The 134807-nt window shown below is 36.2% G+C and overlaps 2 protein-coding genes and 1 pseudogene across 2 annotated transcripts; 1 reads left to right on the top strand and 2 right to left on the bottom strand.

Moving 5' to 3' along the window:
- Positions 1 to 12970: 12970 nt before the first annotated feature.
- On the bottom strand, positions 12971 to 14020 carry LOC149822484 (putative Ufm1-specific protease pseudogene; annotated as a pseudogene).
- Positions 14021 to 28023: 14003 nt separating this feature from the next.
- On the top strand, positions 28024 to 89626 carry XEG113 (xyloglucanase 113). The gene is made up of 13 exons (XM_089981020.1): positions 28024 to 28291; positions 29218 to 29580; positions 30372 to 30577; positions 70793 to 70898; positions 71153 to 71409; positions 71586 to 71721; positions 86233 to 86327; positions 86429 to 86482; positions 87022 to 87135; positions 87694 to 87789; positions 87864 to 87983; positions 88945 to 89031; positions 89147 to 89626. The coding sequence occupies exons 1-13, from the start codon at positions 28150 to 28152 to the stop codon at positions 89315 to 89317; spliced, it is 1947 nt and encodes a 648-aa protein (XP_089837146.1). The 5' UTR covers positions 28024 to 28149; the 3' UTR covers positions 89318 to 89626.
- Positions 89627 to 97747: 8121 nt separating this feature from the next.
- LOC149822482 (uncharacterized) lies at positions 97748 to 100960 on the bottom strand. The gene has a single exon (XM_089980290.1). It carries the CDS (start codon positions 100958 to 100960, stop codon positions 97748 to 97750), a length of 3213 nt encoding a protein of 1070 aa, XP_089836416.1.
- Between the last annotated feature and the right edge of the window lie 33847 nt (positions 100961 to 134807).

Raw genomic sequence — 134807 nt, 5'->3', positions numbered from 1 at the left:
CTTGGACGGCATTGTCCAGGCTCGGCTCCCCAGTCCAGCTTGAACGGCATTCTAAAAAAGTTACATACGATAAAGAGTTTTTGAGAAGGTGGGATTCGATCCCCAACCTCTCCAAGTGTTTCACAAGCAATGTTGTATCGGTATCGGTTCTGAATCGTTTGGCCAACTATTGAGCTGTATACTAGTATTTTTTATTTATTAAAAATAGTTGATTCATGGGTGATGTGTGTCAATTTTATGTCGATATGATACGTATGGGTCGATACTGACAACATTGTTCACAAGTAGGGGTGTCAACAGATCGGTTTACCCAGACCAAGCCCTATAGGATCCGAGTATGGTGACAAATAAAAATACTTGATTAAGACTTGGGTCTGGACTGAAGGTCCGATTAATACATGGGTCTGACTATAGTTTGTGAAATTTTATACCCAGCCCAAGTTTCTATTAAGACCCACAATTTTTCAATGTAAAAAAAAACTTATTATTTTAGCGAGTATGGTCCGGGTCTGGTTCATGTAGTTTTTATCAGGTCTGAGTATGGTTTCTCTTATAGTAGACCCAATTAGACTCAGGTCCGAACCTGATACCATACCCAAAAATTTGGTCCAAGTTTGATTCCACCTGGGTTTGAACCAAACCTGACCCGTTGACACCCCTATTCACAAGTCACCCACTACTATGCCAGATCATGTATTTTGTTTACTATGATCGAGAAAAACTTATACATACTAAAAATTCTCTAGATCAACATACAAAAAAAATAATAAAAGGCACGGGATTCAAATTCAACACCTTTTGAGAAAGAAACTAATGCCTTACCCATTTGAAAACAATGACTTTTTGTTTTATTTTGCATATATATATATATATATATAGCTGAGCCTTATCAAGCTCAGAAAGTCAATCAAGCTAGGCTCACTTACTCTGTTCGAGCCTCAAAGCCATATACATGCTCGACTTATTTAAGGCACAATTGAGTTTTGAACTGAGCTGGCAGCTCTTCAGTTTGTTGTGCATCCTTAGATGCAATCACAAGCGATTTCGAATCACATAAGATGTAAGCGACATTGTGTTTTACAAAAGGGGTGTGCAACCCCAATGTTGTAATATCTATGAATTTTTCATAAATATAAATGCAATTTTATGTCTCATATTATTTTGAATTTTAATTGAAATTTTATGGTTAATTGGAGTTTAATCCCATTCGGGGTGAATTTCAAATTAAATTAAATTACAAGGTGAATTGAGGATTTAATTACAATATGGGATTCAATTAGATTGGAAATTTAAAATTTCGTACTCCATTGAATTGAAAATTTAATTATAGTTAATTAAAAATTTCAAGTTAAATTGAATCCTAGTTCGAATTTGGGTTTTAATTAGGTTTGGATCTAAATTAGAGATTAATTTGAATTTGTAGCATAGTTGGATCCAAATATGGATTTATCTTGGATCTCAAAAAATTCAACACATTAGGTGGGATGCTTGTACGCGGGCCCCCTTTTTGTGATTGGATCCAACCAAGTCAAACCCAATCCAAGGTAGGTGGGACATCCCCCACTTACTTGCCACATTCACTGATTCAATTAACTTAATTAAAGAAAGTAAATCAAGTGGGTCCTAATTGACTAAAATATTAGGAATCATGGTTACTTGTGATTAGCTAACATGATATTACATTTAAATTAAATTGTAATATCATTCTAAATGAAGATTACCTAAGTAGGAATGAAGGTATGCTTAGTAAGCATGGCATGAAAATATAAGAAAGGGTAAAAAAATCCTCTCCCTCCCACACGTTTTTTAGAGAAAACGTAATTGGGAAGGATTCCAAATAAATGGGAGAAGAAAAAAGCGGATTATTCCTTCTCTCTTACATGATTTTGGAAGATCCCACTAATAGGGAAGGACCCCAGTGGATTAAATTTTAGAATAAAACTTAACTATGAGAAAAATGAAACTCTCAAGAGTTCTCATTTTTTCCTTGACCATTGAGTCAACCTCTATATATCAGACATGCACCTCTTATCTCTCTTTAATTTTGCTTCATTCCCTCTTTCCTTTCTCACCCCATCTATTCTCTTTTCTTCCTCACAACCTTGGTGGGAGACAATTGTTGTGGAGCTGCTAGACATTAGTACCACCGCACATGGAGATGTAACACCTTTAAATTTTAACACTAAAATATGAGAATATTTTTTAACCTCTTATTTATTGTAAGAAACAAATATAGCAAAAACATCATTTGGTTAACAATCTAGGGCGGGTTACATGTATGCAACTAAAACTAAACCATAACATGCATTTATTAATTTAAAGTCATCATCCACAAGTTTATAAATCAGAGTTTAAACAATTTACAAAACTCAAATATTAATAAGCATCAAAATTAATCAAAAACCTAAGTTGGCTCATTTGGCTCTTTCCACAATATCCTGCCATCACTCCAGCATATCTACTAATTACATGCATAGTATTAGTATAGGGGTTAGACTCCAACTGAGTTTCGAGTAGGATAACACTACCAATAAATCGCATACAGAACTAAGCATATTAGAAACATGCATTTAAAACAATAATCACATTATAGTTTAAGCATACAAATGTTATAAACAAATTCATACATATAATATCAAATCAACATATACTTATGGTTAACATTTTGTTTGCAATCCACATGCATATATATACAAAATCAAATATACACAGCTAGTTATGCATAAGCAATTAATCAATGCATGAACAATTAATCAATTCATGAGCAGTAAATCAATGCATGAACCTACCTGACAAAACCAAACCACCCTTGTATGCGTGGGTAGCTTATTGTCTTTAATTTACTTGTATTTCTTAAGTGATGCATGTTATGTTCTAACTTGCACAACACAAATTTTTTTTTTTTAATAGCTTGTGGGTACAACACAAACATCGGCACAATGCCAAGAGGCTCAGGGTGTACATTCAACAACTTGTGTTTTATTAACCTGGCATTACACACTGCCCGACTACAAAATTGGGTGATCTAATGTTGAGAGAGAATCCTAAAACACAAATCCCTGTTATATTAATACTCATCCAGTTTAAGTCAATTTGCCAACACTTTTCGATACTAAGTGATGCATTTCTCCTCAACTTTGAGGTTGGGGAAAAGCCACCTTTCAAGCTTAAAGTAATTCCTAGAGTGCATGTGTACCGCTTACCCTCTCATTGCAAGCATGAGATAATTAATTTATATTCACATTTAATTATTAGTTTTCTTGTTCATTTTTGTCGTTCAACATATATAACTACACATATGGTTAAGAGCTTTCTACTTGGGCTCGAGATTACCTCTATTAGGGTAAAACATTGGTCATCAATAGACCACAAACTACCTTTTGACCTTTTCAATGTGCATATTTTTTTTCAAGACTTATAGCACAAACATAACATTTAAATATATCATGATACATACCACATAGCATATAACATATAGTTATATTATGCAAAACATTAAAGCGCCATGCATGAGTAGTATTTATGCTATATAAACAAACTGCAAACCCTACATGCATAGGAGCATATGAATCATGCATAAAAGCCAAAATGCAGTTCTACGCCAAATCAAGTCATGTACAGTGCATAAACAAGATACTTTCAGATGAGGTTCACCTCTGAAACCGTGCCATAATTGTGGGATCCACGGTTGGCACTCAAACAAGTAAGCATGTATGGGTTCAAGATTTGGGACTGCATGGACATTATTTTACTTGAATTATAAAATCTGCCAACACACATGTATAATAAATTTGACTCTAAAAAAAACAGTGTATGCATGCATGTCTTACTTAAACATAGGCACAAATCCGAGGTCAAAATTATTAAAATTGAATTTATAATAATTCAAACACCATGACCTATTTTTCTGCCCACAACAGGCCTGTCTGAATTTGTCCAACCATTAGACACTCAATCAAAATATCTTAAATAATACAACAATTTTATGATTTTTTTATGAACAAAGGTTGACATGTCCATAATTAGTACAAAATGTAGAGCCAAATACGTTGTCGATATTTAATTAAATATTTTGTACAATATGCATTTTTTGTCCTTCAACAAAACAAAATTTAGGACATAATTGTTCCTATGCCAACTTGCCCGATTTTTAATTCATAAAATATAATGAGCTAGAGCATACAATTTTTATTTCAAATTCTCATTAATGTTAACTATCATCCATTAAAAATTTAGATATAAACATCACAACATCGTGGGCCTATAATGTTTCTAATACAAGTCTATTGAAATAGGTTCACTATTCTGAACTGATTTTCTATTTTACCTTGCAAAAGTCATAACTCCCTCATTCAAGATCAGATGAATGCAAGGTTTGGACTAAAATCTTCATCTACAAGAGTATAAAGTCCTCACCAGATATCAAAATTTTTTAATGGGTAGATTTGAAGAAATTGAAGTTAAACAAATATAGGCTGAAACAAAATTTACAGCAAACAATATATAACTTATAAATCATATTAAGAATCAAAGCATGCACTAAGATCTATAATAGAAATTCTCTAAAAATAAAATTGATCCATTGAAATATCATCTAAACATACTCAAATATATTTAAACATGCTATACATGTAGATCTACAAATCTAATCATGCTTTCATATATGAAACACATCAAGAAATTATGAATAACAAAGGTTTTCCAAATTTGATCTTTCAAAAGTAAAATTTGTATTTTTAAATACATGAAAACATAGTTGATCGCATCTAATCTAAGATCTTACTCAGATATGGACCATTATTCAGTCGTATGATGCATAGGAAACTTGTTCCAAGCATTGATCATGTACCCTAGTCAGTACATGAATTTCAAGACTAGTAGTATCCTACCTTAGAGTCATCGGATCTATGGATCCTTAGTCTTCTACAGATAGTCCTCACAGTACACTAAAGTGATGGTATGGCTCTCACCTTTAAGCTTTAATGAAGTCTCTACCCTAATACGTGTAAGGACGAAAAAGAGAGAGAGGGTCAACAAAGAAAAGAGACAGGCAAGACTTTGAAAAATGTGTAGGGGTTCTCAAACTCTCATTTTATAGAGTTTCAAACCTTAAACCTCATCTCTACTTTAATTTTCACCGTTCATCTTCGAGAGACTCCATAATCTAACACCATCTCATATTTAAGCACATTATCAATTAAATAAAATACTTAATATTAGGAAGGTGTGCCACATGGCACCCTCATATTAAACCATACATCTAATATAGGTCCCTCTCCAAAATTGTGTAGAGGGTTTGACTTTATCTTTAACCCCATATTAGATAGAACATTCTCTCAAGATTCCTATCCAAAAATCTAAATTAAAATTAATTTTAATTTATATAATTTATTTTACCTAAGAGCTATGCCACTTGGCATTTTCACATATACCACACATGAAAAAAGACTCCTCTCTAAAATCATGTAAAGGGGGAGATAATCTAATTCAAAACCACAACAACCCATTTAATTAGGGATTAGATCACTTTTTGATTAGTTACTTTTACTTTGCGTAGTTACCTAGGGAATCATGTCACCTAGGCTATCCCTACACCCAAGCTGGGATCCACTCCAAATTCATGCAGGAGGGAATAGATTTCATAGTAATCTTCTTATTTTTCCCTTTTAACCTCATTAGTTATTTTACTCTCTCGGTAATTAGTTTAATTTTGAATCACAAGTTCACCTTTGTAATTTGTTAAATTTTCAAATGTTACTTTACCTTAGTTTCACCCGAGAGAGAGAGAGAGAGAGTGAGTGTCGTATCATCCTTAATTTGCATAAATTTGGACATAATTTAAATCTAATGCCACTTGGCAATTAGATCCAGGTGACACCTAGTAGAGGTATCAAGATCCCAATTGAATGAATTCATTTAAATATCCAATTTAGATCCAAATCCAACTAAGTTGAGTTTTAATTAAACTCACATTAAATTCACTTTAAAATTCAAATTACAATTGAATTACACATTTAAAATCACGTCGAACTTTGCTTTCACTTTAATTTCGATTTAGGTATGAATTCAACCTCAAATTGAACATTAAATTAACAAAATTGTTAGATTAAATTCTTCATTAGATTGAGATGAATCAAAAACTAAATTCAAGCCATAAATGCACATAAAATTTGTATTTATTTCATTTAATATTGTTAAAAAAAATCACGGGTATTACAAGAGATGCGTAAGTCAATTGGTTCATCATCCCCAGCTAAATCAACATCTCTGAGTTCTTTGAGGTTCTAGGGTCCCAATTTTTGAGGTAGGTTTCTTCTAACATTGGGTGTGGGTGTGCATGGATATATTGATCCAAAATTATTTTTGAATAAGCATGTTCATGTGGGTAGAAATATGCTTATAAATATGCAGGTCCATTGTGTCATGGATTTGCATATTTATATGAATAGGTAAATTCATATGCATATTCATATGCGTAATGAATGTGCAAATTCATGGGAGTTTATGGATTTGCATATTCATGTGGATGTATTAATCAATATGTTATTACGAATCTACATATTTAGATGTGAATGAATATGTAGGCTCATGTACAGATTGGAGTGTGTAGTGTTTTAGTAAACACAAATTGTATAAGCACAATACATCGTGTCTTTCTACATTAGTAATTACAAGATTTTATATATTGATTTCATAGATTTAATTGCATGTTGATTTCATGCACCTTAAATGTTGAAGTCATGGATTTAAATACATGTTGATTTCCTATATTTAAAATATTGTGATCATAAGTTTAAATACTTGCTAGATTTTTGCACTGAAAATAGAGTTTTATGTGTACGTATGTCCATAGATTTAAATACATGTTGATTTCCTATATACATGTCAAATTTGAACTAGTATGTTGTGTAAATATGTATGCAAACCTGAAGAGGTCCACTGTGAACACACATGTATAGGTCTATTGTGTACATATTAATAAGCATGATGTGCAATAATAATCAAGTATGTTGTGCATGTATGAGTTAGTATCCTATGCACAAATGCATGCAAACCTGAACAAGTTTGTTGTGCACACGCACCGGCATACATGAAGAGGTATGTTGTGCACAGGCACAGGGCATATCTGAATAGATATGTTTTGCACATATAAACATGCATGCTAAGCACAAACACTGGGCATACCTGTTTGTGCAAGTTGTACATATATATTAGAAGTAGTTGTGTGTGGGTGTCATGTAAATACACATGTTACACTGAAATTTATTGCAATGCACACACACAAGTCTTGAACTACATCTATTTTTTTCTATGCACATACATGGATAATAACTGAAACTTATTATTGTGCACATACATAGATGGTAAATGAATTTTACTCTCGTGCACATACACAGGCGAGACCATAACTACATCTATTTTTCTATGTATATACATAGATCATAATTGAGTTATTATTGTGCACATATACGAGTCATAATTGCATCCCTTGTTGTGTGCATACACATGCGATAACTAAACCTGGTTATATTGTATGCATACATGTTAGAACTGAACTCAGATGTCATGTATATACCCAATAATTTCTTGGAAATGAATGTTGGGTTATGCTGGGTATATACACTAGTAAACATTTAAATATATATTTGTACCTAAGTGATACATATACGCAGGAAACACTTGTATTTATATATGATTATTGTGTATATATACATAGTAAAAACTTGAAATTGACATCCATGTATACACAGGAAATCTGACATTATGTAGGTAATTATGCCTAGGCTATGGGAAGGTGTCGATTCTTGATAATGATATGTATATGCCAGGTTTCATAATGATATATGCTTGATAGTAAAAATCCATCATAGTATTGTATGCATGATAATTGTGTGGGCATGCTAATGGAAGAGTTTGTGACACTATATACCCATTGGTATGAAAACTGGGCAAGCACAGGTTATGTGTGTAAAGCCCACGAAAAGAAAAGAAAAATAGACCAGGGTCGGGGCCGGACCGACTCGGGCCCGTTACCTTAAAACACTGAGAGGCGAGGGTTCTTTTAAACCCTTTTCACGCCCCCTGTGCGCCGCACTCCCCCTTACGAAAAGGAAAACCCTTTAAGGGTTTCCCTAATCGCCACCCCCCACCCCCACCCCACCCCACCCCTTGTGTTTTAAAAACACAAGAGGGAAGGGGAGGAGGGGGGCTCACCGTGCGACCTCTCCTCTTCCCTCCTTGCGCTTTCAACTTCTCCTCTCCTCGTCTCTTGCTTTCAGTGTACGATTGAACCTCGGTGCCTCCTCCCTCTTGTTCTGATCAATGTCGTCGCCGCCATCGCTCACAACCTCGAAGGTCCACCCTCCCTCTCTTCTCCTTTGTTGTTCTTCTTCTTCTCTTTCCTATACGCTCGTCAGAAGGCCGACGACCCTCTATCGCGCTTTCCCCTTTCTCTCATTTTGTTGAGAGGTCGACATGAGGCCGATGGGCCCCTACAGTGGCCACCCCTCTTCCTTTTTGGTTGTCGGAGAGCCAACAGAAGGTCGGTGGCCCCCTCTCGTGCTCTCCCCCTTCTCCCCCTTTCTTCTACGTACGTCGAGAGGCTGGCAGAAGGCTCGCTTCTCCCTGTCGTGCCTCCCCTCTTCCTACATACGTCAGAAGGTCAACAAGAGGTCGAGGGTCCCTACCATGCCCTCTCTCTCTCTCTCTCTCTCTCTCTCTCTCTCTCTCTCTCTCTACGTTCGTTGGGAGGCTGGTAGGGTGCCTGTGGCCCTCTGTCGTGCTTCCCCTGCTCCCTCTATTTGTCGGAGGGTTGACAAGTGATCGGCGACCCCTATCGTGACCTCCCTTTTATCTATTCCTCCCTCCCTTTCTATTGTCGGTAGGCAAAGGCTCGCCCCCTGCCGCCTTATCAATTTTCGGCAGACAAGAGCTCGCCCCCTGCTGCCTCTCAGATCTCCACAGGCAGGGGCGATGCCTCTGCTGCCATTCTGTTTTTGGCAGGCAGAGATGAAGCTCCTACCGCCTCTCTGTTTGTGATAGGTAGGGGCTCACCTTCTGTCGCCTCTCTAATTTTTGCTGACAGGGGCACACCTCTCCCGCCTTTCTTTTCTGGTCGACAGGCAGGGGCGATGCCTCTGCCTGATTCTCCTTGTTTGGAAGGGCAGATAGTGCACGCCACCATGTGTCAGGATGTTGCAAGTTCAAAACCCTATGTTACGTCATATTGGGGGGTCACCTTTCGGGTTAGTCGGGTAGGACCCACTCATGCTGCCCTGTGATCATCGCAAAAATTTTCCTCTCTTGATCTTTCTCTCTCTTCCTTCTCTTTTCCTTTTCTAGCCTCTATTTTCTTCCTTTTTGAAGGGAGAAAAATAAAAAGAGAGAAAAAGAAGAGAGAAGAGAAAAGAAAGAATAGAGAAGAGAGAGGAATTCTTTTGCGGGTTTTCACTTGACCTTGATTTGAAAATATTTAGCAAATAACTCGCCTCTATTTTGAAATATATTGCGGGAAAAAATGGAGAGACGGGATTCGCTCGTCGGTACGAGGTTCGACCGTTCCTGACGCCTTTACCAGGAATAATCGAACCAATGATCGAATCTATGCCTTTTGCTTTGCCTAAATATTATCTAAGAATTTATTCTAACTGTAAATGCACAAAAAATCATGCTTGTGCAATGCAAGGATGTATGCTCTTTTTGAAAGATGTTTTAAAAATTTCCAAGTATTCTGAGATGAACTTGGTAAAAGAGTGAAAAGATGATTGAATTTGACTTAGAACTTGAGATAGATCAGAGAATTTCTAAGTCTTTGAAGTAAATCAGAGTTGAAAGAATAAATTTTGACTTTGAGAAAGAATGATTTAAAGCTTTGAAATGAAAGGAAATAAAGTTTCAATATCAGAAATGAACTTTGAATTTAATCAAGGATTTAAGAGAAGAAAATGAAATTTTGAAGTGATATTGAATTTGAATCTTAGAATTGATCTGAGAAAATCAAATTGTATTTAAAAATAAAAATGGATTTAGGGAGTTCAAATGAGATCTGGAAATGGACTTGGATGGAATTGGATCTTAAAATGGATTTAAGATCTGGGATCTGGGATCTGAGATCCGATGTAAAATTGGGTTCTGGATCCTAAGATGGATTTGGATCTGAAGTCTGAGATCCAAAGTGTGATTGAATTCTGGACCCTAAAATGGATTTGGATTTGAAGTCTGAGATCAAAAAAGTGGAATTGGATCTGAAGTCTGAGATCCAAAGTAGAATTGGGTTCTGGATCCTAAAATGAAATTGAATATGAAGTCTGAGATCCAAAGTAAAATTGGATTCTGGATCCTGAAATGGAATTGGATCTGAAGTCTGAGATCCGATATGAATGTTGAATCTTGGATCCTAGAATGGATTTTGGATTTTAAAATGGGTTTAGGATCTGAAATCTGAGATCCAAGATAGAGTTGGACTCTGGATCATAAGATGGATTTTGGATCTGAAGTCTGAGATCCAAAGTGGAACTATGTTCTGGATCCTAAAATGGATTTGGATCTGAAGTCTGAGATCCAAGATAGAATTGGATTATGGATCCTAAAATGGAATTGGATCCGAAGTCTGAGAACCAAGGTGAAATTGGATTCTGGATCCTAGAATGGATTTTGGATTTTGAAAGTCCAAAATGGGACTTTTTGAAAATGGATCTGGGTTTTGAAAAACCCAGATTGAATTTAAAATTTAGAAAAGGTCAAGCTTTGAGATTCAGAACCAATCTCAAACTTTGATTATTGAATTTGAAGATAAGAGATAAACTTGGCTTTGAAGATGAATCAGAAACTTCAAAGTTTGAACTTTGAATTTAAATTGGAAATTTAAAGTTTGAATACAAAAATGATTTTGGAATTTCAAAGTCAAATTGGACTTTGAATTTGAGATAGAATTTGGAATTTGAAATACAAGATGATTCTGAAGTTTCAAAGTCAAATTGGACTTTGAAATTGAATTCTTGAATCTTTTTGAGAAATATAGTTGAATTTGAATTTATGAATAGGATTTGATCTGAGAAATGAAGAAAAGAATCACTTGAATTTATGAAAAAGAATTTTGAAAATATGATGCAATTCTATCCTAAATGATGAATGAATTTAAAGAATTTTGAAATTGGATTTTGAAAATCATATTTCATTCTTTACATGAATTGAAATAAGATTGAAAATATAATACATTCTTGACTATGGTCATTGAATGTATTATATAATAATCTATATTTAAATTCAGGTGAAGAATAAAACATATTTTTGTGCTTTTATAGAGTTTAAAATGAAATTAACTCTCAATATACCTTGACTATGGCCATTGGTATATATATTGATTTAATTTTAAATTAAACTCTGATAAAAGAGGAAAATATTTAAAGAAAATATGATGGATTTTGAAAAGGATCCAGTGTGGATCTAGTGTTATTTCATAAAAGATAAAAATACTAAGTCTTGTTTACATCCCGACTATGGCCATTGATGTAAATCATCAACTTAGGATTAATTACCTCTTACGAAATGGTGCATGTGCCATTCGTGTTTCACCATAGTGAGATTTTGAAAAATGAAGGTAAAAAGTATGGAAATAAGCAATTTATGACATTTACAATGCTCATTCATTCCAATCTAGAACAGAAAATGTAAATTTCCATTAAGATCTAACTATTACAAATTTTGAATTGAATTAAGATCAAACTCCTAAAACTAAAGCAGTTTCTACCTAATCCCTGTAAAATTCCAAATTTAACACATGATATATATAGGGAGCAATTCACATAATATCATCTTAAACCTAAGATACAATCAAAATATTCATTCACATATCTTACACACTAAAAAAAAGTGTGAGTTTAATGACAAATTCTATATTGGGATCACATGTTGAGTATTAGAATATACGTGTAACATCCTAAATGCAATATCCCGAAATAGTAATGAACCTAAAGTAAGCTTATTTAGAAGATATGGATGATATTCTAAGCTAGTTAGAATACACCTATACCCTCTAAATGGAAAAATTTATATCTAATGAGTGGTGGAGTATGCACATATGTTTAGTGTAGGTGTTGTGCATGTGTGAAGGTATGGGATTGGATAAAATAACAAAGATGTAATCAATCTAGGTGGCAAAAAGTTTGTTGGATGTAGCTATGATATTATGGGTAGTTTGGCAAAACATAAGCAATAGTGGTAAGCAAATGAATGCTGGTATGAATCTATTACAAACACAGAAAATATATATATGTAACAGGGTGGCTGCAGTAAGAAGTGATGAATAGCGGTGAATATGATATGTTGCAGTGGTGGCATGTATAGGTACTGATTTAGGTGTGAATGCAGAGGCTATGGGTATTAAGTTGTGGCCAGGGAAACTATAATAGGTGGACTGGGGGGCATGGCTATAGATGGGCCTGTGTAGAGAATAGACAGGATACAGGTAACAATGAAAGAAAATGATTTTGAGACTATATAGTAGATGTTAATGAAAGCAGGGGTACTGCTAGACTGAAGCAAGGTGCAATTACGGTAGTATGGTGAAAATAGAGTAGTAAATCAATAGGTGCAGAAATGATAGTGATACAGATGCTATAAGTATGGGAAATGAAGAAGAAGGGTGCGGCAATGCGAAAGGTGGATGTGTACGTGCTGTGAAGGTGATGACAGGTGGGTACTTGATGCTGAGCAGTAAAGGGAAAAGGCAATGAAAATGCACAGGGTGATGGGCAGGGGTAGAGATGGGCACCCCAATGAAATTACACATGGATTGTGATATTTAAATATGTAAAACTGGGTTGTTGGCATAATGGAGATGATTGGTGAATGGGAAGGATGACATCAGTAATGTGGAGACGTGCTGGATAATGTAGTGAAGGAGGTTACACATAACCTATATGTTGTGGAGTGGTTTGTACAGGGGCAATGAAGGGTGACAAGTGCTGGGTTAGCAGATAAGTGAGTGGATGGAGTTCCAACTTGTGGAAATGGGTACTGGGGTCCCTTGAATGTCAAAATGCAAAGCTAGCTCTCTATATTTCTCAGGAAGCTCTGCACCAGATCTCACATTTATAATCTTGCAACTTACACCAAAAAGTTTATTAAGCACAAAGTTCAACTTAATGGCACCAATCCATTCACTTGATCCACTAAAACAGGGGTCCTTGTCATCAATTCTTACAAGAGCTTGTTGAATATCCCTCTGTGAAGGAACATTTATAGATGTGCAATGCCGCAACTTAAACCATGAAATGATAGCCTGTAATGATCGGTAAGCACAACCCCATCCATTGTCATTTATGTCATCCTGAAGGTGATGGTAGTATTCATAGGAACCATCAACCAAGGACACGAAACCTCCAGAGACACCACTACTTGGCATTCCATTATGAGCATCTATGAGCCGATTAGAATCTGCAAGAAAATCTTTTGCAACACCAAATGTAAGAGCGTTTGCAGCTCTAAGAAGTGGGCGATCCATAGCAAACAAATCTCTGCGAGTTGAATTCTGCAAATCACTTCAACAATTGTGTCAAAGTTCTGTTAAAGAGAGGTTTGTTGTACCTCATTCTCTGACCATATCCATACCATTGGTTATCAAGGTGGTCGCCTACTGTGAATGGTTCTTGACAACAAAGGGGTTAGGGAATAAGTAGTATAGATATTAGCAAATAAAAGGTACATATACAAATATTTATACTAGAGATACTTCAATCAGTATGATGGGGATACAGATCTAATGTAATGCACTAATGATGGAACTGTAAAAAAAAAAAAAACGCAGACATGTCTTAAGTGAATATGAAAACATACATGGAGCCGTGATTAAAACTTGAAAAGGCAGAGAAATTACATATGGATGGCATATATAAATAAATAAAAAATGGCAGACATGGCTTCATTTGTATAGATGCAAATGAAAATTATATACCTCAGAACTGAGCTTCACAGAGACTGATGCTAATGCTGAAGTGAAACTTGATTCTCCGTAGTTCATTAATGAGGATATGCAACCGAAGAAGATGTAAAATTGGACCGAAGAAAGGATGCAAAAGAGGGATACGTGGGGTTATTCACTTGGATCTTACTCTCTGAGGCAACTGATTCGATCAGAATCTCACCCACCTTTATAAGGCCTCGCCTCAATAACGGTAGGGGGGAGTAAAGCCATGAACCGACTTTCAAGACTAAATTATATCAAACAAAACTCAAATCTCAAGATCAAATGACCGATCGATCAGAGAGAGAACCAAATGTGAAGATGGAACATTGTTGTGATCCCTTTTCCCTTAAAAAAAATGAACGAAATACAGATGTAACAGAAACTAAACAACGAGTGTAACTTAAAATCAGGAAGAAATACAAAGATAATACATATTAAAACAATAGTAGAATTGGATATGAGATGAATTAGATGCAACGGGGTGATTCGAATCCTCTCATCATCAGACATGGGAAATCGGGTGATCCACGTATAATCAGAGAGAAGAAAAAAAAAAGTCGTTGGGATCTATATAACATATGTGAAGGGGAAACACTTGAAAATAAATAAATGATAATAAATAAATAAAAAGCATACGCAGAGGACACCAATTGACCCTATGTAGTTCAATACGTGAAAGAAGCATGGATCTAGCATATGAGATATTTAAGAATATCTATACATAATTCCCAGATAACAGGAGAAGGAGATGAAAACAGAAAACTAAATATAAGTAAAAAAAAGAAAAGAAAAATCCGATATGAGCAACATAATGGGACAAACGAACAAATAGAATTTTGAGAATAATCAAAATACAAAGCCCAAAGGACATCAGAGTGTTGCTCGATGTTATTCAAAATCTGATGTCATTCAAAATAAGAAACAAAAAATGTAAAGATGACTAAAGCAAATAGCAGAAGAGAACAAGAAATCAGTTAATAAAACGAAGCAGAGAAAATTAGGCGTAAATAGATTTTCAACCGAAAAATCAGAGAAATCTGATAAACACAAAGCAAGATGTTAGAATGAATCTTCTGATTGTTGTTGCACGAGGTGGGTTGATGCTTGCACAGGCAACATCAACACCACCAAGGGTGCATAGATGGTATGAATCGAAACAGGTAAAAAAAAACTAAAGAAAAGGAAAGAACGAAGGAGAGAAAAACTTACCGGATGGTTAATCGAAGCGGGAGAGGGCTTCAGCTATTGTGATGAAAATTTCTTTGATCGGCCAAAAGAGGAGAAAGGATCAGAGATCAGGGGAAGAGACCGAGAAAGCTTCAAGAATTGCTGGATGGCGAGATATGGATCATGGAAATGGCGGAAGGGAAATGGATGAAAAATGGATTGTAATAGACGACAATGGAGAGGTAGGAGACGGATCTCCTCTCCCTCCTGCGTGCTTTCCTTTTAAAGAGCAAAGGGAGGTTTCGAGAGGGAGACTGTTGGAGATGGAAGGCCATTGATCAGGAGAGAGGCGATGGAGGGTGCGAACGGGAGTGGTCGTTGCAGTTTTTCTCGAATTCCCAAGAGAGGTCTCCTTTTCAGAACTTTTCTAAAAAAACGTTTTTATTTTCAAAAGGAGGTTTCAAGAGAGGGTTTTAACAAAACAGTTTTCAAAAAAAGTTTCAATTGCATATTTTTCTAAATTTTTGGAAATTTTCTATTGTTTTCTTTTTTCGATTTTCTTATTTTTTTGTTATTTTCTTTAAATTTTAAACATATTTTTGTATTTTTGAAAACAAAACTCTAAAAACTAAGAAAATTAATACTAATTTTACAAAATTTCAAAATATTCATAAAATAAAGGTTTTTCTGAAAAATCAGGGTTATCTTGGGAATTTTTTTTTTAGAAGACTGGGTTTGGATCCAGGTTTTGAGAGAATATTCGAGTTTTAAGCCTCAAATCAAGGAAAATAATGTGATGGATCCAAACGGATACCAGACGAACCGTTCAAGCTATTTAAAACTATTTTTGGTATTTTCTGTAAATTTAATTTAAAATTGGATAACGAGACTCAGATTTGGATCTGGACAATGGATCCGAATTCGAAATCACGTCACACATATAAAATGAACTTAATTTTAGTAAAACTTGAGAAATGAACTGGAATTTATTTTTAAAAGTGGCTCAATTGCTCAGAAAATGATATCAGGGGGCAAAAAGGGAATATTTAAAAGATTTTGAAAAATTTGGGGTGTTCACAGATGCCCCTCTTTCCTCTGTATGGGGTCGGTCCTAACTCGGTCAACGCTTCCTATGTTTTGATAATCACTCTTTGTTGTTTTAAGCTTACACAACGGATCCTACTTGTTCCCCGCAGCTCGAGCCCTACATCTTTTACACTCGTAGGCACACGCTACGTCGCAACCTCCTAAGGTAGGGGAAAGTTGCACGAGGACTTTGAATGAATTAAATAAAGATTTAGAAAATTGAGATAATGCCAGATGATACTTATATGAGTCGTGATTTACTATTCCTTGCTTATCTTTATATCCCTGAAATTATATGCTTCATGTAGCCGACATATTTTGTGTGCTTATTTAGTTATGTAGTTAGTTCTTGTCATTAATTAACTTCACTTGCTTCTTGTCGTTGCACTGCATATGATTAGATTTACTATTATATTTTTGTTCTAGCTGCCGCCCTCAGGCAAGCCTTGCGGGGCATGCAGGTGCGCGTACCATATTTCATGCCTTTCAGAAAGGTGTGAATTTGTGTACAGGCACTACAAGCTCGAGAAGAGGATCTTCTTTGTGCAAGGTCCGACTTCTCGAGCATAAAATCCTGCTTATAAAGCTTGTATTCCATCTATGTGTTGCTAGATGCAACTAATTATACCCCGAGTCAGTTATTCAGAAGGAATAATTTGATTCACGATGATCCCAAGACTTGTTTGAGATTTACTATTTCATAGCGATTGAGCATGCCAACTATATTACTGCTTTTAAGTCATACAAAACACTATGTGGGGTTATCCTTCAAGAAACCCATGACCTGCTGTCATCGTCGAACTTTTTTGACAGGTATGGTATGTTCACTACAATGAGTAGTATGAGAGGTCGTTGAACACCTCAAGTTGTGCAATAAGCACTATGTTGAAATAAATAAAGATAATGACGTTCGCCTCCACAAGCCAAATACTCAAAGAGCTATGCATAACAAGATTGAACCAAATAAAGTGCAACATATTGAATATTTTCTTTTTATCGTAGTTGTACTTTAAAAAAGGTATAACCATACTTTTAGATAAGTACGTCGTGCTAGTGTTACGATGCTTGGGATGATATGGTTGTGGCAACCTCAATGCGTGCAAATAATACAATATTGAGATCACATAAATAGTGATGATTCACCTTCACATGCAAGATGCTTGAGTTGGTTGAAAGACCAAAGCATGCAGAATGGGTCTTCAGTTAACTAACACCTAACATACTCATTCGAACCGCTGACTCCCGTTAAAAGAGAGGATGAGAAGGTACAAAAACTTTAATGGACAGTCCATTAATGGCAGTTACGGGCAAATGACTCAGTTTTTTCAATCATCGGAGTTAGGGAAAATGGGCTATAAAAGATAGCTTTTAGGTACTTTCGCAAAAGTTGGATGCATCCATTGGAACAAGTGACCTTTAGTGAATTCTCTCTCAGTCACCGACCGTCCCCTTAGGAGCAAACTCAACTAGCTATTCGAGGTATTGAAAATACATGGCATAATAGACCTCCAAACTAGTATCAATTGTTTATAAGATTCGTGCCTTGCACATACCCGCAAGGCCAGCTAATATCGAAACATAAATTATCTCGTTTTCATTACTAGTTGAATTGTTCATGCCTGTTGTAGCATTACACTTATTAGTTAAACTACTTATGTAGTTCTTTACTTGTATTAATTAGCTAATTGTGCTAGTTAACTGCATATAATGTTACTTATATCTTGTGTTGTCTATTTCCTTCAGTTTAGATGTTCTTTGCACATGTTGCTTATATTTAATTTATCATAATTATAAATACTACTACTGCTTTCAATGAAATAAACTGCTTAGCTTGTGATATACTACTTTATTTATTCTACATTGTCTATTTATGCACCTACCAGTTTGTTATGAAACTGACCCATTTCATGGGCAGATGGCAAGTAAGACTTTACAGACGATCGATAGTGCAATGCAACATGGCTTGAGATCACCCTCTTTCTGCTGGCGTCGTGACTAGTCCTGGTGGATAAGGTTGGTTTGTAAGCTAACGTGCCTAAAATTGTTAACTTATTTTCCTTTCTAAAAAGAATTTACTTTCACTAACGTCATTAAAACCAAACCCTAAAATTTGAAAGGTTTTCTCTAAATGTTTTCAAAATTTATAAGTTGAAATTTTGGGGCGTTACAACTTGGTATTAGAGCAATTCAGAAAAAGGTGAATCTTAACCGTCGAGCATCCCATCGTGCTATAAGTCTTTTATGTTTGATTTGCATGCTTAAACTAAAATTAATATCCTTGCTTTGTTCGTCTGCTGGTCCAAATGGTAGTCACGGTGGGGGCACATATGGGATGCATAGCCGCTCAGGCGGGCGTTACAACTTGGTATTAGAGCAATTCAGAAAAAGGTGAATCTTAACCGTCGAGCATCCCATCATGCTATAAGTCTTTTGTGTTTGATTTGCATGTCCAAATGGTAGTCACGGTGGGGGCACATATGGGATGCATGGCCGCTCAGTCGGGGGTAGGGGTCTTGTCCTGTAAAGAGGCAGATATTTATCTTTGTCAAACTTTTAGGCTAGCATGCCACCCCCACCCACGTCCACTGATACTTGGGTTTTTGGTAAATGCTTCATAATATATATAAATGATGTTTTATCTCTATGTTCATTAAAAAACTTAACTTACGCATCCTTCGGTGCGAATAAAGGATAATACAAAGCACAAATGGCGATTCGTCTGGTGAATGGTCTGAGCAATGAGGATTCATTATGAATTCCCTTGGTACTTTGGCAGATGTGATTCGAAGACAAGTTTGCCCACAGTGGAACCCGACTCCCTTTACAGAGATGACCCCAATCATGACTTACGAAAAGTTTCTAAAGCTTGATCCTCCACCCTTCACGGATAAGGTTGACCCAGACATGGCTGAAAGTTTGGTCAAGAAGGTGGAGCGAGTGTTCTAAGTTTTGACTGTTCCTAATGATAAAAAGACCATGTTTGGGTCCTTTCGACTGAAGGACAATGCACGCGCTCAAGTGGTGGGACACGACTCGAGACGTGCAATTCCTGGGTGCTGAGGTGATTCCTTGGAAGACCTTCAAGATAGCTTTTCTAGGGAACTACTTCCCTCCTCATGAGAGGAAAAAAGAAGAAGGTGGAATTTCTGGAGTTGTGTCAGGGCAGCTTAAGTTTGGGCAAGTACGTCGTCAGGTTCCAGCAGTTGGAGCGCTACTGTCTCAATTTGTTTGGGGATGACCGCGAGCGGGCTCAGAAGTTTATTCATGCATTAAAGAAGGGGCTCAGACACCGGGTTTTGACCAGTATACCCTCAACTTTTTCTATAGCAGTTGCAATATCCACTCTATTAAATGATGATTAGAAGCGAGTTAAGGGTGAACAAGATAGAAGGTATAGTGAGAATGGTGGAAACAACGAGCGACAACATACTGACAATAAAATGTAGAGGCCTCCATTCAAGAAGCAAATTGATGATGGAGGAATTGAGCCACAAAAATTGTCAAAGAGATATGTCTAAAGTGCAACTATGTTCATCCTGGACAATTGTGCCCTCAAGACACTGGTGGTTTTCTATATTGTGGTAAGATGGGGCATTATGCTAGAAATTATTGCAAGAAGGTAGCAAATTGACAATGACAAACCACAATTGAAGGTCAACAACAACAATAACCATAAAAAGAAGGGTCTGGCTATGTTTATTCCACCATGACCGAACAAATAGAGGATCGCGATTAGAAACTCAAAATGTCTTAGGTTAAGACCGTTTGTGATTCAGTGCAAATTTTGTTAAGCAAAAGTTATTAATAAAATCATGCATGAATTTGATCAATCGAATTATTAGCCTAGAACTATTCCCAAAAACTTATTATGAGTTGTCTTGATTATTTTAAAAGAGCATATATGTTTGGGATCGCTCACACATATGGTGCATTCTCATTAACACTGATTAGATAAGAACAAAATCTTAAAGAATAATCTTTAAATAAAATTTTGCAGACGAAATTCTTTTAAGAAGGGTAGGATATAAAGCCCATGAAAAAAAACCAAACCTGGGTCAGGGTCGGGGTCGAACCCAACCTGGGCCCTTTAGGTTAAAACACGGAAGGGCGAGGGTTCCTTTAAACCCTCTTTATGCTCCCTATGCACCATACTCCCCTTTACGAAAAGGAAAACCCTTTAAGGGTTTTCCGAAATTCACTCCCTCCCCCCCCCCCCCCCGTGTTTTAAAAACATGAGAGGGAAGAGGGGGGGGGGGGGGGGGGCTCACCGCGCGGCCTCTCCTCTTCCCTCCCTCCACTCTCCCCATCTTCTCTCCTCGTCTCTTGTTCTCAGCGTGCGATCAAACCCCGACACCTCCTCCCTCTTGTTTTGATCAACTCTGTTGTCGCCATCGCCGATGACCTCGAAGGTATGCCCTCCCTCTCTTCTCTTTTGTTCTTCTTCTTTCACTTCTTCTTCTCTTTCCTTTGTGCTCGTTAGGAGGCCAGCGAACCCCTGTCGTGCTTTCTCCTCTCAGTTTGTTGGGAGGTTGGTGGCCCCCTGTCGTGGCCACCCCCTCTTCCTCTTTGGCTATCTGAGAGTTGACAGGAGGCTAGTGGCCCCCTGTCGTGCTCTCCCCCTTATCTCCCTTTCTTATGCGTACATTAGGACACTGACAGGAGGCCCACAACTCCCTTTCATGCCTCCTCTCTCTGCATATATTGGGAGGTCAACAGAAGGTCGACGACCCTCTACTACACCTCCCCTCTCTCTCTCTGCGTTCATCGGAAGGCCGAAAGGAGGCTCGCGACCCCTTGTCGTGCCTTCCCTTGCTCCCTTTGTTTGCGAGAGGGCCGACAGATGGGCGGTGGCCCCTGTCGTGCCATCCCTTCTCTCTGTTCCTCCCTCCCTTTCTGTTGCCAGTAGACAGGGGCTCGCCCCTTGTTGCCTCATGGATTTTTGGCAGGCAGGGGCTCGCCCCCTGCCACCTCTAGGATCCCAACAGGCAGGGGTGATGCCCTTGTCGCCTTCTATTTTTGGCAGGCAGGGGTGACGCCCCTGCCGCCTCTCTGTTTGCGGTAGACAAGGGCTCGCCCCCTACCGCCTCTCTAATTTTTGCAGGCAGAGGCACGCCCCTGCCACCTTTCTTTTTTGATCGACAGGCAGGGGCGATGCCTCTGCTTGATTCTCCTTGTTTGGTAGGGCAATTAGTGCACACCACCATGTGTCAGGATATTGCAAGTTCAAAACCCTATGTTATGTCATATTGGGGTCACCTTTTGGTTTAGTCGAGTAGGAGCCACTCATGTTGCCCCTATTTCCTCTGCATGGGGTTAGTCCCAACTCGGTCAACACTTCCTATGTTTTGATAATTACTCTTTGTTGTTTTCAGCTTACACGATGGATCCTGCTCGTGCCTCGCAACTCGAGCCCTACAACTTCTACACTTGTAGGCACACGCAGCGTCGCAACCTCCCGAGGTAGGAGAAAGTTGCACGAGGACTTTAAATGAATTAAATAAATATTTAGGAAATTGAGATAATGATAGAGGATATTTATATGACTCGTGATTTACTGTTCCTTGCTTGTCTTCATATCCCTAAAATTATATGCTTTCTATAGCCGATATATTTTGCGTGCTTATTTAGTTTTGTAGTTAGTTCCTATCGTTAATTTTCTCCACTTGCTTCTTGTTGCCATTGCACTACATATGATTAGATTTGCTATTACATTTCTATTCTAGTTGCCGCCCTTAGGCAAGCCTGGCGGGGTGTGCAAATGCGCGTACCATATGCGAGGCGCGCAGATGTACATACCATATTTCATGCCTTTTGAAAAGGTATAAAATTGTGTACAGATGCTACAAACTCGAGATGAGGATCTTCCTTGTGTAAAGCTTGACTTCTCGAGCACAAAATCCTGTTTGTAAAATTTGTGTTTCATCTCTATGTTTCTAGATGTAACTAATTATAACCCGAGTCACTTACTCGGAAGGAATGATTGGATCCACGACGATCCCAAGACTTGTTTGAGATTTTCTGTTTCGTAGTGATTGAGCATGTCAAGTATATTACTGCTTTTAAGTCATACGAAACACTGTGTGTGGTTATCCTTCAAAAAATCCATGACCTATTGTCATCGCCAGACCTTTTTTGATAAGTACAATATGTTTACTATAATGAGTTGTATGAGAGGTCATTGAGCACCTAGAGTTGTGTAATAAGCACTCTGTTGAAATAAATAAAGATAATGACATTCGCCTCTACAGGCCAAATGATCAAAGAGCTAGGCGTGTCAAGATTGAACCAGATGAAGTGCAACATATTAAATATTTCTCTTTCGTCATAGTCGTACTTTCAGAAAGGTACGACCATACTTTTAGACAAGTACATCACACTGGTGTTACGATGCTTGGGATGATGAGGTTGTGGCAACCTCGATGCGTGCAAATAACACAATATTGAGATCACATAAATGGTGATGATTCGCCTTCATAGACAAGATACTCAAGTTGGTTGAAAGATCGGAGCATGCAGAATGAGACTTCAGTTAACTAACACCTAACATACCCATTTGAACCGCTGACTCTCGTCAAAAGAGAGGATAAAAAGGTATAAAACTCTGATGGACATGTCATTAATGACAATTACGGGTAAAAGACTCAGCTTTCTCAGTCATCGAAGTTAGGAGAAATGAGCTACAAAAGATAGCTTTAAGGCACTTCTGCAGAAGTTGGATGCATCCATTGGAACAAGTGGCCTTTGGGGAATTCTCTATCGATCACCGACCGTCCCCTTAGGAGCGGACTCAACTAGCTATTTGGGGTATTGAAAATACATGGCATGATAGACCCCTGAACTAGTCTCAATTATTTCTATGATTTATGCCTTGTGGGTACCCACAAGGCCAACTAATATCAAAACATAAATTAACTCATTCTCATTGCTGGTTGAATTGTTCATGCCTGTTGTGGCATTACACTTGTTAGTTAAACTAGTTATGTAGTTCTTTACTTGTATTAATTAGCTAATTGTGCTAGTTAACTGTACATAATGTTACTTACATCTTGTGTTGTCTCTTTATTTTAGTTTAGATGTTCTTTGCATATGTTGCTCAGATTTAACTTCTTACAATTACAAATGCTACTATTGCTTTCAATAAAATATAATGTTCAGCTTGTGATGTCCTACTTTATTTATTCTACATTATTTATTTGTGCACCTATCAGTTTGTTATAAAATTGATCAATTTCATGGGCAGGTGGCAAGTTAGACTTTACAAACGGCCGATGGCATGATGCAACATGGTTCGAGATCACCCTCTTTCTGTTGGCGTCCTGACTATTCTTATTGGATAATGTTGGTTTGTAAGCTAACGTGCCCAGAATTATCAACTTGTTTTCCTTTCTAAAAAGAGATTACTTTCGCTGACGTCTTTAAAACCAAACCCTGAAATTTGAAAGGTTTTCTCTAAATGTTTTCAAAATTTACAAGTTAAAATTTTGGGGCATTACAATGTGAGCCAAAGGTTCCAAAGAACTAGTGTGGTGTCACATGTGCATAGGTTATGTAAAGTGACTATGCTGCAAGACATGAACGATACACATGCACACAAGTTTGCACAAGACTAGGCATGTGGTTGAAATAGACCAGTGAGGTGTTGCAAGGGAACCAACTTATAAAATTGATATACATACATATAACCAAAATAAATGCAACTAGTTTTAAGGCATCGAGGCATATATTGCTTGACTGATATATATATATATATATATATATATATATATATATATATATATATATATATATATATATATATATATATATACCAAAGCACACTGAATGAGTTAATATAAATAAGCTAATAAAAAAATTTGAAACTACTCTGAGTTGATAGTATGGGGCTCATGCCAATAAGGCAAAGTGGTATGTTAACCTGTATGAGTACATGAGCTCTTGGGCCATTGGGTGTCATATTAGTTGGGCACATGCGAGGTAATATAATAAACTCTTTGATAATAATAAAAACAATGGATAACCCATTCAAACTTGGGCTTAACTTAGAGATGGTAAGTGGTATAAACTCTGAGGATTTTTGTGTTGTTATGCTTTGACTGACAATGACTCGTTTGGTCTCCAGTCCTTGAAGTTATAGGGCTGGACTATCAATTTGTCCTGGGTAGTAGATCCATATTCTTCTGCAAAAGTTAGAGATGCATCATATTTTTGTCTGTCCTTTAAAGGTTTCTATCAATTATTACACTGTCCTCTTTGGATTTCAGTTTTGGTTAGTCACTCGGGTTATTATAATACATAGTATAATAAACCCCAAATGAAGATTAATAATTCTACATCAACACACAATTTGAACTATATGACATAGATACATCCCACCAAATGAAGATTAATAAATAGAACTATATGACTCACAATTTGAAATTGGCAACTATAGTATTCAACCTAAAGATATGATGACACTACTCATGCAAAAACAATTTTGAAGTGTTCACATATCATAAGAGTCTTAAGTATCTATTCTCATAGAAGGACCTGAACATGCAGGACTAAAGTTTATAAAGAACTATGAGTATACAATCTTCTATCATCCAGAAAAGATAAATATTGTAGTGGACTCTATTAGCTGCAAGGCAAGTGGCACTTTGACTAGTCTAGTTAGGAAATGATGGAGGTCATTGGAAGATTTTGTTGATTGAAAGCCCTTCACATAAGAGTATGGGGCTATAAGATTAATCAGTTTGACAGTCCAACCTGAAATCCTTATGAGGATTATAGCAGGATAGAAGGAGGACCTTCAATACGAAAGCATAAGGCACTCACTCAACAAGAGAACTCTTATTTTAGACTTAAAGATGATGGTAGTATATGAATGTAGGAATAACTTTGGGTTCCAAACAACCTTAAGTTGAGGAAATAATTGCTAGATGAAGCTCATAAGACTAAGTACACCATACACTCAAGAAGTACAAAAATGTTTAAGGACTTACAATAAGGGTATTAGTGAAACGACATAAAGCGAGAAGTCACAAGGTAAGCTGAGTGAATAGTTTTTTGAGTGTTTATTTTATGGATCCATTACTTTTCATGCCTTAATATAACATTATATCTTGACTTGAATTGCCAGATATGTCTCAAAGTGCCTGACTTGTCATTAGATCAAGATCGAGCATCAAATACTTGACAAAAAGTTACAACAGACGGAGATCTCATAATAGAAATGAAAAGATATTACTATGAATTTTATGGTGGGTTTACCCAAAACTCACGGGCAAGACAACACTATTTGGGTAATAGTAGACAAACTTACCAAATCAAGCATACTTTTTGCCCATTTAGATCAACCAGTGTCTTGAGAGCCTAATTGACTTATACATTAGAGAAATAGTTTGATTACATAAAGTACCGGTCTCAATCATATATGATCGTGACCCAGGCTTTATCTCTAATTTTTTGAGGCAACTACAACAGTCCTTGGGTACAAAGTTGAATCTGAGTACCGCTTTTCATCCTTGAATCGATGATCAGTCAAAGAGGACCATACAAACTCTGAAAGATATGTTGCGAGCTTTTATGCTAGAGTAGAAGGGTGATTGCGATAATCATGTGGTACTGACCAAGTTCACGTACATCAACTATCATGTGAGTTTTGAGATGATCCTTTCGAGGCTCTGTATGGATGACCCTACAGATTACTAGTGAATTGGGATGAGATTGGTGAGCAAACTATGAAATAATTGATCGTATTTCAACACTATACACAGTAGGTGTAGATGATAAGAGATAGACAACTTACAGTCAATAAAAGAGATGTGGATAAAAGATGTAGAGAACTCATTTTTTACGTGAGAGATTATGTCCTTGTAAAGGTGTTTCCAACCAAGAGTGTGCTCTGGATTGAAAAAAAAATTGAGTCCTAGATATGTAGGTTTGTTTGAGATCTTGGAAAAGATTGGTGAAGCAACGTACTATGTAGCGCTACCTCCTCAATACACACAAACACACAATGTATTCCACGTATTCGTGCTGAGAAAGTATGTTTACAATCTGTCTCATGTGATCCGGTATGAGAATGTGGATATTCGAGAAGACTTAAGCATATAGAAATATTAGATCGAAAGTGTGGAAAAATCCTTTCCCTCCCACACATTTTTTGGAGAAAACCCAATTGTGAAGGATTTCAAAAAAATGAGAAAAGAGAAGAGAAGATTATTCCCTCCCTCTTACATGATTTTGGACGATCCCATTAATAGGGAAGGGCCCAAGTGGATTAAATTTTAGAATAAAAACTTAACCATGGGAAAAAGGAAACTCTCAAAAGTTCTCATTTTTCCTTTGACCATTGAGTCAAACTCTATATACAAGAGACCCTTGCAGACACCTCTTATCCCTCTTTAATTTTATTTTATTCTCTCTCCTTTCTCTCGCTCTCTGTTATCTTTCTTTCCTCGCAACCTTAGTGTGAGATAGAATTATCATGGAGCTGCTGGACATTAGTACCGTCGCCAGGGAGATTTAATTCATGTTTATTTAGTACTGAAATATGCCATGATGTTGTGAACGCTCTACTGTGGTTATTTACATGTTTTGAGTTATAAGTGCATGAAATTAATTGACATATCTTGTTCAGTTAATGATATCATGTTAAAAATTATTTGCATATGTTCAAAAAGATATTTGATCATGCATCCTTGGTGCACCAGTCACAAGATTCACCCAAGTTTGACCCACGTTTCTTATACATTTTTAGGTCAAGAGTAAACTAAATGGAGTGCCAAGTGGCACCAAGAATCATTAATTTTATGTTTTCAAGATGTTATATGGACATTTAATTTATTTCAAAATCATTTTGTAAACAATTTATTTATTTGATACATGAATTATGGATGAATGATATTGAATTGAATTCCTGGAACTCGTCCAAGATTTTTACACAAAAAGCAAAACATTGTTTTCACTGTGTTTCTTTTTAAAAAAAAGTTTGATTATATTTGAGGTTTAAAATTTTATAATGTATTAAATGAGAAATGAGTGTCTTTTATACCCAAGGGGTTTGGCGTAGTGGGATGAGGCCTACTTCGTTTGATGGGGCAATCTAGGTTCAAATCCAATGGGCATCACCCCCATGTGTATGCTGAAGCTTGGCGACACCCTGGTGTCGAGGGGTAAGCTCTCGACATGAATAGAGACCGTTAGTCTGAGTTAGTGCAGCTAGGTCTCTGCACTGAGGGCTGTTTCTCCGAGTAAAAAGAAAAGAAAAGAAAAGAAAAGAAACGAGTGTCTTTTTTTGTTCGACCGGAGATGAAATAAGTGTTTACGAAGGAACAAGACCCATGTGTAGGTATGGTTAAAAAGAGTGTTCTTTCACTCACTTCTTTTACAGCACAGTTAAATAAAACAGTGGAAAAGAATACCTGGGGTCAAAGAGTAAGCTCTCAAAGTTTTACACAGACATGGACAGAAGTAGTACAAGTCAGGTCAGCTAGCTCTCTAATACTAGGATGATTTCTCTGAGTAAAAAAAAGAAATGAAAGTGTTTATGAAATGCCGAGTCACCAACGGGGGGGGGGGGGGGGGGGGCTTCGCTAGTCTGGTAGGTGCAGCTATTTGCAACGTTGGAGGTTCAAAACCCAATGGTAAAGTTGTATATCTCTGGTAGGGGTCCGCCTAACCCCCAGCTTGACTTTTTAAAACAAAAAGGAATGCCAAGACGCATATGTTAAAGAGTGGTCAGTGGGTTGACCTTGTCATTGGCTTGAAGGGCACATGCCAACTTCCATGGTATCCGGGTCACTCCCATTATTTTAACTGTTTATCAGAGAGGGATAGACCGGTTACGTTTAGTGGGAACATCGAGATTCTCTCTCTCTGATCCCCTGACGATGGCTCTGCTATAGCCTTCTGGAGAATTACAGAAGAAAAAGAGGGGGGGAAATATGGCTCTGTACCCGGTGCGGGAGCTGGCCAGCATGAAGCCTCTCTTCATCGGCATCCAAGTGACGGTGCTCGTCGCCATTCTCTTTACCACCATCTACGTCGGCAAGCCAGTCTACTCCGTGTTCTGGTCCCCGAAATCCGGTTCGTCTTGAATACCTTCTCTTCCATCCTTCCTTTTTCTTCGTCACCCACATGGAAAAAATATGTTGGTTCGTCAGATTTTCTTTCCTTTCGCGCCTTCGGAGGGTAATTTTAACAATTGGTCTCGTGGGTGAGCGAATTTTAGGCGATTTTCTGTTCAGAATTTCACGAATGATGATGACTCGACTGTGCTTAGATTTGCTTCTTGAAAATGGGGTTTGTTTTAAAGCCATTCCTTTGTAACAACCCATCTTCTTATTATTATAAAAAATAGAACATTGATCTACTCATGGAATTATGTAAGCGGTGTTTTCTTTTTTCGTTTTTTTTGAAGAGAAATAAATGTTGTTGCTTTTTCGTTCATTCACGATGCAATTTCATGGCCTAACATGCATTTATAGTGGGTCATGAAGGACATAGTTTGCTGACTAACATTTCTTTCATGATTGAGTCGAGCTAATGTGGTTGATTTTTATTCGTAGAATGATGATTGCATGTTGAAGTGGCCATTTATCAATTTTCTGATTGTTCCTTCAATTCATTTGGGAGTTTGAACTGTTGAAGTCACTCTCTTTTATTTTGATTCGCATGGTTGGAGTCAAACGGGTTTTGCATGAATCTCTTTTTGCCTGACTTCGCTTGAGTTGTGTTAAGATTATCTGTTGCTTGGCGTTGGTAGTTTGGTTGTGATTGTACGAATGGCAGTCAATTTCCACATAAGTTGGGATTCATTCATTTCTGGCCAAGTTGGTTTAACCTGATTTTAAGGCCATGGGTTTTAGCTACCTAGAGGACATTAATCTGTTGGATGATTGTTGCCCTTGTTCATTGGGTGTTGCTCAATGATTTGCATTCTTTACCTCTAGCTTCCTTGTGTACAAGTTTCATCTCTCTCTCTCTCTCATTTTTTTTTGTGTTCTTTCCAGTTGTTCCCCCAAAGAAAGATGAGACAGTATTGGCATCACCGCCGAACTTGCAAAATTTTAGTAAAGTTGATGTCTTCAAACCTCCAAGTTCTAGTAACCAAAGCCAAGAAACTCAGAAGGATGGTCGGACGTCTGTATCTCCTTCAAAGCATCAAAATATCTGGGAAAGGCCTATATGGGATGCCCCAGCTGCTGGTACCAAAATGCCAGAAGCAAAAGCATTTCAATTGTCTAAACGCATGGTGGAGCTTCGTGCAGAAGATAATGTTATTATTGTAACATTCGGAAATTATGCTTTCATGGATTTTGTACTGAACTGGGTTAGGCACCTTACTGACATTGGAGTTTACAATCTTCTCGTAGGTAACACTACTGTGCTTTATGTATGTTTACCTTTGCCATGGTTTACCTTTGTATGTTTTAGCTTGGTGAGCAAGATATACCGGTGAATGATTATTTCAAATATTTGGGATCCATCATTCAAAAGTATGGAGAAATTGATGGAGATGTAAATCATAGGATAAAGGTTGGGTGGATGAAATGGAAAAGTGCTACTGGAGTGCTGTGCGATCGTAGAATGCCATTGCGGTTGAAGGGAAAGTTTTATAGGACGACTATTAGACCCGCTTTACTATATGGTACGGAATGTTGGGCTGCCAAGAGACATCATATTCAAAAAATGAGTGTAGCTGAGATGCGGATGCTTAGATGGATGTGTGGAAATACAATAAAAGATAAGATTCAGAACGAAGAGATACGTAAGAAGGTAGGTGTTGCACCCATTGAAAATAAGATGCGAGAGAATCGTTTACGGTGGTTTGGACATATTCGGCGAAGGCCTTATGATGCTCCAGTTAGAAGGTTGGAGAAATGGGAAAATATATTAGTTAAAAGAGGTCGGGGTAGGCCTAGGAAGACTTGGATGGAGATGATAGGAAAGGATATGAATGCTTTGAACCTCACCGAGGACATGGCGTTGGATAGATATGATTGGAGGAAAAGGATTCATGTGGAAGACCCAAAATGAATTTCTTTTTTGGTTCATATCGCTGACCCCAATTGTTTTGGGATGAAGGCATAGTTGTTGTTGTTGTTGTATATTTTTTTAACTTACTCATCCTTCAACTGTTGCTTTGTTGGGATTATCGTTCCAGGTGCAATGGACACAAAGCTCGTAGAGGCTTTATATTGGAAAGGAGTTCCTGTTTTTGATATGAAAAGTGACATGGATACCATTGATGTTGGTTGGGGATCTCCAAAATTTCATAAAATGGGACGAGAAAAAGTAATGTTGATAAATGCACTTCTGCCCTTTGGTTACGAGTTGTTGATGTGCGATACAGACATGGTCTGGTTAAAGGTATGTGGTGCTATTACATATTTGGCTACATGATCTTTTTTTTTGGTATCTTTCAAATCAATGTGGAGTGCCTTCTTTTGTGCAAATCTATACAAAGGATCTAATATGGCGAGATTGCATTTATGGTGAAGATATGATTATATTTTCCATCCTTTCAAGAACTGTAGCATTATTCCAGAATAATATGTATAAAAAATGATTCTAATATATGATCCAGGCTACATTATGTAAAATATGTTCCCTAGAGATTGGTTAACATCAATCAACTTAGAGACAGAAAAAGGAAAAGGAAACTTGATTGGAACCTGCTGGATATTCCAGCTTCAATTTGCTATGTAAATTCTTGGGGATTGTACTTCTGGACGATGTTCTCATATGTATGTCTTATTCTCCTTCATAAACATCAAAGGCTTACTAGTATTCCTAAATTGTTAAAGAATTTTCAATCTCATATAATGAAATCTATTTGGTTGGTCTTACATCCCATGATTTTTTTTGGGTTATCTTGGTATCTTTTGTCTCTTCTTTATACATGTCAGCTTATTTTGCATGATTTTCTTTTAGTCATTGTTCCTTGTTTATTCTATATGTTTATGTGCTTGATCTTTTCTCTTTCTTCTTTTGCTACCGTTTTTTCCTGTTCTCATATTAACTCTGGCTGTCTGCTCCTCAGCCTTCCAAATCATCAGTAACTTGTAATTATTTTCTTCATTTCTTTTATTACATTCAAATCACTATCACTTGACTTTAGTGTAAATTATTATTGCTTCTGGTTCCATCTGAACCACCCCAAAATGTTCTTGTTGTTACATCCATCAGCAGAATGAACTTTTTTTTTTTTTGAGAAAATGAAGACGTAGTCTCAAGGAGAGAAATGTTGTGATGTTTTCACTGCTACATCTGAAGGTGTAAAGAATCAGGACCAAACTCATCTCCTAGTCTTCAACATGCTGAAAAGTCTTTGTATTTTATTACTGAGAGTTGCATGTAGCTAGGGGTGGGCATTGGGTTGGCCCAACCCATTAGTTTGACGGGCCAACGGACTGTTGACTGGGCTGGCTCGATTAATGGCTTGGGCCTAAGCCTGGTTCAGGCCGCTCATTAGGTCTATGCACCTAATTGGGTCGGGCCAGGCTGGGAAAGCATATAAATATATATTATGAATATAATCATATAATATAAATATATAGTATAAGTAAAATATATACAGATTCACACACACACATATAATCGGGTTGGGCTGGGCTGGCCAATTACTAAACGGCCATGGCCTGGGCCTCTTTAGGGCCAGCTCAAGGTAAAAAATCCTGTCCCATGGTGGGCTGGCCTAGGCTGTCCTGCCAGCAACCTGACTCTTTGCCCACCCCTACTTGTGGCTATCAAAAGAGGAAACAGATTGTGTGCCTCACATCCCCTATGTCGTTTTGTATCTTAGAAACCAACATTCAAATCCTTTCAACTCCTTGTAACCAACTTTAAATTAAATTCACTTCCTAAGAGTGTTGAAGAATCTATGAAACATCCAAAGTAGAGAAAGACCACACAAATAGAATCATTAAAAAAGAATGATGCATGGGGGGTCGCTTCTTCGCCTATAAGAAAAAACTAGTAGGGTTCTGAATGGGTTAATGCTCTTAAGTTCAAAGCTGATGGATCAATTTAACAATACATGGTGAGATTAGTGACTAATGGTTATAATGAAACCTATAGAATTGATTATGATGAGACATTTCTTTCTGTGGCCAAACTAAATTTTATGACAGCACCATAAGCTTAGCAGCTCACAAATGTTGGGAATTATATTAATTAGATGTTAAAAACACTTGCATGTGAAACTTGAACTGGAACATACATATGTCCCTTTCTCCATGTTTCTGTTCACTTAGATGAAAAGAGAAAGGTGTGTAAGCTTAAGAAAAGGCAACATGTGTGCCAAACAATCCCCAATGGCTTGGTTTGACAAATTTAGCAAAGCTATAATTCTGATTGGATATAAGAGATGCGTTAGTGATCACATACTCTTTGTGAAGAGAGGTGAAAAAATCTCTATATTAAGAGTATATTTAGATGACTTTGTGATTGCTTTTGATGATGAAAAATAAATTTTGAGACTAAAGATGCACCTTTGTAAAGCTTTAGATATAAAGGTATTGTGCCACCTATACCATTTCTTAGTTGTAGTGCTATGTCACATAAGTGCGGGTGTGAAGGGTGTGGCACAGTAAATTCAAAAAACTTGAATACAGGGGTGCATATATATATATACTAACATCTCTGATATTTTGACAATTATCGGCAAATCCAGGTCAGCCAATAATATTTGCAAAATAATGCGATATTTTCATAACATTACGATATTTTTGAAAGAAATCTTACTTTATAAAATTTAAGCCCAATTTTTGTAGTTTTTGGTTTCTTTTTGTAATTTAAAAGCTTTTCAAAGTTATTTCCTTATATTTTTCCAAGAATACCTATTATTTTTTTTATATTTTTTATTATTTATCATATTTTTTTTTTGTATTTTTGAAAATCGTGAGATTTTTCGAGATTTTCCAAGTTTTGACAATCTCTCCAAGAAATACCCTTGCTGAGAAAATACCTTGAACGATATAGGTGACTATATATATATACATATATATAGAGTAATGGGTCCATGCTAAATGAGTTTTTCAGGTTTTTTTTCATTTTCTTTTTAAATCCTGACCATACAGATGTGATCTATGTACTTGATTTTATGGGGATCAGCTCTTGAAGTGTTCGATTCCGACACATGGGTGGGTTTTTATAACGTTCGAAAAATCAACGGTCCAAAATCTTTGTAAATTTTTGGGGCTCCAAATATCATTTATTTCATTGAAAACACATGATCCAGGTGTGGATTCCTCATAAATCGACCATGCCCAACACATTTATGGGGTTAGAACTGCAAAAAAAACACCGGAAGAGCAGAAAAATCCATTTAGCATGTTTCATTTAGCATATTTCATTTAGCACAGACCCATTTCTCTCTCTCTCTCTATATATATATATTATATATGCTGCTACTACTATGTGTACAATCTAGTTGAAAAATCATAGGTGCAAGTTATATCCACTCAATCTGACCTCATAGATATGTTTAGCATGGTTTGTTTGCTCAGCATCACATTATGAATAATTTTTTTGAGGTAAAAATAAGATTTTATGAGTCATGACATTTTGGTACATTGTGGGCGATTGATTTTAAAGCGGCCTTTGAATAACAACTTACATTTTGCAAAAAAAAAAAAAGATTTTTAAAATCTGTTTTCTACTAAAGAAACTATGTATATCACATTTGTAAGGTTAAATTTACAAAAAAAATGAAAAATTTATGAAAAAAGTGACATTTTCTATTAGATTGCATGTACAAACGACTATAGCAAATTTATATTCTACATACACATACACATGCAGGCACACAACTATAAGTTTCTTTAGGTTTTAATTTTTTTTTAATTGACAATTTTGGACTTGGTCAAAGTTGAACAAGTAAAAAATTGGATGAAAATGGATGGGTGTAGGGATGAAAATGGACGGGTGTGGGTTGACCGCACCCTACATGCTGACCCACACCCAGCCATGTCAGGTGCTGCACCTGCACCCTACAGTATCAACTCGAGTGCTTCAGGTGCATGGAAGCACCCATGTTACATAGTTGTAGAGGTGCTTGGATCAAGAAAGGACATGTTGCTATTATAGAGGAAATATGTGCTCAGCTTGCTAAAGGGGACTAGTATGTTGGGGTGTAAAAGTGTAGATAGTCCAACTGAACTACAAGTTAGGATGATGTGAATATGAAAAGTGTGAAGATATAGGAGAATATACAACGATTGGTTGAAAAGGCCATTTATTTGTAATTTGTGTAGTTAACATCTCTGTCACAGATACAGGTGATATTTTCAAAATATCACGATATTATTGCTGTATTTTCAGCAAACAATATTCTAGGTAAAATATCATGATATTTTGAAAATATCACCAATTTGATTATATCGTGATATTATCACAAGAATATTGCAATATTCTCGTGATACAATCACAATATTATCAGTCATTTTTACTGTTATTTATTTTCTACATTTTAAATATTTTTCTTCTTTATTTTGCATTTTTTACTTATTTGTTTTATTTTATATGTATTTTATTATCTAAACATGTTCTTTTTTACTTATTTTTGTTACTTTTATATATTTAAAATTTTTTAAGCCCTGAGATTTTTCCAAGATTTATCATCAAACCTAGAATATTGCTAGAAATAGCCTCGCCAAGATATAGCCGATACCAATATTTATGACTATGGTTGACATTGTTAACTGGTTCATGCATTCTTTCTCATTCATTTTCTCATATGGAGATTGTATATTGCACTTAAGTTATCTGAAGTAGAAACTTCATAGAATTTTTTGTACGCCAATCATGGGCACTTTTGACATTGGAGTGTATACAAATGCATATTGAACCAATTCTCTAGAAGACGGAAAATCAGCTTTTCCATGTTGCACTTCTATGGGTGGAAATTTAATCTTGGAACAGGTAGTGGTTTCCATAGTGACAAATATCGCGAGATTTATGAAAATCTCGCGATAACATCATGAAAAATTGCCTGAAAGTTTAAAACGGCAATTTCTCATGAGATTTTCAAATTATTGCAAGATTTATGAGAAAAACATAAATACCGTGATTTAAACGTGATATTTACGTTTTAAACAGCTATTTATCGTGAAAAAATCATGTATTTTTATTTTAAAATAATTTTTATTAATATTTTCTTATAAAAATTAAATTTTATAATTTTAAATTTAATTTTTTATTACTGATATTTTGCTGAAAAATGCGAGATTTATGATTTTTTTTCAATTTCTCACGAGTTTTTGAAAAACGAGAAATTGCCGATAAAAACGTTTGTCACTATGGTGGTTTCTAGATCTAGTGTTGAGACCAAGTGTAGCGCCATAACACTTAGAATTTGTGAAGCATTGTGGGTTGAAATCTGTCTTAGTGAAATTGGTATGAGGGTCAAAATACAAATAAATATATACTCTGATATCGTGGCAGTGATTCAGATGGATTTGAATCCTGTGTACCATGAAAGAATCAAGCACATAAATATTGATGAACACTTTATTAGAAAAAAAAGAAGACAAAATATTCAAAGCCATTTATGTGAGATCCCATTCCCCAAAATCTAAGTTGCTGATATCCTCATGAAAGTGGGAAGATCTTGATTCAAGGATGTCATGGGCAAGTTGAGGATAATTGGCAATTTCTCCCCAACTCGAGAGGAAGTGTTAGAGTATACAAGGTATTTTGATAATTTTGTTGTACAGACACAGAGTATTTATTCATCTTTACCCTCATTTTTTATGTTGTACTACAAATTCCTAGAGATATCTATGTAAAGCGATTCAAGGTGAACAGCAGTGAAAAAAAACCCTCATCATGAACTAACTCATAACTTCCTCTTCCTCTTCTTCTTCTCTATTTCTTCATCTTTTTCTGCCTCTTTTTCCACTAACTTTCCTGTCACATGTTTTTTTTTATGACGAGAAACCCTCGCCAAAACAAGGAAAATTCTGGGTGGGGCCCATGACCACCCTGCCTTGCGTGGCCCACCTCTGAAAGCTACAGACACACCCGTGCACCAGTGGGGTTTGATCCAATGCCTTCATCTCAGCACCCTCACAACTACCCCGCTGGCCATGCCCACCCCCGCGGTGGTAACTTTCCTTTCACATAGTTAAAAATGTATATTGGGTTTAACCCAGTAGATGCAAGGTATATCAGAACTAAAGGCTAGGTTTATGATATCACAAAAGAATCATCAAAGGAATGACGTGGCATGTTAAACACAATGTATAACTCAAGGGGGAATATTAACTTGGAGCATCCTATTACCCATGAGGTATTCTTGGAATTTAAGTTAGAATCTTGATTATGGTGTTCTTGCAATATCTGTTTGTTCTTAGATGACACATTTCATAGTTTGTAACATTGTCAAGGACTGCTTGCAACTACCCTTAAGGGTTTTTTTATATAAACGGAAGACATAGGTGCTGCCCCTCGCCTAAGAGGAATCATTAGGTTCCAAGGAGACGTCGCCTTAGTCTTTCCAAAATTCCTCCTATTCTCTCACTTTCTTCCTGCCTGTATACGAGATACCAGAAAATTTTCACCTGCTTGGTGTCAGTAGTGCTGGAAATTGCCATTGATCATGCAAACTGTGTTACGTGATGCAAACTATACCAGAACCCATCATTCTGACACAAAAGGTTCTGGTATTGAGGGATTCACATAAACATTAGATTATGCACCTTCACATTTTAGTTTTTTCATCCTAACTATTAGACAGGGTTCTTGTTAAAGTATTTAAGTTTGGATCCGGATCCGGATCCAAAACTACTTGTGTGTATCATGTCCAACATATAATGGACATACTTGTAAATACCCTCAACTTATCAGGGTCATAGTGAAGACCATGTATTAGGTTTTTGTCTATATATTAAAGAAAGAGGTCACAGTTTTTCATTATGAAAACCGTGACTCGTTGCAGCCTCACTCTCTCTTCCTCCTCTTAGTTTCTCGTTTGCAGGTTCTAGAGAAAACTTTCATGGTATCAAAGCACGTCTGATCCGAGGGCTGAAATTCTTCTACACAGGTATGTCCATACGAGATCTTCTTTTCTTTTCGTATTCTCTCAAATCTTTCTTCCTCTCTTTTCTTATTCGGTGTGGCTGCTGGAATACGAGCCCAGATCTTCCTTCATCTATTCATCTGTTGGAATACGAGCCTCAGATCCTTCTTCTTCCCTCTGCTAGTTTCTTTCTGCAACAAGTCAGTCTGATTTGCGTATCAGATCTGACGTCTTACCTTCCCATTCTTCTTCACCTCGCTTTGCGTCAAATTTGATTGCTGAAACTGATTTGGGTCTGTGCCAAATCAGTTTTCACGATACTCTTGTTCATCAAATCAGTTGATCTCTCAAACTGATTTGGATTCGCTGATTTGGGTTTGTGCCAAATTAGTTTTCACGATTTCCCTATTTCCAGCGATATTCTTTTGAGGTTTTATCGGCTGCTCCAGATGTACATCAGATCTATCATTTTAATTACATTCTCCCCTTCCCATTTGATTTCACAGATCTGTACATAAGATCTGTCCCTTTTTTGTTTATGTTTTATTATTGCTGTGCGCAATTTATATATATATATATATATATATATATATATATATATATATATATATATATACAAAAAAAAGGAGAAATCTTAGCTTCTTTGATGAAATCATATTAGACCTGATAATTTGGATATCAGATCTGATAATCAGATTCACGCTGAATACTCAGCTCTCTATTAGTTAATTTTTTTTTCTGCATTTATATACTGATTGCACATGCCAATAATATTTTTCTTGTTCTAAGTCATGGATTTTTCTTCTTCTCAAACTTTTCTCTCATCCAACTTTCTTGGCCAACTCATTTATGAAAAACGTACCAATTCCAATTTTTTGATCTGGAAGAGACAAATTCTTCCATTCATTAAAAGTCAAGGTCTTTCTGGACATCTAAATGGATCAATTTCAGCCCCTCCATAATTTACCATACAAGAAACTAAGGATGAAAACAAGACTGATTTTATACAACGAATACCAAATCCTCAATATGAGAATTGGATGAAGCGTGATCAAGCTGCAGTTGCTTTTCTTATCTGCACTATCTCTCAAGAAGTATTGGTGGGAATTCCAGATGTGTGTTCAACAAAAGAATTATGGGACAGGCTAGTGAAGACATATTCTCAGATTTCAGAGGCTAGAATTTCCTTCCTTCAGCGTGAATTTCAACTCCTCACCAAGGGTTCCATGTCTGTCATAGAGTACTTAAACAAGGTTAAGAACATAAGTGATCAACTAGCTGTTGTCGGGTATGAAGTGACAGACAAAGATAAAGTCAGGCAAGCCTTGAATGGATTGAGACAAAAATTTCATGTTCTTTCGACCTCATTGTTATGTCTACCCAGCTTACCATCGTTTGAGGACTTGCAAGCGAAACTACTTCAATATGAGATGACCTTAAAGGGGATGTCACATGACACTGGTGGACAGGTTCTTGCTGCTGGTGTTTCTTTTGGCCAGGGACGTGGTGATAGTCATTTTGGTGCAGGCAGAGGACGAGGACGAGGTACTCCAGGGGGGCGTGGGTTACTACCCACCCCGAATGCTTCTCCTTCTTATAATGTGAAAAACGTTTCCACCTGTTATCTCTATAACAAGCGAGGTCACGTCAAAGCCAACTTTTGGCACAATTCACAGAACAAAGGAAAGTTCCAGAAAGGTGAGAACTCGTCAGGACGAAAGGAGAACCCTACAAAGTTTGGTGGAGATGTGAAAGAGCTTCTTTTGGCCATGTTGTTTGAACTTGATCTGAAACGCGATGATAAAGGAGTGTGGTACATTGATTCAGGGGCAGCTACTCATGTCACAGGTAATGAGGGTAAATTCTTTACTTTAACTCCCTATTTTGACAAAAGTAACATCGTCACTGGAGATGTGTCACATCATCCCATCACGCACATTGGAAATGTTTATATTCCCTTGCCTAAATCTTCACTTCATCTTTCCAATGTTTTACATGCTCCAGATATTAAAAAGAATATTGTTTCTGTTTCTAAACTTGTTGATCATACCAATTCTTCCATCGAATTTACTCCGTCTTTTGTTTATGTCAAGGACCTACAAACAAATGAGACATTCGCTAGAGGGGAATGCCAGGAAAATATGTATGTCTTCCAAGAAGATCCTTCTACTTGTGTGCGACCCACCTTGAAGTCCTCTCCTCAGTCTATGTCGTCAAAGAGTGTTCATGTGTTTAGTTTGCAACCTTCAAATAAATGTACTAAGCCTGATTTTTGGCATTCACGTCTTGGTCATTGTGGTCAAGTCTTCGTTGAGAGACTGGTATCCAGTGTTATTAAAAACACGCCTCAAGGCGCAAAAAGCGTGCCTCGCCTCAAGGCGAGGGGCTTTATGCCTTGAGGCGCAAGGGTAAAGCGCAAAAGCCCCGAGGCTTGCGCCTCATAGGCCTTGAGGCGCACGCCTCGAGGCAAGGCGCGCCTCAGGAAGAGGCGTATACGCCTCAATATATTTGGTCAAATGAGGGTCAAAACCCTCATTTGACCAAAAGTTAGGGCTTAAATAAACCGCCCCAACCCTAATGAGGGTGAAAACCCTCATTTTTTCTGACGCCTCTTTCTGTCTGTTTTTTTTCTCACAACAGTCACTCTCTCTCTGCTCTCGCAGTGTTGTCTCTCTTGTGGTGGAGCCCCAAAACAGGTACGCTCTTTCTCGTCTCTAGTTTTTTTCTTTCTTTCTCTCTCATTTTTTCTCACACAGCTTCGTTTTTTCTCACGCAGCCTTTCTCTCATTTTTTTCTCACACGCAGTCTCCTTCTCTCTCATTTTTTTAACACGTCTGTGTAACTGTGCATGTGTGTGCACGTGCCTGTGTGTGTGTAACATTTATATCTAAAGCTGTACATAGGAAGGAACGGAGTCTCACAAAGTTGATGATGCTGTGCTCGGTTTTAATGCAGATCACTTGTTTAAATGGATTTGTCAGACCTTATAAGTATACAAAAAGAATGTAGCACATCCCAAATGACCTTGTCTACTCCATGCTATAAGTTGCCTTAAGTTTTAAATATTTAAGATGAACACTCCATCTTTTCAAGGGCAAATTTCTCCAGAAACTATGGGTACTATAGACCACGTAAAGTTGATGAGGTCCATGGCTCAATTTGTACTGATAAGTTCGAAAACCAACGTCATGTATTTTTTGGAGCACAGATTGGTTATATCATTCTCAAGGATCAGTGAATTTTGGTGTTGAACTGAATTTGAAACAACGTACACATGCTGCCAATGAATTTACAGTGTCCCCATTGACCGCTCTGGCATCGACCCAGGATGAATCAATTTAATCACCAAGTTAGTCTTAATGGCAAGACGTTCTAATGTGTTTAAGATACAACTCACCTTAACAAAATTCCTAGCATTGAAAAAGTGAAATCAGAAAGGCCATTTGCAAATGTCCTCAGATACCTGAAAATCCCATTAATAAAAGTTGATGTACCCTATCCAGGCCAATTGGTTAGACTGTTGTTATACCTGGTTGCAAACCCTGTGTAGGGAATGCTAGAAACTTACCGGAGGTAATTGCTACAACTTGAGGGGCTTAAGTCCACCCATGCAACACACAAAGCTCCAGTTGAGTGCTACCGAATAGGAAGAATTTCAAGGATGACCAAAAACATGAAAGACACATTTGGGTATAATATCTGAGATTAGAGAACTTAGCGACTTTGAAATGATATTCACACAATTGATCACAAATATATTTACACAAAAACTACATCTACTTCACTGTCTTGCTCATCTAAGTAATCGAACTTTCTTGAAGTACAACCAAGAACAGTTTTGTAATGAAATGGTGGTCTTCAACAAATGCACAAATAACTCACAAACAAGTGTCTATTGGAGACACTACAAGCATGACCCTTGAAAGGGTATAAAAGGAAGAACACTTGAAAAATAAATAATACTTTATTCATGAACAAAATGCTTAAGAAGCATCGTTGTTTACATTGAAGGAGTTCACCCCTATATATACAAAAAAGTGGAAGAGAGACTCTCCAAAAGAGACGTTGGATTCCAACGTCTCTTAATATAGCTGTTGGACTACAGTCCAACAACATTTATTATCATAGCTGTTGGACTATAGTCCAACAACATTTATTATAGCTGTTGGACTACAGTCCAACAACTATTTGCACAGTCAAGTTCCAACAGGAACTTGACTGGATCAAATATCTAGTTTCTATTGAACTAGATGCTAAAAAAAAAAATAAAGAAAAATAGAAAAAGAAAATAATAAAAGAAAATATAATAATATTAAATAATATATATATATATATATATATATATATATATATATATATATATTACAATTTACATTTTAACACTCCCCCTCAAACTTACGGTACAATGAGCGAAAGTTTGTCTAAGAGGAAGTGAAATCTGGGAGCAGCGAGAGGCTTGGTGAAGAAGTCTGCTAATTGATATTCTGATGTAACATATGGCAGATCAATGGTTCCATGTAAGTATTCCTCTCTGACATAGTGACAGTCCATCTCAATGTGTTTAGTGCGCTCATAGAATGTCCGGTTGCTTGCAATGTAGATCACACTTTTGTTGTCATAGCACATCTTTGAAGCTTGCGTTGCTTTAGCTCCCATATCCGCTAGCAATCGTCTGAGCCAAACAACCTCCATAGTGGTGGTTGCCATGGCTCTGTATTCAACTTCGGTGGAGGAAAGAGAGACTTTCTGCTGCTTCTTGCACCTCCACGAAATTAAGGTTTCACCTAGGAACACACAAAAACCAGTAGTTGAGTGTCTATTGTTGGGATCACCTCCCCAGTCAGCATCAGTATATGCAATTACATTTAATGGAGATGAAGCAGACAAGAAGAGTCGTGAAAGAGAGGATTTTAAGTATCTAATAATACGCAAAATCGCTCCCATGTGCACGGAGGTGGGAGCATGCTGAAACTGACTGACTCTATGAACCGCATGAGTTATATCTGGCCTATTAATGGAAAGATAAGAAAGAGCTCCAACAAGCTGTCTATAAGGAGTAAGATCATAAAAAAGTTCTCCATCATCAATTTTCATTTTAACATTGACAACTTCCGGAGTGTCTACTTTCTTATCATCTGTAATTCCAGACCTGGAAACGATATCAAGAGCAAATTTAGATTGAGATATCAAATACCCTCGAGGGGAATAAACAACTTCAATGCCTAAAAAATATCTTAATAAACCTAAGTCAGTCATTTCAAAGTAAGTTTTAAGAAGAGATTTGATATTTGCAACTCCCTGTTTGTCGCCTCCGGTGATGATCATATCGTCCACATAGAGAAGAAGAATAATGATGCCTGCATCAGATTTCTTAACAAACAAAGCAGTGTCAGTTAAACAAGGTTGAAAACCAATATCAAGCATAACATGACTAAATCGGTCATACCAGGCTTTTGGAGCCTGTTTAAGACCATAAAGAGCTTTTTCTAGACGAAGAACTTTACCCTTAGGGATACTAATACCAGGTGGGGCTTTCATGTATACTTCTTCAACGAGATTCCCATTCAGGAAAGCATTTTTGACATCTAATTGAAAGATAGGCCATGTTCTAATGGAGGCCAAGGCTATTAAAGTTCTAACAGTGGTCATACGGGCCACAAGAGCAAATGTTTCTTCATAATCGATGCCATACTCTTGGGCATATCCTTTTGCTACTAAACGAGCCTTATATCTTTCCAGGGTCCCATCACTTTTGGTTTTGACTTTGTATACCCACCTACAACCTATAGGTTTCTTACCCAGAGGGATATCTTGTATCGTCCAAGTATTGGCCTTTTCTAGTGCATCCAATTCTATTTTCATGGCTTCTATCCATTCTATATGATTTTTTGCTTGAGAATAGGATGATGGTTCAACATATGATTGTATTAATGTAATGGCGGCCCTATACGTGGGTGAAAAAGATTCATAAGACACAAATTTTTCTGTAGGTTTAGAGATTCTAGACGTTCTTCTAGGTGAGACTTCAGAGTATTTTTGTAATGCACATGGAAGATTTTGCTCTCTACGTCTTGAATATTATAGACTAACATCTCTATGGATTTGCTCTTCATTATCATCATTTTCAACAACAATAGGACTTTGATCATTGTCAAGGTCACATCCAATATCACATTCATTGGATTTTGAAGTTGGATCAATTAAAAACGAGTATTCAGTGACATCCTTGGATTTTTCAAATTCAAAGAAGCTTTCTTTTTCCAAAAAAGATACATTTCTTGACACATATAATTTGTTATTTTGAAAATCGAAACATCTGTAGCCTTTTTGATTATCAGCATATCCTAAAAAGGCACATGCGATTGCACGAGGAGAGAGTTTGTCATTTCTGTTGGTGAAAACAAAACATTTGCATCAAAGACTCTTAATCTAGAATAATCTGGAGTTAAATTAACAAGCTTTTCTATTGGAGTTGTATTCTTTAATGAGGAAGATGACATCCTATTAATGAGGTAGGTGGCAGTTAGGACCGCTTCAGCCCAAAAACTTTTTGGAACTTGATTTGCAATTAGCAATGTCCTAGTAGTTTCCATAATGTGCCGATGTTTGCGTTCGGCTAGGCCATTCTGTTGTGGAGTGTGTGGACATGATCTTTGATGTGTAATACTATGTAAATTGAGATAGTCTTTGAATTCGTTGGACATAAATTCTCCCCCCTAATCAGTGCGGAAAACAGAAATATCATTTTGAAACTTATTTTTAACCATTTTATGAAATATTTGGAAGTTAGCAAAGACATCAGATTTATGTTTAAGAAAATAAATCCAAGTATGTCTAGAAAAGTCATCAACAAAAATGACATAATATGTATAACCACATTTGGAAATAACTGGTGTGGGGCCCCAAACATCCGAATGTATTAACTCAAGTGGTCGTGAGGAAACAAAAGGTCTACTAAGAAATGGTAACCTTTTCATTTTGCCAAGAATGCAGTCTTTACAAGAAAAAATTTCAGAATTACAAAATTTTTCCAAACTTGGAAAATATTGAATTTTAGACATATGAGGATGGCCAAGCCTTTTGTGCCATAAATCTAATTCTAATTTCTGAATATTATAACAAAATGCATTCTTGGGTAATTCCAAAAAGTCCATGTAATAAAGTCCTCCTTCTCTATGGCCTTCCCCAATCAGCTTCCCTGACTGACGATCCTGTACCCAACAACCATGAGAAGAGAAGGAGATATTACATCCATAATCAGATATTTGCGAGACAGATAAGAGATTCAAATTAAGTTTAGGGATATATCTAACTTCTGGGATAAAAAATCTTTTGGATTTTTGAAGATTTTCAAAACATCCTATTCCTTTGACACACTTGAGTTATTTTTAAAACATTCAGATGGACTATTAACATTTGGGGTCATATGAAAAGAAGCACCAGAATCTAAAAGCCAAGGAAAGTTACCTGGACCGGAGAAAGATGCAACTGCCGCTCCAGTTGAGGCTTCGGTTGAGGAGGATACCCCTTTGAGAAGAGGTTGAAGGATTTCCATCAGTTGAGCCATAGACACAGGTGCATCTTGATCTTTTGACTCAGATTCAACAGATGCAACTCTTTTTTCTTCTCTTCTTTTTAACTTTGGACATTGAGGCCTATAGTGCCCCGGTTCATGACAATGATGACAAATAACTTTTCTTTTATCAAAGTCACCGTTTTGCCTTCCAAAATGAGGCGGCTTGTAAGTACGAGTATGATTCCCCGGTCTAGATACAGCTAAAACGGAGTCATCATCAACTTTTGGAGTACTTTTTCTAAGTCTATTTTCCTCCATAGTGAGCTCTTCTAGAGTATCAACAATAGAAGGAATTTTTCCACGATGTAAAAGGGCCGATTTGGTGGATTCAAACTCCGGCCTTAGACCATTCACAAATTGATAGAAATGTTCCATATCGAGTTGCTTTTGGCGAAGCTCGATGTCTTCGGCACAATGCCATTTGGGCTCAAGAAGAGCCAACTCTTCCCAAAGTTCGGACAACTCATTATAATATTCTCGAATAGTTTTATCTTTTTGAGTCATTGTCCGAACTTTATCTTGTAAATTGCATACATGTGCAATATCTTTAAGGGAATACATGTTTTTTAGGTATTCCCAAGTCTTATCGGCATGCTCAAACTTAGCTAGACTAGAGCATTTTTTAATGTCTATGCTATTGATGAGCCATGACATAATTTTTGCATGCCCTATCCTCCATTCTTTCCATTTCTTTTCATAAGTGGCTAACGCTTTACTCTTCTCTTCTTCCGTTAGAGGAACCTCTTTATCACCCTCTTTCTTGGTAAGAGACAGTTTAGGTTCCAAATCGGAACCATCCACTATACCCCATAAACCTTTTCCCCAAATGTGGTGCTTCATAATCGAAACCCACATTACATAGTTAGTATCATTTAGCTTCATAGGAATGATGGTGATCTTATCATTGTCATCCATCTTTTACAAGGGTAAGAGAGGAATAAATAGGAGGAGAGAGAGAGAAAAATAAAAAGAAAAGAAAAAGAGTAGACAAAGGAATAAGAGAGGATACAAAACCAAAATTTTTTGTAATACAAGTTCGCCTTTCTTCAAACAAATCTTCTTGAGCCAAGAACAAGGTGATGAAACACCTTTTGTAAATGTGGCACGAAAATCGAGGCGGAAGCACTTCAAGATCTAAGGATTTCGTAGCTCTGATACCATGTAATGAAATGGTGGTCTTCAACAAATGCACAAATAACTCACAAACAAGTGTCTATTGGAGACACTACAAGCATGACCCTTGAAAGGGTATAAAAGGAAGAACACTTGAAAAATAAATAATACTTTATTCATGAACAAAATGCTTAAGAAGCATAGTTGTTTACATTGAAGGGGTTCACCCCTATATATACAAAAAAGTGGAAGAGAGACTCTCCAAAAGAGATGTTGGATTCCAACGTCTCTTAATATAGCTGTTGGACTACAGTCCAACAACATTTATTATCATAGCTGTAGGACTATAGTCCAACAACATTTATTATAGCTGTTGGACTACAGTCCAACAACTATTTGCACTAGTTTCTATTGAACTAGATGCTAAAAAAGAAAAATAGAAAAAGAAAATAATAAAAGAAAATATAATAATATTAAATAATATATATATATATATATATATATATATATATATATATATATATATATATATATATATATTACAGTTTACATTTTAACAAGTTTTGCATCAACAAGAATACAGGACCCTGACCCTTTCCCTTTACCCACTCAGGGTCCAAATAAACAACAAAAATAAAAAGGAAAGAATTAGTAAACTTGGACAAAAAAACAGCAGTTGCTTTCCCACAGAATTATCATCTCCCCTCATTCGTCAGGTGCAAAGATCCATCCTTGAGCAGCTTCAAGCTCAGGCTTGTAAAACGTTCACACGAATACTGTCTTGATGCCTTCCTCCAATCAGTTCCAGCCTTCATCATTGTGGCAAACTCATCGTAGCTTATGCGTCCATCCTGTATAAGATGCTATGTCAGTATTGGATAGTAGAGAAAGAGTGGGACCACACAGTATCCTGAACAACCTAAAATCATGACCCAGTTGATCAACCAATGACTTGGTGGCTCAAGCCTCAAACTTGATCTCAGATTGAATCAGTTAATGACCAAGTCTTTTCAGTGACTCACTCAACTAGTTTGTCAATGCTAATATTTTAGGTCCATGAATTGCATTTCTATAGTTGTATGTATTTTCGTTTGGCGGGAACCTGCAAACTCTGTGGATGCCTGTATTTTTGTTAATCTGCATATTGTTTTTTCACCATTTCTTATAAAAAAATGCTTGTATTTTTTTTTGTGGCTGGACCCTGCAAACTCTGTGGATGCCTGTATTTTCGTTAATCTGCATATTGTTTTTTGTTAATGCATGTATTTGTATTGTTTGTAAAGCCTTTCTGGGTTCCCCACCTGCATCATGACTTGGGTCAACAACATTAGTTGCTATCTAGTTAGTGGTAACAAACCAACATTTGCACCTACATGTGCTGCTCTATATATGTGACATTGAACTATGCTTTCTTTTTCATGTTTAATTTTTTTAAGTTTATTTTTTTTTGAGGCTTACGCTTTGCGCCTCGCCTCAAATTTTGGCGGATCGCCTCGCTACGCCTCAACGCTTTTCACAACACTGCTGGTATCTAATGGGCTTATTCTTGAATCTAGCTTAATTCCTAGATCAGATGATAAAATATATTCCAGTTGTCAACTTTGTAAGAGTCATGTTCTTCCTTTTCATTCAATAAATGAAAGAACTTCAAGGCCTTTTGAAATCGTTTGTTCTGATGTGTGGGGACCACCCCCTAATTCTTCTAATTCTGGCAGCAGATATTATGTTATTTTTATCGATAGTTTCTCTCGTTTCACTTGGATATATTTCATCAAAAATAAATCGGAAGTCTTCTCTATTTTTCGTTGTTTTCATGTATTTATCAAAACTCATTTCTCTTGTAATATCTTACATTTCCAATGTGATGGTGGGGGGAATACTCCTTCAGGGAATTTATCAATTACCTCCAAGATAGTGGAATAAATCATAGAGTATCTTGCCCGCATACGCCTCAACAAAATGGAGTTGTAGAATGAAAACATCGTCACATCGTGGAGAGTGCTATGAGCATGATGCACGAAATTCGTGTTCTCGTAGGATTATGGACGAAGGCCTTTCACTCTACCCATGAAACTTTTAGAAAATAAATCACCTTATTTCGTCCTATTTGGGAAACATCCTAATTATGATGAACTAAAGATTTTTGGTTGCATGTGCTATGTTCATATTGACTCCTCTTTGCAAAACAAATTTCAGGCTAAGGCATCAAAGTGCAGATTTGTTGGATACGTAGATAATCACAAAGGGTATAGATGTTATGATCCTGACAGTAGGCGAATCAAGATATCTAGAAATGTAGTTTTTGATGAAAATGATTTTGGAGATGAAGAACATGTTTCTGCTCAAACGAATATGAATGTGTCCTTTTATGATCCATGGCTCAGTGTAAAACTTTTTCCTGGAACAAACAATGATGGCTCTTCCTCCTATGCTCAAAGGGTATTCTGTCAAGATGGAAACAGTGGAATTCAGGAACTTGAAATAGAAAATCCATTAGAGATTGATAAGTTTGCTGGGCAGGTTTATAGAAGGAGAGGGACTCTCCCCTGACCTCGAACGATGTTGAACAAGAAGCTCTTGCGTCTCATTCGTCCAATGACATCCCTTATCCAGTTTCTAATGCAATATCACTCCTGATCAGACGATCTGAGAGAGCCCGACATCCTATTGAAAGGTGGGTTAGTTATGAGAATTTCACCGTGGATTTTCAACTATTTCTGTCACAGATCGAGAAAGAAACCGAGCCTAGACATTTTCATCAAGCTATTAACTCCAAAAAATGGATTCATGAATGAAGAGATGGAAGCTTTGTATCAATGTCAAACATGGACAATTGTTCCTCGACCTCCAGATAAGAATGTTGTTGGGTTACGATGGGTTTACAAGATCAAATACAAACCGGATGGGAGTGTTTGAGCGATACAAAGCTCGTCTCGTAGCAAAAGGTTTTATCCAAGAATTTGGCCAGGATTATGATGAAACTTTTAGTCTAGTCATGAAAATGGGCACAATTCACATTGTTCTTTCATTAGCTGTAGATTATGGTTGGAGAATAAGTCAACTAGATGTGAATAATGCTTTTCTTTATGGGGACTTAAAGGAAGGAGTTTACATGGAACAACCGCCACGATACACAGAAGGAGATTCAAAAGAGTATACAACAACAACAACTACGCCTTCATCCCAAAAACAATGGGGTCGGCGATATGAACCAAAAAAGAAAATCATTTCGGGTCTTCCACATGGATCCTTCTCCTCCAATCATTTATATCCAATGCCATGTCCTCAGTGAGGTTCAAAGCATTCATATCCTTTCTTATCATCTCCATCCAAGTCTTCTTAGGCCTATCCGACCCTTTTAACTAATATATTATCCCATTTCTCCATCCTTCTAACTGGAGCATCATTAGGCCTTCGTCGAATATGTCCAAACCACCGTAAACGATTCTCTCTCATCTTATTTTCAATGGATGCAACGCCTACCTTCTTACGTATCTCCCCGTTTCGAATCTTATCTTTTATTGTATTTCCACACATCCATCTAAGCATACGCATCTCAACTACACTCATTTTTTGAATATGATGTCTCTTGGCAGCCCAACATTCCGTACCATATAATAAAGCGGGTCTAATTGTCGTCCTATAAAACTTTCCCTTCAACCGCAATGGCATTCTACGATCGCACAACACTCCAGTGGCATTCAAAAGAGTATGTATGCAAATTAAATTGAGCACTCTATGGCTTGAAACAAACGTCTCGATCTTGGTTTGAGAGTTTTTTCCTAGAAATTCAAAGACATGGTTTTTATCGGTCACAATTGGATCATTCCCTTTTTATTCTTCGAGGTAAGAAGTTTACTACCTTCTTGTTGATATATGTTGATGATATAATTATTACAGGAAGTAGTGAGAACTATGCTAAAAAAACTAAAGATCTATTAAGCCCTATGTCACACGGACTCGGCTAGGGAGGTGCCGCACTCGAGTCGGCATGTCCCGACACGGGTGCAGACACGAGTGCGGCTTAGGACACAGCCTGGACTCGGTCAATGCTGAGTCAGACTCGGTCAACGAGTCGAGGCCAAGTCCGTCCTCGTTTTGGACTCGGTCAACATTGACCGAGTCAAAAAATGTCCATTTTTTGAAATATGTTTTGGATCTGGGTCGGGTCCGGATCTGGACCCGACCCAGATCCAAATTTTCTTTTAAACCCTAAAAGGGGTTTACGATAGGGGGAGGGGCTTACCCTGTCGATTTTGCCTCCCCCCATCCCCTACAGCTTCCTCACACCGACGATCCACTCCGACGACCGTAGCCACAGGCGATGCCAGCCACCGTCTCCCCCTTTCCTCCATCAACAGGTATGCCCCCCATTCCCACTCTCTCCTCTTCGTCCGGTAGGGGGCTCCCCCTTCCTCATTTTCCGGCAGGTGGCGGAGCCCCTTGTCGAAAAAAAAAAATGAGGCAGGGTGCTCCGCCCCTGCTTCGTTCTCATTTTTCGGCAGCCACCCTTTCCTGCACCCTCTGCTCGTAGAAGAGGGATCCCTGTGCCTCCGATTCACAGAGGAGGGGCTCAGCCCCTCCTCGTTTCCCGTTTGTCCGGTAGGGGTAAGAAGGGGGCTCGACTGATAGGCCGAGCCTTGCCCCATCGGACAGAAGGGAAACGAGGAGGGGCTCGACCCCTCCTCATTTCCATTTTGTTCGGCAGGTGTAAGAAGGAGGAGTGGGGGAAGGAGGGGGCTCGACTGACAGGCTGATCCCCTCCTTCCCCCACTCCTCCTCCTTACACTTGTCGGGCACCCCTTGTAACGACCCCAACTCATACCTTTGAAAAATGCGGATTTTTTTTTAAGAGTTGCGGAAAACTTCCCAAAAACTCGGGGTCTTTACAGTTCCAATTTCAGTTGGATAACCACACACCACAAATAAACTTACATTTATCATCCATCACCAACCAACTAAATTCTTTTATTAATGAATCAATAAGTCTCATACTCAATTACTCAATGTCACAAGTGAAATGACAACTGCAGGAAATAAGAACTAAAAGAAACAAAAGTAAAGCCACTCTGTCCGTAAATGAAGCAGTCTGAAGCAAATGTGACCCTCGTATCTCCTCAGAAGCGAGTCGATTTCACTGATCACCTGTGTATGGGAAAAACCAATAAAAATAGAGGGTCAGAAATCCGAAGAATTTTGCGTACATGTTTTCCTAATGAATCAAATAAGAAAAAGAACATAAATAAGATCCATGTAATATTTTAGAAAGATACAATTATAACCAAATCATAAGACAATTAACCATTCATGCAGAATTAAACATTGAACATGAGAGAACACGAAGTAAGTAACATTGATCACAATTTAATCAATAAGGCAATTAAATGCAAAAGAGATCAACATCATGTAATGATCAACATATAACAACCAAGTGAACAGGTAAACATGTATGAACTAATGCATAGCAAGAATATGCATGATTTATGTGTAATGCATGAACCCCCTTTTATTATCTTTCATTTAAGTTTTTCTCTTTCTATATGCATGTCCTATTAAATGCACACAACTTTAAATTCCTCTTTTTAATTTACCATTGCCCGCGGATACACCAAACGGGTACAGTCTCTGAGGTCAAGTAGGGTTCTCGGGGTAGCTTAACACACAATTTGTATTTTATTACCGGGTTCCAAACTTAGCCCTCGACCGATATCAGGAAACAATACCATCTATCGGAACCTTGAAAAACAACATCCAAAGTCGGGGACACAAGGGAAAACAGCATCCACTGGCGCCACTTTATTGGTATACCAAAACAACAACAGCTGTGTCAAAAACACACCACCCCCAGGAAAAGTGACGGACTCTCCCTAAAACCGTAGCAAGGAGAAGAACCTCAATATCAAGTTCAGGGGCAATAACAACGCACACGGAGTTTTTGTATCCTCACGGTTTTCCCCAAACCGCAACCTCCAAGATTCCCTACACTAAAGAAGGGACATTAAGGAAACATAAATTATAATGTTATTCATTTTCTTTTATCTCGTTATTAATTCATCTCTTTTCATTTGTAAATCAGCATGTAGAATGAATAACATAAACTTGCAAATCAGCATGCAAAGATAAGCTCACAAATCAGCATGCGCAGCTCTTCACGGTCTACTACCCGTGGCAACAATAAAACAACGCAATTAAAACCATAATATAAATGTGATTTTTGCGATACATTTTAAACAATTAAAGAAAGAGCAACACAAAGCTCGAGACTGTCCATACCCGCGATGATTCACTTGGATCATCGATGCACCATATGTGAAAACCACAACATACTACAATGCATTACTTTTAAATGCTTCACAATGTACATTTATGCATGCCAATTAAAAATGCGCACAAAACAATGATAAACATATGCATGCATATGAATTCGCAATCTCATATCCATTGCATGTTTCCCTCGGATTCACATATTCATGTCAAATGCATGATTTCCTTTAGTATTTGTATGCATGATTTCCGTGCAATACACACGTACAACAACTATGTGCACACTCATACAACCACTCACATGTAGACATACTTCAATTCCATGTAGTCTCATGCATGAGAAAACAGCCAAGTGTTACCATTTGTAACGCAGCATAAGCTATCCTATGTATCTTGATCACAATGTAAATAGGCATGAACAAAATACATAAACATAAATCAAGATAGATTTGGTGTCCTAAGATTGCTTTTTATTATGATAAAAATGCACAACACTTGCACCAAATAGATAGCATTAGAAGTGGATCACAATTTACAGATAGATCTAGATTTATGCAGTGTGTGTTAAAATTTTGAAATAACCATATATTGCCTGGTGGCATAAATTGTCTCCACTAATGGAGACAATCTAAAGAATAATCCGTTCATTTCCAGATTTCAGGCTACTGTTCAACAAAGTCTAAACCATCTTTTCAAAATAGAATGCTACAAGGATATTTTTGGTACTGCTATGAGAGTCCACACAGCTGGTTCAAGTTCCGTTCATTTCAAAACCTACTGAAATTCCACTAGAGGGGGGGTGAATAGTGAAATACGATAAAGATCGATAAAATAAAATAATCAGGCAATAAGGCACAACACATAAAACACAGAATTTATACTGGTTCGGTCAGTATCCAGACCTACATCCAGTCCCCAAGCAAACCACTTGAGCTTTCCACTATAACATCCGAGTCACCGGATAAATAGTACAAACCCTCTTCCTCAGAGGTCTTCTTCTCTCAACAGAGAAGGGGCACACCCTCTTCCACAGAGGTCTTCTTCTCTCAACAGAGAAGGACAACACCCTCTTTCACAGAGGTCTTTTTCTCTCAACAGAGAAGGGCAACACCCTCTTTCACAGAGGTCTACTTCTTTCAACAAAGAAGGAATACAGTGAATAACAGAGTTACAATACTTCCTATAGAACCTTCAGAATGATATGAATGCACGAATGAAGGATTCTCAGAATGTTCTGTTTGTCACTCAAAGGATGCTCTTTGTCACAGAGCTGGACTTGACTTTTTCTCTTTTCTTTCTTTTCTTTTTCTCTTTCTTTTTCAAGGCTCTCTTTTCAAATATCGAATAGGATTTTTTCTCGTTGTAAGCTCACACGTCTATTCCATTTCATTGTTTGAATAGTTTATTTGAGTGTGTTTATATAACTTTTAAAAAGTAGTCGTTACATTTTGGAATTGTAACTTTTTGAAATGTGAAATGTTATGTCATTTCAAAAATATCTTTTAGAGAAATTCGAGAATGCCTTTTTCCATAAAAGTAAAATAGAGGGTACACTAGTCGTTGTAATATTTTAGGTAATGCATATTTTATGTAAAAAGTCTATTTCTTACAATAGTACATTGAACGTTGGGTTGTAGTTTTGTCTTTATTCTAATTAATGATTTGAGGTACATTAGTACTTCTTTGCTTTAAATGAGTGTAAGTACAATGAGTGCTTTGAGATATTTATTTGTACATAGTCATGTCAAGTGTTTTCTTTATGTTGTGTTTTTCAAAGTCTCCAGAGAGAATGAGGACCAAAAGAAGGTCGACATTCTTTGAGAAGGATATTAACAAGGATTTGTTACAGGAGGTATTTAATGCTTTGTAAAGAGAATGATGACTTCAAGTAAGTCAATATTTTATGGTTTTGTAAAAAGGTAACTAGAGTCCTTTCAAAAACATATTTTATTTGTTTTTCTTTTGTGTAGCCGATTTATGTTTTTGTCTTCTTCTTATATTAGAAATATTTCTTTAAAGAAGGTAACTAGAGTCTTTTCAAAAACATATTATATTTGTTTTCTCCATGTAGCCGATTTTATGTTTTTGTCTTTTTCCTACATTCCTTTTTTTCATGTTGTCTTGTATATAGTGTAAGGTACAATTATTACATGACAAAATATCTTTTTCATAAAAGGTTGTAAGAAGGTACAATTATTGGTTTTCAAAAAGGAGCTTTTTGAAACTATCGTATACTTTTATGATATAGTGTTTATGAATGAGTATGTAATATGCAATATGCAAGTTCCTGAAGGTTCTGTTACATATGACTCTAAAGAAGAAAGAAGTCTTCATCTTGAGGTAGCCGATCTCTTTATTTGAACTTTAGGAATGTATGGCTCATCAAGCTTTTTCTTCAAGGAGTATGATTGCACCATATTTGTACTTGAACAGGAAGTCTCCATCCTTATTGGGTGAGATATCCTTGCATCAAATACTCGTTAGATTTATGGCAAAACATATTCAGTCATAATATAACATTTTTCAAGAGGACATATTATCATATCATATAAAATCAAATGAGACAGTGTATTATATTATGTGACATCAAAACAGAGTTTCTCAACATTCTCCCCCTTTTTGATGATGACAAAATATGCTCCCCCTGTCAAAAAGGCATTATGCATAGAAATAATAATATGATAAAATATTTGAAAAAAAAGGTTTAAAGAGTGTATTTCTCCAATAATGGAGACAGGTTTTCTCCCCCTTTGTCATGGACAAAAAGGAATGGATCAGAGTAAGAGAGTTATTACAGACCAAATATTACAGTCTAAAAGTAATTAAAAGTTATTACAGACAAAAAAAAATGAGTTTATCTCGAAGGTGGAGGAGGTGAATGTGTTCGGTCGGCACGATTCCGCTTGCGAGTCTGCTGCAACAGGGCTTGATTACGAAGGATACGATCCTGAGAGTGCTCGATATCCATCATAGCAAAAAAGTAATTGAAGGAGGATGTTGAATCTGCTTCATCAGAGCCGGGCATGTGCAGAGACCTTAGATTGAAGGTGGTATCATCGAGGACCTGAGATGGACGGAGGATGACTTCGTTGTGAAGTGGTACTTTGAAGTATTTGAGAATGGGAGTTATGAAACACCAAAAAAGAAGAGGCTCAAATTTTTGATAACGAATAAAAAGAGCGAAAAGAATGGATGACCAATTTATCGAAAGAGAAGAAAAAATTGCGTAGATAAGAAGAGAGATTTTTCGAGGAACTAATCCCTGGCGGGGAAGCTTGGGATAGATGTTGTGGAGAAGAATCTGGGCAAGTAGTTGAGCATGAGGTTGGAGATTCCTCATGTGCCATGGAAGTTGGTAGCAGTTGGTGCAGAGAAGTATTTTTCGAAGTACCGATCGTTCGATTGGTACTATGGTGTTAAGGTCGGTACCGGTGGAAGGTAGGTTTAGAATTCTACCTAGGTCGGAAGCATCGAAAATCATCAGCTTTCCTCGGACTTTGCTGGTGATTGTGGTTTGTTCATGATCAGTATAGAAGTTGGTATAAAACAGTCGAACTAGTTCGGGATAATAAGCAGCTTGGGATGAAGATCCTAGTAGAGGTTTGAGTTCAGAGAGATAGGTGTCTAAGTCAAAGAGCATGAAGTCGTCAAAGTTAACCAATTTACCTTCATGAATGGGGCGAGAGCATAGTAAGTTGTAATTGTGAAACAAATCTGGATACCTTAGATCTGCTGCAGTAATCACATTGTTGGAGGAGGAAGAGGCCATTGCAAGAGTTTGTAAGAAAAAACGAGGACTAAGAAGGGCGAGTTTGAAGTGGGTAATAGTTTGTAGGATGATAGATAGATACGAGTGGAATTGGTGTGTGATGAATCAATCCATTAAATAGAGGAATGAAAATAATTTAGATAGGTGTTGAATGACATTGAAAGTGAGTGATTTTTAGATTTTAGTCAAATAAGGAAATCCGTGAGGAGTAAGTTAAGAGACTTGTGAATGACAAATCAAATCAATGTTTGAGGATAGTGTATTATATTAGGTTGAGAAGGACATAGTATTGAAATATATAGTATAGATATAGATTTTACTATGGGTGAGTTTATCGACTAGTGAGAGAAGCCATTAATAGAGTATGGGTGTCATGTTGAAGTAAAAAGAGTGAATGATTTTTGAAAATAATGGCCTAATAAAACAAGCAACTTTTTACTTTATTTGGAGGTATTCTAAATTCGTGAATGGAGAGTTTAGAATAGGACAACCCATGGGGTATGAGTGAGAGGCAATAATAGTTTTCATTTATATATATGGATAAGCGTGAAAGGAGAGTGAAAGATATAAAAAGATGATACGGATATGTAGAGAAGAGAGAAAGATTATAAAGGACAACATTTACTTGATTTAGATATGACATAGAGTAGAATTAGAATAAATAAAGTTTTGCTTGGATACAAGACTTTAATGATTCTCGATTTTAGAGAGATATACAATGTAAGAGAGAGGCAAGGTCACGGATAGAAAGAAATGTCATGATTGCTTATAGAAATATTTTTTATGGAAATAGGTCATAGGGTGATCATGTGATGTGTACTTTGAAAGATATGACATTTTTAAAGAAAAGAATGCCTTAAAAAATGTTTCATGATTAATGTGTTTTCATATTTGTAATTTTTATGAGTATACGTAGATATGAGAAGGACACACTTTGACTTTGACTAGTGGTAAGGGAGATGATGAGACAAAAAGGAGAAAGAGTCAAAAGTATATAAGAATTGATAAATGATAGATTAAAAAATAAGAATAGACATGGAGGAGTCGGATTCAAAAATCTAAAATATATAATAAAAAAAATGTATTCGAGAGATGAAATGAGGAGACAAAGAAATATTTATGAGTGAAGAGTAATAATTGCTTATATAAGAATCATTTTTGTGGATATGCGTGGAAGGAGTGTGAGTTGTCATAGAGAGAAGTGAGATGACATATATGGATTTTTGTGTAGGATAAAGAAGTAATAAAAAAAATGATTGATGAAAGACATAAAGTTATGATTGATATGAGATGAAAGACATAAAATAAAGTGATGATTGACATGAATTAATGTTTATTTGATAAACATATTTTTTTTAAAGAAACTCGATTGGAGAGAGATATAAAATATATGAGGAGCTACGAATAATATAAAGAGAGAGAGATAGATAAAAAAGGTGATACAAAATGTACTAATGGGTGGAGTACAAGTGTTTTTATGATACTTTTTGTAAAAGATGATAATAGATAGTTCGTTTGACTATGATATAAAAGATGATATAGTAAAAATTTACGTGAGATATAATATAGTGTACGTAATCTATGATATAACAAATGATATAGTAAAAAATTTACGTGAGAACATATAGCAACTAGATTTTTTAGAAAAAGGTAAAAGAACCAAAAAAAATAGTCATTCGATTTTAACTAATGAAAAGTATGAGTTCTCATAAACTAAGTAGAAAGGTGAAACAATTTATCGTAAGAAAAGTTTTCACAAAAGGACAAAAATAATAAAGGAGTTATGAGATGAGTGATGTGAACATTGTTATGATAGCTTTTAATATAATTAGTTTTTATGGATATGAGAGAAAGGAGATAGGACAAGGAGTCATAATGGATGTGTACTTGAAAGATGACAAGTTGAAAGACATAAAGAATGTGTCTTATAAGAATATAAAGTGCACGTGAATATGGAAACTTAGTTTGACTAACAAAAATCGATAAGAAGGAAAGCTATTTAAAATAACATTTTAACAAATCTTATAAGAAGTATTATAATAAGTGTGATTAATTTATAAGTCACTTAGTTTGCATATTCCTAGTTCTCTTCTAATTCGTGTGAAGTCTTCATGTTTTAATGGTTTAGTGAATATGTCTGCTAACTGTTGATTAGTGGGTATGAATTCTAGTTTAATTATGTTGTTTAAGACTTGTTCTCTTAAGAAGTGGTGTCTTATTTGAATGTGTTTAGTTCGTGAGTGTAAAATAGGATTCTTAGATAAGTTTATAGCACTCGTATTATCACAGAAAATAGTTGTATTTTCAAAATTTAAACCAAAATCTTTTAAAGTTTGTTTCATCCAGATGACTTGTGTACAGGCTAGGCTAGCAGCAATGTATTCGGCTTCAGTAGTTGATAAGGATACACAGTTTTGTTTCTTACTGAACCATGATACTAGTGAGTGCCCTAGCATATGACATGTTCCACTTGTGTTTTTTCTGTCAGATTTACTTCCAGCAAAGTCAGCATCGCTGTATGAGATTAGATCAAATGTAAAGGATTTTGAATAGAATAATCCAAAATCAACTGTGTCTTTTAAATATCTCATTATTCTTTTTACAGCTTTAAGATGTGATTCTTTTGGATTTGACTGAAATCTAGCACACAAGCAAACACTGAACATAATATCTGGACGGCTAGCAGTTAAATAAAGAAGTGATCCTATCATTACCTCGGTATACCTTTGTATCAACAGACTTACCATCTTCATCTTTGTCCAAAACAGTAGTAGTGCTCATAGGAGTGGATTTTGAAGCAGTTGAGTTCATGTTGAACCTCTTCAGAAGTTCACGAGCATACTTAGATTGATTGATGAAAACTCCATCCTTGGTTTGCTTAATATGCAGTCCAAGAAAGTAGGTGAGTTCTCCCATCATGCTCATTTCAAATTCTTTCTGCATGGACTTAGAAAATTCTTCACAAAGAGTGCTGTTAGAAGATCCAAAGATGATGTCATCAACATATATTTGAACAATTAGGGTATGATTATTCACTACTTTAACAAATAATGTAGAATCTGCTTTGCCAACAGAAAAACCAGTTTTTAAAAGAAAGGTTTTAAGTCTATCATACCAAGCACGAGGTGCTTGTTTTAAACCATACAAAGCACGTTTGAGTTTGAAAACATGATCTGGGTATTGTTCATTTTCAAATCCTGGAGGTTGTTTTACATACACTTCTTCATTTATAAAACCATTTAAGAAAGCACTTTTAACATCCATTTGATATAATTTGAAATCCATATAGCTTGCATATGCTAGAAACATTCTAATAGATTCAAGTCTAGCAACAGGACCAAATGTTTCATCAAAATCAATACCTTCTTCCTGGTTGTATCCTTGAGCTACTAGTCTGACCTTGTTTCTTATAACATTACCTGTTTCGTCTAGCTTGTTTCTGAAGATCCATCTTGTCCCAATGATTGGATGATCCTTCGGTCTAGGTACAAGATCCCAAACTTCATTTCTTTGGAATTGATTCAGTTCTTCAGTCATGGCTAGCATCCAGAACTCATTAATGATGGCTTCATCAATCTTCTTTGGTTCAAGTTGAGAAATGAATGCCATATTTGCAATTCGTTCTAACTGAGCTCTAGTCTGAACCCCCTTTGTCAGTTCTCCCCAAATCTGCTTTTGAGGATGATCTTTGATATCGACAAATGTTCTTTGATGATCATCTTCATTAGACTTAGCTGTGTTATCTAAAAATAAATCTGTACTTTCAACATCATCATCATTAGTTTGCTCATGAACAGATTGATCAATAGATTCACAAAACTAACATGCATAGATTCTTCAATAGTATTATGACTCTTATTGAAAACTCTGTATGCTTTACTATGACTCGAATATCCTAAGAATATGCCTTCAATAGATTTAGCATCAAACTTATCCAGGCTATCTTTTGTGTTTAGGATAAAGCATTTACATCCAAAGACTTTGAAATAGTCTAATCTTGGAGTTCTGTCATAGAATAGTTCATAGGGAGTTTTATTTAATAAGGGTCTAATGAGAACTCTATTTGTTATGTAGCATGCAGTATTAACAGCTTCTGCCCAAAATGATTTAGCAAGATTATTGTGTTGGAGCATAGTCCTGGCAGATTCCTGAAGGGTTCTATTCTTTCTTTCTACTACACCAATTTAAGGTGCAGCTCTAGGAAAGGCAAAGTTATGAGAAATACCATGCAAGTTACAAAAATTTTCAAAAAGTTCATTTTCAAATTCTCCTCCATGGTCACGACGGATTTTAACAATAGAACAAGATTTTTCGTTTTGTAATTTTTTACATAAGATTTCAAATTGACAAAACGTGTCACTTTTGTTTTTCAAAAATATTACCCAAGTAAATCTTGAGTAGTCATCTACAATAACAAAAACGTATTTATTGTGATTATGACTAGCTACTCTAGAGGGACCAAAAAGATCCAGGTGGAGAAGCTCTAAAGGTCTTTTACTTGAAATGATATTTTTTGATTTGAAAGATGATTTTGATAATTTTCCTAATTGACATGCATCACAAAAGAAATCCTTTTTAAAAGAAATTTTGGGTAACCCATGTACTAACTTATTTTTAGCTAATTTAGACATGTACTTAGAATTTACATGACCCATTCTCAAGTGCCATAAATGTTGAGAGTCATTATTAGCTATAAGACAATGTTCTGTGATGTTTTCTAGGTATAGTTCATATATATTATTCTTTCTTATACCTTTTAAGATGATGTTTTCATTGGTGTCTGCTATGAGGCATGCATCATGATTAAAGCTAACATTATAACCTGTGTCACACATTTGACTGATACTTAGTAGGTTATGTTTTAAGCCTTTAACAAGGAGAACGTCTTTGATAAGAGGTTTATCTATGTTACCAATATTACCAATACCAATTATCAAACCTTTGTTGTTATCTCCAAAGGTGACGGTTCCTCCTTCTTTATGATGAAGAACAACAAAAAGGTCTGGATGTCCTGTCATGTGCTTTGAACATCCACTATCTAGTATCCATCTGTTCTTCTTCTTTGGAGCCTGCAAAACATTAGGTAAATCTCGTTTTTGGTACCCAATCGGGTCCTTTTTTGTTAGACTTTGGAACCCATATCCATTTGGATTTGGGTTTGTCTATATCTTTAGAGGAGTTAAAAAGATTATCATTATAATAGTCCTTATTAGGTTCAGATGAACTTTTCACAAACGTGGTCTTTTGATTCATACAAGATGGCTTTTTGAAATGAGAGTAGCCAATACCATTCTTGTAAAAAGAGACTTTCTGAGAGGATAAGAGTTTATCCAAGTTCTCTTTACCTTTAGTAAACTTGAAAACCGTTTTCATGAGGTTCTCAGTTTTACTTTTTAGCTCTGAAATTTCTACTTGCAGATTTTTAGTTTTGGAGCTAGTAGAAGAAATTTCAGACATAAGCATAAGATTTTTCTTTTTCAACTCAGAATTTTTACTGCTGAGTTTTTCATTTTCTTGGGAAAGCTTTAGATTTTCAGATTTTAAATCTTTATTTTTGAAACTCAATTTTTTAGATTCTTCAAATAGTTCTTGAAAAGCATCTAGAAGTTCTTCAAAGGAAAAATCAGAGATTTCACTTACCGAACTTTCATTTGCCATGAAGCACATATTTGCAGTTTCGGCTTCATCATCACTTGACTCTTCACTAGTGGATGGTTCTGAATCATCCCATTGAGCATGCAAAGCCTTTTTCTTGAAGAACCTCTTCTTTGGTTCCTCAGTCTTGGACTTTCTTCTGAGAAGGGGACAGTCACGTCTTAAGTGGCCTGGCTTATTACACTGAAAGCACATGGGATCTTCTTTAGGATCTTTTCTTTCCTTGTGCCTGTTTGGAAGCCGGTTCTTTCTCATGAAGCGCTGGAATTTTCTGGTGAGTAGCGCAATTTCTGATTCTTTATCCGGGTCTTCATTCTCAGATAGGGCTGGGAAAGCTAGAGTTTTCTTTACTGGTTGCTCTTCTTCCCTTCTTTCTTTCATGTGGACTTCATAGGCCATAAGATTGCCTATTAAGTCGTCCAAAGTAAGCTTAGATAAATCTTGAGCTTCTTCAATAGCTGTAGTCTTTTTCTCCCAATCAGTTGTGAGAGATCTCAAGATTTTCTTCACCTTTTCAGTCTGGGAATATGTTACACCCAGAGATTTCAGATCGTTGGTGATGTTGGTAAATCTGTTTAACATCTCTGTGATGGGTTCATCTTTGTTCATTTTGAACAACTCATATTTTCTAACAAGAGATGAAATTTTAGCTTCTTTCACTTTGTTGGTTCCTTCATGAATAACTTCCAAAGAATGCCAAATATCATATGCAGATTCACATATAGATATTCTATTGAATTCGTTTTGATCAATGACACAATATAAGACATTCATAGCCTTTGCATTTAGGTTTGCCATTTTCTTTTCTTCATCAGACCATAAGCTATAGTCTGTGGATGGAGATGTGTATGGATGCTCAACAATTTTCCATACGGCAAAATCAATGGATTTGAGAAATATAGCCATTCTACACTTTCAGTATCCATAGTTGGAGCCATTGAAGAAGGGTGGACGAGATGCGTGTTGACCTTCAATATCACGAGCATAGGAGGTAGATGCCATTTGTGCTGGAAGACTTGTTACGTCGAAACCAGCAAACCTACTCTGATACCAAATGAAATTCCACTAGAGGGGGGGTGAATAGTGAAATACGATAAAGATCGATAAAATAAAATAATCAGGCAATAAGACACAACACATAAAACACAGAATTTATACTGGTTCGGTCAGTATCCAGACCTACATCCAGTCCCCAAGCAAACCACTTGAGCTTTCCACTATAACATCCGAGTCACCGGATAAATAGTACAACACCCTCTTCCTCAGAGGTCTTCTTCTCTCAACAAAGAAGGGGCACACCCTCTTCCACAGAGGTCTTCTTCTCTCAACAGAGAAGGACAACACCCTCTTTCACAGAGGTCTTTTTCTCTCAACAGAGAAGGGCAACACCCTCTTTCACAGAGGTCTACTTCTTTCAACAAAGAAGGAATACAGTGAATAACAGAGTTACAATACTTCCTATAGAACCTTCAGAATGATATGAATACACGAATGAAGGATTCTCAGAATGTTCTGTTTGTCACTCAAAGGATGCTCTTTGTCACAGAGCTGGACTTGACTTTTTCTCTTTTCTTTCTTTTTCAAGGCTCTCTTTTCAAATATCGAATAGGAATTTTTCTCGTTGTAAGCTCACACGTCTATTCCATTTCATTGTTTGAATAGTTTATTTGAGTGTGTTTATATAGCTTTTAAAAAGTAGTCGTTACATTTTGGAATTGTAACTTTTTGAAATGTGAAATGTTATGTCATTTCAAAAATATCTTTTAGAGAAATTCGAGAATGCCTTTTTCCATAAAAGTAAAATAGAGGGTACACTAGTCGTAATATTTTAGGTAATGCATATTTTATGTAAAAAGTCTATTTCTTACAATAGTACATTGAACGTTGGGTTGTAGTTTTGTCTTTATTCTAATTAATGATTTGAGGTACATTAGTACTTCTTTGCTTTAAATGAGTGTAAGTACAATGAGTGCTTTGAGATATTTATTTGTACATAGTCATGTCAAGTGTTTTCTTTATGTTGTGTTTTTCAAAGTCTCCAGAGAGAATGAGGACCAAAAGAAGGTCAACATTCTTTGAGAAGGATATTAACAAGGATTTGTTACAGGAGGTATTTAATGCTTTGTAAAGAGAATGATGACTTCAAGTAAGTCAATATTTTATGGTTTTGTAAAAAGGTAACTAGAGTCCTTTCAAAAACATATTTTATTTGTTTTTCTTTTGTGTAGCCGATTTATGTTTTTGTCTTCTTCTTATATTAGAAATATTTCTTTAAAGAAGGTAACTAGAGTCTTTTCAAAAACATATTATATTTGTTTTCTCCATGTAGCCGATTTTATGTTTTTGTCTTTTTCCTACATTCCTTTTTTTCATGTTGTCTTGTATATAGTGTAAGGTACAATTATTACATGACAAAATATCTTTTTCATAAAAGGTTGTAAGAAGGTACAATTATTGGTTTTCAAAAAGGAGCTTTTTGAAACTATCGTATACTTTTATGATATAGTGTTTATGAATGAGTATGTAATATGCAATATGCAAGTTCCTGAAGGTTCTGTTACATATGACTCTAAAGAAGAAAGAAGTCTTCATCTTGAGGTAGCCGATCTCTTTATTTGAACTTTAGGAATGTATGGCTCATCAAGCTTTTTCTTCAAGGAGTATGATTGCACCATATTTGTACTTGAACAGGAAGTCTCCATCCTTATTGGGTGAGATATCCTTGCATCAAATACTCGTTAGATTTATGGCAAAACATATTCAGTCATAATATAACATTTTTCAAGAGGACATATTATCATATCATATAAAATCAAATGAGACAGTGTATCATATTATGTGACATAAAACAGAGTTTCTCAACACCTACATGCCGATCTATGGCTTGTTTCAAAGATGTATTGGCATGATGGTTAAAATGCTGCTCGTGAAGAACAAAATAGAAAACTCCTCAAGCACCAAAACATTTTCCAAGAATTTTAAAGGTTGACAATAATATGAATATTAGGCACATGGTCTAAGTAGCATTGGTGAACACTGGGCGGTCTGGACCAAGACCATGTTGGCTTACCAAACAGAAGCTTCTAGCACTGGTTACTAGACAAAAAAAAAAGTTGTGTAGGATAGTCACCCAAGACACGAGTCAACAAATCACCAATCATACACCACAATCTTAGTAAACCATGTACAATCTTTCTAGGACACTGAACTTGGAAACAGATTGTCTGCAAACATGGTATGACACAGATAACAAGGCCCAGTCGAAATACATCAAACTAAAGGATATCTTTTGTGATGTCGACATGATTTGTTCTCAACTAAACCAACTGCCCAGTGCATGCACATTTATCTGAGATCTTCTAGTCGATGTAGATATCCCAGCAAAAGTAAGCTAAGACCAAAAACAGAAAGCACATAAACATAATGTATTTCAAATCCTCAAAAAATATCGCCCATATGTCAAGATAGATAATTCTCATGCAGCTAAATTTTATATTAAGTGGACGGAGAGCCTCAATCAAATTTGAAAATTTTATGCATAAACTAAAACAGGTACGCCAACTTTTCCCATATAATACAACAAGAAGTCAGCTGCTTTGCAATAATGTTAACTAGATATTATCCCACATTAAGATTTGAAGAGTCATATTTACAGAAATAATTTATATGCAGATAGAGGAAGGAATTCCTCTCAAGGAAATGCAAATTAGGACAATTATATATATTATGTACATACAAATACACAACCCAAGGATTGATACTTATCAAGAAAGCATATATAAAAAAAGTGAGTACGTTAGAAGAAAATATAACTCAATGACGTTCAAACAGCGTTCAAACAACACACCCTCAAGAGTCTTGATTTAACCAGATCCAGATGTATCTAAACATAAGGCAGACTTACCAACCCACTACACAAATCCCCTTAGGGTTTTTACGTTCTTAACTCCATGTGATTCGATCCACCGAAAGCCCAAAAGAGAACAAAGAAATTCAAGATGGGGTTTCCCCTCAAAATATTGTATGGAATCCGGTCCATATTCCATTCCTCACTCGATTTCAAGAGAGAGAGCATGTACCGTTGCCTGGCGTTAGATGGCTGCTGCAACCGCTTGGAGTTGGTCCTACCGAAACCGATAGCTCACTGGGAAGGACGTGGGCACGATCAAGCACTCCTACCTTCCAATCGCCGGAGATGAGACTGACAACACCTCCTTGCCGACGAGAGAGAGAGAGAGAGAGAGAGAGAGAGAGAGAGAGAGAGGCCCCCCTCTCCACTTCCCCTTTTATCGCCGAAACCCCCCTCTCTCTTGCCGAGAGGCGCGGGGTTCGGTTACTCCATCTATAACCGCTCCCCCCTCCTCCCTTTCGATACAGCAGGAATCGTGCCCTAGGCATGATTCTTGCTTTTCCCCTCTTTTTAAAGGCTGCAACCCGATATCGGGTTTTAAAAACCCTACCAGGTTACAGATACGGGTTGGGTCCGACCCGGGTCGAAGAGTTCCTCTTTTTATATATATATATTTTCGTTACTTACCTGCTACAGGGGACGCGACTCGGGTCCAAACCCGGGACCCGGTGCAGATTCGATGGTTATTAGGGTCCACAAATTTGGACCCGCTACCCATTGCGAAGTGGATCCATAGGCTGGGTCCAAATGGATCCAACTGTGGATCCCTTACATATTTTTATTAATCTTTTTATTAATTTATTATATTATATATATATTTCAAATATGATATTATTCACATATGGATCTTGGATCCGAAAGGTGGATCCCAGGCCCATAACACATAAATTATGCAAATTTACGCATAAAAATTTGTGGTTATTACACCCCTGTCCGAAAAAATAACAAGGCAGCGGGTTCTGCCCCTGCCTCGTTCTTATTTTTTGACAGCCCTCACCCTCTGCTCGTAGAAGAGGGGCTTGACAAAATTCAACAAGGGTTTGAATTACAAGATTCTATTTTATTTACTTATTTTCTTTTCAGTTTTCACTTTTCAGATATAATGGCAAGTTCTAGCGGTAGTGTCAATACATTTGGTTCAAGTTCTAACCCTGAATTAGAAGATTCTCAACCACTTTGGAGGCTTGTGACAAAAGGGATAAAAGCTGGAGGTGGTGGGAATATGCAGTTTCATTGTAATCTATGTAAGACTGTTTTCACAGGTTCTTATACGCGTGTGAAAGCACATCTTTTGCATATTCGTGGTCAAGGAATTAGGGCATGTTCTAGGGTTGACAAAGACATGTTAAAGCAATTAAAGAAAGAATAAGAGGAAGTTGAAAAGAAGAAAATTATAGAGATCAGAAATGATTCGATTAATCTGTCTTTTCCTATTGCTAGTGATATACAAGAAGAGCTTTTAAAGAAAAGAAAGATGGAAAGCAATAAAACAATACATGCGTCATTCAAAAACATGGCAAGAGCATAAATTGATAAAAAGATTGGTCAATTCTTTTACTCAAGCTCAATTCCTTTTAATGTAGCTAGAAGTCCATACTGGAAAGATATGATTACATCTTTGGCTAATTGTAATTTGAGTGGTTATGTGCCTCCTAGTTCAGAAAAACTAAGAACAATCATTCTTGCAGAGGAAAAAAATAGAATTGAAGACTTGTTAGAGACCCAAAAATTTGCATGGAAACGACATGAAGTGCCGATTGTTTCTGATGGGTGGACTGCTATACAAAGGCGACCACTGATAAACTTCATTACTTACTCACTTAATGGGCCAATCTTTTTAAAGACTGTTGATGCATCTGGAGAGTATAAAGATGCTGAATATTCAAAGAGATTATTTGTCGAAGTGATAAAAGAAGTGGGTGAAGAAAGTGTGATGCAAATCATTACTGACAATGCTCCAGTTTGCAGTTGTGCAGGAATGAATTTGGCAAGTGAAGATACATATTCACATATTTTTTGGACTCTTTGTGTAACACACAGTTTAAATTTGACACTTAAGAGTATATGCAATCCATCAAAAAATGATGCACATGCACGTGAAATGTGCTTATGGATTGAGGAAATAAAGCATGATGTTCAAAATATTAGAAATTTTGTTGTAAACCATCATCATGCCCTTTCTATATTTAATAGGCATTCTGACCTCAAGTTACTGAAACTCGTTTTGCTTCTCTTATTGTTATGATGAAAAGAATTAAACAACTCAAGAATGCATTGATGATGATGGTGGCAGATCAAGATTGAGATTTTTATCGTACTGAAGATGATGTCAATGCTCAAGCTATCAAAAAATGCATCTGTGATGATTTTTGGTGGGATAAAATTACATATTTTGTTGAATTTACAGAGCCTATTTGGGAAATGTTGAGAGAAGTTGATAGAGATGTACCCATGCTTCATAGAATTTATGAAATGTGGGACAATATGATTGAAAAAGTTCAAAGTATCATTTTTAAACATGAGAAGAAAGATATTGCACTTGATGGTTCAGAATTTTACAATCATGTACATTCAGTTTTAGTGAGAAGATGGGATAAAAACAATACACCTTTGCATTGCATGACACACTCTCTCAATCCAAAATACTATGCAAAAAAATGATTGACAACAGGTGTTGGTCGTGTTTCTCCAAATGAAGATCCTGAGATATCAAAAAATAGAATGATATGTTTGGGAAAACTTTTTAATGATCCTCACATGTTTAAGGTTGTAAATAGTGAGTTTGACAAGTTTTCTACAAGGAGATTTGATTCTTTGGCAACACTTGTGGCAAGGGACGAGGAAGATCCCCTTAATTGGTGGGCAACATATGGATCAGAGACACCAAATCTGCAACGTCTTGTAATGAAGTTGTTATCCCAACCTGCTACATCATCTTGTTGTGAAAGAAATTGGCGTACATATGCTTAAATTCACAACATTAAAAGAAACAAACTCACTAGTAAAAGAGCAAAGAATTTGGTTTATGTTCACTCTAATCTACGATTAATTTCTCGCCGCACCAAAGAAGAGTATATGTACTTTTTTTTCTTGTATTTAAAGTTTGTATTTAAATATTTGTATTTAAAGTTTTAAGTTATATACTAATATAGTAATTTTTTGATGCAGTTGTGGACCATCCAAGAATTAGGATGTAAATCCAGAAGATTTTGACTTGGAGGGAGAACATAATTTGCATACTCTCAATATGGACTACATCGATCCTGTTCTTCCCTCAAATTCAGACGATGAGGCAAATTTATGATAAGTTTTGTTGTTTACCACACTCACAAGTTTCTTTATGTGTTATATTTTGGTAAGTTTGTGTTGTTAAGAATTGTTTTTTTATTTTTGCTTTAAAATTTACAATCTTTATGTGTTAATTTATTTTATATATATATATATATATATATATATATATATATATATATATATATATATATATATATATATATATATATATATATATATATATATATATATATATATATAGCCGAGTCCCCGTGTCCGAATTTTTTGAAATTGCGCTGCACCCGTGTCGCACCCGCACTCATGTGACATAGATTAAGCCAAAGATTCAAAATGAAGGACCTTGGAAATCTTCGGTACTTTCTTGGAATAAAGGAAATAAGCTTACTTTGACCCAACATAAATACACCTTGGATCTGTTAGAAAGGGTGGAATGAAGGATTGCAAACCTCTTGCTACTCCTAGTGTACTTAACCAGAAATTAAGTGCGCAAGACGGAGACTTGTATCATGATCCCACCAAACATCGGAGTTTAGTTGAGATGCTTCAATATCTTACATTTACTAGGCCCGATAGCACATACTCAGTCAATCAAGTTTCTCAATTTATGCATGAGCCAAGGACATGATACATGGATGCAGTAAAAAGGATACTAAGATACTTGAAGAGTACTGTTGGAGATAGACTTTTGTACACCAAAAGCAGATCTATAAATACTGCTCATGACATCATTGCTTATTCAGATGCAGACTGGGCCAGAGATCCTGATGATCGAAAGTTAGTTTCAGGGTATGGCATTTTCATTGGTGCCAATCTTATTTCCTGGAGTAGTAGAAAACAAAAAGCAGTGGCTAGATGTAGCACAGAAGCAGAATACAGGGCGATGGTTGTTGCTACGACAGAAGTAACATGGACTAGACATTTGTTAACAGAGCTAGAAGAGCCAATTGCTAGTTGCTTTCTCTTTTGTGACAACCAAAGTGCTATTCAAATATCTCTTAATCCCATTCATCACAGCAAGACCAGGCACATTGAGATTGATCAACATTTTATCAGGCAGAAGATTGAAGAAAAAGAGATTGAGCTTCATTATATTAGAACAGAAGACCAAGTGGCTGATTTGTTTACTAAAGGACTCACAAAGTGCCGTTTTTGGTTCCTAAAGAGCAAGTTGTCCATGATCCAAAATCATGCACAACTTGAGAGAGACTATTAGACATGGTTCTTGTTTTGTATTTAAGTTTGGATCCGGATCCAAGACTACTTGTGTGGATCATGTCCAACATATAATGGACATACTTGTAAATACCCTCAACTTATCAGGGTCATAGTGAAGACCTTGTATTAGGTTTTTGTCTATATATTAAAGAAAGAGGTCACGGTTTTTCATTATGAAAACCGTGACTCGTTGCAGCCTCACTCTCTCTTCCTCCTCTTAGTTTCTCGTTCGCAGGTTCTGGAGAAAACTTTCACTAACAACTGTGTCATGTTCATTGTGATAACTGACAGCTAAAATTTTTGAACCATCAAAACAAGTTGAAGAGGGAACACAATTTACTAACTGAAACAACACAAGTTTTCTACTTGAGTCAGTAGTATGTGCTTTGTTATTCTTTATTATGTAGTAATATTTTGTTTCCAGTGGTAATTCTGATTTAGATATAGGCTAATCATCTGTCTTAAATTCTACATGGATAATATTTCTCCTTGCTATACTATCAATATTAGTATGAGCTTTACAGCATTTGATCTGTAAGGTAATTGCTTTAGCTGGTTTAATTCTAGAAACATTTAATCATACATCCTTCCTTGGTGTTGTTTCTTGAAAAGATTTTTTTAGTTTTACTTGTTATTCAACACGAGAACTACAATATTTGGTTTCAAATACATGTCATGATTCGTCTTTTTAGTAGTACCTGAACCTGAATTTTGGGATACAAATTCTGCAGCTTTCTTACTAAGAATGATACTTTGCGATTTTTCAACAGAATCCACTTCCATATATTGCTCGCTATCCTGGAGCAGACATCTTAACTTCCAGTGATCAGGTGATACCTACGGTTGTTGATGATAGATTGGAGGACTGGAGACATGGTGAGAGACAATCTTTTACCGTAAGTTGTTAAATTTTGTTTGTTGGAAATTTTGCATACGTGTTGCTGGGATTTTTATGACTGATCTTCATACTTTTATCCATATTAAGAAACAAAAGAGCTTCTGAGCATTCTTTTCTCACTTTGCTTTTATTGGCAATCATGAATTATGAAGTCAAGATCCCACATTCAAGATTGCAATTTATATAGCTAATAAAGTGACTGAAAGGCCAAACTTTGTTGTGATGTCATCAGTAACTGGTGCGTACAATATTGGAATTTTCCACTGGCGACCCACAGATGCTTCAAAAAAGTTTGCAGCAGAATGGAAGGATATGCTTCTAGCTGATGAGAAAATATGGGATCAGAATGGATTCAATGAGCTTCTCCTAAAATCCCTAGGCCCATCGGTTGATGAAGAAAGTGGACTGGTTTATGCTCGTAATCAAACTCTTAAGCTAGGAATTCTTCCAGCTAGTATTTTCTGCAGTGGCCATACATATTTTGTCCAGGTATAATTGGTAGATGCTCTTGATCCAAGCCACATTTAGTTATGAAATGATTTATGATGTTTTCCGGTTCTCTGATACACTTGAATTGTGAATCTGGAAATGTAGATTGTGATGAAAGCTCAATATTTGTCTGTAGTTGCTTATATCATCTGCATGCTCATAAACTTTGCTTACAGGCAATGTATCAGCAGCTAAGACTGGAACCATATGCAGTTCATACCACTTTCCAGTATGCGGGAACTGACGGAAAACGACATCGACTGCGTGAAGCAATGCTCTTCTACGATGAGCCAGAGTACTATGATTCACCAGGTAGATATGGGTGACGGCAGTGTGCCTATTAACATTAAATAGATTATTCTTCTCAACTGTCGGTCAATACTTTATCTGCATAAGGTTGATGTGGTCTGTGCTGGTGGATCATCTTTCCATTTGCCGCTCATGTGGAGCCAAGAGCTTATCCTTAGCTAAGCACTAATTGGTTATATCATTATTTAGATATTTTGCTTCAGGTCCCAATAGGCCATCTAAGTCAGTATATTCTTGGTATATAATATCAGGAGCAAGATGAATTTGATATGCATGTTTAAGCTAATGCATCCAGTTCATTATTAGAGTATATTGTTGTCCAGGGTGGTCAGGTTGAGTGAATTCTCAAAGAATCCAAGGGAAGTGTAATGAAACAAGAAAAAGAACAAGCGAGTGCCTCTTATGGCTTACAAGAACACAATATCAAAGAGCACAAAGACCACTTATGGGTCAATCACATAAACACATGCACATAGGCCACTTAGGAGCCAAGAACACAATAAAAATATAGAATTTTGTATAACCAAAATGCTTGAGAAAGCATTAACATTACATGAGAGGAGATACCCCTATTTATACATAAGGCCCTTGAGAGCCATTGGGACACTCCCCAACGACTAGAAATAGAGCCGATGGGGAGGTCCCAGCTACTCTATGTGCTGATTACAAATATGCCCTCAACCTTAAGTAAAATACCTAGTCTATAAAAATAAAGATAAAAGACCGTTGTGCCCCTAATGGGCACAACCTATTACAAAGCTACAAAAAGATGAAAATACCCCTATTTGAGTATTTACCTATTACAATGATAAAATATATATACTGTAGATATACATTATATATATATATATTTATATACATACATGTATATACATATATGCATATCTTAACACCCCCTCAAACTTACGGTGCCACAACCGAGAGTTTGCCAAGGATAAATTGAAATCTTGGTGACGGAAGTGCTTTGATGAAGTCTGCCAATTGATACTCGGATGATACATATGGCAAAGTAATGCTCTTATTCAATACTTATTCTTTGACATAATGACAGTCCATTTCTGTGTGTTTAATCCGCTCATGAAATATGTGATTGCCGGTGATGTAAACTGCACTTTTGTTGTCATAACATAATCTTGATGGTTCTGCTATGTAAACTCCCAAGTCTTCTAATAATTGTTTCAATCATACCAACTCAAAACTAGCGGTTGTCATAGCTCGGTACTCTACTTCTGTGGAAGACAAAGACACCTTTTTGTTGTTTTTTACATTTTCACAAAATCAACAAATCTCCTACAAAAACACAAAAAACTAGAGTTTGAATATGCAATTTCTAACAAGAAGATAACAAAAATAAACCTTAACTAATAGTATTTTTGATATATTTAATAATCCTTATTACAATATTCTTATGTATTGTAGTAAGAGCATGCTAAAATTGATTAGCAAAGTGAATGTCATGTGTAATATAAGGGTGAGTAATAGAGAGATAAGATAAAGCTCCAATTATCTGTCTCTATTGAGTTGCATCTTTCAAAGGTTCTCCATCATCCTTCTTTATCTTGACATTGATGACTTCTGGAGTATCAACCTATTTTTCATCAGAAAGCCCTGATCGTTCTATGATCTCTGCTGCATACTTAGTATGTGACAAATAGTAACCACGAGGTGAGTAAGCCACTTCAATTCTAATAAAATATCGTAAAAAATCAAGATCTGCCGTATCAAAGTTAGCCTTGATAACATCTTTGATATGACCAACTCCTTGCTTAACACTTCCTGTGATACTCATGTCATCAACATAAAGAAGTAATATTACCATGCCTGTATTATAAGACTTAACAAATAATGTAGTGTCAGTATAACAAGATTTAAAGCCAAGTTGTGTCATTATACTACTAAATCGATTATACTAAGCCTTAAGAGCTTGTTTTAGACCGTACAAAGCCTTGCGCCACTGAAAGACTTTTCCATGTGCCAACCTTAATCCTGGTGGGGGTTCTATGCAATTTTTTTCATTAAGGTTACCATCCAAAAAAACATTTTTAACATCCATTTGAAAGATGAACAATTTTTTAATCATGACTATAGAAAAAAGAGTTTTAACAGTAGTCATTCGAGCAATTAGAGCAAATGTTTCATCATAGTATATTCTGTACTCTTGACTATATCTTTTGTCTACAAGTCTATCGTTATATCTCTCGTTCCATTACTTTTGGTTTTAATTTTGTAAACCCATCTACCCTATGATTTTCTTTTCTTTAAGTAATGTTTGAATTTTTTAAGTTTTTGTTTTTTCTAAAACTCCTAATTCATTATTAATGGCTCTCATCCATTCTTTATGATTCTGAGCATCATTATACTCTATACTTGGGTTTAAAAGTCATATGACATAAATATACTTGGAGCTTTGAAAATCTTCATAGATTTTTTAATACTAGATAAATCTATGTCTTGATTTTGGGAATATCTTTCTAGGGCACATGGAGGATGATCTTCAATATTTTTTTGTTTTTGTTATATCCCAAGAAAACACAAGGAATAACTTTAGCGGAAAGTTTGTCATTCTTGTTGGTAAGGACAAAGCATTTACAACAAAAAACTCTTAAACCTTTTATAATTGGGAGGAGTTGTAAATAATTTTTCAATAAGAAAAAAATTTTCAATAGTATTTGAAGGCATTCCATTTATTAAATAGATCGTCGTAAGGGCGACTTCGACCTAAAATCTTCTATGAATATTTATTTATATAGAAAGTGTTCTAGTAGTTTCAATAATATGTCTATGTTTTCTTTTGGCTAGCCTATTTTATTGAAGAGTATTAGGACATGATTTTTGATGAATAATCTCATGTAAATCAAGATAAATTTTGAAGTCATTTGATAAAAATTCTCCTCTGAAATAAGATCTAAAGATTCTAATGTTGGCTTTAAATTGAGTTTTTGCATAATAATGAAAATTTTTAAAACAATCAAATACTTTGGATTTGTGCTTAAGGAAATATATTCAAGTGTGTCTACTATAATCATCCACGAAAATAACATAGTACGATACTCCTCTTTTGGATACAATCAGAGTCGGTCCCAATACATCCGAATGCACTAACTCAAATGGTTTTTTAGATATAAAATGACTAGGTCCAAATGGCAAGGATTTCATTTTACCAAGAATACAATTTTCACAAACTAAATTCTTTTTTTTATAATTTGAAAGAAATGAAAACAAATATAATTTTGATATATTAGGATGATCTAGTCTTTTGTGCCAATTTTCTATAAAATTACAAAAAATATGTTTTGATAATTCAAGGTTGTCCATTACATAGAGGTCTCCTCTTCTATGACCTCACCCAATCGGCTTTCCGGACTGAAGATCCTGTATCAAACAACCCTTGAAAGAAATTTTGCACCCATGATCCACAATTTTGGAAATAAATAGGATATTTAAATTCAATTTTGATACTATTCTAACATTTGGTACATGAAAAGTTTGATGTTTTTGCAAAGTTTTAAAACGTTTGATTTTTAAAGAAGTTCCATTGGCGGGTGAAACATAAGAATCATTTGGGTTAGTATGCCATTTAGATAGTATGAACTCATTTGGAGTCATATGAAAAGAAACTCTGGAATTAATAATGCAAGAAGTCTTACCGGGATCAATACATGTGGATATGACCACATGCATCAAAGAAAGAAGATGCTTGATTTTTAAACATTGGTTGTAATGTATCTATGAGTTGCGCTAGAGACATTGAGACAACGACATTGAGTTTTTATTTACATCATTCCTTTCAAAAGATGTTCTCACAAAAGTTGCTTTTTTTTTCATCTCTTCGATCTTCTCTTCTTCTTTTTGGGCAAAAAGGCTTGATGTGACCCAGCTCATTGCAAAAGTGACATTAATTTACTACTCTTCTTATATTCATAGAAATTTCTTCCGTGATCGTTTGAGCTTCTTGTTAAGATGGATGCATACTTTGGTGTGTATACATATAGGTATTGTTAAGTTGTACATGTATATATATATGTATTTTCATATATATATATATTTAGTTCATATAGTACATATATACATATATATATGTATACATATTTTATTTCTAATGATGTAATAGTTAAATACCTATTAAGGGTATTTTGGTTATTTCAGTCCTTGTAATAGGCTGTGCCCATTAGGGACACATTAATACTTTTACTTTATTCTTTTCTTTTTGTCCTTTTATGTTTTTATAGGGACTATTTGGTCAAATATCAAATAGAGTTGTTGGGTTCTTTTTTGACTACAATAGAGCTATTGAAACAGTCCAACAACTCTATTGAGGTCTTCCTCTCTTTTGTATGTGTATACATAGGAGATTTTATCTCCTTTCATTTTCTAATGCTTCTCTTGAGCATTCATGTTCAATAAGATGAATATTTTTTATGTTTTGTGTTCTTTAATGTCTTGAATGCACTTAGTGCTTGTGCTGTGCCTTTGTGCTCTTGTATTGCCCCTTAGTTGGACTTATGTATGTGCATGTGCACTTTGTGTTTATGATCTTGTAAACTCTTAGAGACCCTTATTTTGTATTTCTGCATATTTCATTACATGGTATTAGGCTAAAAAATCCTTTTTAGTATTTTGCCTCTTTTGGGTCTTGGGATTCTTTGGTTCGAGTTCACACTTCGTGATCGTTGTGTGGCTTAAATTCAAGAAAAATCTTCACTCGGTATGAATCTTATATCTTTAAGTGTTACTTGTGTTATTTATCTCATGCATTATGCATGAAAAAACACTCATTTTCTTTATCTTTGAAATATTAATTATTTTTATAAAAAAATAATATCTTTATTTTTTTTAAATTTATGTTTAGATTTATTTTTATTAAATATTTTATAAGGTTTATAATATTTGTTTGATCTTGTGAAATTATATATGTGTATGCTTTTATGAGATCTAGTTTGAATCTTAGTTTTTCAAAACTTGCTTTATTTGATATGTACTTATATGATTTAGTATTCTTGGGCATTTGATGTTTTATTTGAACAATTCATTTTTATAAATGTCAAATCATGTTCGTATTTATTATTGAACTTTGTTTTGTTTCTTTTTGAAAAATTACCATATATTTTAAAATAATTTGAAATGGTGTTGTATGCCTTTCACAAGTATAATCTTATAAAATTTTGCTTTTGTGTTTATTTTTTCTCTCTTTACTCTTGGTGAATTCTTATATGAAACTTAAAGTAGATTATAAAGTATTAAAAATTATGATCTAGCTTATAAATAAATAATTTTTATATTGATATTTGATCTTTGTGCACTTGTGATTGCTTTACATAAAGAATGAGATTGTCTATTCTTGCATAAGGTGTTGAACATGTTTTCTTATGAGAGTCATTTACTTTCATAAATGCCTTTTGTGGTTCTTTTGTGGGACAATAGTTATGTTATTGGGTGTTTCTCTTGTTGGTCCTTTTATGGTCCTTATGATTGTGTTATTTTCTTAGTCTCATGGCTCTTTAATGAAAATTATCTTACATGTACTTAGTTTTTAATAACATATCAAGTTAAGAATGATGAGAAGCTTATTTGTGTTTGCCCTTTGTGGGTGTTATAAGTGTTTCTCTCATGATTCACTTTAGTACTTGTTTGTTATTGATGGATGTGATTGTCCACTTAGATCTTTGGTGGACATGTGTGTTCTTGATTAAACTCTTGATTCATTGCATACTTGCTATTTATAAAATATTATTTTTTATATTGTTGCCTCTTTGATATATATCCTTAGTGCCTTAATCTATCACTTGCACATATGCTTAAATGTGTTCATATGCATATCTTGTGTGATTTTTCATAGCTTTTGTATAAGATGCTTGACTTTAAGTCATTAAGATTATTGCACATACATTAGTTTTTGATCTCTTTGTGAGTATCCATTATTAGTTGTATATGTGTATGCACTTGGTTTTTTATATGATTATTTGAGAATCTCTATATATGTTTTGACCCTCTTTAATGCTATATGCCATTGTTGTCTCATAGTAGACTTGTAATCTAGTTTCAACTATTTCTCTCTATAACTTGCTTATATTAATTGTGGATATGATTACATCAATTGACATCTTATTGTGCATATGATTGCACTATATTCATTCTAAGTTTTCATCTACTGTTATTGGATTTGATTTGAATTTTTTTTTTGCATCACAAATTTTTTATATGATGCATCTTTTGTTTTTGGCCTTGTTGCTTTTATTGAGCCAGAGTTATTTGTTGAGGTGAGTTGTGTGCACCTCGGTTTTGTCAATTTAGATTGACGGCTTATAGTTTTACTCTAATTGACATTTGTTTGATCTCTGGTTCCGTGAGTGTATTGTATGACTCATTTGGATATTTGACTATTTATATTATAAATTCTTATAATTATGTTTATTTGTGATGGCTATATCTATTTTTAAAACCATGGTATTTCAAAAGGTTGTGAAATTTAATATTTCTGCCTTGATTTGTATATCTTTTCCTTACCTTTTTTATGACATTAGTTTGTTTTCATTACAAGCTCTCTTATCTCGTGTGTTTTCTCCTATTATGCCTCATATTTAAGTGTCATTATATGTAGACAAGAGATGTTTGTTCACACTTTTGTGTGTTTTTTTAGCCCATAAGTGACATTAAGGTCTCACTCTTGTTTTGGTAGTTGATACACTTATTTTGAGTGTCATTATATGTAGACAAAAGATGTTTATTTATATTTTTTTTTGTGTTTGTTTAGCTCATAAGTGGTTTGAGTGCGTAGACACAAGATGTTTATTCACACTTTTTTGTATGTTTGTTTAGCACATAAATGACATTAAGTTTATACTCTTGTTTTAGTAGCTGACACACTTATTTTGAGTGTCATTTTATGTAGCAAGAGATGTTTTTCAATGTGGTGAGTTATGTGCACCCATTGGTTATACTCTTAATCTAGTTGTTGATTCACTTGTTTTAAGTGTTATTTTATGTAGACACAAGATGTTGATAGTTATTCACATTGTTTTGTGTGTTTTAACCCATTAGTGGCATTATGATTATGCTCTTGTTCTAGTCGCTGACCCACTTGATTTTTGAGGATTAGAGGTCTAATGAGGTGATTGCTTGTGGTGGTCAAACTAGCATTAAAATTTGCTAATATCATTTATTATGTTATATTAGATTTTTAAATCTCTTCGTAATTTTTGTAAAATCATTTGCTCTTGTATGAGAAATGATTATTGAAATATTTTCATGCATTTAATATGCTTTAGTTGCATGATTTATTCCATAATTGATTGTCTTATGTGTTTTGCATAAGTTTAATTAATGCTTTCTAAGCATTTGTTAATGGAGGATATATTATTGTTACCTTGGGAGTTGTTTATGTGTTTTATTTGAGATATTGTTAGTTTTATAAGCATGTGTTCTTGAAAGATTTTTATTGTTATCTTTTTAAATCCATAAGTGATTTTTTCGTTACATGACTAATGTTGCTTCTAAAATGAAATTTATCTATGTATATTTGACTTTTCTTAAATCTTTATTGAGTGATTAAAATCATTTCTTATCTTCCGTTGGGTAAAAATAATTTGTGATTTATACTCCTTTGTGAGTTATTTCTTCATGGTATTGATAATGTTGAAAATCCATGCCTATTATGCATTAATATGCCTTTTGTGATAGATATATGTGTGCATGATTTTCATGAATGATTAAAGTGATTAATGACTATCGTGTTTGAAATTAATGTTTTTTCAAAGATAATTCTTTAAATGATTTTGAAAAATGCTAAATTACCTTGTTAAATATTTTTTTTATATATTGTATTTTTTTTTGTGTTTGGCCATCCTCTCTCCATATATATATATATACATACAATTTTTTTTTGTTAGATTGCTCTTGTTAGCTCTATTTATAGGTTTTCAAGAATTGATGATATTGAAGATCCTCTGTGTAATGGAGCGTATGCTTGATGCTTGAGCACCCTTTTAAGAAGCACCAAAGAGAAAAACTTGACGAAGTCCATGAAGACATTTTATGCAATGGATTTCTTTTTTTGTAATTTTAAACTTACAGTGAGTCACTATAAGTTTGAGAGGGGGTGTGAAGATGGATGTATACTTTGGTATGCATACATATACGTATTGTTAAGTTGTACATGTATATATGTATATTCATATATATATATTATTTATAATGATATAATTGTTAAATACATATTAGGGGTATTTTGGTTATTTCAGTTCTTGTAATAGGCTGTGCCCATTAGGGGCACATTAGTACTTTTATTTTATTTTTTTGTCATTTTCTGTTTTTATAGGGACTATTTGATCAAATACCAAATAAAGCTGTTGGTTTCTTTTTTAACTGGTCAACATAGAGTTGGCTAGTCAATGGAGCTGTTGAAACAATGCAACAACTCTATTAAGGTCTGCTTCTTTCTTGTATATGTATAAATAGGGTCTTTTATTCCCTTTTATTTTCCAATGCTTCTCCTAATCATTCATGCTAAGATGAATATTTTTATGTTTTGTGTTCTTCTCTTTAGTTCTTTAATGTCTTAAATGCACTTAGTGCTTGTGTTTTGCCTTTATGCTCTTGTATTGTCCCTTAGACTTATGCATGTGCATGTGCACTTTGTGTTTATGATCTTGTAAACTCTTAACAACCCTCATTTTGTATTTTCGTATATTTCATTAGACTTCTTTCATAATCATTGGAGTTTCTCCCATAATCATTTGAGCTTCTCCCAAAGTGAGAGAGCTTATAAGCCCTTATGTGGTTTTGGGCTTTTATATATATAGCACCGATTTTTCATCTTTAGTAGATGAAGGTTTCTTTAATTTATTTTTCTCCATAGTTAATTCTTCAAGCATTTTTACTATGAAAGGTACTCCTCTACTAAGAAGGGCTAATTTGGTCCCTTCAAATTCGAGTCTAAGTCCATTTACAAATTGGGAAAAAAGTTTTGTTTTGGTTTGATTTTAATAAAGTTCTATGTCTTAAAGGGCAATGCCACTTAGTCTCTAAAAGAGCCAATTCATTCCAAAGAAGAAAAAATTCTTTATAGTATTCCCTAATGCTCATTTTTTCTTGTGTAAACAATACTATTTATAAGTATTGTTACTAGCAAAATCAAATTTTACCAAACTTGAGTACTTTTTGATGTCAACACTATTGATAAGCCATCCAATAATTTTTGAATAACCCATCTTCCATTCTTTCCATTTTTTTTCATATTCGACAATGACTTTAGACATTTTATCTTCTTGAAGTGCTACTTCCTTGCCATTCTCGATCTTGGTAAGCATAAATTTAGGCTTTCTTTCGGTACCATCAACTAAATTCCGTAGACCCTTTTCTCATATTTTCTGTTTTACTATGGATGCCCACGTCACATAGTTTGTATCATTGGGTCTCATGGGAACGAAGATGACAACTTCTCTTTCATTTGCCATTTTTACAAAAGATAAAAAGAGAGAGAAAACTAGAAAGAAAGAGAGAAAAAAGATAGCAAAAAAATGTTGAAGTGGTTTGATGGTGCGCTTTCCGAAGCAACGACCAATGAACCAATGCTCCACCAATTTCACGATCCTCCTCTTTATCTTCACTAAAAGTCACAACCCAAGATCACCAAGGCTCCAAACAAGAAAAAGAACAAGAGAGTGCTTCTTATGGGCTTACACGAACACAATATCAAAGAGCACAAAGACCACTCTTGGGTCAATCACATAAACACGTGCACATCAGCCATTTAGGGGCCAAGAACACAATACAAATATAGAATTTTGTATTATCCAAAATGTTTGAGAAAGCATTAACATTACATGAGGGGAGGTACCCTTATTTATGCACAACAAGGCCCTTGAGAGCCATTGGGACACTCCCCAACGGCTAGAAATAGAGCCATTTGGGAGGTCCCAATGACTCTATGGGCTGATTACAAATACGCCGTCAACCTTAAGTAAAATACCTAGTCTATAAAAATAAAGATAAAAAAACTGTTGTGTCCCTAATGGGCACAACCTATTACAAAGCTATGAAAATATGAAAATACCCCTATTTGAGTATTTACCTATTACATTGATAAAATATATAAAATGTATATATGCATTATATATATTTATATACATACATGTATATGCATATATGCATATCTTAACAGGTCTCACACCATTCACAATTGCTAAGATTATAAGGATTTGGACTTGATTTGATATTCAAAGTTTCTCTAATTTCTCACCATAGTCTAACTAATTTGATCATATGATAGAAGACCCGGAATGGGAATGGCAAAAAGGTCATAAGCACTATTTGGGAAGATTTGAGTACCATTTTGTGTGTGTTTTGTTTCTTTAATTTTCTCATTTCATGATTTGCTTAAGGAATGAGCTTGTTTAAGGATTCTATGGTAAACTTTTGATAATCAGTGATCAACATAATATGGGATTTGGTCCTATCTTCCCAAATCTTTCATATTAAGTTCCTCTGCCATGTCCCGCCGATAAATTAGTTTTATTCTTTGTGGTTGGACAATATTCATTTTCTTTTGGATAGTGTGGGTTTAGGGTTCTAAGGTCATTACATACCATTCCTTTTCCAATACTTGTGGTTTTTATTAATGTTGTATCATATTGTATCGTACAATACAGTACGATACTCATTACTATGGGCAAAAGTGATACAAATACGATAAACACTCGTATCGCGATATGAGTGTGTATCATACAATACAACCTTGTATTGTGCTATATCCTACGATGCACCTTAGGGACGAAACTTGTTTTTTATTTTTTGGATTTTAAAGACCTCTTGAGGGTTGACTTTCTCATTTGTGTAGAGGCCATTAGAGGGTATTCATGCACCCTAGGAGTCGTAAGAGCGATTTGAGGGCCGATCTGTGCGCAAGGGAGAGAGCTTTTATTGTTTGCTTAAGAGTGCATTTCCACTTTTTTTTTTCACTCAAAGAAGTGGGTTAAGGTAAAAAATCTCTATTTTGAGTAAAATTACAAAACTACCCTACAAATTTTTTTCGCTACAAAAATTATGGATTTATATCTAAGTAAAAATCAAGCTCCAAACTCCTCCAACAAAGATGGTATCAAATGATCTGGCATGACAATGGAACACTCAAGTAATGAGTGAAAACCGATTGAAAATTGAGTGCAACTATTGTCGTAATATTCTTGTTTATGTAATATGAAAGCATGAGTCTTGTGACATGTTCTTAATTGCAAGATATTTAATATTTTGCATTGTTCTTGTGAGATAGTTGATGTTTGATAATGTCTTAGACTCTTATGCAACTCATAGAGACATAAATGCTTCATATGTGATTTTATGGTTGCATTTTGTGCAATTCATCATTGCTTCATGTGTTATGATTTTTTTGAAATTTTTAAAAAAAATTTATTAAAAAATTATGATTGTTTATAATACGATACAATACATATATTATTTTGGGCCCGACCGATATAGGCAACAATACGATACTTACAACCTTAGTTTTTATATTGAATATCTGTACCAAGGTTGTCCGACTAGGAAGCGGAAGCAGAAAACGGTACAGCAAGCATAAGCGAGAAACAAGGCATTTTAAAATTTATAGGAAGCAAGAAGCGAAGTATCAATTTGAAAGCGAACCATGAATAAAAAAACAATATGAGAACTGAATAGGAATCGAACAAGAAGCAAATAAAAACTAAAATAAAATTGATTATTCCTATATTTCATGATTTTTAATAAAATAATTATTTTTTTATTAAAATCTAACAATGATGATTACCAATTTAGAGAAAGCACATAAGAAGTGAGTGAAGGCGTGAGAGGAAGCACATATAATGCATAAAAAGAAACATGAGAAAATCATATAGGAAGTATGTAAGGAAGCATGAACAATGTTTGTGGGAAGCATAGGGCAATTGAAATTCCCATGAAGCTTTGGAAGCAAGGAGTATTGCTCTTCCGAAGCGAGTTTCTGGGAAGTGCACTTCCTACCTACCTAAGAAGCTTCCAGTAAGTCTGATCTGTACTGCACAAGAATCTGTATTGAAGATTTGAAGTACTACACAAGAATCTATGAATATCTTTTTGGATTACTGGCTCAAGAAAAGTTTCTCAGATACACTTTGGTACCAATAGCTTGACCTAGGCCAAAATAATTCTAAATCCTTGTTGATAAGCTTTGATATTGTTCATGTTGCTAGCCTTCCAATTATTATGCCGCAAACTAGAGGCAAGCATTTTAAGCATGACTCTCTTTGTGGATGGATATTCTCTAGTGAACTTCCATGGAGTTGGGTCAAATCTTTGATGCCATTCATGTTGCTAACCTTGCAATTGTCATGCTTCAAACCAGAGTTACCAGTCGAGGAAGCGGGAGCGGGAAGCGAGGCACTTTCAAAAATTTAGGAAGCGTGGGACCACTTAGAAGAAAATTCTGAACCGTCTCAGAAGCGACCTAGGAAGCGAACCGGAAGCGACCTAGGAAGCGAACCGGAAGCGCGTTTCCCATAAAAGGTAAACGCGCTTCCCATAAAAGGGAAGCACACTTCCCAAAAAAAGGGGACACTTCCCCTCACGCTTCGGAAGCACGGCGTTTCGCGCTTCCGAAGCGCGCTTCCCCTTTTGCTTAGGCGCTTCCGGTAACTCTGCTTCAAACTAGACACAAGCATTTTAAGCATGACTCCTTGTGGATGTGATGTTCTCTAGTGAACCTCCATGGAGTTAGGTCAACTGATAGTCCCACCATCACTTGAGCTTGATAAATTGTTGCGCCACCTAATTGATTTACTGACTTCTGAATTAATCAGAGGGGTTTTAATTTTGAATATAATAATAGTAGTGGCATTGTTGTGATGTTAAAGCTGTTTTTAAGATATTTAGATTCATGCTTATGTAATGGACCATGGTGATAACTGTAGATGGTCTTTTGATTTGTCCTACCTGTGGGGAGGATGACCCTTTTATGCTTCTACATACAATTGTAAGTCCTTAACTAGGCCTAAGTTGGATCCTTGACCCTTCAGGAAAATTGTCAGGTATTCTTTTTTGTCTTCTTGTTTACTGTTGAGGTAGATGAGGTTATATCCTAACATGATGAAGAAGATATCAGTGCATGTCAGAGCAGATGCAAGAAGCAGTTTTAAATGATTGACTGATTGACCAGATCTTGAAGAATTTGATCAGATGTCATGGGACAGAACCTAGTTTTATCCCTGTACTTCTATGATACAGTGTTATGAGATAAAAAATGGTGTAAATGTATGAAACACTTCTATTAGCATCCTTGTAAGAATATGCAACATAATTCAGGATGGGGGAAAAGACCTAAAATGTACCTAAGGAATATGATGCAGGAAAAAGAGGCGAAATGAAAGAACACTACAATATCTATGCTGGGTGCATTTACAGCAGGTATAAACTGTGACCATTTAGTTTTCATGGCTTACGGGTGAGCTGTTGAAAATCCGAAGGAGAACATAAAACCAGCCCCTTGTAATCCTTAGGGCAGCACTGGGAATTTTCCATTGCATGGCTGTATATAACAATGATTTTACAAATTATGCCACATGACTGTATATAACAAACAGACAATAGAGTTACGATGATACCCTTTTACATATAATTTTCAGCATGGTGTATCATTTTTAAGCGTTTGCAGAGAAACACCATATTTCTTTTGAGATAGACCTTTCGTAAAAATATCAGCTGTCATATTTTTATTCCAAGTTTTATTTAAACTATAGGCTCAACAAAATATAGTCAACCTGAAAACTTGCTGATCTACCATGAAAATTGGATCCAAAGCCAGTGCTTACACACTCTTGTTATCAAATAGATTGTGGACTTGCAAATGTTCATTTCCAAAATGTTCATGGAAAGACAAGTTGGGCTCTGTTTGGTAGCCGGTGTTGGAGCAGAGATAATAGGGGTGATGGAAGTGGAGAGGAAAATGAATGATGAGAGTAGTCATTTGAAATGGGGAGATTGGAAGCTATCTCCACTCTTATCTCCATTCCCATCTCTCAAATCCGGGCTACCAAACAGGAGGGCAGGGGATTCATTGAATTCGTCTACCCATCTTGCCCCCAAACAGAACCTTAGTGTTCTTTTTATAAGAACACTCTATTCAGCTTCTGACTTCATGTTTCTACTCTTTATGTTTCCTGCTCCATAAATCATAATAGCATTTTTTTTGTATGTTGGTCTTCTGCTTAATTAATGCACTTTTTTATAATTTGGTATAACTTCTCTTTGGATCATTTCCATAATGGATAATTCCATAAGTGATATTTCCTTTGACATATCTTAGTGTTCTTTCCTATTATTGCATATGAACTATAATAAATGAAATCATAAATTTCATATCTTGGCATATAGTACTATTGCAGAACATGGTTAACTTCTGTGATTTTCTTGTATTGCTATCAAATAGCATCTCTGATGAATGGATATTCATGCTAATATTAGTCATAACATAACTTTGTTCATCATGTTTCTTTTTCTCCTTGAATGCAGGAGGATTTTTGGCATTTAAGCCATCTATTCCTAAGAGTGAATTGCTTGATGGGCCACATACAGTTGAATCACACTTTTCTCTTGTTAACTACCAGGTATGTTTTGTAGGAACCCTTTAATTTCATGTCTTTATTAATTTGGTGTTGGTTATGTATTTTTTTGAACTGGCTTGATTTTTTGAGATGGATCTCTTCAGGTGAAGCAAGTAAGGCTCGCTCTTGCTGTTGCTTTATTGTTGAACAGAACATTGGTAAGTGCTGATGAAATATGAAACCTTATGATTATGAGATGGATTACTTTAAAACTTTAAGACAGTTTGAGTGATGATTTCATTGCTGACTGCCACAAGTGTGAAGCGACATGATTTATGATGTGCAATGTAAATGAACCCATACGGACCCAAGAGGCTTCATGATGATGATGATGTTGATAATGATTTTACACTATGACCCATCATCACTGGGTTCCAACTGTACCGAGTTTGGGGTTACAGGAACTGGAGAAATTACTTCCATTTTCTTTTGATTGATATTGTAAAAAAAGATATTCCCTTGAAACATTTGGCTGATTTCAGCTTTTTCAATTGCATGTTTTACTTTGTGAAGACTTTGACTTGACTTTAGTTTGGGATTGAAGTATTTAGGTTACTGTGAGATGTTTATGTCAAGATAACAAGACAGTCTCTCTCATATGTTTAAAATTTTAAGAGGATCTTGACATCTTTTGGCCTTTTTTCTGTGCATTTTCGTCTATCAAAGTGCTTGTGACTAACGTTGATTTCTTATTTAGGTCATGCCTCCATTATGGTGCAGGTTGGATAGATTATGGTATGGACACCCTGGGGTCTTGCCGGGGACAATGACAAGACAGCCTTTTCTCTGTCCTATGGATCACATATTTGAGGTATTGTTTATTTGACAGTGGCATCATTATTCTTGCAGAATATGAACAATGCATCAACAGTTTTGTTGACATCCTTGATCCTTCCAAATAGTCTTCCACTACAGTGTGCCAAGGCTCAATAAAATGTTTCATCGTACTTCTTGCATTACTTGTATCACTGCCTTTCCAGCTGAAATCCTGCCCAAGGCTGCCAATTTTCTAAACTTAATTTGAAGGATTCCTTAAGCAGAATTAGAAGGTGTTTTCCACAATCCAGAGTATAACATTCCTCTGGGTGTGACCCTTGATGTCTCCTATACCCTGTTAAACACGGAGGCTCAAACTGCTGAGCAGTTTATAGCCCAGCGGTTAACTGCCAATCCAAGTACACTATTACACTAGTAGAGGAGCACCAAGTTTAGACGACTTTCCAAGAGCATTAGAACTTTGATGATCTGATTCTAATTACTCTTTGTTGCTGTGTTATTTGATTATAATATTTTCTGAAAAATAGTCCTGTAGCCATAGCTGTCATGTTTTACATATGTTGTTTACAAGCGTTTTGTGCTATAAATGTAGGTAAACGTGATGATGAAACTATCAGAAGAGGAATTTGGGCCAAGGATAGATTTCAGAGAGTACTCTTTCCTTGAGAATCCATTGCTGCCTAAATCAGTATGATCAGTTTTAGCTGGAAGATAGTTTTTTCTAGAATTCATTCATGCTAATCACCATTCTTCTGTCTGCAGATAAAGGAATCAAGGCTAGATGTACAACTCTGTGATCCAGCATCACCCAACTGCCAAATATCCAACACCACCATACATCCCGGGATACTGAGCTTTCCAAAACATAGCACAGAAGAAATGGTAAATCATAAAATTGAGCTGGTGATATGTGAATAAGTTAATTTTGGTCTGTCACTATTCCAGTTACCTCCACCTTGAGTGTCTGTGTGATCTTATAACCTTAGCAAGATGTTATTCTTAAGTTTAATAGCTATTTATAAAATCTGAATTCGCCAAGTATGCCATAAAGTAAACTGCAATATCAGATGACTTAGGAGGTCCTGCAGAAATCAATAAGAAATATGCTTATCAAGATCTCATGGGACTTATTGCATGAACCTTATATCTTTTTACAGGATACCTATATACTTAAGGATTAATGTGGTTTTGTGTACTGCTAATGCATGATTCTCTCAAGTTTTACCTTGTCCGTGCTAATGTATTATAGTTGTTCATATCTTATACTTGAAAATCCTGTTTGTGGAGGTTTAATATTAAGGAAAGCACCAAGTGTTGGTGTCACGTTTAAGAATTGTTAGAAGCATGCAACATGCACTTTGCCATTGTTGATGGAGCACCATGATCTTATTCTGGCAACAATCCAAAGCATGCCTACACATTACCTTGATACTGCACAATTAAAGGCTAACACCACTTGGGATTGAATGAGATAGTTGGATGGTTAGCTTACACCATCATAACTGAGGGGTCTCAGGTTCAAATCCTGCAGGGGTTATCCCCCATCTTGCCTATCAAAAAAATCAAAACATGGCTAATAGCACTTGGTTGAAGGATGTGCTACATAGAGAATAGGAAAATGATATGGTCTGGTATCATCTCTTCTTGGCATTTTGGAAGGTGACTTTGCCTTTTCAAAAGTTCAGTCATACTGCATAAAGAATGCATTTTGAGGTCATGTTTCTTTGAATTTACCCTTTTTGAAATTTTAAGTTTCTGTGTACATAGAAGAAAGGCACACCTGGTTTGTTGTTGGTGTTTCTTTATCAAACATAAAACTTACCAAACACTAATTGCATTTCAGTTTAAGAGGGTCTTCTCTGCCTACAAGGATGTAAAGATTATAGAGTTCTCATCCATGGATGATGCCTTCCAAGGATTTAGTGACAAGGTAAATTATGCTGCTTTTCTCCTTTGGATTTTGTTACACTTATCTGTAACTGAGTTCTAATCATGATTTGTCGTCATGATGAATGATGGGTGACAATTTGTTACTGGAAATACAGTTGAGAGAAGAGAAATTCAGACGCCGTGTGTCACGTTATATGGGGATATGGTGCTGTGTTGAGCAACGACAAATTGGCCACATCTATTATGACATGTACTGGGATGAGAAACCTGGTTGGAGGCCTGTACCTCCAGCAAATGCAGAAGAAAACCATCCTCCTTGGATCTGACCACGACGTTAATAAGTATTGCATAGTTACAGAAAATGATAGAGCGAAACCAGGTAACAGGTAGCAGCTATCTGGTGCACGAGGCATTTGTTGTCAATTTTTCTATAATACACTGCAAAATAGATCGGCAAAAACTTTGTATTATTTTTTTTCTCAAAATATATCCATCTCGGTTTGTGATTTAGCTTAATGCATATTTAATCTTGCGGAAGAGATGTGGTGATTCAAATCAACTCACTGTTTGAAAGGTGGCCTGCAGCCAAACAGTCTTGAATCTGGCCTATTAGATAAATCATTGATCAGTTTAAATGTTGTCAGAGTCATTAAGCTTTCTAATTTCATAGCTCTCAGCCTGGTTAGAATGAGTTTTGATTGATGATGATAGGATTTGGAAAGACAAATCTCCTGACTGGTTCCCAAATCCTAATACGTTATGATGTATTGTTTTTTGTAATCTGGTAGGGGTCTGCCTAACCTCAGATTGCTAATAAGAAAACGGAAAGTAAAATAATTTAATGCTATTCGATGTTTGTGGTGGCAGCTACATCCTCAGCATGCCTGTATCTAAGATCCATGTTGGGGCACAGATTGTATCTCTGTTGCATAATTTGAAAATGCTTTTCGTTAACTAAACAGTGACCATGAAAAGATTAAAAAGGGAAAATAAAAGATAAATGGGTTTCTGATACATTCTGTGTACTTTTTGCACTTTCAATACTGGATGGATCTATAGGACGACTATTAGGCCCGCTTTACTATATGGTGCGGAATGTTGGGCTGCCAAGAGACATCATATTCAAAAAATAAGTGTAGCTGAGATGCGTATGCTGAGATGGATGTGTGGAAATACAATAAAAGATAAGATTCGGAACGAGGAGATACGTAAGAAGGTAGGCGTTGCACCCATTGAAAATAAGATGAGAGAGAATCATTTACGCTGGTTTGGACATATTCGGCGAAGGCCTAATGATGCTCCAGTTAGAAGGATGGAGAAATAAGAAAATATATTAGTTAAAAGAGGTCGGGGTAGGCCTAAGAAGACATGGATGGAGGTGATAAAAAAGGATATGAATGCTTTGAACCTCACCGAGGACATGGCATTAGATAGAAATGATTGAAGGAGAAGGATTCATGTGGAAGACCCAGCATTATTTTCTTTTTTGGTTCATATCGTCGACTCCAATTGTTTTGGGATGAAGGCGTAGTTGTTGTTGAATACTGGATGGATCTCTCTTTCTGTTTGAAATTCCATTGGGTTCAACATAAGCCATCCTTCAGTCACGGAATATCAGGGTCTACAATGTTATGTAATGCCAGAATGCTGGAGCAAGCATCAAATATGTCTCATTCAGGTGCCGCTTCATCACATTCCATTGCATGAAAGCCTATTCGCCAACATCAACATATTGTTAAATGGATTGGAAGCTGTTGTACTGTAGCAATTTAAAACCATTCTCTTAGCATCTTTAATCTTGGCAAACTTCATGATCTAACAAACTGGCCTTTGATCATTTGAATAAGGTAAATTTACACAATTTTTGTCATTGTCAATCCTTTTGGGCCAGCAAGCTCAGGGAAGGACACGTGACGTGTCAAGAGCACGCCAAGATGACTGTGAAAAGCTCAATGATGGAGATGGATGTCTGCAGGCAGGCCAGGTGAAAAAGTATTCTCAGGATCATCAAAAGAGTTATCAGTAGAAAAAGGAGTTGGCAAAAGCACGAGCTAAGCCAATGGGCCTTAAACCGAGTTAGCATAGAGAAATGGGGGATTGGGATCCAACTGGAAAGTGGGCTCTCTAAAGAACTCATGTCAAAGGGGAAAAATGGTGAGGCCCCACTAGGATTCGACCAGAGATTCCTCAGACCTGCCAAGTCCCCCTAGACCCCTAAGGAATGTTAGGGTTCTTGGGGCTACACATGCGCTACAATGGCAATTACAATGGGAAGCAAGGCTGTAAGGTGGAGCGAATCCGGAAAGATTGCCTCAGTTCAGATTGTTCTCTGCAACTCAGGAACATGAAGTTGGAATTGCTAGTAATCGCGGATCAGCATGCTGCAGTGAATATGTACCTGAGCCACATACACACCGCCCGTCACACCCTCCCTAGATACAATATGGTGAGAAATTTTGAAGTGGTTAGCAACAGTAGAGTAATCTGCCTATGGGACCAAACCAAGATTACAGTGAAGGTGGCCTTACCCTTAGAGCAAATTATGCCAGTAATCGTGGACTAGAGGGGGGAAATTTTGGTGATTTCGGGAATTTACGCCTACAACGAAGTCTGTCTGAGCAGTTCGCTATGGCAATGTTTGAGACAACATCCAAATGATGGGCTAGGGCTGTACAATGAGCCGAGCTAACTTGACCTCATCTCAGACTTGTCTGACTAAGTAAACGAGTCGAGTTTGATCAAGCATTCGAGTCGGATTAAGCTCGGCTAATAGATTTATATGGTGGGTAGTTTTAGGATATGTATCAATTTTGTAGAATGACATGCACAGTAATAGGATTCACCCAAGTGGGTGGGACGATGGACAGCTATGAATGAGGTTTGGTGTGCAAATCTCGCCTTTTACACACTGTTGCATCATTGTTTTTCAATTAAATCCATTCGGCTCGAGTTTGAACCCAAGCCAAGTTTGTGAAAGGAGAGGCTTCACTATTACTCACTTGGACAGTGACGCTTTCAATGCCATAATTGGAGCATGTGGCTTGATGGAATTAGAAGGTGTGGAAGGAAAACAAGGTAGACGCCTTGGAGAAATAGATAGAGAGATCCATCTTAGAGAGGAACTCCACCTGCTCCATGATATGGAGGAATCCAAGTGGCATCAAAAGTCTGGATGTAGATGGCTAAAAGAAGGTGATAGAAACTCTCCCTTCCTTCACTCTTTGGCCAATAAAACATTTGCTGGATGAAAATCCATGTCCAACGCATACGTTCACCTAACGACATGAAAGTGGAGGCAATCAAATACTTCTCGTCCCTCTTCCAGGGTGGAGGTAACCCGCGGGTCAGATTCTCAAAGATCATGATGCTGAGGGACACAATTAAGGAAAATAACTCGTGCGCGGATGTGAAGGATGATAAAAAAAAGGCTATTTTTTTAGATGGACGGAGAAAGTGAGCTAGGGCCAGATGGATTTCCAGGGATCTTTTTAGAAAAAAAAATTAGAATATTATGGGGAAAGATATATGCAAAGCAATTATGAACTTTTTTTTTTTTCACTTTGGAAGATTACTAAGAAGGCTAAACTGCACCAATATAGTTTTGATCAGCCAGTCGGTGAAGCGAGAGCAGGAAGCTAGGCACTTCCAAAATTTTATGAATAAAGAAGCACGAGAAGACTTAGAAGTGAAACAGAAATCATTTCGAAAGTGACTTAAGAAACAAACCGGAAGTGACCTAGGAAGCGAGGGAGAAGAAAAAAAATAAAATACAAAAAAAAGTAAAGCGAGCTTTCCTTAAATGGGAAGCACACTTCTCCTAAATTGGGAAGCGCACTTCCCAAAAAATTTTTGTGCTTCTTCGCACATTTTGGAAGCACCACGTTTCGCCATTCCAAGACGTGCTTTGAGAAAGCACGCTTCCCCATATAGAATAGCACTTCCGGTGACCCTAGTTTTGATCCCCCAAAAAGAGGAGTTTCATGAAAAAACCATGGCCTTTTTTGGGTTCACATTTGCTGCCAAGTAGAGAATTCAGCAGCAGTAGGGGAATTGGCCAAGGTGACTCACTTTCCCCCTATTTGTTTTTGTTGGTCATGAAGAGACTCACTCATCACCTAAATTAAGTGGTTGAAGAGGAAAGCATTAAGCTAGTAAATATCAAGGGCTTCAAGTGGCATCATTTCTTTTATGCCTATGTTGCCCTCGTTTTCATCCAAGACAAAAAAAGTTCTTTGCTCAAGTGTATTAAGGGGTTCGAGGAAGAAGCAGGTCTCGAGGTAAGGAAAGAGAAGACAATTATAGTGCCTTTTAACCTCCCTCATCTTGCAATCAGGCACATCCAAAGGAAGTGCGGTTGGAGTATTGCGCATCTACCATTATAGTATCTCGTCCTTCGATTATTTAAGGGAACATTAAAAAAGGCTATGTGTGAGAAAATGACTATTAAAGTTTAGAAAAAACTCGACTTGTGGAATGAAAACAGTTTTATCTTTAGCATGTCATCTGCTTTTGATTAATTATGTTCTAACCTCACTGCCAACATATTTGGTGAGTGTGTTTAGGTTACTTGCGGCCACTGTTAATGTAACGCCCCAAGTTTAACACAAATTTTTGAACCATTTTTTTTTGGAAACACACGATAGATTTGGGCTCGCCACAAACAAATAACTGAACAAACCATCTTATTGAAAATTCAAGTTCATAAATTTAGAAATCAGTAGAGTAAGTCTCATAACAAAACAGCCCCAAAACCAAATCCCTCGAGCAACACACACGTCGAGCCTTGTTCAACGCCACACCATCAGTCAGAACCTGTAACATTTTCAACGGAGAGGTTAGCCTCTCAAGTACGACAGTAAAGATCAAAGCATGTGAAGACATGGCATTAGAAAATCATTTGTATGTATAGAAATATGTTCAATTGCGAACTTATATACATATTCTTTTTCCATGTTGTCCCTGGACCACAAAAGTTAGGGTTGACCATTAGTCAAAACCCAAGCCATCAATTCCAATAGTCACATACAGAGGACCGCGGTACCCACGGTCGTTGCTCCCACTAGGGCGATCCAATGATCGGGAGGTCCCATAGTGAGCCTTTCAAATTGAGCTCAATCAGTAGGGCTAGTCACCGGGCTTTCCCGTGTAACTATCCAGGTTCCCCTAGGACTACCGGGCTGGGTGGACCGAGGAGACGCCTTGCTCTCCCAAAAATACAACAAAAATCCCGGAGCCTGGTACCACCTACCCTCTCCGTAGGCAAACAGAAATCCTGACTTATTATACTCCCTCAAGAGGAGTTCCAATTCCCCATTTAGGGTACACGACATATGTACAACTTGGTCCAGGGTACAAGGGATAAGGTGTTTTCACAAACACAAGAGATTTATAATAGAGAAACAAAAGTATAGCACACAAAAAAAAACAGACACATTTTTTTTTCGTGCACATTATCCAAACACCCCCATATAAATTGTCATTGGGATTTTGTTTCACATTTCCTACTTTATATCTGAACTAGAATGAATCGCTTTCAAATATACAAAACCTTTATACCAGAGATTTGAAAACAACAACTTTGGTCATTTTAACATAGACTCATAAAAACCCAGTCAAACGGTCATAACTGAAAAAAAAACTGCACCTTTCAAAAACCTTTAACAGTTTAAATCTGTCCAAAACAGAGTCTCTTGAAAAACTTTTAGAAAGGCTATGTTTGCTGAAAGTTAGAACTCAAACCCATCCAACATCACTCAAGGAACAATTAAGGATTATCTCGATGTTTCCAATGTGCCAAGGCATGCCATAAATTTCATCGGATCGTTGAGATTTGCATGTCGAAAGGTGACCTAAGTTGTATTCATGTTCCTACAATCTGACAGAAACCAGGATGTCCTTAAAACCATACATGACCCAATCCGGTCTGTAAGCATGCTAACAACGTCCCTGCCATGCTAAATCATCTACCATCATATGCTATTGATATAATACCCAGCCATCTAATTAAGGTAATACAAAGTACGTGTATTCCCTAATGTACTAGTGATACTTATAACTCACGGCTACACAAGAAATCTATACTCATCAAAATAGTTATGTCATAATCTGTCTAAACAAGATATCTCTTGATAACCTAAAAAAAAAACTATATACAATTTTTTTGTGTTATCTGAAATTTAGAAATTTCATTCTTTCCTTAGTTTCATATTCAAGTTTTCATTAAAAACTATATATATATAACCTGAATCTGGTCCAAAATCATGAAATCAAGCCTCTGTAGTGTTAACCATCCACCATCATATCTTATTAATACAATACTAAGCCATCCCACAAAGTTAATAAAATGCTTGCCTAATTCACTCATGTAATAATAATAATAATATCTATATTTAATACCTGTTTGCAACCACTACTCTGTACAGATCTTTATTATTAGAATACCTACATGACTTCAAACAAGGTAGTCTAACTGCACCTAACGTCAAACCAAGGTCTTATGTTATTATTATTTTTTTTCTATGTTTAGTGACATCTGTACCAACTTAGACATATGTGTACAAAGTCACCAACATACTGAAAACACACCCTAACGTATGGTCCAGTATCCATTAACGTGTAGGTCAGACTTTTATTTTTCATTCTTTTGAAACCCAAATGCTTTAATTGCAGAACTACATTTTAAAAAAAAATTAAGTAAATAACACAAAACCTTTCATTCATATACATGCTGCACATAGTCATAAACCTCAATCTAAACTGTCGTACCTTTTTTTTTTCTTCCAAATCGAGCTCCGGTTCTTCGATTCCCTATGCAAGAAGATGGCGAACAACACGTTTCGTTGTACCAGCTTCTCTGTTGATCTCAAATTCTCTTTCCCCCTCTCTCCTTTCTCTAAAAGCTTGATTGAGGATGGAGTCTATTTCTCTCTTTTTTTTTTTCTGTTTCAACGTTACCTCCTTTTCACCACTATCTCTCTCTTCCTTTATGGTCACCTTTCCTTTACGTTATTAATTTTATGAGTCAACCCAATCTTCCAGCCACCTCCTTTCCTTATGCTAGCCATCTAATAAATTCTTTTTACTAACATTCCTTGCTACAGTAGCTCTCTTTCTAAATAAATTTTCCAAAATGTGTGCTACTTACCTCCTTAAAATCCAACCTTCTATCTTCACCTACTTAAATTAGGGGTCATTAAATCACTAACCAAATCCACATTTTAATTAATTGTTTTTAATAAATCAAGATAATGAAGGAAAGGGGTTTTACTATTCCAATCATGCTGGCCAGAATCGTTATTTTATATCTATACCCTTACACTCATAAACCTTAAAGGCGATTTTGCCCATCAATGGTCGATCCATGTAAAAATATACATGTACTGGAAAATATGAGAACTTAACCTAAAAACAAAAACAAAAACAACAACAATGAACATCGGGTTTTTACATCCTACCCCCCTAAAAAAAAAAATTGTCCTCGAAATTAGTCACATACCTCATCCTTCAAACAGTTGGGGGTATTTGTTCTTTAATGCCTCCTCTGGCTCCCAAGTACACTCGGTCAATCCATGATGCTGCCACTCCACCATAACCAAAGGTACGACCCTTGTGCGCAATACTTGCTCCTTTCTATCTACTATTCGCACTGTTTTTTCATCTATAGATAAGTTCTCCTGGAGTTCCAATTGACCATGTTCGATAATGTGAGAAGGGTCCGGTACATACTTCTTAAGCATGGACACATGAAACACGTTATGTACATGCGAAAGTTGTGGTGGTAATGCAATCCGATAGGCTACTTCACCAATCCTTTCTAAAATCTCAAACGGCCCGATAAACCTTGGACTTAACTTCCCTTTCTTTCCGAATCTGAATATACTTTTTGTTGGGGAGACCTTTACAAATACATGGTCTCCAACACTAAAGCTGAGCTCTCTTCGCCTTTGATCTGCATAACTTTTTTGTCGGCTCTGTGATGCAAGTAACCTTTTCCTTACCAACTGCACTTGGTCTGTATAGTGTTGTAATACCAAGGGGTTTTCTATTTTACTGTCGCCCAATTCAGTCCAACAAGCAGGTGACCTATAAGGTCTGCCATACAGAGCTTCGAAAGGTGACATTCCTATGCTAGCATGATAACTGTTGTTATATGCAAATTCTGCCAATTTAATGTGCTTATCCCAGTCTCCTTTTCCCTCAAGGGCGCATGCTCTCAACATATCTTCCAGAGTTTGAATGGTTCTTTCAGATTGTCCATCTGTTTGCGGGTGAAATGCAGTGCTCAATTTCAATTTTGTACCCAAAGCCCTTTGCAACTGCTCCCAAAATCGTGAAGTGAACCTCGGATCTCGATCTGAGATAATGGATTTCGGCACTCCATGGAGTCGCACCACCTCTTCTATATACAAATCCACCAAACTTGCCAGTGTTTGGGTCATCCTTATAGGGAGAAAATGTGATGACTTGGTCAACCGATCGACTACTACCCATATTGCATCATGTTGACGCTTAGTGCGAGGCAAACCCACCACAAAGTCCATGGTGATATCTTCCCATTTCCACTGCGGAATATCTATTCTTTGTAAAAAGGCCTCTCGGCCTTTGGTGTTCTGCCTTCACCTGTTGGCATACTAAACACTTTGCGACATACTCTGCTACATCTCTTTTCATGCCGGGCCACCAAAAATTTCTCTTGATATTTTGGTACATCTTCGTACTTCCTGGATGTATAGTGAACTTAGTCTTATGGGCTTCATCTAGAAGATACCTCTTAGTTCCTTCGTCGGTTGGGACCCACAATCTCTGTTGAACCAGATAGAACCATCATCATCTTGCAAATAAGGAGAGTCCTTCTTCCTACAAGCTTCTACCATTTTGGCATGTTGTGGATCTTCCTTTTGCTTTGCGATGATCCTGTCCAATAATTCATCTCGGATCAGAGCGGTCATAGTCACTTTTCCTTCAATGTTTTGGAATGGCTCCCATTGAGCTACTTCTTCCATCAGTTTCCAAGTTTGCATTAAAATTCCGCAAGCTTTAGCATTTCTGCTCAGAGCATCCGCCACAACATTTGCTTTTCCCGGGTGGTAGGAAATATTAAATTCGTAGTCTTTCAAATACTCCAGCCACCTTCTTTGTCGCATGTTGAGCTCTTTTTGTGAAAATAGATATTTCAGGGACTTATGGTCTGTGAAGACTTCAAACTCTCCTCCATACAAATAATGCCTCCATAACTTTAGAGCAAATACTATCGCACCCAATTCTAGATCATGGGTCGGATAATTCCGTTCATGCGGTGTTAGTTGCCTTGATGCATAAGCGACTACCTTTCTGTTTTGCATCAATACTGCACCATAACCAGTTCCCGATGCATCTGTGTATACCTCAAATCCTTTTGTCCCAGAAGGGAGTGTTAATACTGGCGCGGATGTAAGTTTCTCTTTTAGTGTCTGAAAACTTTTCTGACACTCTTCACTCCAGACGAATTTAACTCCTTTTCTTAGCAACTTTGTCATGGGTAAGGCTATTCTGGAGAAGTCTTGAATAAATCTTCTATGGTAGCCAGCTAACCCCAAAAAGCTTCGGATCTCAGACACAGTAGTAGGTTGCTTCCATTGTTGTACAACCTCCACCTTGCTAGGGTCTACTGCCACCCCATCCTTCGATATAGTGTGACCCAAAAAGCTCACTTGACTCAACCAGAACTCACACTTGGAGAATTTGGCATACAATTGATTCTTTCTCAACTTTTGCAGAACCATTCTCAGATGCTCCTTATGTTCTTCCTCATTCTTGGAATACACCAGTATGTCATCTATAAACACTATAACAAACCAATCTAAATAATCAATAAATACTCTGTTCATTAAATCCATAAATGCAGCAGGTGCATTCGTTAATCCAAATGGCATCACACTGAATTCATAATGGCCATATCTAGTACGGAAGGCTGTCTTCTGAATATCATCTTCTTTTACTAACAATTGGTGATATCCTGATCTCAAGTCAATCTTTGAGAACACCTTAGCTTCTTTGAGTTGATCGAATAGATCTTCGATCCTGGGAAGTGGATACTTGTTTTTAATCGTTACTTGGTTAAGCATTCTATAATCTATGCAAATGCGCATAGACCCATCTTTCTTCTTCACAAATAATACAGGCGCTCCCCAAGGCGACACACTTGGTCGTATGAAGCCTTTGTCTAATAGCTCCTGAATTTGTTTCTTTAGCTCTTCCAGTTCAGCTGGCGCCATACGGTAAGGTGCCCTGGATATTGGTGTTGTTCCGGGTAACACTTCTATTCTAAACTCTACTTCTCTCTTCGGAGGTAATCCAGGTAGATCTTCTGGAAATACCTCAGAAAACTCTCTCACCACTTCTATTTTACTCAAGTCGATCTCCTTATCAAAAGTCGCACCAACACTAACTAAGAATGCGGTACATCCACTATTTATATATTTTTCTGCCTTGACAGTTGAGATTACCATTCCACTGTCCAGTCTTCTCCCCATAGCTTGGTACTCAACCGGCTTTGCATTAACTGTAGATAGGATGACCTTCTTCCTTCTACAATCGATGTTTGCATAATGGTGGTATAACCAATCCATTCCGAGGATTACATCATACCCTACCATCTCCATAATTACTAATTGTGCCAGTAAATGGTGTCCCTGTATTTCCACATCAACATCTGGGAGATAGTATTGGCAAGCATCTCTATGACCCAAGGGAGTTAGGACATTTAGTGTGTATGGCATTCTTTGTTCCTTGATCTCTAAGTTCTTAGCAAAACAACTGGCTATAAATGAATGTGTAGCCCCAGAATAAAAAAGAACACGAGCTAAGTGTGAGTTTACATGACATGTACCTTCTACTAGCTCATTCCCCTTAAGTTCCTCCACCGTGGTGGCATAGACCCGACCTTTCACTTTATTCTCTGTTGGTCGCCCTCCTATTGGTTTTTTTCTTTCTGCTTCTTGCTTCTTAGGACATTCCTTGATGAAATGTCCCATTTCTCCACAGAAGAGGCACGCTCCTATCTCACGGTAGCACGACTTGCCTGGATGTGATCTTTTGCATGTCGAGCATAGCTCAGCGGATTTGTTTGCTGTAGAGTCTGCTTTATTTTTCTTGAACGGCCTCAGGGATCGCTTCTGTGTTTGAAATTCACTTCTTCTTTTGAAGCCATTTTGGTCTTTGCCCCTCTTTTGGGACTTGAGCCAATCCTCTTCCAATTTTGTCGCCATAGTGATTGCGTCGTCTAAGTCTCGCGGTCGACTACTCATGACACGACTCCTCAATCCATCACGAAGTCCCCGAACGAACTTGTTAGCCCTTGTCTCGTCGGTTGTATATGTATTTGGGCAATATCTCTCAAGGCTTCTAAATTTGGCAGCATATTCTTCGATGTTCAATCCTCCTTGTTGCAGGTCTAAGAACTCCTGCATCTTCCTCTCTTTAATGTGAGTTGGGTAGAAAGCGTTGTAAAATGCTTCCTTGAACTCAGCCCAAGTCGCCCGTACATTAGCAAATTTCATTGCCTTCACCGTACGCCACCATCGGTCAACGTCACCTTTCAGGAGGTAGGTCCCAAAGTTGACCTTGCTCCCTTCAGGTACACTCAACACCTCAAATACTCGTTCTACTCGGTACAACCACTCTTCAGCAGCATCACCTGTCATTTCTCCTTTAAACATTGGTGGGTTCATGCTCATGAATTGTTTATAAGCGACAGCTCTAGCTTCACATGGCGGAGTTGTTCGCGGTGTAGCAGATCTTCCTTCCATGCTAGTTTCCATTACAGTTTGCATGAACGTCGCCATTGTGTGCAATGCGTTCATGATGAAAGCTTGTTGTTGGGCAGGATCTTGTGGTGGTGGTTGCGATGGTCCTTGTTCGTCACTCCGGTGGCCTCGGGAATTTCGCTTCCCAGTAGTTGACATGGTATGAGCTCCTCTCGTGCGAACCATCTATACAATTATATTACGCAGGAGTTTGTTATACTTGATGCATTATGACATAGAAACTGTACAAAACCAACTTTCCATTATTAGTCCCATGCTCCCGATCCTATTTGGTGCAAGGGTTCAAGCACTTTCAAAGTTGATTGATAGTTTTTTTTTTTTTTGAAAATTGTCTATCCTTAAATTTAGTAATAATTACCTGACAAGTGGACGTCGAACAATTCTTGACTGTGTGTTACCTCGTAGGTGGCTTTGATACCAACATTGTAACGCCCCAAATTTAACACAAAATTTTGAACCATTTTTTTTTTGGAAACACACGATAGATTTGGGCTCGCCACAAACAAATAACTGAACAAACCATCTTATTGAAAATTCAAGTTCATAAATTTAGAAATTAGTAGAGTAAGTCTCATAACAAAACAGCCCCAAAACCAAATCCCTCGAGCAACACACACGTCGAGCCTTGTTCAACGCCACACCATCAGTCAGAACCTGTAACATTTTCAACGAAGAGGTTAGCCTCTCAAGTACGACAGTAAAGATCAAAGCATGTGAAGACATGGCATTAGAAAATCATTTGTATGTATAGAAATATGTTCAATTGCGAACTTATATACATATTCTTTTTCCATGTTGTCCCTGGACCACAAAAGTTAGGGTTGACCATTAGTCAAAACCCAAGCCATCAATTCCAATAGTCACATACAGAGGACCGCGGTACCCACGGTCGTTGCTCCCACTAGGGCGATCCAATGATCGGGAGGTCCCATAGTGAGCCTTTCAAATTGAGCTCAATCAGTAGGGCTAGTCACCGGGCTTTCCCGTGTAACTATCCAGGTCCCCCTAGGACTACCGGGCTGGGTGGACCGAGGAGACGCCTTGCTCTCCAAAAAATACAACAAAAATCCCGGAGCCTGGTACCACCTACCCTCTCCGTAGGCAAACAGAAATCCTGACTTATTATACTCCCTCAGGAGGAGTTCCAATTCCCCATTTAGGGTACACGACATATGTACAACTTGGTCCAGGGTACAAGGGATAAGGTGTTTTCACAAACACAAGAGATTTATAATAGAGAAACAAAAGTATAGCACACAAAAAAAAAACACATTTTTTTTCGTGCACATTATCCAAACACCCCCATATAAATTGTCATTGGGATTTTGTTTCACATTTCCTACTTTATATCTGAACTAGAATGAATCGCTTTCAAATATACAAAACCTTTATACCAGAGATTTGAAAACAACAACTTTGGTCATTTTAACATAGACTCATAAAAACCCAGTCAAACGGTCATAACTGAAAAAAAAACTGCACCTTTCAAAAACCTTTAACAGTTTAAATCTGTCCAAAACAGAGTCTCTTGAAATTTTTTTAGAAAGGCTATGTTTGCTGAAAGTTAGAACTCAAACCCATCCAACATCACTCAAGGAACAATTAAGGATTATCTCGATGTTTCCAATGTGCCAAGGCATGCCATAAATTTCATCGGATCGTTGAGATTTGCATGTCGCAAGGTGACCTAAGTTGTATTCATGTTCCTACAATCTGACAGAAACCAGGATGTCCTTAAAACCATACATGACCCAATCCGGTCTGTAAGCATGCTAACAACGTCCCTGCCATGCTAAATCATCTACCATCATATGCTATTGATATAATACCCAGCCATCTAATTAAGGTAATACAAAGTACGTGTATTCCCTAATGTACTAGTGATACTTATAACTCACGGCTACACAGGAAATCTATACTCATCAAAATAGTTATGTCATAATCTGTCTAAACAAGATATCTCTTGATAACCTAAAAAAAAAACTATATACAATTTTTTTGTGTTATCTGAAATTTAGAAATTTCATTCTTTCCTTAGTTTCATATTCAAGTTTTCATTAAAAACTATATATATATAACCTGAATCTGGTCCAAAATCATGAAATCAAGCCTCTGTAGTGTTAACCATCCACCATCATATCTTATTAATACAATACTAAGCCATCCCACAAAGTTAATAAAATGCTTGCCTAATTCACTCATGTAATAATAATAATAATAATATCTATATTTAATACCTGTTTGCAACCACTACTCTGTACAGATCTTTATTATTAGAATACCTACATGACTTCAAACAAGGTAGTCTAACTGCACCTAACGTCAAACCAAGGTCTTATGTTATTATTATTTTTTTTCTATGTTTAGTGACATCTGTACCAACTTAGACATATGTGTACAAAGTCACCAACATACTTAAAACACACCCTAACGTATGGTCCAGTATCCATTAACGTGTAGGTCACACTTTTATTTTTCATTCTTTTGAAACCCAAATGCTTTAATTGCAGAATTACATTTTAAAAAAAATTTAAGTAAATAACACAAAACCTTTCATTCATATACATGCTGCACATAGTCATAAACCTCAATCTAAACTGTCGTACCTTTTTTTTTTTCTTCCAAATCGAGCTCCGGTTCTTCGATTCCCTATGCAAGAAGATGGCGAACAACACGTTTCGTTGTACCAGCTTCTCTGTTGATCTCAAATTCTCTTTCCCCCTCTCTCCTTTCTCTAAAAGCTTGATTGAGGATGGAGTCTATTTCTCTTTTTTTTTCTGTTTCAACGTTACCTCCTTTTCACCACTATCTCTCTCTTCCTTTATGGTCACCTTTCCTTTACGTTATTAATTTTATGAGTCAACCCAATCTTCCAGCCACCTACTTTCCTTATGCTAGCCATCTAATAAATTCTTTTTACTAACATTCCTTGCTACAGTAGCTCTCTTTCTAAATAAATTTTCCAAAACGTGTGCTACTTACCTCCTTAAAATCCAACCTTCTATCTTCACCTACTTAAATTAGGAGTCATTAAATCACTAACCAAATCCACATTTTAATTAATTGTTTTTAATAAATCAAGATAATGAAGGAAAGGGGTTTTACTATTCCAATCATGCTGGCCAGAATCGTTATTTTATATCTATACCCTTACACTCATAAACCTTAAAGGCGATTTTGCCCATCAATGGTCGATCCATGTAAAAATATACATGTACTGGAAAATATGAGAACTTAACCTAAAAAAAAAAACAAAAACAACAACAATGAACACCGGGTTTTTACAATTAAAGAGATTGAGAAGATAATAAAAAATTTCCTGTGGTTCTACTCGAATAAAAAAGAGTCTAATCCAAGCAGCGAGTGTCACCATTGTTGCAAGTGTAGCCTTCTTTCTACAGTGCGTGCTAGCTATGTCCGGGCACAGAGGAAGTGCGCTAGCACGTGCTATGACGCCTACAACTGTAACTACGCAAGCTGTAACCGCTGACGAAGAGATTGAAGTGTCTTTTGTAGACTCTGAGCCTACAACTGCTAACATTCATCTCCTTAACTGGTCCCAACTCCCAAGTATGGGATCCTAACCTTGAAGGTGGACTGGATATTTGAAAGATGGAAGAAATCAACGTTGCATGTATGGATGGTAATTTCCCAACTTACAAACCCAAGGGTCAGTTTAGTTCATATGAAATACTTGAGTGTGGAGCCCATTTGGCTACCGGTAAAGAGGTTGAGCGAGTGTGCCCCATGCATGGAAGGGCATTTGGGTAGGTGTTTCTCAGTTGATAGAGGGCGTTCAATGGAGATTTGTCAACGGCCAGAGGATTGGGTTCTTGTTTGACCCATGGAGTCAGATGGGTCCGGCACCATCCCTTCTCACAACAAGTATGCATGAAAGCCTTAGACAGGTCCTGTTCAAAGAGGTGATTGATGAGGGGATGTTTCCTGAGTGTAACGGTATATGCTATAAACTTTATTTGAGACAAAATGTATTCTTCTTGGCGATGCCGATTTTTTTTGGAAGAGACTCTTCATATCCAAAGATGGCATCCAAACAGGGGGAAATATGGCTTAGGGAAAAAGGGTTAAAGACCCCATCTGCAAGCTGGTATGGGTAAGAAAGTCCTTTCCTAGGGCAGTCCTCACTCTTTGTTTAGTAGTTGAGAAATAGCAGACAAAAAAGATATTTTCCATTTACTGTGGTGACAAAAATATATATTTTACATAGGGAACAATCCATTGACTGAAGGGACGATAAAATACACAAACAATTTACATGCAAATATGATACAATAGAAAGAATCTAAAAATAGGAAATGAATAACTACTATAACATGACTTTATCATTATCAGAGAACTTGCTAATTTACCTCCCTAATTTAACACCCAACTTGTTGAGGAAAAAGTGAAATTGATCTCTGCCAAGAGCTTTGGTAAATATATCCGCAATCTACATATTTGATGGTACATGAGTTGTGATAATGATTAAGACTTAATTTTTCATGAATGAGATGACAATCAAGTTCCATATGCTTAGTGAGTTTGTGAAAAACAGGATTTGTGGCAATATGTAGTTACAATACAAATACATAAGTTGAGAGAGAATGACATTCAGATCTCTCAAAAGAGCTTTCAACCAAACTAACTCAGATAGCAACTATTGAGCGAAATTCTGCCTCTGTCGAAGATCTAGAAACAATGATTTGCTTCTTACTTTTCTAGGAAATCGGGTTATTTCCCGTCGAGTCATGGAGAAACTTGCCCAATCCAAATCACAATATGCAGACAACTGGAGAACACTATCAGCCCGTAGCCCGTAGGAGAATTCCTTTTCCAGGTGATGATTTGAGATACCTTTGTACTCGAATCACTGCATCATAGTGAGCCTTCCTTGGTTGTTGCATAAATTGACTCATAATTTTGACAAGTATGTGATGTCAAGCCAAGTGACGATAAGATAAATGAGGTGTCCCACTAATCTCCGATAGTGGGTCGGATCATCCAAAAGATCACATTGATCTGCAAATAGTTTTAGTTTTTGGTCCATTGGGAATTTAAATATGCCATGACCTAGTAGGACTGCACCACAGAGAGTGCCAAGAATATATTTATGTTTAGAGAATAGCCTAGTTGGTGAACAAGCAACTTCGATTATGAGAAAGTACTTGAGGAAGACGACTATGAATTGTTGCCCTGTGCCTTTAGTAAAGAGGTTACTTAATGAATGCAAGACAAAAATTTTTAAACCAAAATCTGTAAATGGATTTGTTAAACCTGCAGACTTAGTACTCTCCCTTACCACGAAGGAAGTGCATATATGCCTCTTCATCAAGATCGCCATGAGGGAAGGCATTGTTAATGCTCAATTGATATACAAACCAACCGTTAATGGCACCAAGAGTTAAAAGACACCTTACAGTGATCAACTTTGCCACAGGAGAAAATGTCTCATAATAGTCAAATCCTTCCACCTGTGGCTCTTGTTCATGAGTTGAGCTTTGTACCCTTTGACAAATCTGTTTGCATGATGTTTAACTTTGTAGACCCATTTGAAGCTAGTGTCTTTTGCTCGGCGAAAGTGTACAAATACTCCAAGTATTGTTTGCACCCAATGTGGTGATTTCTAAAGCCATAGTTTCTTTCCAATGAAAATGTTTGACAGCTTCACTAAAATTGTGAGGCTCGTCTTGAGAACAAATGATAGATAAGAATAGGGATGACAATGGACCAGGTGGGTGCAGGGGACAAAGTCTCCATCCCCACCCCATCTCAAAATAGTGACCTCCATCCCCATGATTGGAGAGACTTTGGACCTCCACCCCTGGAGGAAACTGGGAATGAAACCAAATTTTTCTCTCATGTAACTTCATCACCATTTAAGTCCAGATGATGGAGAACTGTTGGAAGACCCGGGTCACTATTCCGTTACAATCCCCGTCTTCATCCCCGCCCTCGCACCCAGTCCCGTCCCATCTTCGTTCTTGCATCTTACCAAATTTACCATCCCCATTTGCGTTCGTTAGAAGGATGATATGGAGAGGTCAAGACAGCGAGAGAGTCGAGTTGGCGAGAGAGTAGCAGAGCAACGTGAGGAGCCTTAAGAGGAGGCCGAAAGGGTTAACCATGACAACCAGGAGAGGAAGGAGAACCGAAGAAGCCGGAAGGGTCGTATTAGGCTTTAGGGTTAGAAATTTAGTATTAAGAATATATAGGAGTTATATATAATTTTATTAAATAACTAAAGGTATTTTAGTTATTTTACTAACCAAGGTATGGGATGAGGTGAGGTGGGGTGGGGTGGGGGGAAAGTGTAAGTCCATCCTCGTACAGGTTTTTATTTTCACCTCTATCCCTGGTCCCCCCCCCCCCCTCCCAACTGCCAGCCCCAAAAAAGAAAGCATGATAGGTAGCAAAAAAAATTTTCTAATGGTATAAAATGTTAAAGGGATAAGGCTTACAGGAGGAGGGCTGTTTGTTAGAACATGATAAAGCTTGCATGAGCATGGATGACACAGAGGAACAAGCACAATCCTTGAGATAATTTGGACGGTAATGAGTGCAGGAGGGTACGACAAGGCATGAAGGGAAACTAATTTGAGGCATATCACTATGACATTCAATAGTATGAACTTTAGAAACATTATGAGTGATTTGGTCATCATGATTGGGTTCTTCTTGACTTGGCATGGATAATGGAGGATCTGTTTTGGTCAGGTATTTGCTGAGGTAGGACGGGTTGATCAAGATGAGCAGAATCATGAACTTGATCTTGGAACATAAAGCACGACTCATGAAATATGACATTGTGAGCATAGCACAAGCACCCAAAGACAGGCATGAGATCATATATGGGATTTTGTTTTAAAAGGTAATTCATAAGGAGTCTTAATTTGCAAAATTGGAGTGGGTACTTATTGATAGTATAAGTTGCAGTTAAAATGCATTCTGCCCAAAATGATATTGGAAGGTTAGCTTGAAACTAGATGGCTCGAGCAACTTCCAAAGGATGACGATACTTGAGTTCAACCCTTCCATTTTGTGGAGGGGTTGAAATGTAAGATCTTTAGTCATAAATTCCATTTTGTTAAAAATGCTCTTGCATTTTGAGACATAAATTCAGTGCCATTGTCCGAACAAACACATTGGACTTGAGTAACAAATTGGTTTTTGATTATAACACAACATTTTGTCAAGAAGTAATAGGTTTAAAACTTATACCTCATGAGATATACCCATATTACAACGATAAAAATCATCCACAATAGTGTGCTCCTGTGTAACATATCCACTGCATGTCACAATGTATCAGAGAAAATGAAGTGCTATGAATTGTGCTAATAAGAAATGAAATGTCTGTTTTGCACTATGGCACACATCACAAATAAGATAAGAAAAAGAAATAAAATTCAGGGTCTTGTTTAGCTATCTGGGTAATGTGTTCCTTGGATGGGTGACCCAAATGAATACGCCAAAGATGTTGAGTAAAACGCTGGACAACATAACACAGGAGAGTTGGTGACTGGCGGAATGTACTGGTATAGCCCATTGCAAACTTTACCCGCTCCAATAAGGTTCCTCGTAGCAATGTCCTGGAAAATACTACAGATGGTGAGAAAAATATGGCAGCATAGTTTAAAGATTTGGTTAGAGAAAGAATATTAAATTGGAAAGAAGGCCGCACTTAAAGAACATCATAAAGTAGAATATTTGGTGAAATTCTTGTGGTTCCTACGTGGGTAACTTTCATGTTTTGGTCGTTTAGAAGCTTGATGGGTCTTAGGGTGTTGTGTGTTCTCCCCCGAAGACGCACTGTGCGTGTTCGGGGTCTGAATGAGCACCACGTATATAAGCACGTGGGGCTCGTATTCTCGTGTGTTGGCATCACTTAGCATTGGAGTCCGGTGCGGTTGCAAAGACTTAAGTACCCTTTCCTGCTATTCTCGCCATGAAACGACGGTTCGAGAAAATAAAAAAAATATCCTCCATTCAAAAAATAGGGAAACAACAGTTCAAGAAAAGGACAAAAATGTCCTCCATCCAGAAAGTCAAGGATGATGTTAACTCTTCAAAGTCCAAACGTTTCGTTTTTGCCCTAAGCAGTAAACTTTTGCACCATCTATTGTAACAAGAGCTCCCTTTGACAGCGCACCCTTTACCGTCGTTTGCTGCCGTTGGAGCAGCCTTTGCCATCGTCTCGAGTCCAGGTTCCCGCCTTGGTTTTTAGCTTTTGTTACAACACATTACCGCCTTCTCGTTCCTGCCTTGTGTTACAAAACATTCCCAGGTTCGCGATTGACTGGTTCAATCATTGGTGGGCGTCATAGAGGCATTTGTCAGCCATCTTTTTTTACAGTCTTCTCTTCTTTTTTGTTGTCGTTAGGCAGTTGGAAGAAAACAATGACGCACAAACATTCCAACAAGTGCCATTAAGGCATCGTGAGTACCTTTCCATGTCATCATGCTATTGTTGAAGAACGTGTGTCATCGTGAGTGCCATTAAAGCGTTATTTTGTTATTGCAGGTGGATCTTGTTCTTTTGACAGTTAGAAACTTAACGATATTTGAAAGACACTGGAACCTGTTGACAAGAATGCTTGTTTACAAATGCGAGGAAGGGCCTCTACCCTATTCGATATCGTTCATTCACTCAGTATATGCAATGTATCACAAATCGCAGTTTTAGTAACATACTACCGATTTGTGAGATATTGTTTTGTTTGTTAATATTGATTTGTAAGCTATTATGCTGAATTTTCGTATCAATTTGAAATATATTTTGCGATATGTATATCGATTTGTAAGATAATATGTGTTTTGTAGTATCGATTTGTAAGCTATTATGTTAAATTTTTGTATTGATTTATAATATATTTTGCGATATGTATATTGATTCGATTTGTAATATATTATGCGATATGTATATCGATTTGTAAGATATTATATGTTTTCCAGTATCAATTTGTAAGATATTTATAGAAAGAACTTTAAAACGCGTGCATACGGAAATACATTATTGCGCGCTTGCAGTGGTGATTTTTATATTCAAATCGCTGCTTATTTAGCGATTTCTATTGAAATCACTTCACATCATCATAGATATAATTAAATTGATATCGTTAACACATATACGACAATTCATTTCTTTTATTGACATGGTAAGTAACAACTCGATGCATAGTATAAGAAAATAAGAAATTGTTGTTGCTTTTATACTGTGATTTATTCAACCGTTTCTTTGACTTGCTTAACCTTATTGGTATCCGTTTAACACAAAATGGTATCTTGCTTATGACAATGGTGAGCTTATCACCTGGTTGCAATGAAGATGATCTATCTCAATCATTGGAAAGTTATGAAGAAGTGAACTAGTACACTAATGATGCACATGATAAGAAGGGTGCAGGCATTGGATTTACTCTTGACTTGAATGTTCCAGCAGAAGAAATGCAATTCGATAATGAGGTAGATGATCATGACAGTACATTTGATAAAGATGCAGGCACTGAGAATGAACATGATAGTATACTTGACTCTGTTCCTGTAGAAGGAAGTTGCATATAAATTTTATAATGATTATGCCTTAAAACTTGGCTTCAGTGTTAGAAGGTATTCTTGGTCAAAAAATGCACAGTCTTGGTGAGAAAGACATATGTTTGTTCTAAGGAAGGTTTGAAGAAGTCAAGTGGAAATCCAACAAGGAGCAAGCCAAATTCAAGATGTGGATGTCCAACGAGAATGGTGTTATGAAGACTTTCAAATGAGAAATATATAGTTCGTACTTTAATTAGTGATCATAACCATGATTTATTTGCTTCATTTCTGACTCCTATGTTAAGGTCATATCGTAAAGCAACTGAAGCACATGCTGCAATTACTGAAATAACTGATAGCACCGGCATTGCACCAAGGAAGACATACAATTTGTGCACGCACATAGATGGTGGTCGCGAGAATATGCCATTCACACCTATGGATCTAAGAAACTACTTGAGAAGGAAGATGATAGATAACATAAACAATGAAGAAATATGTTCTTTGGTTGATTACTTATAGAAGAAATCAAGCATTGACCCTAGTTTCTTTAGTGCAATGCAACTGGATGAAGATGGATATACTGTGAATATATTTTGGGCAGATTCAAAGTCAAGAGTAAATTATGAATGCTTCAATGATGTACTTGTTTTTGATATAACAATGAAGATTAATACTGAACAGTGACCATTTGCGCATTTTGTTGGAGTGAACTATCACTCACAAAGTTGTATATTAGGCGACGCTTTTTTTTATGACCAGACCAAGGAAAGCTTTGAGTGGTTGTTCAGAGTATTTACACAGGCAATGAATGAGAAACAACCTGAGGCTGTACTTACAGATGGTGATCACGCAATTGCAACTGTAGTGTCTCATGTATGGCCAGATGCACATCATCACCTATATTTGTGGCATATCTTTCAAAATACAACAAAGAACATAGGACATATTTAATCAAAAGGCAGGGTTTGACAAAAAGTTTATAAGGTGTGTACTTGAGAGCGTAGACGAGGTCACCTTTATGTCCGATCGGGAGGAAATGATTCAGATGTACGACCTTGAAGACTGTGTGTGGTTACAAATTTATATACAGAAAAAGAGAAGTGAGATTGGTATATGAAAGATAATACTTTTGTGCAGGTATGATAAGCACACAAAGACCTGAATCTATGCATGACACATTGAAAAAAACCCTGTATTCATGTTTAACAATGTTTCGCTTCATGGAACAATATAAATTATTTGTAGACGGTCTTAGATAGAATGAACTTGAACAAGATGTGAAATGCTTTAATACACACTCTGTAACTTTGAGCATGAATATATTGATGCAATCTGCAAATCTGTATACACTAACTGTATTTGAATGGATTAAGAAGGAAGTCATACAGGTCATGAATTGCAACATAGAAGGACACGTGTAAATCAAGAATATGCATAAATACCATATTATATGAGAGGACAAAGAGCATAAAAAAAGGCAAGAAGCACATGTTATGTACAATATTGACAACGAAACATTTGAATGTATGTGCAAAAAGTATGAATTCAAAGGTATTTTATGTCATCATTCATTAAAAGCACTTAATCAAAAGAAGATACAAGAAATACCTGAGTCATATTTAATGCGAAGATGAAGGAGACAAGCAAAGATTGATCTGCTGGATATATATAATGTCAATCAATCTGGTGTTGATGAGAAGTGCCATATAGCCTCCCGTTACCAACAACTATGTAGGTCACTTACGCATGTTGCATATTTGACATAAAAAAGTGAAGAAGCCTATGTATGCATGAGAAAAGCGTCAAGGGAGTTACTTGAAAACATGTAATTAATTCACCACCAGTCCGTTGCAGCTCATGAAGACCAGTCCAAGAAAATGAGAGTGAACAACGGAGGTAAAAATCATGTTTCTCTTGACACTCATGAGAAGTTGCACCGAAGCATAAACATTATCTTTAACAAGTTAGGAGTGAATGTTGTAGATTATGATGAAAAAATTTACCTAGCGAAGAGTATCAAAAGAAAATCTTCCTCGGATGCACTAGAATTGATTGGCAAGAAAAGGTCTAAAAAACAACCAACCTTTAAGCAAAAGTAACCAAACCCTTCGCATGAACAAGTATGTAATACATTATATTACTTTTTATGTAAATTACATTACGTGCAACTTATCAATATCTAACTTGTGTGATTTCTAATATGCAGCAATACCCTACAGACGTAATTTCCAATGTTGTAACCTTCAATCCTCCCGATCTGTTTTTCTGGAATGATAGCTTCAGTTTTATAAGTCTTTTGGTATGTAATCAATGTTGGAAAGATGTTTGCATTTCTTGTGAAACTTAATAGAGTGTCTTATATTGTTCTATTTCATGACAAACTCAGATCAATTCGAAAGCGAACTATGGAACATATGAATCACATGTGAATTCTGTTTAAGTCTTACCATAAAGTTAGTTATTATGCCTCTTTGCATGACCCAATTTCTACATTGTCGGATTTGTTAAGAGTTTAACAAAATAGGAGGTGAATATGCTTATACACTAGGCGGTCTTATTAAGAAAGAGTTTTTGGATGAAGCCATTTTCATGAATTGTGAGCCACAAAAATAGAATTGTTAATATTTTTATGGACCACCGTTCATGAAAATGGCTTCATCCAAAAAGCTTTGGAATATGTATGTAATACATTATGTTGCTTCCCATGTAAATTGCATTACGTGCAGTTTATCAATATCTAACTTGTGTAATTTTCAACATGCAACAATACCCTACAGACGTGCACAACAACGTTGTAACCTTTAATCCTCCCGATCTGTTTTTCTGGAACGATAACTTCAGTTTTACAAGTTTTTTGGTATGTAATCAACGTTGGAAAGATGTTTGCATTTCTTGTAAAACTTAATGTAGTGTCTTATATTGTTCTGTTTCATGATAGGATCAGATCAATTCGAAAGTGAGATATGGAACAAAAAAAATTCCTGTGAATTCTGTTTAAGTCTTACCATAAAGTTAGTTGTTATGCCTCTTTGCATGACCCAATTTCTACATTGTCAGATTTGTTAAGAGTTTAACAAAACAGAAAGTAAATATGCTTATACACTGGATGGTCTTATTAAGAAAGAGTTTTTGGATGAGGCTATTTTCATGAATCATTAGCCACAAAAATAGAATAGTTAATATTTTTGTGGATCACCGTTTATAAAAATGGCTTCATCCAAAAAGCTATGGAACACAAAAATCACGTGTGAATTCTGTTTAATAATGTATCTTTCACATATATAAATCATTGTAATATGTATCATTCACATGTATAAATCATTGTCTCATCTAGCCTTCACATATACAAATCGTTATATATATACTGTATCGTTCATATTGTATGGGAGGACCTCTACCCCATCCGGTATCGTCCATTCACTCAGTATATGCAATGTATCGCAAATCACAGTTGTAGTAACGTAATATCAATTTATGAGATATTGTTTTGTTTGTTAATATCAATTTTTAAGTTATTATGCTGCATTTATGTATCGATTTATAATATATTTTGCCATGTGTATATCGATTTGTACAACTGGATGAAAATCGTAATGTGTATGAGTACAAATCATGATAAAAGTACAAGGACAAATCGTTGTCTCGTCTATAAATCAACATGAAATTCAACGAAAAAGCAAGGTAATTTTGAAGTGATTTACAACATAATACTGATTTACGTTTTATACAAAAACAATATTTTAGTAACAATTACAAATCGATGAGTAAATTACGATATTACATAGCGATATCATTCACAAAGGCAAACAAAAATATATCATTGTTGTGTAGCTTCTTAAATACAAATCGACGTTATTTACAACCACATTCATTTATCAAAAATATTAGTATCTAGTTACAATACATCATGACCAATGGCCGAAATGACTGATTAATAAATAGCCAAAAAGAAAAATAATAAACAAAGCCACACGATGTATAGACTTAGTAAAGAACAAATCGAGAATAATTCAACGATACAAATCGAGGTAACTTTATAAATACAAATCGATTTTGTTCACAAAGACTAAGAAAAGACATATCGATTTATACTTTACTAAGTCTAAACATCGTTTCGATTTGTATACACATGCGTAAAATCCTAAAAATGTAAAACCCTAATATAGATCTATATATAAAACCCTACCCTACCCCACCCGACCCGTTGTTCAGGTCTAAAACCCTAATCTATTTAACCTCTCTCCCTCTTTCTTTTTTGTGGCAACACAACTTCTTCTTCTTCTTTTTTCTTCTCTGCCTTCGTCTTCTTCTCTTTATTCTTCTTCTTCCTTGTATTTTTCTTTCTTCTTTGTTCTTCTGTGTTCCTTCTATCTGTGCATGATAGATGAGGTTTGATGTTGATAACATAGTTGTTTCACGCCGTGAGGAAAGATTTATATAACGACCATAATCATCTTCAATCGTTGCTGCAAGCACAGATATTCTGCATGATAGGGGTGATGCTGATGTCCATCTATTTGATCTATTCCTGCTGCTAGACCCTCTATTGTTCGCAAACCATATTTCACAGTTGAAAAAGTATCTGCCTAATCTTCGATATACTTCATGACAAATATGATATAGTGCCTGAGTTGAAGTTTGTGAAGCATATTCTCAAGAGTGCATCATTGCTAGAGTCTCTAAGAATCAGCCTCAGTCCGAGAAAAATGGTACAGTAGGATGCCATTACTAATGAGCTCATTTTCTTGGAGATGATGTATCCTCAACTGCATATATAATCACTTTGCAGCATGAAATGAACTCAACGATGAACGATATGAATGTTTTAGTGATCTCTTCTATAAAAATGGGAGTCTCTAAAAGATAGATATGTGTTTGACAAAAATATCCTTCCATAGATATTGTAACTAAATACTAATATTTTTTGTATATGAATGTGGTTGTAAATCATGTGGATTTGTAGTTACGAAGTTACAACGAGAACGATATGTCTTTGTTTTTGTGAACGAAATCAATTTGTATTTAAGAAGTTAACTTATTTTGTATCGTTGAAGTAAAACCCAAAATCCTTAAACCTAAACCCCAAATCCCAAAACCTAAACTCTAAACTCTCAACCCCAATCTCCCGTAAAAGTGATTAGAAAATATCATTGACATAGACGTAGCCTTCATACGTCATTGTGTAAATCGTGATGGTACAACTGGATGAAAATCACACTGTGCATGAATACAAATCACTATAAAAGTGCACAATCAATGTTTGTGCAAATCATTTTAGCCGTTTATCAATGTTTGTGCAAATCGTTTCAAACATATACAAACGCTTGTTCAATTTTAATTTATGAAGGTCGATCATTACAATGATTTGTTCAGTGACATTTGTGTGTTGCACTTATAGAATGTCACGTTATAGAAAATAGCTCATTTTCACTATATACAATGCTAATCGCTTTTACGATTTTCATTTACGAAGGTGAACATAACAATGATTTGCCTTTACTACAAATAACAGTTCAACTTATTGGCGTGTTTAGTAAAATTAAAATTTTATTTATTTCAACCCAGAGAGATTTACATAATTTGTATACACAGTCTTACAAATTTTTTATACAAAATTTGGTTGTACAATCTATAAAATCTGTTAAAAGTCGATGTACATTATATTACTCCTGGGGGAGTCACGTCGTTCATTGCCTTCTAGATATCCTTGTCGGCTGAGATTTTTTCTCTTTCGCAATTAGAAACTCCGTCAATTTTTTGCATAGTTATGTGCGAAATCCAGGTATATCATCCTGCAAAAAAAATAATGTGACACCAATATATAAATTGAGTCCCTAATAATAGAGGATAATAAAGAGCATACATCATTGAAATCAGGTTCTCGTCCATTGTATATTGCTTCAACATACTTCATTACAAATACACTGTAATCGATGCTATTATTTTATAAATGAGCATCGTGTGCTGAGCGAAACCTTCACTCGCCAATGTCGACACCCAAAATGTCTTTGACGAATCTCACCTGTGGTTAATGCAGAAGCAAAAAAATTCCTAACCACCGTACATGATACGATACCCTTATAGATGGAAACTTACCAAATGCAAAATGTCACGATGTATACCAGTGTGAAAGTCCATTGAGTTGTAGCACCATATTAGTTTTTTCTGTAAATCCATCATGTATAAGACCCAATGTTGAGCAGTTTGCCAGAGTGTAGGAATCAATATCTGCAAATCGATAAAATATCTTACAAATCAATAGTACAAATCATGTTAGGACTATTATGCCTAAACCTTGGACAAGAGGTTTCTTCACTTACCTTTTCACTTGACCAAAAGTCTCCACAGTGATCATCGTTACCCCAATATGGTAGTCCATCTTGAAATACAATGAAGTATGGCAATCGACAGACGAAACTCTGTTGAACAAAACAATGATAATAGTAAGGTTAAAACACGAAGCAACAAGAGTAAATAAAAAAAGAAAATAAACATATAAGATAACCGATATACCATGAAATAAGGGCTAACAATGCATCTAGTATTGGATGTTGCGTTGCTTTGAATATACATGACTAAATCAGATATAGTCTGTTTGCAACAAATATGCACGTGTTGACATACATACCCATGGCATACATAATATATAACTGATAGTGGTTTCATATGTACAAAATTACTGATAGTGTTTCCTTCTGCAAATTCATTTTGCAGCCGTTTGATGTTATCTTGGAGCTCTTTGCTGAGTTTTTGGGCATCGCTTTTTGTGGATGTTTCATTGACATTAGCAGAATATTCAAGAAATGATATTGAAATTTCTTTCTATAGTACACAACATAAATCAAATATACGCCATAAAAGAGATAATTTTTAAAGAAACTCGTCACGAGGTTTAGAAAATATATGTTTGATTCGCCATCGTTCGTCGTGTAGATGTCGTCTTCTCCTTCCTCGACATCGATACCCCCTTTCCGACGAAGCAGATTATATGTTTGATTCATGAAAAAGTCATTTATAAAGAAAACATTGGTTCATCTGTTCCTTGTTCATGAAGCAAAGCAAAGCGACACCATCCTAAACTTGTGCGATGTGTCATTCATATATAAAGGAAACATCATTTCACATACCATGATATGTCAGAAAATACCGTCAGTTTTCAAAAAGCGCAAGCAAATAAATTGCTTTGGCAATTAATTAAATTTAAAAATGTCATTTCATCTGCATTTTACAAAACTAGTCAACGCAATAGGATGTATCAAGCAAATTGCGATAGCGCGTATCGTTAAAGTGAAATCGATTTGCAACTAAATCTCAATTTGTAGTTTACTAAGTCTAAACATCGTGTTGATTTATTTATTATTTTTCTTAACATATCGTTCACATTGACAAAGCATGATAGGAAAATCATTCACATTACCAATAAACATTGTGTCGATTTGTTTTTTTATCCTCTTTTTCGTCTTTTAGCAGTCATTGTGTAAATCGTGACAAGACAAATCATTAACATAGACAAAGCTTTTCAAAGTAAATCACAACAGAACAAATCATTGTAGTGAAATCGATTTTCAACTGTGACTTAAATCAGTATCAAGTTGTAAATCGATTTGTATTTAAGAAGTAACCTCGATTTTTACTTTATCTATTCGAAACATTGTCTCGATTTTTTTATTGTTTTAGTTTTCTGCCTTTTATTAATTAGTCATTGTGTAAATCACGATAGGATATATCGTTCACATAGACAAAGCTTGTCAACCCTAAACCTAAACCCCAATCCCTAAAGTCAAAAACCCAAAAACCTAAAACACAAAGCTCGTCAATCATGATATTATATATCGATATCGTTCACAAAGACAAACAAGGATATATCATTATCGCGGTAACTTCCTAAACCCTAAACCCTAAACCCCTAAATCCCTAAAACTAAACCCTAAACACTAAACCCTAAACCCTAAATCCTAAATGCTAAACCCTAAACCCTACAACCTAAACCCTACAACTTAAACCCTAAACCCTAATCCTAAACCCTGAATCATAAAACCTAAACCCTAAACCTAAAAACCCTAAGCCCTAAACCCTAAACCCTAAGCCCTAAACCCTAAACCCTAAACCCTATAACCTAAACCCTAAACCTAAAACCCTAAACCCTAAACCCTACAACCTAAACCCTACAACTTAAACCCTAAACCTAAAAACCCTAAACCCTAAACCTAAAAACCCTAAACCTAAATCCTAAAACCTAAACCCTAAACCCTAAACCCTAAACCCCTAAAACACTAAATCCCATTCCCTAAAACATAAAACCCAAAAACCTAAACCCTAAACCTTAAACCCTAAACCCTAAACTCGTAAATCGCGATAGGACATCATTCACATAGACAAAGCTCGTAAACGCAAATCGCTATAGGATAAATCATTTCTGCTTTATGCTCGTTGTTGTACAAATCATGATAGATTTATAAAACAGTGATAACGATTTACAACTTTTACTTAAATATTTATATCAAGTTGTAAATTGATTTGTACTTTACTAAGTCTAAACGTCGTGTCGATTTGTGTACACATGAGTAAAACCCTATTCTATGTAAAACCCTAATATAGATCTGTGTAAAACCCTACCCTATCCGATCCGACCCATTGTCTAGTGAAAGTGCACTAGGATCGAGGCAACGAGCACTAAAGGGGGGGTGAATAGTGCTTTTTAAAAAACTTTCTGCGGAATATTTAAGGATTTTGCAAATCTCAAAGCAAACACACAAAGAACACAAGATTTTATCCTGGTTCGGTCAAACCCGACCTACATCCAATCCCCAAGCAAAACCCGCTTGAGATTTTTCACTATCAACCTTGTAAACTACAAGATCACACAGACCATAACCGGTCCCACTTTCAGTAACAATCCCACTGAAAGCAAACAACTCCTTTACACCAAGGAGTCCTTTTTTACACAAAAGAAATAACAACTTACAATACAACCTATGAGCCTTCCTTTTGAATGCAAATGAGATGCAATTGGCTTTTGAGGTTGTTGAAACACTCTACTCACGAATTCACTATCTCTCAAAGTGATTTGAGTGAAAAACTGAAGTGAAAATATCACGTGAGTGAGAAAATCAATACTTGACTGAATAAGAGTGAAAAGCAAGATTCAAATCGATTGAATTGTTGTTTTTGAGTGTAAAATGCACTCATATTTATAGTTAAAAGATTCCATACGTTGAGAGTATGAAAGGGTGTCAAAACGGTCCATTTCGAACGATTAAAACGTTTGAAAAATGAAAAGACACGCCTTTTTGAAGTTTCAGGAAAACAACAAAATTAGTCGACTGAAACATCAGTTAGTCGACTAATAGTTAGTTATTAGTAGACTGACAGTTATCGTCGGTCGACTGATCTGTTAATCGAGCCGTTTGAAAATCTGAACTTTTGAAACTTAGTCGACTTGAGAAAAGTTAGTCGACTGATAATATCATTAGTAGACTGAAAAACCTTTTAGTCGACTGCTGCTAAAAACTTCTGAAAAACAAACATTCTGTTCGGTCGACTGATAAAAAGCATTGGTCGACTGCTGCTAAATTTTTCAGAAAACACATGTTCTGTTCAGTCGACTGAAAAACCATTAGTCGACTGCTGCTAATTTTCCAGAAAACAAACATTCTGTCCAGGCGACTGATAAAACCTTCGGTCGACTAATTTGACACGAATGACTTTTTAGAAAATATGGCGCGAAAGGATTAGTCGACTGATAAGTCTATTGGTCGACTAATAAACATGAAAATTTAAGAAAAGAGTTTTCTAAAAAGATTTTCAAAAGAGTTTCTTTTAGAAAAGTTTTTCTAAAGACTTTTAAGATGAAATGCAACCTAAATATGCACTCTAAGTAAGGCTTTTACAAGAATCTAAGACTTTTAATGAATTAAACATTTGCACACTAGTCTTCAAGGATTCTTCACTGAATTCTTCAATTTCTTCATAGCCTTAGCTGAAATGCAGTTGATTCCACTTGCTCATCATCAAAACCTTGTACTTGAAGTATCATGTATGGCTTCATTGTCGTAACATCTAGTTCTAAAACCCTAATCTATTTAACCTCTCTTCCGCTTTTCTGTGGCAACGCAACTTCTTCTTCTTCTTTTTTCTCCTCCGCCTTTGTCTTCTTCTTCTCCTTTTTATTTTTCCTTGTATTTTTCTTTCTTCTATGTTCTGTGTTCCTTCTACCTGTGGTTGATAGATGGAGTTTGATACTGATGATGCAGTTGTTTTATGCCGTGAGGAAGGATTTGTATAATCTTCGATGATGATTATAGTTGTTATCTTTTGTGTATACATCGATATATTCATGACACATACGACTACTGTGGCATATTTGTGGTGAAGTATATCGAAGCTTACACAGAATATAATGACCATAATCATCTTCAATCGTTGCCGCCATACCAGAGCAAGGACAAATATTCTGCATTATAGACAAGGGGTGATGCTGATGTCCATCATTGCCGCCATACCGGAGCAAGCACAAATATTCTGCATGATAGACAGTTGCACATAGAATCATTTTGAGCTCATTTTCTTGGAGTGGATGTATACGCAATTTCACATAATGATAATTTGGATTTTGATGTTAAGATATTTGGTAGAAGTGGATGTCAAAGGGCAGCTGCATATCTTGGTAAAAGTCTATGCATGGGAAAAGTCAAGCAGCTCATATACGTTAGGAGGAACACATGGGAACAAGTCTATGCATAATCAAGAGGTACAAATGTGTTGCAAAAAAAACTTGCAAAGAGATAAGAACCTCCATTGGTAGATGGATTGTCTTCTATTATTCCCATTGACTAGCGAAGGTCATGTATTGTAACTAAATACTCATATATTATGTAAATGAATGTGGTTGTATGTATCGTTAAAGTTAACTCGATTTGTTTATTGTTTTTCTTTGCCACCTTTTATGAATCAGTCATTGTGTAAATCGGGATGAACATATCATTCACATAGACATAGCTCATAAAAGCAAATCACTAGAGGAAAAATATTATTATATTATGATAAAGAATTATGGTTCTAAGTAGATTTGTATTTATTCGTCTTTTATCAGTCAGTGTAAATCACGAAAATACAAATCATTGTACATATAATGTATCTGAATCATTATACTAGATATTGTCCCATCACGATTTACACAATGATGTTTGTATCTTTGACGTTAACTCGATTTGTTCTTTACTAAGTCTAAACATCGTATCAATTTATGTAAATCATGATGGAACGTATCGTTCGCTTAAACAAAGATTAAAAAGGCAAATCACAATAGGATATTCAAACGGATTTGGTTCGATTATTTGATGGGTTTTGGTGGCAAGGTTGTACAAAACGTGATGTAGCAAATCATGATAGTACGTAGTCTTTATACGTACAAATCGTTTCATCATTTTATCAATGTTTGTATAAATTATGATATGAAGAATGCTCATAAAAGTAATTCATAATTTGCGCAGTACACAATGCTAAACACTTCTTCAATTTTTTTAATTAAGGCTGAATATTATAACGATTTATTCAGTGGCGCTTGTGCGTTACAGTTATTAAAAAAATAATTATACATTTATAGAATGTCACTTTACAAAAAAGAATTATAGAATTACAACAAAGAATTATAGAATTACAATAAATAAATATCGAGATAAAAAATCATATAATGTTTATTCAGTGGCACTTGACGACTCAGATGAACTTTAACATACAAATTGTCTCTTTCTTTTTCTTGGTGGACTCTCTTTCCTCGGTGGCCTCTTGGTTTCCGCGATCTTATTAAAACCACTGGTAATCAGCTCTACCAGTGACTACATTTGTCAACCCAAATCCCTCACCTGCTTCTGTAACTCCTTATTGTCCCTCTCCAGTATCTCAAACCTTGTGGCAGAGTCTACCTTCTTTTTTGTGAGCTGTGTTTGCTCCTCATTGTGTAATGTAACTGAGAGAATCATTGTTGTAGCTGGAGGGATACGATGGTGGTGTTTTCTTTGCTGGGAGACGACATGATGGGGGACATGAGAGACACATGGGTTCTCAACATTTCTACGTTGCTTATTCTCAATCTCTAGATTTCGACACATGGGTTTCCAATATTTTTTGAAATAGTTGGGGTCATATTGTCGTTCTTTATAATCATACGCTATGGCATGAACACCTCCTTTGTTTCAGCTATCTAATTGTTCCCTGAAGTGATCGTGCCAATTCACGTTCCTGACCCCACCACTTTTCATCTTCCTTCTCACTTCCAAAGGCTGCTTTGGGGTAGACTGTGCCAAACCAGCTTGTAAGAGAATTCGACTACCATGCTGCAACTCAGCTTCATAATTGCTAAACAACCAAATATCGTAGGCAGAGAGTCTTACAACCTCAGCAACAACCTCTTGGTCCTCGTCCTCTTCATCTCCATACAGTCTCCACACAACCTATACATTGAAGATTATGGTTTAGGTATAGACATAATTATTCATGCTAATGAATGCTAAATATTAAAAAGATTAATAATAATGAGTGCTAAATATATTATGATTGTTACTAATAAGAGCTTTGTACTAAAATGATTTACACTAATGAATGCTTCATATTACAACGATTTACAATAACGAATGCTAAATGCTAAAAAGATAACGCTTTGTACTAACGAAGAAATAATCCTGCAACGATCATCACTTAAGAAAGCTAACGATTACAACGATTTACATGCGATAACGATTTGTACTAAAGAATACAAAATCCTATAATGATCATTACTTAAGAATGGTAACAATTATGATGATTTACACTAATGAAAGTTAAATGCTAAAGCGATAACGATTTGTACTAAGGAATACAAAATCTTGCAACGATCATTACTTAAGAATGCTAACGATTACAACAATTTACACTAATTAAAGTTAAATGCTAAAGCGATAACGATTTGTACTAAAGAATACAAAATTCTGCAATGATCATTACTTAAGAATACTAACGATTACAACGATTTACACTAATGAAAGTTAAATATTAAAGCGATAACTATTTGTACTAAGGAATATAAAATCCTGCAATGATCATTACTTAAGAATGTTAAACATTAGAACAATTTGTACTAGCGAAGTGAAAATCTTGCAGTGATGATTACTTAAGAATGCTAAACATTTCAACGATTTATACTAATGAATGATAAATGTTGAAACGATTGTAAACAATTATAAACCATTTACCTCATTTAATTATAGACTATCTAAAATGAACTTAGCATTATCTTGCTTTATATTTATTCTAGCCCACCGACCGATCTTTGGAAAACCATAAATCGCAGAGCCACACTGAGGACGCAAGGCGACAATATGCTCCCACAACTAGGCCTACAAAATCATATATATTAATAAGAATATAACCTTCAACTATCTTAGTCTACAACTACAAAATATGTAATAAACAATTACCTGGACAAATGGCCAAAACCCTGCGATGATTTTTATACCATTACTCGCACAGTAAAGTTGATTGTACAAGTGTGTGAGCATAGCAGAACCCCATGCATAGTTATCGACTTTATCTAAGTCTTTCAAGAATTTCATCCACAGGTAACTTATTCTCGAACCAGACAAATCAGAAAATAAAGTAAGTCCAAAAAAATAAAGAAGGAAGTCGCGCAACTCTTGGTCAACTCTGTCAGATGCACTTATAGCGAACCGACCTTTCCATTTATTACGGAAAGAATAAACTTTCATCGATGTGGAATTGCTTACACCAGAAATACATTGCCTCCAGTCCTTCATTGACATTCCTAGAAGGGCCATGCACTTGTCCCTTGCGGTATAGTTTGAATCTCGTAATAGGACAACACTTCCATGGCATTTAAGACCCGTAAACCACGCCACATCTTCTAGGGTCATGGCGATCTCAAAAGAATCAAATTGGAATGTGTTTGTCTTATTATTCCACTTATTTACCAGATGGGTCATGGTGTTTTAGCATGTTTCAATAGAATGGTTGTCCATAAGGCTGTCGAGGTGCAATTTTGCAATTGATCATTCTGATATTTACTCAGTTGTCCATACCACGACATAACTATAGGCCACTGACACCGCTCTCTGAGCTTTTCACCTAGTGCTCTACTTCTTTTGTGACCTCTTTGTAAGACAAAATATCATATTATTCATATCAAATCAAAATTAGTCTCATTTGTACTGCAACACATCGTTGTATACAATAATCATTATAAATAATAATCTTTGCACACTCGCTATACATAGTAATCGCTATCACAATAATCACTATACATAATTATATCTATAACAGTAAATCATTCATAGTAATCGCTATCATAGTAACTCGTTCATAGTAATCCCTATCACAATAATCGCTATCACATTAATCGCTATATATAGTAATAACTATCACAATAAATCATGATAGACAGGATCAATTTATGTACCTTGGTCACACTTTTCTCCTCTTCATCCCCTCCCTCCATCATCTGACTTCTTCCTTCCTTCGCTCCTTCGGCTCTCTACTCTGCTTTTCAATTATTTCCTTTCTTTCCATTTTCTTCTCTTTATCCTTATGCCTTTTTCTTTCCCTTTCCTTCTCTTTATCCTCTTGCTTCTTCCTTTCCCTTTCCTTCTCTTCCTCCTCCTACTTTTTTATTTCTCTTTCTTTCTCTTCCTTCTCCTGCTTTTTCTTTTTCCTTTTCTTCTCTTCCTCCTCCTGCTTATTCCTTTCTCTTTCCTTATCTTCCTCCTTTGCCTTTCCTTCTCTTCCTCGTTCTCCTTCCTTTGCCTTTCCTTTCCTTCTCTTCCTCATCTTCCTTTCTTCACCTTTCATTCTCTTCCTCATCCTGATGCTTCTTCCTTTGCCTTTCCTCTTCTATCTTCATCATTTGCCTTTTCTTCTTTTCCTCCTCCTTCTTCTTCTTAAATTGCCTTTCCTTCTCCTCCTCCTTATTCTTTCTTTGCCTTTCTCTCTCCTCCTCCTCTTTCTTCCTTTGCCTTTCCCTCTCTTCCTCCTTCCTTTGCCTTTCCCTCTCCCTCTCCTCCTTTATTTGCCTTTGCTTTTCATTCTCCTCCTTCTTCCTTTGCTTTTCCTTTTCTTCGTCATCCTTCTTCTTCGTGTTCATCTTTAGTTCTTCCTCATGCTTCATTTGCTCTTTAGCCTCAATATCTGATGAATAATCCTCCGCATAATACAATTTCAATGCTTTGTTCCTTTTTTTATCATTCTCAATCTTTATTATATTTTGGTACCCTTCATAACACTCATATAGATGGGAATGGCAGATCATTTTATTAAGTCTCATGAAATCGAACGACTGGGGATTTCTTGTCTGACGAACTTTAGACATTGCTAACTTGCACAACACATAAATTTAACTGCATCATTATATATTACAACTGCCTCCCCAAGTATATAGTATTACAAATTATCCCATTCGTTAAACAATCACCAACATTACAAATCATCACAATATTTGGCTTCATAAGTAAACAATGTTGTAAGATTTAGCAAACTTAAGTACAAATCGAGGACACTTCATAAATACACATCGCTTCTGCTTTAAATGTATAAATCATTGTTGCTTCAAACTTACAAATTGTTATAGCAATTGCAACCTTCATAAGTACATATCATTGTAATGTTTGGGCTTCATTCGTAAACATTGATGTACGATTTATCAAAATTAAGTACAAATCGTGGTAATTTCATTAAATCGTTATTGCTTCAAACGTATAAACTATTATAGAAATCGTAACCTTCATAAGTACATATCGTTGTAATGTTTAGGCTTCATACATAAACATTGTTATATGATTTATCAAACTTAAGTACAAATCATGGTAATTCATTAATTCATTACTGCTTCAAACATATAAATCGTTGCTGCTTTATAAGAATACATCATGCTAACTATTTTTTGATGACCAAAAGGTGGATAGGTACAAATCGATTTGTTTCAGTATGAAAATATGTGTTATTTAGCATGAATAGTAAAACCAGTTGTAAGATTTAACATTCAAATTTACAAATCAATTTGTTTACATATTGAAACATTATACGAAACTCACCAAAATGATACAAGTTTTGATAATCCGACAGTGGAAGAGAAACACCCAGAACCAGAAGGTAGATGCAATCGATGGTGGCAACGATGCTGCCACTGCGTGGACGATGGCAAAGGAGATTCCGATGGTAGCAGACAATGGCAAAGGGTGCTCCGACGGTAGCAAACGAAAACAAAGGTTGCTCGAAAGGCAGCAGACGATGGCAAAGGGTGCTATGGCGGCATCAGACGATGGCAAAGGGTGCTTCGATGGAAGCAGCCGACAACAAAGGTGCATCATCAAAGGGAGTGCCTATTACAGCAGATGGTGTAAAAGTTTACTGCTTAGGGTGAAAATGGAACGTTTGGACTTTGAAGAGTTAACATCATTCTCGAACCGACGTTTCACTTTTCTAGATGAAGGATCTCAAACCATCATTTCACTTTTTTGGATGGAGGATATTTTTGTTCTTTTCTCGAACCATCATTTTATGGCAAGAATGGCGGGAAAGGGTACTTAAGTCTTTGCAACTGCACCGAACTCTGATGGTAACTGATGTTGATACATACGGGGATACGAGCCCCATGAGCTTATATACGTGGCACTCATTCGGACCCCTAAACATGCACTGTAGCAAATAATGCATCTTCAGGGGGGGGGGGGAACATATAACCTGCTTCGGTTTTAGGTTTGGAAGTGGTACCAGTGTCATATGATAGATCAAAACATGGCATCATCATTGTCTATGATCCATTACAAGGGTTGTAAGAGACATTGGTTGCAAGGTTAGCTGATGGGGTGTTCACATTCACATTGAGAAAGGCCAAGAGTTGCTTAAGTTAATCCTCTGACAACGATGGAAAAAAAGGTGCAACAATAGGAACATGTTGGGATGTAGATGCATCGTTGGAGGAGATGATATTTGAGGCTTTACTAGACTCCTCACCCTTGGACTGATTCTATGGAGACCCGAAATGGAGAGGATTCCAGGCCCCTTCTTTTTTCTCAGCTTTTTTAAAAATACTTTGAAAATATTTACTTTAACTAGCCTCTGTTTTGAAAGTTAATGGGATCCCACACTTACGAGTTGCAACCATTCTTACTCCACCCATGAGGGTGAGATACACCATCGTGTGAGCCCCCGGTAGTGTGAGATACACCACCGTTGCTCGCTTCAATTGGATCTGGATCTTATTTGTGTGTCACAAACTTGGAACTTTGAGTACCTGTGTGAGCCCCCGGTAGTGTGAGATACACCACCATTGCTCAAAATGAAAAAAACACTAAAAAGTGCAAGCAATTAGATATCTATAGCTAGAAAATATCAAACAAGAATCGAACAATTAAGATCTTAAAGGAAATCAAAGTATTTTGAAATAGAAATTTGGAAGATCTTTTGAATTTGGATGTTTGGAGAGCGAAAGAGATTCCTAAGAAATCTTAAGGTCTTAAGTTGGAATTTTGGCAAAAATATATATATGAAAAACCTAAATGCTAAATGAGCCAAACAAGGAACTTAAAAAATCTCAAAAAGTTAGAACCTAAAGAATATATTAGAAAAAGTATATACTAAGTTGCAAACATAGATGATCTTAGGAAACGCATGAAGTGAAGATTTTAACAAACAATGAAAAGCCTAAGGAAAACCCTAAAGATCCTAAGAGATTTAGGAAAAGTATGAGGAAATTCTCAAAATTGCTAAAATGAGAACTTTAAAGATACTAAACTAGGTTTTAGAAAAATATGAGAGATTCTAGAGTAGATTTTAGAAAAAACATGGGAGATCTTAATGAGAACTTTAAGTAAATTTGAAAAGTGAGAAAATCCAAGATTTTGTAACTGAAAACTAAAGAAAAGCATGAAAAATGATAAAATGTTAGAAAATCTAGGGTAATCAAGGGAAAATGTATGAGATAACAAGAAAATAGAAGAAAAATGGGAGAAAAGAGCTCACCGCAGGCTTAGGTAGCCCTAGGTTGAGGTTGGCAGTGAGCATACATCAAACCAGTGAAGCTTCGAACTCTTCTGATGCACCAGGATCTGAGTCAAACAAGAACAAAGTTTTTCTAGATTTTGGTGGATTTTACAAAGGGTTTTGAAAAGGTTTTAATGTGAAAGAAGGTAGGCATATACTCAAGGAAACACCCAAGGTTAAGAGTTGCTTGGGATGGGGGCTGTATGGGGTTCCAAGGCCTAGGGACCTCCCAAGTGGATAGTGCAGCACTATGATGCAATGCCATGGTTCTGTGCCATAGTGTTGCACCATGGTGCAGCGCCATAGTGCAGCTTGATGTTGTTGTGCCATGGTGCAGCATGACGGTGCAGCACCATGGTGTTGCGCCATGGTGCCCGCACCATGGTGTTGCTCCATAGTGCAACTCCAAGGTGTAGTAAGATGGTACTACACCATAACGTAGTGGCTATACGCATCGCCTATGCATTGGCTATGTACATCGCCTAGGTGCATTGAGTTTTTTATCATGTTTGACCAAGCCCTTGTTTGGTTCAAACGACATTTTTTTACTAAGGTTCAACTTGGTTTAAGCTCAGGGTTCAGGTTTGGGGTACTTTCACCAAGGAGAATGTATTAGAAGTTTTAGCAATTTTTTTTAAAAATAATATATTTTAAAATAAATTTTGGTAAAATTAGGACGTCTAAAAGTACAAATATTGGGGAAGGGATCAATGGCATGTGTTTGGTAGGACAACAAAGGAGTCATTTAACTCCATCAGGAATTGATAAAGCTTTTGTTGTTGTAGGGCAACATACAACTCCTTAAGCGCTCCACACGTACATTCAGGTACGTTAGAATATGAGACCCGCTCATCCCAAAGACTCTTGAGAGAGTTGAAATATGCATGCAGCAATTGATGTATGATCTTGTCAAAGATCAGTAATTAATTTTTTAAGTTGGAAAAACATTGCCTTGTGAGAACCACTCTTCAAGATCGACCCAAATTATCATGAGAGTGTTGTGTGTTCTCCTCCGAAAATGCACTCAGTGCGTGTTCGGGGGTCCGAATGAGCACCACATATATAAGCACGTGGGGCTCGTATCCCTGTGTGTGTCAGCATCACTTAGCATTAGAGTCCGGTGTGGTTGCAAAGACTTAAGTACCCTTTCTCGCAATGAAACGACAATTCGAGAAAAGGACAAAAATGTCCTCCATCCAAAAAAGGAGAATGATGGTTTGAGAAAAGGACAAAAATGTCCTCCATCTAAAAAGTCGAGGATGATGTTAACTCTTTAAAGTCCAAACGTTCCATTTGCACTATCTGCTGTAACAGGAGCTCCCTTTGACGATGCACTCTTTACCGTCGTTTGGTGCCACCAGAGCACCCTTTGCCGTCGTCTTGAGTCTAGGTTCTCGCATTGGTTTTCAGCTTATGTTACAATACATTGCCGCCTTCTCATTCCTGCCTTGTGTTACAAAATATTCTCGGATTCGTTCCTACCTCGTAGAGATAACTATAAATCGATCGACTGGTTCGATCATTGGTGGGCATCATAGGGGAATTTGTCAGCCATCTCTTTTTACAGTCTTCTTTTCTTTTTCGTTAGGCAATACGAAAAAAAACAATGACACACAAACATTCCAATAAGTGCCATTAAGGCGTCGTGAGTACCTTTCCATGTCATCATGTTATTGTTGAAGAACGTATGTCGTTGTGAGTGCCATTAAGGCGTTGTTTTGTTATTGCAGGTGGATCTTGCCCTTTTGACAGTTTGAAAATTAAAGATATTTATAAGACACTGGGACCAGTTGATAAGAATGCTTGTTTACAGATGCGAGGAAGGGCCTCTACCCCATCAGGTATCGTCCATTCACTCAGTATATACAATGTATCGCAAATTGCTATTGTAGTAACATACTACTAATTCGTGAGATATTGTTTTGTTTGTTAATATCAATTTGTAAGCTATTATGTTAAATTTCTGTATCGATTTATAATATATTTTGCGATATGTATATCGATTTGTAAGACATTATATGTTTTGTAGTATCGATTTGTAAGCTATTATGCTGAATTCCCGTATTGATTTGTAATATATTATGCAATATGTATATCGATTTGTAAGATATTATGTGTTTTCTAGTATCGATTTGTAAGATATTTGTAGAAATTTTTTAAAACGTGTGTGTGCAGAAATACATTGTTGCATGCTTGCAGTGACGATTTTCGTATTCAAATCATTGTTCATTTAGTGATTTCTATTGAAATCGCTTCACAATGTCATAGATATAATTAAATCGCTGTTACGTGAATCACTATCGTCAACACACATATACGATAAATCGTTTCTTTTATTGGAATGGTAAATAACAACTCGATGCATAGTATAAGCCAATAACAAATTGCTATTGCTTTTATACTATGATTCATTCAATTGTTTCTTTGACTTGCTTAACCTTATCGGTATCCGTTGTTATATGCATCTTGATCAAATCATAGTAAACGTATGCGCTGACTAACACAAATTGATATCTTGCTTATGACAGTGGTGAGCTTATCATCTGGTTGCAGTGAAGATGATCTATCTCAATCATTGGAACGTTATGGAGAAGTGAACACCTGTACTAATGACGCACTTGAAGAAGTGAACATGTGCACTAATGATGCACGTGATAAGAAAGGTGCATGCATTGGATTCACTCTTGACTTGAATGTTCTAGTAGAAGAAATGCAATTTGATAATGAGGTAGACGATCATGATAATACACTTGATAAAGGTGCAGGCACTGGGAATATACATGATAGTACACTTGACTATGTTCCCGTAGAAGAAATGTAGTTCAATAATAAGGAAGTTGCATATAAGTTTTACAATGATTATGCCTTAAAACTTGGCTTCAGTGTTAGAAGGTATTCTTGGTCAAAAAATACATAGGGTGTCGTGGTGAGAAAGACATATGTTTATTCTAAGGAAGGTTGGAAGAAGTCAAGTAGAAATCCAACAAGGAGCAAGCCAGATTCAAGATGTGGATGTCCAACGAGAATGGTGTTAAGAAGACTTCTAAATGGGGAATTTGTAGTTCGTACTTTAATTAGTGATCATAACTATGATCTAGCAACTTCATTTACGACTCTTATGTTAAGGTCACATCGTAAAGTAACTAAAGCACATGTTGTAATTGCTGAAATAGCTGATAGCACCGACATTGCACCAAGGAAGACATAGAATTTGTGCACACACATAGATAGTGGTCGCGAGAATGTGCCATTCACACCTATGGATCTAAGAAACCACTTGAGAAGGACGAGGACAAATAACATGAAGAATGAAGAAATATGTTCTTTGGTTGATTACTTACAGAAGAAATCATGCATTGACCTTGGTTTCTTTAGTGTAATGCAACTGGATGAAGATGGATATGCTGTGAACATGTTTTGGGCAGATTCAAAGTCAAGAATTGATTATGAATGCTTCTTGTTTTTTATACGACAGTGAAGATTAATACTGAACAGTGGCCATTTACACAGTTTGTCAGAGTGAACCATCACTCACAAAGTTATATATTAGGCAACATTTTTTTGTATGATCAGATCAATGAAAGTTTTGAGTGGTTGTTCAGAGTATTTACACAAGCAATGAATGGGAAGCAACCTGAAGCTGTACTTATAGATGGTGATCACGTAATTGCAGCTCCAGTGTCTCATGTATGGTCAGATGCACATCATCGGCTATGTTTGTGGCATATCTTTCAAAATGTAGCAAAGAATATATGACACATATTTAATCAAAAAACAAAGTTTGACAAAAAGTTTATAATGTGTGTACTTGAAAAAGTAGACGAGGTCACCTTTATGTCTGATTTGGAGGAAATGATTCAGATGTACGACCTTGAAGACTGTGTGTTGTTACAAAATTTATATGCAAAAAAAGAGAAGTGGGCATTGGCATATGAAAGACACTACTTTTGTGCAGGTATGATAATCACACAAAGAGCTGAATCTATGCATGCCACACTGAAGAAAACCCTGTATTCATGTTTAACAATGTTTCACAGCATGGAACAATATAAATTATTTGTAGACAGTCTTAGACAAAATGAGCTTGAACAATATGTGAAATGCTTCAATACACACCCTATAACTTTGGGCCTAAAAATATTGATGCGACTTACAGATCTGTATACACTAACTGTATTTGAATGGATCAAGAAGGAGGTTATACAGGTCATGAATTGCAACATAGAAGGATGCATGCAAACTGACAATATGCAGAAATACCATATTATATGGGAGGGCGAAGAGCATTCGAAAAGGCAAGAAGCACATGTTACATATAATGTTGACAATGAAACAATTGAATATATACGCAAAATGTATGAATTTAAAGATATTTTATGTCATCATGCATTAAAGGCACTTAATCAAGAGAAGATACAAGAAATACCTGAGTCATATTTCATGCGAAGATGGATGAGACAAGGAAAGATTGAACTGCTGGATACAGATAATGTCAGTCAATCTGGTGTTGATCAGAAGTGCCACATAGCCTCCCGTTACCAACAACTATGTAGGTCACTTATGTATGTTGCAGATTTGACATCAAAAAGTGAAGAAGCTTATGTATGCATGAGAAAAGTGTCAAAGGAGTTACTTGAAAATATGCAGTTAATTCACCATCAGTCTGTTGCAGCTCATGAAGACCAGTCCAAGAAAATGAGAGCGAACAACGGAAGTAAAAATCATTCTTCCTTTGACACTCATGAGAAGTTGCGCCGAAGCGTAAACATCATCTTCAACAAGTCAGGAGTCAATGTTGTAGATTATGATGGAAAAATTTACCTAGCAAAGGGTATCAAAAGGAAACCTGTCTCTTATTGCAGTCGTTGGAGGATAAAAGGTGTACTAGAATTGGTTGGCAAGAAAAGGTCTAAAAAACAATCAATCTCTAAGCAAAAGCAACCAAGCTCTTTGCATGAACAGGTATGTATTATATTATATTGCTTCTCATGTAAATTATATTACATGCAGCTTATCAATATCTAACTTGTGTAATTTTCAACACGCAGCAATACCCTACAGACGTGCACTACAACGTTGTAACCTTCAATCCTCCTGACCATTTTTTCCAGAACGATAGCTTCAGTTTTATAAGTCTTTTGGTATGTAATCAATGTTGGGAGGATGTTTGCATTTCTTGTGAAACTTAATGTAGTGTCTTATATTGTTCTGTTTCATGACAGACTCAGATCAATTCGAAAGCAAGCTATGGAACACAAGAATCACGTATGAATTCTATTTAAGTCTTACCATAAAGTTAGTTGTTATGCCTCTTTACATGACCCAATTTTCACATTGTCGGATTTGTTAAGAGTTTAACAAAATAAAAGGTGAATATGCTTAGATACTGGATGGTCTTATTAAGAAAGAGTTTTTGGATGGAGCCATTTTCATGAATCGTGAGACACAAAAATAGAATTGCTAATATTTTTGTGGATCACCGTTCATGAAAATGGCTTCATCCAAAAATCTATGGAACACAGGAATGGCGTGCAAATTCTATTTAATAATGTATATTTCACATGTATAAATCATTGTAATATGTATCATTCACATGTATAAATTATTGTCTCATCTGGCCTACAGAGCTACAATTTTGATATCGTTGGTAAGTCGCCGTTGCTGAGTGCTTATATAATTAGTGAAAATCGTTGTCTCATCTAGCCTTCACATATACAAATTGTTATATATATACTATAGTTGAATCGTTGCGCAAAAAGTTGTCTTGTAAATAAACTGTCTTAAAAGCAAAAAGTTGTTACATTTACTACATGTGCATGATCGTTGTTAAATCGCTGTAGCTTAATTTTTAAACCATTAGTAAATTGCCTCTATGGTGATTTATTTGGTATATAAATCATTACACCATGTAGTGTCCTATCACGATTTACATAATGATGTCTATGTAGGTCACAACTGGATAAAAATCACACTTGTGCATGAGTACAAATCGCGGTAAAAGTGCACAATTAATGTTTGTGCAAATCGTTTCAGCCGTTTATCAATGTTTGTGCAAATCATTTCAGCCGCTTATCAATCATTGTATAAATCGTGATAGGAATGCAACTCGTAAAAGCAAATCAATGGCATTTTCACAGTACACAACGATAAGCGCTTGTTCGATTTTTATTTACAAAGGCCGATCATTACAACAATTTGTTCAGTGGCATTTGTGTTCTACACTTATTAAACTAGATTTATACACTTATAGAATGTCATGTTACAGAAAAGAATTATAGAATTACTACAAGGAATTATAGAATCTCAAAAATAATTATTAGGACATCGATTTGTACTTATGAAGTTACCACGACAACGATATCGATATGTTTGTAAAACCCTAATATTTGTGTAAACCCTAATATAAAGTTATCGCGAACATAACAATGATTTGTTCACATAGACAAAGCTT

This window comes from Nuphar pumila, chromosome 11 (assembly GCF_984573655.1).
Source record: "Nuphar pumila chromosome 11, dmNupPumi1.hap1.1, whole genome shotgun sequence".
Taxonomy (NCBI): domain Eukaryota; kingdom Viridiplantae; phylum Streptophyta; class Magnoliopsida; order Nymphaeales; family Nymphaeaceae; genus Nuphar; species Nuphar pumila.
The sequence above is the reverse complement of the archived record's forward strand: the minus strand, read 5'-3'. Positions and strand labels throughout refer to the sequence as shown.

Coding starts and splice junctions, on each gene's coding strand:
- XEG113 (XM_089981020.1), top strand. CDS start 28,150: ATGGCTCTGTACCCGGTGCGGGAGCTGGCCAGCATGAAGCCTCTCTTC. Junction 70,899..71,152: donor ATTGGAGGACTGGAGACATG/GTGAGAGACAAT, acceptor TGATGTCATCAG/TAACTGGTGCGTACAATATT. Junction 86,483..87,021: donor TATTGTTGAACAGAACATTG/GTAAGTGCTGAT, acceptor TTTCTTATTTAG/GTCATGCCTCCATTATGGTG.
- LOC149822482 (XM_089980290.1), bottom strand. CDS start 100,960: ATGGTTCGCACGAGAGGAGCTCATACCATGTCAACTACTGGGAAGCGA.